This window comes from Bos taurus, chromosome 7, assembly GCF_002263795.3.
Source record: "Bos taurus isolate L1 Dominette 01449 registration number 42190680 breed Hereford chromosome 7, ARS-UCD2.0, whole genome shotgun sequence".
Classification (NCBI taxonomy): Eukaryota; Metazoa; Chordata; class Mammalia; order Artiodactyla; family Bovidae; genus Bos; species Bos taurus.
In genome coordinates, this window is record NC_037334.1 from 17218131 (window position 1) to 17360113 (window position 141983).

Below are 141983 nucleotides of genomic sequence, written 5' to 3' on the forward strand. Positions count from 1 at the left end.
GGTGATCAGCCTTCTTTATGATCCAACTTCCACATCTGTACATGACTACTGGAAAAATCATAGCTTTGACTAGATGGATCTTTGTCAGTGAAGTGAACCCATTTTATGGATGAGGAATCAGAGGCTCAGAGACCAGCATCCCATGGCCAATACTAACTATTCCTCTTCTGACATTAAGATTCTGTTTAATTAAATTCTAATTTGGGAGGAGAGGGCCATGCTTTGCTCCGTACCCTTCATTCCCACCCTGTCCAGTCAGACAATGGAAGCCCTGTTTCTCATCAGGAAGGAACTTTGAAGTTCAGCTCAGCAGCAACCTTATAATACAGGGAAAGGAAAGAAAAACAGACAAGAGAGAGAGGGGAGCCATGGAACACTCTTGGAGAGTCATAGATGGCCTCAGGCTCAGGTCCTGAGCTAGACTTCAGTTCTGGGCTTTTCAAAGCTGAGCTCTGAGTACTATTTCCATTTTGGCCACTAAAATTCCATCTGACCTTGGTAAGTCTGTTCCCAAATCTGGATCTCGGTTTCTGCTTCTACTAGGCAACCCATGTCTTGAGGTTTTTTTTGTTTTTTTCTTAGTAACTATATTTTTCATAGCTGAGAAATTCATTCTTTTAAAATATCTACTTCCTTTTGTTTTATAACCTCCTGTTCTGGTCTTATGGTTAGTATTCCCTCCTTTATCTTTTTGAATCGCTTTATCTATTCATTGTAAAACTCTTTGAAGATTGCACTGATTATCTCTATTTCTGCAGATGTAAATTCTTCCAGTTGGGGAGTTTTTGGCAACTTCATGAAGTGGTTGTGAATTCCTCATCTCTTCAGGATCTCTTCCCCTGTCCTCTGAGTCTTCTGAGAATGTGCATCTTTGACATCCTATATTAGGGGCCCTACATTTCTGTGGGTGGGGGCATCCTTGTCACTGGGCATCTCTGCTTTGATCTCTGGTTCACATTGGCGCTTCTCTGTCCAAGTGTTTGGAGGAGGAACAAGGGAGGTCTCTGTGGGTACTTGGTCTGCCATCTTGGATGGAAGTCCAATTTCATCATCTATAAACCGATACCATTGTGTTGGATGGACTGTAAGTTTATCCATTCCATATATATAACAGTTTGCGTCTGCTAATCCCAAACTCTCAATCCTTCCTTCCCCCACCTCCTCCTCCTCCTTGGCAACCACAGAGTCTGTCCTCTAGGTCGGTGAGTCTGTTTCCATTTTGTGTGGGTGTTTTCAACACAGATAACCATTAGGGTCTGGCAGCAGAAGCTTAGTGGGAGAGGATTCTACCATCACCATCAAATAAAAAATAACCCTGTGGCTCATTTTGTACTATTATGTACTGGCTCTTCACACCTATGATCTCATTCTTTATAGAACCAGTGAAGTAGGTACCACTATTACCTTCAGTTTAAATGAGGCATTGGAAGCTCAGAGGGGTGACAGGACTTGCCCCCACACACTCAGCTGGGAGGGAAAATCTGAACCCAGGCAGAACTGGCTGAAGCTCTTTCCTCTGTCCATCCGTGCATCATTCTGACAGCCTGGACATTCATCTCAGCCCTGCCCATTGCCAGCTGTTCGGTCGCTGGACCCCTTTTTCCTCTGTGGACACCGACCTCTATTCTTCAGAGGTGCTAAACAAACGCAAAACTCTGTCCTCAGTGGAAGAAGTAGGGGAAAAGCCGGGAGGATTCAGCGGATGTGTTCAAGTGTGGGCTCTGGTGTCTGTTGCTGACTCAGGTAAGTCACGGGGTCTCTCAGCTGTTTCTTCATCTGTCAAATGAGGACAATAACTGAGTGTTTCTCTTTGAGTGGTAGTGAGTGCAGAGTAAGACACTGCATATGCCTGGCACGCAGATGCCAGTAGGTGCTCAGTAAACATTACCACTTTCCTTAGAGACTGGAATAGGAATAGAGGAATGTGAATGTCAGTTCATCACATCCTTAGGGGCCAGAGAGAGGAGTTTCTCGAACACTCACACAGAGAACACATTCTAACGGGAAAAAAGTCTGGTGAAGGTGGATTTTGCTCTGTACCAGGAAGACCTCTCCCCCCTCCTCATTCTCCCCTTCCTCCTTCCCCTCCCCTTCCTCCTCTTTCTTCTTCCCCTTCTTCTTCTTTATCTTCTTTTTTTTAAACAAAATTTATTGACGTATAATTGATTTACCATGTTGTGTTTAATTTATGGTGCTGGTTTAGTTGCTCAGTCATGTCCAACTCTTGTGAACCCCATGGACTGTAGCCTGCCAGACTCTTTTATCCCTGGGATTCTCCAGGCAAGAATACTGGAGTGTGTTGCCATTTCCTTCTCCAGTGTTTAATTTATGCTCTGCAGCAAAACGACTCAGTTATACACATATATTTTTTTCATATTCTTTTCCATTATGATTTTTTTTTACAGGATATTGAATATAGTTTCTTGTGGTATACAGTGAAAAGTGAAAGTGATAGTCATTCAGTCATGTCTGACTCTATGCAACCCCCATGGACTATACCGCACCAGGCTTTTCTGTCCATGGAATTCTCCAGGCGAGATTACTGGAGTGGATTGCCTTGCCTTCCTCCAGGGGACCTTCCTGACTCAGGAATTGAACCCAGATTTCCTGCGTTGCAGGCAGACTCTTTACCATCTGAGCCACCAGGCAAGCACAGTAGGATCTTAAAAATTTTTTTAAATTTATTTCTATTTTTATTTTTGGCTGTGCTGAGTCTTTGTTGCCGCATGGGCTTTTATCTAGTTGAGGCAAGCAGGGGCTACTCTCTGCTGCTGTTGCTGCTGCTAAATCGCTTCAGTCGTGTCCGACTCTGCGTGACCCCATAGATGGCAGCCCACCAGGCTCCCCCGTCCCTGGGATTCTCCAGGCAAGAACACTGGAGTGGGCTGCCATTTCCTTCTCCAGTGCATGAAAGTGAAAAGTGAAAGTGAAGTCGCTCAGTCGTGTCTGACTCTTAGCGACTCCATGGACTGTAGCCCACCAGGCTCCTCCGTCCATGGGATTTTCCAGGCAAGAGTACTGGAGTGGGGTGCCATTGCCTTCTCCATGGGCTACTCTTTAGTTCTGGTGTGAAGGCTTCTCATTTGCCGTGGCTTCTCTTGTTGCAGAGCACAGGCTCTATGGTGCATGGGCTCAGGAGCTATGGCTCCCAGACTCGAGAGCACAGGCTCAATAGTTGTGGAGCATGGGTGCTTTGGAGCATGTGCATCTTCCTGTACCTGGGATTGAGCCCGTATTTACCACCGAACCACCAGGGAAGCCCCTAGAGTAGGATCTTGTTGTTTATCCATCCCATATATAATAATTTGCAACTGGTAATCCCAAATTCTCAGTCCTTTCCCTCCCCACCCCGTCTGCCTTGGCAACCACAAGTCTGCTCTCTGCGTCTGTGAGTCTGTTTCCATTTTGTAGAGAAGTTCATTTGAGTCCTATCTTAGATTCCACATATAAGTGATACCATATGGTATTTGTCAGAAAGACCTTCTTGACTATGAGAAGTCACCCAGCCTCGCAGCGGCTGACTGTAGTGAATGAGTTCCCCGTCACTTGGGGGAACTGAGAAGAGCCTTGACTGCCAGCAGTCAGTCAGTCAGTGGAGGGTGATGGGGCTGGGGTGGAGTTGCGCTGGGCCACCTCTGAGGGAGATTTTCCGGTTTCCTCTTCCCCTCACTGGCTGATTCATGGGAAGTGTCCCCTGACTTGCCTGCCCCCACCAGCACCTCCTCCACGACCACAGGAAGGCCCAGCCCAGCGCTCGCTGCGTATTCTCTAAATAAACTCAGGCAGCTGAGCTATCTACTGCCCCATCTCCCTCTGGGTTCCTGTGGAGGTGTTGGGGTGGTGGTTAGGGGGGCCTCTGGCCAAGCCACAGAGAGGAGGGGACTCGGGCAGGGAGCCGCACAGTGAGGCTGAACCCTGTCGGCCTCATGGGCATAGCGTGAGAGCCTCCGGTTCCTCTTGTAACTGACCACCAGCCCACGCACTGCCTCCTTCCCTGGGCATCTGCTGGCTTTGACTTGGGCTTAGGTGACCCTTAGGCCGTCCTTCTCCCTTTCCAGCCCAGCTGGCCCCCATCCTCTCTCCCCGAGCCAGAATGGTGCCCTCTGGACGCTGGTCCCAGGGTCCTGGGATATGCCTTTGACACCCATCATCTCCTGGCTTTGTGAGGGCAGGGAGACTGTTCAGTTTTCCTCTGCCAGCCCAGTAACCACCTTAGAACCTGGCACAGTGTTGTATGAGCGAATGAAAAAATATATATCCCAAGATGTTTTGTGAAGTTAATATTTCATGGCCAAATACATTTGAGAACTTCCAAGTCAAACACAAGTTAAACCTTTTTGCAGGACTCGTCAGAGCCTTTAATGATTCCCACGTGTTTGTGATTTTCATATAAGAACAAGGATTGCAATATTTTTCAAATATATTTTTATCTCTTGTTTTTGGCAGAACACTGTTGCCACTGGGATTCTTTTATAAAAAATAATTTTCTTTGTTTTTGGCTGTGCTGGATCTTGGTTGCTGCACGGGGTTTGCTCTAGCTGTGGTGAGTGAGTCTACTGTGTAGCTGCAGTGCTTGGTCTTCTCATTTCAGAGGCTTCTCTTGTTGCAGAGTACGGGCTCTAGGGCGAGTGGGCTTAGTAGTTGCGTCTCAGCTCCCAGACTCTATAGGACAGGCTCATAGCTGTGGTGCATGGGCTCAGTTACTCTGCGACATGTGGGATCTTCTTGGACCAGGGGTTGAACCTGTTGTCTCCTGCATTGGCAGGCTGATTCTTTACCACTGAGCCATCAGGGAAGCTGGGCCACTGGGATTCTTGAGAATAAACTTTTGCAAAATGTGGGTCTAGGATTATGGTCAGAATTCCTAGGAGTGTTGTTATTTGACTGTTTATGCCTCCATGCTTTTTCAAACATGGCCAAGAGCACAGAATAAAAGACTAACTTCAAACCATAACATTAGAGGAGAAAAACTGCATTCCCAACTCAAGAAACCACTAGAGTTCATCTCAAAACCCAGTGCTGAGTTTCCTGGTGGCCAAAGCAAGGAGGCTGATGAAGTGGGTTTCACAGTTTTAGACTGGCAGTTCAATGGGAGGGCCAAACTCTCTATGTGTGAACAAGATTCTGTTTTTATTCATTTATGTGGCTATTCACTCATTCAACAAATATTTATTTACCCACTACTATCTATGAGCCCAATGTCAGGCACAGGAGTACAATGGTAGACCAAAAAAAAAAAAAAAGGCACATGCTGTCCTCATGGAGGTTTTTCAGTGTTTTTTTGGAACAAAATTGTCAGCCCCCAGTGTCCACTTTTCCCTTGAGCCCATGCTGAGTCAGAACGCTCATACCTTGCTCTGGTTTTCCTCTCATCCTGTTTTGCATCAGAATCACAGAAGGTGATGACATCCTAGGTGCCGGGAACCCAGGGGTTCAGTAGAGACCAGATCTTTGTATCAGAAAATTCAGGAAAACCAACGTGGGGAAATGGGCTATGGTAAGAGAGGTGGTTCCCCATCCTTGGGGTGTCCCCGGGGCATCTTTTCTGAGCTGCACTCTAGGGGTTGGGAATCTAATGACTTTGCTTCTTCTGTCTGCTCAGTCCCGTAGTTGTGTCTGACACTCCATGGACTGTGGCCCGCCAGACTCCTCAGTTCATGGGATTCTCCAGGCAAGAACACTGGAGAGGGTTGCCATTTCCTCCTCCAGGGGATCTTCCTGGCCCAGGACTCAAACTCGTGTCTCCTGCACTGTAGGTGGATTCTTTACAGCTGAGCTACCAGGCAAGTCCTCATCTGCTCCTCTTCTTTAATATTTTTTAAATTTGATTGCATCTGGTCTCTATGGTGACATGTAGGACCTTTGTTGAGTCATGCGGGATCTCCAGCTGTGGTGTGGGGCTCCAGAGCACAGAGGCTCTCGAGTTGTGGTACTTGGGCTCCAGAGCGTGTGGGCTCAGTAGTTGCTCCAGGGGATGTGGGGATCTTAGTTCCCTGACCAGGGATCCAACCCACATCCCCTGCATTGCAAGGTGGATTCTAAACCACTGGACCACTAGGGAAGTCCCTTGCTCCTATTCTTAACATCCTGGTTCTTCAACACTAGTCATGTGGGAAGTTCTTATCAATTGCTTTCTTACTAGTTGGGTGGATGGGTGGACTCATGGAGGGATATAGAGATGAATGAATGGATTTGTGGAAGGATGACTGGCACATAGGAAGGATGTGTTAGATGGATGAGAGGATGGAGGAATAGAAGGCGGGTGAGTGGACCAGTAAATGAATATATGGACAGAAAGATGCCTGGCGCTTAGTAAGGACCAGTAAGGACCAGTAAATGAATATATGGATGGAAAGATGCCTGGCACAAAATTATTATTATTAAAATGTTCTTAGTGTGGTAAAATACATATATCATAAAATTTATCACCTTAACCGTTTTTAAGCGTACAGTTCAGTGGTATTAAGTATGTTCACGTGACACAGATTGTGCAGCCATCACCACCATCCGTCTTCATAACTCTTCCCATCTTCTAAAACTGAAATTCTATATCCGTTAAACACTAACTCACTTCTTTCCCTCAGCCCCAGCAACCACCACGTTTTATCAATACTTTCTGTCTTTGTGGCTTTGACTACTCAGGGCTTCCCTGGTGGCTCAGATGGTAAAGAATCTGCCTGCCGTGAGAGAGACCCAAGTTCAGTCCCTAGGTTGGGAAGATCCCCTGGAGGAGGGCATGGAGCCCCACAGCAGTGTTCTTGCCTGGAGAAGCCCATGGACGGAGGATCCTGGTGGGCTACCATTCTTGGCTACCTTAAGTCCCTCCAATAAGTGGAACCATACGAAAGGAGAATTTATTCTTTAGTCATTGGGTTATTTCAGTGAGCATAATGCCTTTAAATTGCATCCACATTGAAGCATGTGTCAGAATTTTCTTCCTTTTTTACAAAAAGTCTTTTTATCATAGTATAATCTTGTGTCAGGTTCAGGCGTACAAGTAAGTACATTGGTTATACATATGAGTGTGTGTGCTAAGTCACTGCAGTTGTGTCCTACTCTTTGTGAACTTATGGACTGTAGCCCTCCAGGCTCCTCTCTCTATGGGATTCTCCAGGCAAGAATACTGGAGTGGGTTGCCAAGCCACTCCTAGGCATGGATAATGCATCTCTTATGTCTCCTGCGTTGGCAGGCAGGTTCTTTACCACTGGCATCACCTGGGAAGCCTTATACACTGGATATATACCCAAAAGAATTGAAAGCAGGGTCTCCTTTTAAGAATTTCCTTCCTTTTAAGGGCTGGACAATATTCTGCTGTATGGATGGACTACTTATCCATTCGTCTGTTGATGGACACTTGGGTTACTTCCACCGTTTGGCTATTATGAATGATGCTGCTACGAACATGGGTGTACAAATGTTTCTTTGAGACCCGGCTTTCAATTCTTTTAGGTATATATCCACTGGGCTTCCCAGGTGGTGCTAGTGGTAAAGAACCCACCTGCCAATGTAGGAGATTAAGAGACGAGGGTGGTTCAATACCTGGGGTTGGGAAGATCCCCTGGAGAAGGGTATGGCAACTGACTTCAGTATTCTTGCCTGGAGAATCCCATGGACTGAGGAGCCTGGTGGGCTACAGTCCATGGGGTCACAAGGAGTCAGACGCGACTGAAGTGATTTAGCAGGTATAGCCAGAAGTGGAATTGCTGGATCATGTGGTAATTCTATTTTTAATTTTTTTTTGAGGAACCATCGTAACGTTTTCCACAATGGCTACACCATTTTACATTCCCACAAGCAGTTCATAAAAGTTCCTGTTTCTCCATATCCTGGCTAACCCTTGCTACTTTCTGCTGTTTTGATAGTAGTCATCTGAGGAGGTGTGAGGTGGTATCTCATTGTGGTTTTGATTTTTATTTCCCTAATGATTAGTGATACTGAGTATCTTTTCATGTACTTTTTGGCCATTTATATAGCTTCTTTGGAGAAATGTCTACTCAAGTCCTTGGTTTGTTTTTGAATTGAGTTGTTTGGTGTTTGTTGTTGTTGAGTTTTAGGAGTTTCCTATATATTCTGGATACAAATACCTATGTAATCTGCAAATTATATCAGCTTTATGATTTGCAAATATTTTCTCCTATTCTGTGGGTTGTCTTTTTATTCTGTGAATAGTGTCCTTCGTTGTGCAAAATTTAAACATTTTCATGAGGTCCAATTTGTCTATTTTTTATTTTTCCTGTAGGCACAATATTATTTTAAAAATAAAGCTAACAGTGAATGAATTGACAGATGGATGAGTGACTGGGCAAGGAATAGACAGAGGATTGTACAATCAAATGGGGGATGGATGGGTGTCCTTCACTATCTCCTGGAGTTTGCTCAAATTCATATCCATGGAGATGGAATTCATGTCCATGGAGTCAGTGATGCTATTTAACCATCTCATCCTCTACCACTTCCTTCTTTTGCGTTCGATCTTTCCTAGCATTAGGTAGGGTCTTTTTCAATGAATCGGCTCTTCTCATCAGGTGGCCAAAGTATTGGAGCTTCAGCCTCAGTATCAGTCCTTCCAATGAATATTCAGGACTGATTTCCTTCAGGATTGACTGGTTTGATCTCCCTGCAGTCCAAGGGACTCTCATCTTCTCCAGCACCACAATTTGAAAGCATCAATTCTTTGGCACTCAGTCTTCTTTATGGTCCAACTCTCACACCTGTACATGACTACATAGCTCTGACTATACAGACTTTTGCTGGCAAAGTGATGTCTCCGCTTTTTAACACACTGTGAAGTTTTGTCATAGCTTTCCTTACAAGGAGCAAGCGTTTTTAAATTTCATAACTGCAGTCACCATCTGCAGTGATTTTGGAGCCCAAGAAAATAAAATCTGTCACTGTTTCCACTTCCCCCCCTTCTATTTGCCAGGAAGTGATGGGACCGGGATGGATGGATAAATAGATGCTTGGTAGATGAAGGGATGAATGGATGGAATGGGAGCTGGCTAGGTAGGTCGGTGAAGGGTGTATGACTGAGTGAGTGGGCGAATAGAAGACCTTATGAATATATATAAGTAGGGTGGATGGGCAGGTGGAAACCTCTGGCTGCAGATGGAGATCTTGGTGTATAACCTTGGCACTTTTCAGGTGAGTAGTGGCTTATCTTCTGACCCCACCTTGGCTCAGTTTAACTCCACGGACACATATTCTCTTTTTCTAGGTTTGGCTTTCCTCCTGTGTCTCTCTGGGTCTCCAAGAATCCTACCCTGAAGCTCAGATTGAACTGAGCCCTTGGCTTGTGTGCTGACCTCCTCAGTAGTAAGAACTCCTGGGAAAGAGCCTCCGTCTTCCTGAGGATATGGTACCCAACCTACTCTCCCTGACTCCAGTGGCTTCCTTTTAAGCCCGAAATCCATCCTCTCTCTGGCAGCCTCACCCACTTCTCCCTCAGACATCAAACCATCCCATCAGCTCCCCACTCTTTCTGCTACACTCCTTTCTGCCCCCACCCAGCTCTCCAGCCCAATTTCCACTCTTTCCTGGGTCCCTCCCCTGGGGATGGTGGAGATACAGGATAAATTAGAGGGACTCGTTCAGGGCAATTTCCTGCTTCCAGTCCAAGAATTCGTCTTTCCTCCCCCAGGGCTCCCAGGCGACCGTGGATGTGGGTCTCTTGGTCCTCCCGGATGTACCCCACGGTCACCGCAAAACTCTGCCGGGAGCGCGGGTCCGCGGTCCGGCCGTGCGCCGGCAGCGGGAGTTCATGCCCGAAGAGAAGAAGGACACGGTTTACTGGGAGAAGCGCAGGAAGAACAACGAGGCGGCCAAGAGATCCCGCGAGAAGCGCCGTCTCAATGACGCGGCCCTGGAGGGCCGGCTGGCCGCCCTGCTCGAGGAGAATGCTTTGCTCAGGGCTGAGCTGCGGGCGCTCAAGCATCGCTTTGGCCTCCTGCCCGCCACGGGTGGGACCCGGACCCTGCCTACTCTGCTATGGGATTCCCCCTGGCCTGGGGACTCCAGTCCTAGGGCTGATCAGACCCTGACTCTACCTGGCTCCCACGGTTGCCTCTTGAGACCGTGTTCCTTGGACGCTGGGGTTCCAGGATGCTGGCGCTGCCTAGTGGCTCACAGGTGGACTAGCCTGGCCACTCCTCCCAGGTCCCTCCAGGACCCTGCCTCAAAAAGAGTGGACATGGCCTTGCAGGCTGCCCTGCCTGCTGCCTTCTTCAGCTGTCACCTCCTGGATAGGCATGGGGGCCCCAGACCAGAGCTCAGGCCCTGCTGGGGGCTGTGGTCACCCATACCCACTGCATACCAGGCCTCAGGGTCCTCTGACGTGTTGCTGACAGCCGGTGTGGATCCCATGGGGTTGCCTCCCAGAGTGGCCTGCCCGGTCCCTGAGAACCATCCCCAGGAGGATCTGGCTCAGGCCTCCCTGCCCCATAAATTGCGAATCAAGTCCCGAGCTTCCAGCAGTGTACCTTGGGGCTGGGAGAGTGGCGGGAGCCCCATCTGAAAGCTTCCCCTGGGCAAGGCCAGGCCTGCAAGGCTGTAGTGGGGACTGATCATGGGTTTGTCTGGGAGTATGAGTGGCTTGGCTTTGACCCAGCTCCAAAAACTGGGCAAGGCTGGGGATAGAATCCACTTTTTAGTGTCCAGACCAGATTTTCAAGAGGAGAGTCTGTGGGACCTTGGGTCATATCATGGTTCCTATTCTGCCTGAAATATGTTTTGGGTAGTCACTTTTTCTTCCTCTTTCCATTTATCCATCCATCCATCCATCCGTCTATCCTTCTGTCTGCCTTCCCATCCATTCATCCATTCACTGATCCTTGCATGTGTCCATCTGTCCACTCATCCATCCACCCATCTATGCATTTGTCCATCCATCTGTCCATCCATCCTACCTTCCTTCCATTCTTCTATTTGTCTATTCATTCATCTGAACACTCAGCCATCTAATCACATCAACTCACCCACCCATTCTCCCTTTCTCCCACCCTTCCTTCCATCTATCCATCCTTAGATCTATTGATCCATCCACCCAACCACTTTACTCTGAATCTACACACCTATCCATTCATCCATTCATCTACCTACCCATATGTCTGTCCATTCATCAATACTTTTATACATTTAATCACTCATTCATGTGTTCAGTTGATCATTCATTCATTCATTCTCTCACTCATTTCTTTACAATTCATAGTGCCCAGCTTAGTAACAAGCATGAGAACAGCTTCCTGGCTTTGGGGTTCCTATTCTAGGGGGATGGTGGGGACTGGGAACAGACACACTGAGGGCCATACTGAAGGAGGAGTTAAAATTTTAGGATGTCTGACTCCTCACTTCTTGCAGGATCGGGTGTGTGTACTTACCACCTCGTGTGGAGGTCAGACTTACCCAGTTCAGGTGGCTTCCTCTGTGTGCTGAGTCACAGCCCAAGCCTCTGGAACAGATCCTCAGTATCTAAGGGTGTGTATGTTAGTCTTCTCTCTCTCTTTGGCTACTTGTATCCTAGAAGACCTCTCAGCCCCAGAACACATCCTGGGCTTGAAGACTTACATCTCCCAAGAAGATCCTGAGGAGACAGGAAGGAGGGCTGCCTGGAGGTGGCAGCTCTAGCCTGTTCCCTTCTTAGCCAGAGCCCACTGTTGGAAAGGGGTAGACTAGGGGTGCAGAGAAGTTGGCTCTCAACATAAAGATGCCACATAGTTGTGGGTGATCATGCATAGAGGCCTTAAATGCAGGCTTGGCGCTAGAAATGTTAAAAAATGCTGACAAGTAGACAGAAGAAGGAAGTCAGGGCGTAGCATACCACCTCTGGGAGATGTGGGTAGCTTGGTGCTTCCTCTTGGTGAGTCCACTCACTTGGTGTGTCTGAAGTGTCGGAGCCCAGCTCACTCACACCCCATGTACTCAGGGGAATGGGGGTTGGCGGCCTTGGATCATTCAAGTCCCTTTTAACCTTCCAGCTCCAGTTGGAAAAGCCCAGAGAAGGATCTGCCTAAAACAGGTCATAGAATTTCAACATCTGGAGGGGCTCCGAGAATCTAGTGATGAGTGGTTATCTAGTCTCTACCTGAATTCCTCTAGGGACGGAGAACTCACTCCCTTCAAAACCCCATTACTGTTCCTTCTCTAGAGCCAGAACCCACTGCTTGAAAACTTCTACCTCTGATCCTATTCTTACCACAGGGGACCACTCAGACCCCCTGCCCCACCCCTCCCTCTACTTGGAGGTGGCCTGTGGAGCCTCTGGTTCCTCTTCTCCAAAGTAGAGACCACCACACCTACCTCAGATGGTTTGAGAAGATTAAATCTCATTTACTAATGTGTAGCATTTCATACGCAAGTGTTCGACAGATGTTAACTCCTCTCTCTTCTTTTCCTTTTTAGAAAGCACTCACGCTCCCAACCCCAGAGTAGTGCTGTCTTCAGGGGAAATGTCCTCTCATTCTTCAAAATTGTTTCCCTTCACCCTGACCTGGCTCTTTACTATTTTTTTGTCAATGTCATTTATATATGATGGTTCTTGGGATTGAATATGAATCATTTCTTCATTCATCAAATGCATATATATTTTTCAATAAATGTTTTTTTTTAATCTCCTTCTGTGTGTCAAACAGGAACTGGATGAGGGAAGAAGTATTCCACACTGAAGTGCTTGCAAGTGGAAACTTGCACAAATGTCTAAACTGTTCTCGATTACTCATTTGATGGGCTCTGGGGCCGTAGGTGTGGCCTCTGCCCTCTGATAGCCAGTAGGCAACTGCAGCCTTCCATGTGGCTGCCTGGGAGTTGCTGCTGTAAGAACTATCCCATGCCATGTTCCACCCTGGGGCATCCACGGGCCCCTTGGGTCATGTGTGCAACAACATGATTGAATTGGGGACCAGATTTTAGGACACTGTGCAACCACATGTTATGTTTCCTCTTCTACCCATCCTTGTAGGCTGGGGAGATTTCTTTGGCTATCAATGCATGAGATTCTCTTCCTGCTTCGGGTGTGCCTGGCTCATAGTGAATGTGCAACAGATGTTGAATGAAAGTTTCTGCCCACATGAATGATGACTTCTTGGGGCAGAGATAAAATGAGTTGAAAATGTTGATGAGGCCACGTTTCTCAGTTTTGTCTGCAAGGGTTCACAGACACATCTTGGTGGAATCCTGTGCTACATGGATCCTTGACACTCAAGTCATGATCTATGAGCTAGCATCATCAGGATCACTGGGAGCTTGTTAGAAATGCAGAGTCCCAGGCTCCTCCCTGAACTGCTGAGTCAGAATCTGTGTTTTAACAAGGTTCCCAGGAGATCTGTATGCACACTGAAGTTTGAGAAGCAGTGACCCAGAGCAGAGTTTGGCAAACTCTTCCTGTACGGAGCAGCCAGAGTGAATATTTTTGACTTTGTGGGATGGCCGCTGTTGCATCTACTCCACCTTTTCATTGTAGCACGAAAGCAGCCATAGACAGTATGTAAATAAGTGGACATAGCTGTGTTCCAATAAAACTTTATTTCCCTAAACAGGTATAGCCAGAATTGGCCCAAGGGCCATAGTTTACTGTTGGTATATACCCAGGAGAGAAATTGCAGACTTGCATGGTGTTTGTCTTCAACCTTGACACTGTCAAAGTGTTCCACTGAGTGGTATTACCAATCCACACTCCTTTGTATGCAGAGGATGTCCGTGTTGTGCTGACATATAATGATTTTTATGAACTGTTTGGTTTTTGCCAATCTGGTGAGTGTAAAATGAATTTAACCTGCATTCATCTGCTGAACATCTTTGCCAAAATCTGTTGACCACTTGGGTTTCCTTTTCTATGAATTGCCTGTTCTGCTGGGATATTTACCTTTTTCTTGTTGATTTCTCAGAGTTCTTTATATATTCCAGATATACATCCTCTGTCACATGTGAACATCACAGCATTCTTGCCTGACTTGTCTTTTCATCTTTTTTCTGGCAGATTTTGTTGAAGACAAGTTCTAAAATCAGATGTTGCCAAATGTATCCTTCTTTTCTATTACAGTTGTACATTTCTGTCTTTTTTAAGAATCCTTCCATGCCTCAAGGTCATGAAGATAGTCTCCTAAATGTTCCCATAAATGTTTATAAGTTTTGCTTAACCCATCTCTTTGTGTATGTGTGTGTGTCATTTTGTGGTGGGTTGTGGTTTAGTCCCTAAGTCGTGTCCGACTCTTGCAACCTCATGGATTGTAGCCTGCCAGGCTCCTCTGTCTATGGGATTTCCCAGGCAAGAATACTGGAGTGGCTTGCCATCCCCTTCTCCATGAGATCTTCCCAACCCAGGAATCCAACTGCAGGTCTCCTGCCTTTCTTTACCATCTGAGCCACCAGGGAAGCCCTTCATCCTCACAGAGAATGTAACTAATCTTGTTTCTCTTTCTGCTTTGGCCACCAGGGGGCTTGGGGCTAAACTTACAGCTCAGTCATCATAACCATTCATTCATTCATTCATTTAGAAAATTCCTTTACTCATTTAGGAAATATTTATTGATCGGATACCATGTTCCAGGTACTGAGGAAAGAGCAATGAACAATCTTGACTCTGTAGTGCCAGCAGCCTAGTGAGGGAGACATATAAAAGAAATAAACAAGAAAAAATGTATAGCAGGGTCAGTGGTGATAAACGTCATGGAGAACAAAGAGGTAAGGGGATTGGGAGAGGTAGTGTTGGGTGAGTCATAAAAATTGAAATTGAGAGATCAGGAAAGGCCCTGCTGAGAAGATGACATTTGAACAGAGTTGAGGGATCTATATATGTACTGGGGGAAGACCCCCTCCTTCGGCTAAGAGAACTGTCTGTGCCAAGGTCTGGAAATGGGACCATGCTGGGTGAGTTGGTGAAACATAGAGGAAGCTCATGTGGCTGAGGCTGTGATGGAGGGGGAGAGTGGGAGGAGGTGGGGACAGGGAGGTGATGGGGGGCAGGTCACGCAGGGCCTGTGGGTCGAGGTGAGGACTCTGGTTTCCTCTCTGAGTGAGATGGGGGTGCCGGGGAGTTTCTGAGTGTATTTCTGCTATAACTGTCCTTCTTTCCCACCCCACTCCATCCTGTGGTGTGTGAGACTGAGTGAAAATAAATAAAGCCACCACACAAGCACAGGAGAGCTGGCTGGCTCATCATCTTGAGAAAAGGGGTGACTGACCACAGCCTTGCTGTGCCTCATCTTCCCACGGGTGGCCACAGGCCGTCCCCCTCAGCCCTCCTGCCAAATTGCTCATCTATCCCTGTTTCCGACCCTCTCTGAGCTGTGAGGGGATGAAGCAGGTAAAGCTGCTCCATGAGGAGGATTCATGGAAGGAAAATTCATGTGGTTTTCTTTTCTGCTTCGTAAAACTGCCTTCCACAAAAACCCATTTAGGGCAAGTGTGAGAGGGTGGGCTTTCAGATGTGTGTGTGTTGGCGTGGGGGGGAGCGGTGGAATGCCAGAAAGATGAAGGACCTGCTGAGGCTGGGGGGAAAGGTCAGCAAGGTAGTGAGCAGGAATAGTTGAGGTGGAGGGGGCTCAGGTAAATTGGAGGGGCTGTAGATAAGCTGTAGATAATTGGCTCCAGCTGGCAACAGTGGGAGACTGGCTCTGCAAGACGAAAGGGTGGAGGAGGCAGAGGTTTACACCTACCCAACAACAGCTGTGACCCCCTGGAGTCCATCCCCCAGGACAGGTGGGCTCATCTCTCGGCTGCCAGTTCTGAGCTGGTCCCTGTGCACTGGATTTTGTTTCATCTTCTACAAAAGGCTTCATTATTATATCCTCATGAACAGACAGAGAAACTGAGGCTTGGGGCAGTTAAATGTATGCTGCCTAACCTCAAACAGTCAGCAGCGAATGGGCCACTCATCCCCCTCATCACTGCACTGGTGTCATGGCCAACTTTCTCCTCCTTGAAATCCTCAGGTCTCTGTCCTTTCTATTCCTTCTCCCTATAATGCTTTATTTACCTTCAGTCTTTAAATGACTCTCTCTTGGTTCAAACATTACTTTTTTGAAAAAAAATTATTTATTTATTTAGGCTTGTCCAGGTCTTGGTTGCAGCATGTGGGATCTTTAGTTGGAGCATGCAAACTCTTAGCTGTGGCAGGGGAGATCTAGTTCCCCAACTAGGGATTGAACCTCCACCCCCTGCACTGGGAGTGCAGCGTCTCAGCCACTAGACCACCAGGGAAGTCCCAAACACTGCTCTCTTAGGAAAGACTATCCTTCAACACCCACTGTAAAATACCAGATATTAATATTTATGTCAATCCTACACACAGTAAGTTTTCCATAAATATCTGTGGAATGAATAAGCAAGTTGGATAGGAACAGTTGATCCTTCTAGTAACAACTTTGATTGCAGTTAAATCCTGTGTCGGCAGTGAGAAATTGACTATTTTATGCCATATCAGTAAACAGGGATGTCACAGTTTATCAGCGATTGCAACCCTCCAAGGTGAGCCAGTGAGCCCTAAGAGCACTCAGGAAGGAGAAGAATACCTACAGTCTAGCAGCCATCCCTGGGTTGGGAAGATCCCCTGGAGAAGCAAATGGCTACCCACTCCAGTATTCTTGCCTGGAGAATTCCATGGACAGAGGAGCGTGGTGGGCTACAGTCCATGGGGTCGTAGAGAGTTGGACATGACTGAGCAACTAACATGTTCAGCAGTCATCAGTGACTGCAGCCACTCCCTACGGTGAGCACCAAGGGAGCTCAAGATGTGAAAACAAAGGTTACTGGCCCTGGAGAGCTGAGCTGCATAAGAAAGGAATAATTTCAATGACTCCAGGCTCTTGCATGTTCCCCTACATAGAAAAGTGCTAAATTCCTTAACTTGGGATATCTGGTTTTCTTTAACTAACAATCATATTTTGATGTTCAGACTACTTATCTTTTATTGCAAAACTTTTAAATAACCTGTCTCCTCCCCTGCCTCCTCAGAGGAGCAGTTCTCTCAGGGTCATTTGAGATGCTGTCTCCCAGGTTTAAAGTCTTAAAAATTTCCACTGAATAAAACATAACTCTCAACTTTTAGGTTGTAAATAGTTTTTAAGTTGACACCAGGTAGACTGCTTCCACCTGGATGATGAAGGTGCTGTGGGGAAGGGGATCCCACCTGTTGTTTCCCCTGGGGGAGCCCAGTATCTGGGACAGGACCTCTCAAGCAGTAGGTGCATGATTAAATACTGTTGTACTGAATCTGAGGATTGAAGAGGAAGTTGAGGCTACGTTACCGGGCAGAGAGAGACAGGAAAGGACAGAGTCACACGGGTCATTCATTCAGTCACTGACAACTTTCCAGAGAGGATGAAACCTATCCTTGTCCTTTAGAGCCTGTGCCTTTGGGGAGAAGGACCACTGAGAGAATCAGAAGGTCAAGACTACGTCAGATGCTGCTGAGGATTGTGGGCCAAGGTTTCTGGGGATGCGGGAGGTCAGGGAAGGTCTCTTGGAAGAGGTGACATTTGATCTGAGATCTAGAAAGCATAAGTGTAAGAAGCCAGTCCCTGAAGGCCACGTGTTGTATGATTCCATTATATGAAATATTCAAAACAGACCAATCCACACAGGCAGATAGTGGTTGATGGTTGGTTGTCAGAGGCTAGGGGGTGGGGAGGGGGGAGTCAGGAGTGATGAGTTCTTGAGCAGGGGGTTTCCTCTGGAGGTGATGAAAATGTTTTGGACTGAGATAGAGGTGGTGCTGAATGCATTAAATTCCTCGGAATCGTTCACTTTAAAATGTTAATTTTTCTTGTTTTGTGAATTTCACCTCAAGTTAAAAAAAAATTTGCCATCGAGTCTGTCCTGCACAGAGGACTGATGGCCAATTGAGGGATGGAAAGGAAGAAATTGGCCAGAGAACTGGGTTCAACCTGCAGGGGGAATGTGGAAGGAAGGACATGGCCCCGGGTTTGGTCCCAGCCTGTACACACTGCCCTCAGGGAGATGGGGGCGGGGGCCATCTCCGGTGGCCTCAGCCTGCAGCCGCTAGAAGCAAGGTTTCGATTCGGCCGGAGACTGAAGTCTGGCTGCAGCAGTGAGAGCACTGAATCCTAGCCACCAGACCACCGGGGACCACTGGCCAGTGCCCAGGCCCCTGGCCTGTCAGCTGTGCAGAAATGAATTTCCACGCAGAGACAGAAAGTAGTGAAACAAGTAAAGTGCTTGTTAGGAGGAAAAAGGGGTACGTGTTGATAGACACACGGGTGGGCTCGGAGAGAGTCGCACCCTCCTGGTAGTTTGAATCACTTTTATGGGGCATGTCTTCCGGGTTTCCTCTGGCCTCTCATCTTGCTTTTCCTGAGCCCGTATTGGGTGTATCGCAGCGTCCTCCTGTGTGCGTGCGCATCTCTTAGCCAAGATGAATTCCAGCAAAGAGGCCTATCAGTAGGCTGACATCACTCCATTTCTGACCTCCAAGGAGCCTTTCTGCGCTTGTGTAATCAGGAAGGTCTCCTTGACTTCCAGAATGAGAAATCTGCGGTCTTATCTGGGCAAGGCTCAACTCTGCTCTAGCTTCTGCTATTTTGGAGTTTCTGTTCATAGGGGACGAACTCCAGCTGCTCAGCTTGGGGGCTTATCTATCTTGGGTTTTGTGATGTGCCTGGGTGACTGGGGGTGAAACGCCTGGGTCTACCTGAGTTGACTCACTGAGCAGGTGTGCGCGCGTATGTGCGCGCGCACCCCCCCGCCTCGCCTGGGTGTGCATGTGTGACATGACATGCATGTATACCTGTGTACCGGGGCCTCCGTGGAGACATGAACCACACATGCACACACAGGCTAACGCCTAGTGTAAAGGGGGCCCCACAAGTCTCCTCATTATGTGGGGGGTGAGGTGGAGGGATGGAGGAGAGAGGAGGCCCTTTTCATAAGGCCTGAGCTGGGCCTCCCCACCCCCATCACCCGCCTCTCCGGCACCCACTCTCCCTGTGGTTGCGCAGGCCCTGGGGGGCAGCCCAAGCGTCCCCTCCCCCCATCCTACTGTAAATTCTGAGAAACCCTGTCCGCGGTTTGGCGCATCCCCTCCCCCGCCCTCTAGCAGGGCTGTCCTGGGCACTGTCTTCCTGTCTTGGGGCCTGGGTGGGGGGTTCTAAAGCGGGGTCGGGGGAATGGCTGGGAGCCACGCCCTCTTAGCCCCGGGGTCCCAGGCCGAGGCGGCTCTGGACTGCTTCAGGGATCTTAGCATCCCCTCCCGGGGCCCTTGTCTTCTCTTCTGTAAAAGGGAGATAATATCAATTAGTCCCAACCTCAGAGAGACGAGTGCAGGTGGTGACTCGCACTGGGCGGTGAGCGCAGCTGAGTCTGGCAGGTAGGAAGGGCTAGAGGCTATTATTATCCACTTCCTGCCCCTAGCTCCGCCCCACTTCCCCGCCACCTCCAGCTTCCACACGGAAGCTTGGTGGTCTGCTACCCAGAATGTCTGTCTCCTGTCTCCCTGGTGAAACCTAGGAATCATTCAAATTTCAGATTCTCCGGAAATAAGGGAGAGCAGTGGGACCAGCCGGATCTGGGAGACAGGGAACCTGGGTTCGAATCCGGCTGTGCCGAGGGCGCACCGGGCAGCCAGTTTTCCTTGAGTGCTCCGATGCTCTGTGGTTCTAAGCCTCCTTGATGAACAACAACTCTTCTGCCTCAAGGTTACTCTTATTTTCCGATGCTAAGCCACCTTCCTGGGCTGTTCTTGCCACAAACAGTGGAACTCTCTGGAATTTAACTTGCTGGAGGTTTGGAGACCTCCAGAGACTTGCCTCTAATTCTCATAGTTCTGCCCACTCGCCCTCCAAAATGCAGCTTAAATCTGTCCATTCTCCAGCTAGATCTACAGCTTGAGCATTTTCATGGTTTCCCTGAATCCACTTGGTTGTCCCAAAGGCGCCCCGCCCCTGCTCTCAAGCCTTCCATGGGGCCCTATTGCTCCTAGAAGAAAAAATCTGAAGTCTTCCCTGCAGCTGTCAGTTAAAAAAACAAATCTGGACTCAGTAAGTTAGTTAGTGTTAGTCGCTCAGTTGTGTCCGACTCTTTGCGACCCCATGGACCATAGCCTCCCGTGTTCCTCTGTCCATGGGATTCTTCAGGCAAGAATACTGTTGGGGATTGCCATTTCCTTCTCCTGGGGATCTTTTTGGACCAGGGATCGAAGCCAGGTCTCCTGCACTGCAGACAGATTCTTTACTGTCTGAGCCACCAGGGAAGCCCAGACTTAGTAAGGAGAGCCTTTATTCAAAAGGATTATGGCAAGGGGAGAGCAGAAAGATGATGCCCTGGGGAGAAGGCTCTGACTGTGGAGTCTGCAAGCCTCCCAAGAGTGAGGCCAGAGGGCGCTCTTTTCATGAAGACAGTGAACAAGGCAGAAGAGGACCAGGTGTAGGGAGGGGATGAGAGAGGGGCAGGATGAAATACCGGATGAGAGGATACTTTGCGCTGGGCCAGCCTGTTCTCAGTGGGCTGTCTGCTGGTGCTTAGGTTCAGGGACCTGAAGGAAGGAGAGGAGTTAAGCAAAGTTTGGTTGGCAAGCATTTTGTTCTAGCTGGTCAGTGGGGACACCCAGTCCAGCTACTCATTTAGGAGGCAAAGAATGGAAATTTGGAGGGTTGGCATCTGGTCTTGTTACAGGCACACAAGAAAATCTGTATTGGGATTCTTCATAGAACAGATAGAGTGGATCAGTCTATCTTATCTATCATCTATCAATCTTCAATCATCTATCTATTTATCTATCATCTTTCTATCAATCTACAGTTTCATCTGTCTCTCTTTATCCACTATATATACCTCTATCTATTTATCTCTCTATCTCTACACAGCTATAAGAGCTTCTCTGGTGGCTCAGAGGGTGAACAATCTGCCTGCAACGCGGGAAACCCATGTTTGACTTTTGGGTTGGGAAGATCCCCTGGAGAAGGGAATGGTAACCCACTCCAGTATTCTTGCTTGGAGAATTCCATGAACAGAGGAGCCTGGCAGGCTACAGTCCATGGGGCCACAGAGAGTTGGACATGACTGAGTAACTAACATTTTCACTTCACTTTTCATATGGCTATAAATATATAGATAATATCTATATAATATAGATATCTATAGATCTTAGAGATATCTATAGATCTGTCTAAATCTTAATATAGATATCTCTATATACCTATACATTCTAGCCAGGCTCCTCTGTTCATGGGAATTCCCAGGCAAGAATACTGGATTGGGTTGTCATTTCCTTCTCCAGAGGATCTTCCTGACCCAAGAATCAAACTCGAGTCTCCTGCATTGCTGACGTCTCCTGCATTGCTGACATCTCCTGCATTGCAGGCAGATACTTTCCTGACAGAGCTACGAGGGAAGCCCATATCCATAATATATCTATATATTACATATCTATACTATATATTGGGCTTCCCTGGGGGCTCACATGGTAAAGAATCTGCCTGCAATGTGGGAGACCCAGGTTCAATCCCTGGGTCGAGAAGATCCCATGGAGAAGGGAATGGCTACCCACTCCAGGATTCTTGCCTGAAAAATCCCAGGGACAAAGGAGCCTGGTGGGCTACAGTTCATGGGGCTGGAAAAAGTCAGACACAACTGAGTGACTTCCACTTTCACTTCATACTACATATGTATATCTATATCTATTTAGATATCTATCCACTTTGATATAATATCTGTCTATAGATCTACCTGTAGCTCTAGATATATGTCTGTAGCCTGGAATATCTATTATAAGGAGTTGGCTTGTGTGATTATGGAGATGAGCAAATCTCAAGATCTACAGGCTCAAACTGAGATCAACAGGAGGAAGTGAGGTTTCAGTTCAAGTCCCAAGGCCAGAAAACAGATGGTCTTTCAGGCAGGTGGAATTCTGTCTTAGTAGGAGGACCGTCAGCTTTCTGGTCTAGTCAGCCTTCAACTGATTGGACAAGGCCCACCCTCACCAGGAAGGGCAATCTGCTTTACCCAGTCTACAGATTTAAATGTTAGTTCATGCACAAATACCCTCCCAGACGCACCCACAATAATGTTTGACCAAATATCTGGGCCCTGTGGCCCAGTCAAGTTGAGACATAAAATTAACCATCAGAGCATGTTGTCTGTGGGACTCCTCTAAGTCGTATGGGAGGGTGGTTCCTTAGAGTAACCGTGAAAGGTGGAACATGAGAGGTTGGGAAGGGGATTCTTAATCTTCAGCATTTTCCAAGATCACAGAGCTTTGGTAAAGTTTATTTAAAAAAAAATTTTTACATGTTTTGGAGTATGTTCTATTCCACATACAGCCAAGTATGTTTATTAAGATTAATTATTTTAATTGAAGTATTGTTGATTTATAATGTGTGAATATTGTTTTTAAATATGTTTTTAATTTAATTTTGACTGCGCTGAGTCTTTGTTGTGGGGTCTGGGCTTCTCTCTAGTTCCCTCACAGTGTGTGGGCTTAGTTGCCCTGCAGCATGGGGGATCTTAGCTCCTTGATCAGGGATCAAACCCATGTTCCCTGCATTGGAAGGAAGATTGTCAACCACTGTACCATCAATGCAGTTTAATATTGTTAATATTGAAGTCTCAGGCAAGTTTAATATTGTTGTGCTTCATAAGGGCCTGCATGACCTGTGGTCACCCCTCCCTTGCTCCCTCCCACCCAATCCACTGTGATCCCCAAACCCGTCACGCTGGTCCTTGTGGGTCCTTCAGTCTGGAATGCTTTTCCCTCATCTTCTTGGATCCTCTCCTATCACCCATCCCGTCACCCTGTTTAATTTTCTTTTTTTCTTATTTATTTATATATACTTAGTTGGTTGTGGCACGTCTTAGTTGTGGCACGTGGGATCTAGTTTCCTGACCAGGGATTGAAGCTGGGCCCCCTGCATTGATAGTGAGGAGTCTTAACTGCTGGCCCACCAGGGAGGTCCTACATCACCTTGTTTAATTTTATTCAGGGCATTTTCTACCATGTGTCTTATTTCTTTCCATGTTTATTATCTGTTTCTTCCACTGGGCAGAAAGCTCTCAAACTGTCAAGTAAGTGTTGGCTGAGGACTTACTATGTATCAGTGTCCAGACCTCCCAGAAGTCACAGTTCACTGGGGGAGGCTGAAGTGAGTTGTGTCACCTGGGCAGACAGACATAATGTATAATCCTGATACATGTTAGGCTGAAGCCTGGTGCTTGGAGGACTTGACCTGCCTGGGTGGTCACAAAGGGCTTCCCAGAGCTGAGATCTGAAGCAGGGGCATAGCATTAACTCAGGAAAGACAAGAAAATAAAGTGCTCTGGGTGGAGGGAACAGCTTGTGCAAAGGTCCTGAGGTGGAGGGAAAGTCCCCCTGACCTTGAACCCTGTCACCTGGCCCAGTACTCCCTCCACCTCCCCATCCCCATCTGGCAGCCATGTCTGTCCATGCAAAGTTTCAAGAGACCTCAGGTAATAGGGGTAGGAATACATGTGTGATTGTGTGAACAGTCCTGCTAAAACCAGAATTTAATTACACTGTGCTTGGGTGGGGTGAGTGTTGGCTGTGTCCCTCTTCTCCTGGGGCAGTGAGCTGGACGGGGGCCAAGAAGCAGCTGCAGGTGTCCCACCGTAGGTATGGGTGGCAGTGCCGATGACTTCCTGGTTTCCATGGGAAGCCCTGTGGCCAGGGTCTCCAGGAGCCTGACCTTCCAGTCTCTACTTCTTGGGCCAGCCTCATGCACACTGTCTCAGTGCCTCACCGCCTCCCCTGTCTTCATACACACAGCTGAGATTAGGGCAAGGCGAGTGAGGCATTCTGCCTGACAGCTCAGTAATCAAAGTGAATAAACCTTGAAATATGCTTCACATATGACATCGTGTAAATTTAAGGTGTACCACATGCTAATTGGATATATTGCTACATTGTAACATGATTGCCATTGTAGTAATATTTATACCTCTGTCACTATTACTGGGGCTTCCTAGGTAGCTAGTGGTAAAGAACCTGTCTGCCAATGCAGGAAACTTAAGAGATGCAGGTTTGATCCCTGGGTCGGGAGAATCCCCTGGGGGAGGGCATGGCAACCCACTCCAATCCATGGGGTCCAAAGAGTTGGACACGACTGAAGTGACTTAGCACGTACGCACATCACTATCATTATCACCTCTGTTCCATTATTATAATTTCTCTTTAGTGGTTAGAATAATAAAGTTCCAGTCTCAGCAAATTTGATGATTACAGTATTGTTGTCTATATGCTCTAGACTGTGCATTAAATCTCTAGGGCTTATCAAGTAAATAATATTTCAGTGCAATGTTTTTTGTTGTTTGTTTTGGGGTTTTTTTTGGTCACACCATGTAGCAGGTAGGATCTTAGTTCTTTGACCAGGGATTGAACCCACGCCCCCTGCAGTGGAAGCAGAGTCCTAACTGTCAGGGAAGTCCCAATGCAATGATTTTAATTGAGAGTGTTTTCTGTGCCATACAATTCACCCTTTGGAAGTGTATAGTTCGGAGGCAGTTAGTATATTCATGAGGTTGTACGGCCATCACCCCTGTCTCCTCCAGAATTGTTTCATCATCCCAGAAAGAAACCCCATACCCATAGACATCACTCTGTATCCCTCTCTACCCTCAGCTCCTGGCATCAATGCACGTAAAAAAATCAACATTAATGCAAAAAATTCCATGATAAACAAAGTGTCAAATTTTAAGATGCAATCTTTCAGTTGTTCAGACTTATTCAGTCAGTAAGTTGTGTCTGACTCTTTGCAACCCCATGAACTTTAGCCTGCCAGGCTCCTCTGTCCGTGGGATTATCCTGGCAGGAAGATTGAAGTGGGTTGCCATTTCCTCCTCTAGTAGATCTTCCAGACCTGGGGATCAAATCCAGGTCTCCTGTGGCTCCTTCTCTGGCTCATGAAATGCTAAGTCACTTCAGTCGTCTCTGACTCTTTGGAACTCATGGGCTGTAGCCCGCCAGTCTCCTCTGTTCATGGGATTCTCCAGGCAAGAGTACTATAGTTGGTTGCCATACCCTCCTCTAGGGGATCTTCCTGACCCAGGGATCGAACCTGCATCTCTTATGTCTCCTGCATTGGCAGACGGGTTCTTTACCACTGAGCCACCTGAGCAGCCTGATATTATCCTCAAAGAGTGAAAAGTGGTTTGGGGATATGTGCACAGACATACATAGACTGTATATGTTTAGATATGGTAGATACATACTGGTTCTGTGGCATTAAACTTTTATACAGGGCAATTAAAAAATGTCTAAAAATGATTGCTCCTTAATGTGTAATAATGAAATAAAGTTTGAGAACCTCTGATCTAATAGCAGCCACTACTCAGATTTTTTTCTGAGAACTTCCAGAGATATTCTAGGCATTTTCAAGCAAATACCTACACTTCCATTTATTCATTTTTTTAAAAAAGATTGATTTATGGCTACACTGGGTCTTTGTTCTGCACATGGTCTTTCTCTAGTTGTGGCGAGTGGGGGCTACTCCTCATTGGGGTGCGCAGGCTTCTCGTGGCAATGGCTTCTCTTGTTGTACAGCACAGGCTCTCGGTGCTCGGGCTTCAGTAGTTGTGGTACATGGGCTTGGTAGTTGAGGCTCATGGACTCTAGAGCACTAGCTCAGTTGTTCTGAGGCATGTGGGAATCTTCCTGGACCCGGGATTGAACCTGTGACCCCTGCATTGGCAGGTGGATTCTTATCTACTGGACCACCAGGAAAGCCCCTCCTTTATTTATTTATATTTCTAGCATAAATGGTCACAAACCATCCTGTGGCCTTCTTTTTTTTCACTTTGAGTATATCTTGGTGAACACTCCATGTCAGTGAACAGAGCTTGCTGGTCCCCTTTTTAGAGTTATGCCTGGAAAATCCCATGGGCGGAGGAGCCTGGTAGGCTGCAGTCCATGGAGTCGCACAGTTGGACACGACTGAGTGACTTCACTTTCACTTTTCACTTTCATGCATTGGAGGAGGAAATGGCAACCCACTCCAGTGTTCTCGCCTGGAGAACCCCAGGGCCGGCGGAGCCTGGTGGGCTGCCGTCTATGGGGTTGCACAGAGTCGGACACTGAAGCGACTTAGCAGCAGCAGCAGCAGTATTCCTCTATGTTTGAATGAAATGTATGTTCTCATGGATGTGTTCTCATGGATGCTCACATGATGTTGGCAACATATGATGTTGTTTCCAACCTTTTGCCACAATAAAGTGCTGCAGTGTGTGATGGACAAGTGCATTTGCGTCATCTCACATACAAGCGATTGTATCTGAAGGAGAAATTCCTAGAAATGTGATAACTGGCTTGGAAGCTGTGTGCATTTGTCATTTAGGTAGATATTACCACTTGTTCTGCATAGAGTTGGTACCAGTTTCCTTCTTCATCATCAGAATAAGAGAGTGCCAGTTTCCTCAGAGCCTCACCAACAGGAGGTGTTATCAAACCTTTTGATCTTTGCCAATCTGATCGGTTAAACATCGCATTGTGGTGTAGTTTTAATGTTCACTTCCCTTATGAAGTTGAGAATCTTCTCTTGTGACTAAGAACCATTTGTTTCTCTTCCTCTGTGAGCTCAAAGTTCATATCCTTTGTTCACATTTTTATGGACTGTTGTAATATTTTTCTTATTGTTTCTAAGCATTCTTTATATATTAAGGACATTGTCCCTTTGTGTTACGCCCCTTTGTTTATTATTTGTCATTTGCCTTTTAAGAGTTTATTATTTTTGAATTGTCATTTGTCTTAACATTGTTCAGGGTGATTTTTACCAGATTTTTTTTTGATGTTTACATGAGATAACTATTCTAGTTATTCCTTTTATGGCATCAGAGCTTTGTGTTATACTGACAAGGCAGGCCTTCCTTTGATAAGATAGGAGGTGGAAAGGAGCATTCTGAGTAGAGGGAGTAGCAGGTGCAAAGATCCTGAGGTATGTAAGTCAGGGTTCCCCAGAGAAACAGAACCAACAGGATGTGTGCATAGAGAGGGAATATCATTTTAAGGAATTGACCCATGTGGTTGTGGAGGCTGACAAGTCCAAAATCTGCATGATGGCCAGCAGACTAATGACCCTGGAAGCGCTGCAATTTGATCTGAAGGCAGTCAGCTGAAGAATTCCTCCTTTCTTGGGGGCAGTCAGTCTTTGTTTCCTTAGACCTTCAACTGATTAGATGAGACTCATCTGCATTATTGGCGGCGGGGGGGGGGGGGTGTGTGGTAATCTGTTTTATTCAAAGTCTACTGATTTAAATGATAATCTTATCTAAAAAAAAAAAAAAACCTTCCCAGCAACATCTAGATGGGCACCATGGCCTCACCAAGTTGATACATAAAATAAGCCATCACAAATCTACCCATTGTCAACCTGACATGCACACAAACTCCTTAAACCACACTTAATATGCAAAAAAAGGCAATAACAAGATGATGCTCCCACCTAATATGATAAAACTGTCCTGCAAATGACTGAAAACATGCTAACCCTTGCCACAGAAGAGGAGACAAAGTCCTTGAGTGATGTTTACCCTTCTCTTTGATATCCTAATTTAAATACTACAGTCTAGGGGCTTCCCTGGTGGCTCAGTGGTAAAAAATTTGTCTGCCAAGACAGGAGACATAGGTTCAATCCCTGGTCTGGAAATATCCCACATGACATGTGGAAACTAAGCCCATGGACCACTACTACTGAGCCTGTGCTCTAGAGCCTGGAAACTGCAACTGCTGAAGCCCGCACGCCCTGGAGCCCCTCCACAGCAAGAGAAGCCACCGCAGTGAGAAGCCTGTGTACCACCACTGGAGAGTAACCCCTGCTCTACACCACTAGAGAAAAGTTCGTGCACAGCGACGAAGACACAGCGCAGCCAAAAATAAATAAAGAATTAAAAAAATACTACGATGTGAAGTTAATGATACTTAAACACTATGTTATAAAGTCAACACATCTTCTGTTACACGATATGGAAATAAAAAAGGGAGGAAAACAAAGGTATTTGCTTAATTTGTATACCTGCGTCTCCCACAGCTCCTGTATTGCAGGTGGATTCTTTGTCATCTGAGCCACCTGGGAAGCAATTATATGTGTAAATTTGTACTATCCACACATATTCATAACAAAACAGGGGAGAAATTCTCATGAGAGTTGTAGTCATTTCTTGTGTAACTTGTCACGTGGTTGTAGCCGATATTTATAACTACCTTCTGAGCCACCCTTGGTACCAAATTTCTCTTAGTCTCCTGGGGTCGCCATAACAAAACACTTAACAGATTGTGTGGCCTAAACTTCAGACATTAATTTTTTCACATTTCTGGAGGCTAGGAATTCAAGACTGAGATGTTGACAGGGCTGGTTTCTTCTGAGGCCTCTCTCCTTGGTTTATAGATGGCCGTCTTCTCGTTGTGTCCTCAGAGGCTGTTTTCTCCAAGTGGTATAATAATTTCTCCCTCTTTATAAGGACTCTAGCCATATTGGACTAAGACCCACCCTAATGGCTTTATCTTAATTATATCTTTAAAGGTCATATCTCCAAACACAGTCATATTCTGGGGTGCTGGGGTTAGGGTTTCAACATACGAATTTGCCGGGGTGGGGGGTGGTGGCAGTGTCACAGTGCAGGCCACGACAGTACTCCCTTTGAGGAACAAAGATGTGACTGGTGTGGTAACGATGAAGATGTGCTCAGTCATGTCTGACTCTTTGCAACCCCGTGGACTGTAGCCCGCCAGGCTCCTCTGTCCATGGGATTCTCCAGACAAGAGTACTAGAGCGGGTTGCCTCCTCCAGGAGAGCATCCTGACTCAGGGATAGAACCCATGTCTCTTGCATTGGCAGGTAGGTTCTTTACCACTAGTGCCAACTGGGAAGCCCAGAAGAAGAAGGTGGTGGGAAGGAAAGCCAAGGAAAAGTTTGGAGAGGTTGGCAGAGGGTTCAGAGCTGTCGTGAGAACTTGGTTTTTTCTTTTCCACCAGAGTGTTTTAAGTTGCAGTTTGCAAAAATCCTCTGCAAGGTCTTCTGGAAGGTGAGAGGGGTGACCGAAGTGCCAGTGAGGAGGCTCCCCTGATCTTCCAAGTGAGCAATGAAGGGACTTGGGCTGGGGTGCGTAGGAAGGAAGTGGGTGGTTTTGAAGCCACAAGAAGGAAAGGACTGGAACTTTTCTGGTGGTCCAGTGGTTAGGAATCCACCTACTAATGCAGGGGACATGGGTTTGATCCCTGTTTGGGGAAGATCCCACATGCCTTGGAGCAACAGAGCCCGTGCGCTGCAACTACTGAGCCCACGCTGTAAAGCCTATGCCCCACAACAAGAGAAGTCACTGCAGTGACAAGCCCACGCACTGCAACTTGAGAGCAGCCCCAGCTCGCTACACGTGGAGAAAGCCCACATGCAGCAATAAAGACCCATAAATACATAAATTACTTAAAAAAAAAAAAAGAAGGGAAGGACTTGTGGGTCAGTGTGTGGAACAGATATCAGCCAGTGGGAAATTGATGGAAAGTGATCAACCCACTTTCTCTGGTAGGACCTTCCAAGGAGGGTTTGGTAGGCTGAGACTGCATTTCTTGTTCACTGTGGTTTCCTTAGATTTGAGTAGAATGCCAGACATGTAGTGGGTGGCCAGTGAATGTTTCTGGACTGGATGCATGAATGACTTAAAACCAGAAGTGGGAAAATTTGATGATGTTGGGTTTGGGAGAGTAGACTCCACGGTTGGAGAAGGCAATGGTACCCCACTCCAGTCCTCTTGCCTGGAAAATCCCCTGGGCAGAGGAGCCTGGTAGGCTGCAGTCCATGGGGTCGCTACGAGTTGAAAATGACTTTCACTTTCACTTTTCACTTTCACGCATTGGAGAAGGAAATGGCAGCCCACTCCAGTGTTCTTACCTGGAGAATCCCAGGGACAGGGGAGCCTGGTGGGCTGCCGTCTATGGGGTCTCACAGAGTTGGACACGACTGAAGTGACTTAGCAGCAGCAATAGCAGCAGCAGACTCCACGGGTGCTCGTGCGCCTGAGGTGGGGGGAACTGAGTCTCTGTAGCCCTCAGTGCTCTGGATTGAGGGTGGCAAGCAGAGTGCAGAGGTTTACCTAAGTCTGCTGGGAGGAACTGGTATTTCTAACAGATTTGAAGTAGTGAGCTCCCTGTTCCCAGGAGTATGCAAGTGGGAGAGGCACATTTCCAGAGGGTTGTAGAGCAAATCTCTGTCCCAGGGAAGGTTTGGAGCTGGGAGAAGCTTAGTGTGGTCTAAATGAGAGTCCTTTGGGTTTCCCAGCAGCCCAAGGGTCGTGGGGATTTCTGCATCATCACTTTCTGTGATTTCTGAGTCTCAGCCTGTCCCACATCCCTTCTGTGTGTGTGTGTGTGCCTGGCAGTGCCCTAATATTGTGGTGTGGGTGGGTCTAGGGTGCCAGGTTTGCTGCAGTCATTGTGGTTCTAAATTCCGTGCTGCGCTCCCCAGTAGCCTTGTGTTTGGAGGGGCTGCCCCCTGGTGGGAAGAATGAGCAATTCCCCTCACCACTTCCTAACCTCTTGGGAGTTCCCCGGTGGTCAGGTGGCTAAGACTCTGCCTGTAGTCCCAAAGCGGTGGGCTACAGTTTCGATCCCTGGTCAGGGAATTAGGTCCCACATGCTGCAACTAAGACTCGGTGCAGCCAAATAAAAACAAAATTTTTTTAAACTGTTAAAAAAATAAAAAAAGAAGTAGTGCTAGGCGGTGAGTCAGAGGGACACATCTAGTTTGCAAATAAAAATCCAAAACAAAGAGACTCACAGAAAGACTCATGGAGAGACAAAGACAGGCAGTGATAATCAGTAAGTAATGATTGGTTGAAGGAATGAATGAAGGATCCCTTGGAACAAATGTAAGCATGGATAAAGCTCTGGCAGCTCAGGCTTAATTCTGTTGATACACTGGGAGGATGTGTCCAGGGGTCCTGATATTCACCAGGCTGGATGGCATAAAGGCAAAGAGTCTTGCCTCCAGCAGGGGCCCAGGTGTCTGAGGATGAGGGTGGCAGGGTGGAGTGGAGGGGACTGAGGGCACCCTTTGGGGAGAATGTCTGGCCCCTCCCCAGCAGGTGAGGTACGAGAGACCACCTAGGGTGTCCTCAGGCAGGTCCCTGAGAAAGTCCCTGGGGTGGCATAGTAGGAATAGGTTGAAAGAGGTTTGGGGAGATGGAGTTAACTTGGAATGAATTACTAGAGGAATGGAAGGAATGGGGAATGGACATCCCAGGACGATAGGCCCCTGCAGACTTGTATGGGGGTGGCAGGAGGGAGCCAGAGTCCAGGGGGAGCCCCCCTCTACCCCAAGCATGCCTCAGGGTTACATTGTCCTGGGCCGCTCTTGTGAATGTCACTGGCCATTGGTGTCTCAATTAAAGGGATGGGACCTTGGGGGGGGGGTGGTCCTGGGGGTGAGTTCTGGGGAGTCTGAGAACCCCAGGGTGGGTGTTCTGGGGCTCACCATAGGGCAGCCTTGGGAAAGTGTCTTTGGGGAGGCAGTTGGAGAATCAGAACACAGGGGTCAGCCTAGGGTGTTAGTGGGATCGTCACAGGATGATCCTGGAGACTGGAGCTTTCCTAGGATCATTCCAGGGGCTGAAGAATGTGATCCGGAAGTACATTGAGAAACCATGTGGGAGGGTTTCTGGGGGAGTTGCAGAGCAAGGGGGAGGGCACCATCCTTGGGGCGGGGGAGGGGGGATGGGGTGGTCTCAGAGCATGGTGTCCTCTGGGAGTACAGATGGGGTGGGGTTGTGGGAGCATCTGGATGGAAGAAGTTTGGGAAAACAGATCATGCAGGGTGGGCAGAGGTGGAACTTAGGGGATGAGCTTTGAACATGGGATCCTTTAGTGAGTCACTGTAGGGAGAGACCCTGAGGGTCAGAATTGGGATCTTTGTAATGGGTGTGGGGGTTCAGCACTTGGGGGGATGTTCAGGACATCAGGGTGTCAGAAAATTTTGGATAATGAGAACTGAAAGGCCAATGAGAGGGTGGATTTGAGGTGCCCAGAACCAGATATGTCTTTGTGGATGGGCCTGGGAAGTAGACCCCAACCTGAGTTTGTAGGAGACTAGGATCCTACTACTACTACTACTACTACTAAGTCGCTTCAGTCGTGTCCGACTCTGTGCAACCCCATAGACGGCAGCCCACCAGGCTCCCCCGTCCCTGGGATTCTCCAGGCAAGAACACTGGAGTGGGTTCCCATTTCCTTCTCCAATGCATGAAAGTGAAAAGTCAAAGTGAAGTCACCCACTCACGACCCCATGGACTGCAGCCTACCAGGCTCCTCCATCCATGGGATTTTCCAGGCAAGAGCACTGGAGTGGGTTGCCATTGGATCATGGAAGCTGGGACTGACAGAGTTAAGACATGATGGTATGTGTGTGTGTGCAGTGTGGACTGATTGTGGGGGAGGGGGGTTCTGGGAGTCAGAATTGGGGTGTATCATGGGGCTTCCCTGGTGGCTCAGACTAGAATCTCCGCCTGCAATACAGGAGACATGGGTTCGATCCCTGGGTCAGGAAGATCCCTTGGAGAAGGGAATGGTTATTCACTCCAGTATTCTTGCTGGGGAATCCCATGGACAGAGAAGAGCCTGGAAGGATACAGTCCATAGGGTCGCAAAGAATCGGACACGACTGAGTAATTAAAAATTTTCACTTTCATGGGAGGTGAATGCAGGCAGGGAAGAACCAGAGATATCTTGAGAGGCAGACCACCTTGGGTGGGGGAAGGTGAGTCTGTGGCGTGGGAACCAGGTGCCTCGGGATGGGTTCAGCAGTGGACCTGGGCGAAGGCAGGACAGAACCAGCTTGGGTAGCAGAAACTTTACTGCTCAGGACTGTCTCCCCGCCACCCCACCTCGCCAACACCCACCCCCGCCCCCGGTCAGTAGCATTTGCGGTACACGATGTAGGGCCCCTGTTCCTCATATTGCTCCCGCAGGACCCAGCAGGACTGGAAGGTGCGCAGCGAGGCCAGGATGGAGCCCCCGATCCACACGGAGAAATTCCTGGTTGGCTGGGCCATCACCACTACGTGTGCCTCTGGTGGCAGATTGCGGAGCAGTTCTGTTTGGAAGCGCGCCTGGAACCCGGTGAAGAGAGAAGAGCCCCCGCACAAGAGCACGTTCTGGGCCAAGTCGGTCCGCAGCTCCGCGGCCACTTTGGAAAGGCTCTGTTGGGCCATGGTGGGGACGCCCACGGGGGACAGCCCTGGGATCTCCGGGGGACTGAACAGCAACTCGGGGCACTGGAACAGCTCTTTGCCCAGCGTGACCGTCCGTCCGTCTGGCAGCTTCAGGGTCTGGCGGCATTCCAGCTCTGGCCGGGCCTGTTCCTTCAGGAAGTCCGGGGCCACGTAGCAGTATCTGTGCTTGATGTTCTCCACCGTGTCCAGGTCCTGCTGTCCCAGGGGTAGCCCAGAGCCGAGCAGCATCTCCGCCAGGAAGGCGGTCAGGTGGGTGCCCGCCAGGTCCAGGCGCTGTGTGGCGTGGGGCAGGTTGTAGCCTTGGAAGACGGGCACGGTGTAGGTGACTCCGTGGCCCGTGTCTACCACCAACCCGCTGACCCGCCCGTGTGCGTAGACCGACAGCACTGACTGAGAAGCCACATACATGGCCGGGGAGCTCAGCGACTCAAAAGCCACCTCCACTAGCTTCTCGCGGTTGGTGGAGGGGCTGAAGGGCGGGTCGGAGAACAGCAGCGGGTGGTCGCGGGTGGCCACGCGGAGGTCATGCTCCAGCATGTGGCGCCAGATGAGCTCGGCCGCATCCCAGTCCACCACGATGCCGCTGTGCACGGGTTGCACTAGCGTCAGCTCTGGGCGTTTGCGGGCTGCTTCGCCGATGAAGGTTTCCATCACCGGCTGCCCTGAGGTGGCCGGTTTCTGGGGCTGGCAGCCGACGATGGTGGCCACGGTATAGGTGGGCCGGGCCTGCCCGGCGAAGCCCACCTTACACGTGCCTGTGCCCATGTCGATGACCACCGCCCCGGTCTTTGGGGGCAGTCTGTCGCCCACCATGCTGGGGGGTTCCTGAGGGAGGGTGCTTTTTGCCAGGATTGAGCTGAGGTTCAGGCTAGGCTTGGGGATCTCCGGAGAGTCTTGGGGCTCTAAGGGGTTGCCCTGATTTGGATCCATGGCTGTGAGTAGTTGCCTGGGCTGCTTGGCAAAGCTGACTACTTTCCTCTGGGGTGTGGGTGGGGGAGACGTGGGAGTGGAGAGGCTGGGCCTGGAGCAAGCACAGGCAGAGAGAGGGAGAAGGGGCTGGGCCGCGGGTCTGTGACATCATTCTGTTGCTCACAATGCAGAAGGGGGGGTGGGGGTAGGGGTGGACCCTTCCTTTCTGGGGAAAACCCCCAGAGTATTCATCTATTCTGAATTCCCTACCCTCACCTACCCACCCCAGTGCCAAATTTGGAGAAGGAATAAGCTAGAAGGTGTCCGAAGAGGAACCTCTGACCCAGTGCCCTGATTCAGTAAGACCCACGAATCCTTCTCTTGGTGCCTTGTCTTGAAGTTATTTATAGTGTGGTCTCTAAGAGCTGCTCACAGTTCTCCTTAGAATATTAAAATATCGATCCTTAGAATATTAATCAGAAAGTGGTTGGTGTTAGGGTGACCTTTTGATTTCTTTAAGTACTTTAAAGTACATAGCTATTTATTTAACTGTGTGGGGTCTTTCATTGCAGCATGTGGGCTCTAGTTCCCTGACCAGGGATTGAACCTGGGCCCTGGGCATTGGGAACGTAGAGCCTTAGCCACTGGACCACCAGGGAAGTCCCAGCTTTTTGTTTTCCCAGAGGATGGGATGGGAGGCAAAGAGAGACACAGACACCCCCTATACTAGATTCTTTGACATTTCTGCTTTTCCTGCTGCCTGAAACAGCCTCCCTTCCTGCAGGGCAGGAATTTGCTCTTCAAATCACAGCAGGAAAACATCTCCTTCTGTAAGTCTTCCTTGATTCCCTCTCCCTCTCTCTACTGCCTGGTGATGGTAGGAGCTGTCTGCCTTCACTGCAGGGACTTTATCTGCTTTCTCTTGGTGGAAGGGAGTGTCTGGGAGATACAGAAGGGAGCTTTCAGGATAGATAGGGCTTCCCAGGTGGCACAATAGTAAAGAATCCACCTGCCAATGCAGGACTGTGAGTTCTATTCCTGGGTCGGCAAGATCCCCTGAAGTGGGAAATGGCAACCCACTTTAGTATTCTTCCCTGGATAATCCTATGGACAGAAGAGCCTGGCAGGCTACAGTCCATGGGGTCACAAAGAGTTAGACACAACTAAACGAGTGAAAAACATCAACAATAAAATAGATCCAGATGGCTCAGTGGTAAAGAATTTGCCTATCAATGCAGGAGACACAGGAGACGTACATTCAGTCTCTGGGTTGAGAAGATTCCCTAGAGGAGGGCGTGGCAACCCACTCCAGTATCCTTGCCTGGAGAACCCCATGGACAGAGGAGCCTGGCTGGCTACAGTCCATAGGGTTGCATAGAGTCGAACATGACTGAAGTGACTTAGCACTCATGCTGGTGTTTCACCTCAAAAAAGAAATGATAATTATGCAAGATAGTAGATGGTGGTAAGCATTTTGCAATATGCAATTGTATCAAATCAATCCATGCATTTAAACTGACAGTGTTATATGTCAATTATATCTCAGTAAAACTGGGGAAAAAAAAGCACCTCCCATCTCCCCCCTCACCCCCCACCACCCACCTCCAATGTGGATCTCAAACCCATTGCTTCTTGGGGGAGAACCTCTGCAATTGTAATTATTCTCCCATTTGTGGGTCATCTATCCAGGGGTATGGGTCTTGACTATACCATATCTTTGCCCTTCCTACCCATTTCATTGTGGTTCCTTCTTTTTTTTTTTTTTTAATTATTATGATGATATTGGCATACTTTTTTTTTTTTTTTTGGCCAAGCGGCACATGGGATCCTAGTTCCCTGACCAGGGACAGAATGCGCATCCCCTGTGTCAAAAGTGTGGAATCTTAACCACTGTAGCACCAGGGAATTCTCCTGCTGTTCCTTCTTTATATCTTTAGATATAGAAGATCTTCTCTGTTAGTCTTCAGGCCGTCCTCATCTATAGCTGCGCTGTAAATAGTTGCAATTTTAGTGTGCCTTTGGGGAGAGGCAAACTCAAGTCCTCCTAGTCTGTCATCTTGGTCACTCCCCATCCATCCATCTTTGATGCAAATCAGTGTGGTAGGTGTCGAGAATCCGAGACCCACCAGCCACTTCTCCATATCTCATTTTCTCTTTCCAACCTCCTGTCTGCATCAATAAATATTGATGTGTCCATGTGCCTTGGGTACCAGCTACACAGAAATGGCTAATAGCAGGTACCTTACCAGCATGTGTCTATGGTCTATGACAGTGTTACTCACATTGTGGTCCATAAACTGTTACCGTTTCTTAAAGAGAAAGGAACTTTGGAAGAAACCATAAATCAATATCACTAAACTTTCATTCAACCGATATTTCTTACACAGCAAGCATTTCTCAGTGAAGGAAGCAGTGTACTATATAACTTTCTGGTGCAAGCTCTTTATCTCCATGCGGACTGTCACCACTGCTTTGAGTACTGGTCTAGAGTTTGAAAAGATCCTTTCATGATGAATGTCAAATCCAGAATTTGTTTGTACCTTGTGCTGAATTGTGAAGCTTTATCCAGACTTAGGTAGAAAGCAATGAGATCAATGCTAAAGTATGCCATGGAGTAAGGTGGTGTGACACGCTGCCTGGGATCCTTTCCCAACTGGGACTCCAGATGTGCTGTGACACAAAACTTCCCAGCATTGTTGAAGTCTGGATGAAGTCAAAATCCAATTTGGTGATGTAGTCTCTGTTCTTTCTACTTCTCTTTTCTTTTAATGTTAGTATGTTGAAAGTAAGCTAGATAATTCTCTAATAAATACCTGTATTATTTATTTGTATATAATAAGAGGCTTATTTTGTTAACAAATCCTTTGAACCTGAGACAAAGTGAAAACTTTTGGCAAAACATTCCTTCAAGTGTTCAATATGATTCATTATTTGTATATATTGCAAAACGCTCACCACAATGAATCTAATTCACATCTGTCTCCATACATAGTTACACATTTTTTTCCCTTCATGATGAGAACTTTTAGGATGCACTGTCTTAGGGACTTCCCTGTTGGTCCAGTGGCTAAGACTGTGCTCTCAATGCGGGGCAGCTAGATCCCTGGTCAGGGAGCTAGATCCCACATGCCACAATAAGACCCAGCACAGCCAAATAAATTAAAAAAAAAATTAAAAGATCTACTCTCTAAGCAACTTTCAAACATGCAATACAATATTATTAAGCATAGTCACCACTCTGTACATTGCACTCCCCGACTTGTTTATTTTATTATTGGAAGAATGAACCTTTTGATCCCTTTCAGCTTTGTTTCAAGCAACACTCTTGGCAATGTTGTAGGAAGGGGGAACCCTTCCAGGGCCCGAAACTGGGCTCTTGTCTAACACTTGGAAATAAATTGTCTGAGGAGACACATGTGCTGACAAAGCAAGAGATTTTATTGGGAAAGGGCACCCAGGTGGAGAACAGTAGGGTAAGGGAACCCTTTTATGGTGATGGGATTAGTTTCCGGGTTGTCTTCAGCCAATCATTCTGTCTCAGAGTCCTTTCTGGTGATGCACGCCTTGTTCAGCCAAGATGGATGCCAATGAGAAGGATTCTGGGAGGTGGTCGGACATGTGGTGTCTCCTTTTGACATTTCCTGAACTCTTCCAGTTGGTGGTAGCTTATTAGTTTCGTGTTCTTTACCAGGACCTCCTGTCGTAAAACAACTCATGCAAATGGTTACTATGGTGCCTGGCCAGGGAGGGCGATTTCAGTCAGTGTGCATCCCCTAACAGTAACTCACTCTGTCTTGGCCACTCCTGTGAATTCTTGTGGTGAGCATCCGTGATCTGGGTGGCCTGGCTCTCTGATCTCTGTCCTTACCCTAAGCTCTGGCCATGGGCACGCAATAAACTCTCAACACTAGAACCATCTATGTCTAAACCATTGTATCTCCTGAGTCTTAAAGGCCCCTCAAGAATGGAGTTTAGAGGAAGGAATTTCCTGACCCAGGAAAACTGTCTCCTGACTGTTCCCCTACCATCATTGTCTCATTATTTAATGCAGAGGAAATATCCTGGACTTCAGAATTTCTTTTTTCCTTTTGAGCATGGGGCCCATTGGCAGTAATGCATTGCCACACCCCTTCCTCCTAATTAGATGCTCAAAGAAGGGCTTGGATATCTGTCACATGCAAAGATCCACATCAGTGATGCCCATCCTGCCTTTGGTTGAGATGAGTGAATGTTTTTCCATTATCCTCCAGGGACAATCCAAATAGCCAGGCTTCTTGGCTTCTGCTGCAACTCATTCTCCCTCTGGCAGAAAGACCCAGAGGGACTTATGATGCAACAGTGCTCTCTGGAGCCTCAGCTCCTAGATGATGACATCTAAGTCTGCAGAGACAGAGGAAACCCTGGTGAAACCCATGGCATGGGAATCCAGGGAGGTTTTATCAGGGACAATCCTGGAAGAAAGGTGTTGACATGCAAATGGGGTGTTGAGAAAGGTTCTTCAGTCTACACACAGACCTTGGTAAGTGGGGCAGAGGACTTGGAACTCAGCCAGCCTTCTGGGGGTCTTGGGGATGCAGGCTTGATTTAGGAGTTAGGCATTAGTGGTGGGATGGAGCCAAAGAACTGACGAAATTTTCCATGGATATACTGGCTTGAGTCAATACAGGTACTTGAATGGAAAGATGGGTTCTTGTCTATTTCTTTGATATTTGCTAACTGGCAGGCAGCTATCTTATTATATTGAATACTTATTAATTCCCTGTCTGTCTTTGTTGTTATGAACCCAAGAAGGTCAGTCCTCCAGACGGCAGAAAGTCATCTCTATTGATGTGCAGTCCATGTTGAATGTCAACCCATGCTGACCTTCTAGAGAAGCTCTTGAAAGCTGCCAAGCACTGGTACCTGACCATGGTCTCAGAGCCAATGCCAGAATGACTTGTATGGCATGGGTTGGGGGCACCTTTAGCTCATTTTCTGAGGACTGGCCATCCACAAGGGTGCTTCCTCTGAGGAATTTTGAGTTCTGAGCTCCTGGGCAGAAGAGTGGAGCCTTTTCTCTAAGAAAGAGGCAACATGCAGAGTCGAGAGTGCTCAGAATTTGGACTCCTTAAGACAGATTCCAAATCCTAGCCTGCTTTCTTAACAGCTGTGTGACATTAGTTAAGTCACTCACCGTTTCTCAACTCATTTGTCAATAACATTAGTTCTAACACAATAGTGTTTCCCTCACAGAATGTGTTCATTCACCTACTGTTTATTGAACAAGATCTGCTGTGGATTGTTGAGCAGGGGTAACTGAATGTGAGGATTAAATCAACAATGTCAGTGACAGGGTTCTGATTATTAAGAGGATGAAGAGTCCAGATCTTATCTGGTCATGGTGGAGAGATGTGAGAGTTTTAAGGGCAACCAGAAAGTGAATAATGCCAGCCCCTTTCCCCAGGTCACTCAGCATCAGCAGAGGGCCCCCCAGATCAAAATTTTGGTATCATGCAGGAAAATGGGGAAAGGAAGAGTAATATACAGTTTGGAAACTTGCCAAAGGAGATCCTCTTGGACCCAAATGAGAAGCAATGTTGTGAGTCACAGTAAGATAATCCAGCTCAGATTTGAGTGAATCCTGGCTAGCTGTGCCCAGCTCTTGGAGGAGGTTGGAAATGTTTTTTTTTCCAAGAGATTTTGTAGGAGAACGAGTTTATCAAAAGCTTAGGACACAAGGGAATCACAATCAGAGTCTCTAGCCACCAAAGAACTTCAGGCTAGAGATTCCAAAAACCCAGAGGTTTAGAACCCATCTCTTTAAAGATGCATCAACAGTGGGACCACCTGGGAATCCTGGAAGGAAACGTAAGTTTGTAGGCACACAGGACTGAGTGTGTGTGAGTGTGTATAACAAATTCGAAATGTATAACTACAGTGCTTGGGAGGAGTGTGTAGAATGCAAAGGGAAAAATGGGAACTTTGGAATTGGATCCCTATGCTATGCTATGCTATGCTACGCTAAGTCACTTCAGTCGTGTCCGACTCTGTGCAACCCCATAGACAGCAGCCCACCAGGCTCCCCCGTCCCTGGGATTCTCCAGGCAAGAACACTGGAGTGGGTTGCCATTTCCTTCTCCAATGCATGAAAGTGAAAAAAAAAAGTGAAGTCGCTCAGTCATGTCCGACTCTTAGCGACCCCATGGACTGCAGCCTACCAGGCTCCTCCGTCCATGAGATTTTCCAGGCAAGAGTACTGGAGTGGGGTGCCATCTCCTTCTCCGAATCGGATCCCTATTTTGTTCAAATCTTGATTCTGTTACTTGTTGCTGGACAAGTCACCAGACTTCTCTGAATATCTGCTTCTCATCCAAAAAATACAGAAAAACAGCAAGACCTATAGTCAGTGTTTCTTTTTTTATTGTTATAAAATATATATTGTTGTTCAGTTGCTCAATTGTGTCGGATTCTTTGAGGCCCTATGGACTGCAGCACACCAGGCTTCCTTCCCTGTCTTTCACAATCTTCTGGAGTTAGCTCCAATTCATACCCATTGAGTCTGTGATGCTATCTAACCATCTCATCCTCTGTTGTCCCCTCCTCCTGATGCTTTTAATCTTTCCCAGCATCAGGATTTTTCCAATACATAATTTTAATACATAAAAATTACCATTTAGACTACTGTCAGTTTAGTTCAGTTCAGTCTCTCAGTCGTGTCTGACTCTTTGCGACCCCCATGAATCGCAGCATGCCAGGCCTCCCTGTCCATCACCAACTCCTGGAGTTCATTCAGTCTCACATCCATTGAGTCAGTGATGCCATTCAGCCATCTCATCTTCTGTCGTCACCTTCTCCTGCCCCCAATCCCTCCCAGCATCAGAGTCTTTTCCAATGAGTCAACTCTTCACATGAGGTGGCCAAAGTACTAGAGTTTCAACTTTAGCATCATTCCTTCCAAAGAAATCCCAGGGCTGATCTCCTTCAGAATGGACTGATTGGATCTCCTTGTAGTCCAAGGGACTCTCAAGAGTCTTCTCCAACACCACAGTTCAAAAGCATCAATTCTTCGGCACTCAGCTTTCTTCACAGTCCAACTCCCACATCCATACATGACCACTGGAAAAACCATAGCCTTGACTATACAGACATTTGTTGGCAAAGTAATGTCTCTGCTTTTGAATATGCTATCTAGGTTGGTCATAACTTTTCTTCCAAGGAGTAAGCGTCTTTTAATTTCATGGCTGCAATCACCATCTGCAGTGATTTTGGAGCTCAAAAAAATAAAGTCTGACACTGTTTCCACTGTTTCCCCATCTATTTCCCATGAAGTGATGGGACCAGATGCCATGATCTTCGTTTTCTGAATGTTGAGCTTTAAGCTAACTTTTTCACTCTCCACTTTCACTTTCATCAAGAGGCTTTTTAGTTCCTTTTCACTTTCTGCCATAAGGGTGGTGTCATCTGCATACCTGAGGTTATTGATATTTCTCCTGGCAATCTTGATTCCAGCTTGTGCTTCCTCCAGCCCAGCGTTTCTCATGATGTACTCTGCATAGAATTTAAATAAGCAGGGTGACAATATACAGCCTTGACGTACTCCTTTTCCTATTTGGAACCAGTCTGTTGTTCCATGTCCAGTTCTAACTGTTGCTTCCTGGTCTGCATACAGGTTTCTCAAGAGGCAGGTCAGGTGGTGGTGAGGAGATACCCCTCACCTTAATCTGATTTCAGTGTTGACCATCTGGTGATGTCCATGTGTAGATTCTTCTCTTGTGTTGTTGGAAGAGGGTGTTTGCTATGACCAGTGTGTTCTCTTGGCAAAACTCTATTAGTCTTTGCTCTGCTTCATTCTGTATTCCAAGGCCAAATTTGCCTGTTACTCCAGGTGTTTCTTGACTTCCTACTTTTGCATTCCAGTCCCCTATAATGAAAAAGACATCTTTTTTGGGTGTTAGTTCTATAAGATCTTTTAGGTCTTCATAGAACCATTCAACTTCAGCTTCTTCAGCATTACTGGTTGGGTCATAGACTTGGATTACTGTGATATTGAATGGTTTGCCTTGGAAACGAACAGAGATCATTCTGTCGTTTTTGAGATCACATCCAAGTACTGCATTTCGGACTCTTTTGTTAACTATGATGGCTACTCTATTTCTTCTAAGTGATTCCTGCTCAAATTAGTAGATATAATGGCCATCTGAGTTAAATTCACCCATTCCAGTCCATCTTAGTTAGCTGATTCCTAGAATGTCAATGTTCACTCTTGCCATCTACTGTTTGACCATTTTCAATTTACCTTGATTCATGGACCTAACATTCCAGGTTCCTATGCAATATTGCTCTTTACAGCATCAAGTCTTGCTTCTATCACCAGTCCCATCCACAATTGGGTGTTGTTTTTGCTTTGGCTCCATCCCTTCATTCTTTCTGGAGTTATTTCTCCACTGATCTCTACTAACATATCGGTCACATACCAACCTGGGGAGTTCATCTTTCAGTGTCCTATCTTTTTGCCTTTTCATACTGTTCATGAGGTTCTCAAGGCAAGAATACTGAAGTGGTTTGCCATTCCCTTTTCCAGTGGACCACATTCTGTCAGACCGCTCAGCCATGACCTGACCATCTTGGGTGGCCCCACATGGCATGGCATAGTTTCATCGAGTTAGACAAGGCTGTGGTCCATGTGATCAGATTGGCTAGTTGTCTGTGATTGTGGTTTCAGTCTGTCTGCCCTCGGATGCCCTCTCAGTGCCTACCATCTTACCTGGGTTTCTCTTACCTTGGACATGGGGTATCTCTTCATGGCTGCTCCAGAAAAGCGCAAGAAAATTAGAGATACCAAGGGAACATTTCATGCAAAGATGGGCTCAATAAAGGACATAAATGTATGGACCTAACAGAAGTAGAAGATATTAAGAAGAGGTGGCAAGAATACACAGAAGAACTGTACAAAAAAGATCTTAATGACCCAGATAATCAACATGGTGTGATCACTCACCTAGAGCCAGACATCCTGGAATGTGAAGTCAAGTGGGCCTTACGAGGCATCACTATGAACAAAGCTAATGGAGGTGATGGAATTCCTGTTGAGCTATTTCAAATCCTAAAAGATAATGCAATGAAAGTGCCGCATTCAATATGCCAGCAAACTTGGAAAACTCAGCAGTGGCCACAGGACTGGAAAAGATCAGTTTTCATTCCAATCCCAAAGAAAGGCAATGGCAAAGAATGCTCAAACTACTGCACAATTGCACTCATCTCACATGCTTGTAAAGTAATGCTCAAAATTCTCCAAGCCAGGCTTCAGCAATACGTGAACTGTGAACTTCAAGACGTTCAATCTGGTTTTAGAAAAGGCAGAGGAACCAGAGATCAAATTGCCAATATCTGCTGGGTCAATTGAAAAAGCAAGAGAGTTCCAGAAAAACATCTATTTCTGCTTTATTGACTATGCCAAAGCCTTTGACTGTGTGGATCACAATAAACTGTGGAAAATTCTGAAAGAGATGGGAATACCAGACCACCTGACCTGCTTCTTGAGAAACCTCTATGCAGGTCAGGAAGCTACAGTTAGGACTGGATATGGAACAACAGACTGGTTCCAAAGAGGAAAAGGAGTACATCAAGGCTGTATATTGTCAGCCTGCTTATTTAACTTCTATGCAGAGTACATCATGAGGAACGCTGGGCTGGAGGAAGCACAAGCTGGAATCAAGATTTCTGGGATAAATATCAATAACCTCAGATATGCAGATGGCACCACCCTTATGGCAGAAAATGAAGAACTAAAGAGCCTCTTGATGAAAGTGAAAGAGGAGAGTGGAAAAGTTGGCTTAAAGCTCAACATTCAGAAAACTAAGATCATGGCATCCAGTCCCATTACTTTTGGCAAATATATGGGGAAACAGTGGAAACAGTGTCAGACTTTATTTTTCTGGGCTCCAAAATCACTGCAGATAGTGATTGCAGCCATGAAATTAAAAGGTGCTTACTCCTTGGAAGGAAGGTTATGACCAACCTAGACAGCATATTGAAAAGCAGAGACATTTTTTGTTGACAAAGGTCCGTCTAGTCAAGGCTATGGTTTTTCCAGTGGCCATGTATGGATGTGAGATTTGGACTATGAAGAAAGCTGAGTGCCGAAGAATTGATGCTTTTGAACTGTGGTGTTGGAGAAGACTCTTGAGAGTCCCTTGGACTGCAAGGAGATCCAACCAGTCCATCCTAAAGGAGATCAGTCCTGGGTGTTCATTGGAAGGACTGATGCTGAAGCTGAAGCTCCAATACTTTGGCCACCTAATGTGAAGGGCTGACTAATTTGAAAAGACCCTGATGCTGGGAAAGATTGAGGGCAGGAGAAGGGAACGACAGAGGATTAGATGGTTGGATGGCATCACCGACTCAATGGACATGGGTTTGGGGGGATTCCAGGAGTCAGTGATGGACAGGGAGGCCTGGCATGCTGCGGTTCATGGGATCTCAAAGAGTTGGACATGACTGAGTGACTGAACTGAACTGAACTGAAGCCATGTCTGACTCTTTGTGATCCCATGGACTGCAGCACTCCAGGCTCCCCTGTCCTTCACTGTCTCCCAGAGTTTGATCAGATTCACGTCCATTGAGTTGGTAATGCTATCTAACCATCTCATCTCATCCTCTGCCACCCTCTTCTCCTTTTGCCTTTGATCTTTCCCAGCATCAGACTCTTTTCCAATGAGTCAACTCTTCAAATCAGCTGGCCAAAGTATTGGCATATTGAAGTGTTAATTGTGAAATAGCCAGATACCCACTATACAGTCAGTGCTCAGTTGGTGTCAGCTCCTCTCAAGATGAGCATAGTGAGTGAACAGAGCAAGACTAGGTTCATTTTGACTCTTAAATAGCCCTTGACATTTTACCAGCTGGGACTGGTAAAATTGGTGACTAAGGTAATTGATTGGTTCCACATTGGCAGAAAATTGTTAAGGATTGTTAAGGATTAGTTTTTAAGTTTTTCTTTATGAAGCCGTGGAAATAGTGAGATATTCCCAGGATTTATTTAATATAATTTTAGACTGGACTGCCAGGGAAGTCCCCAGACCATCAATTTGATCCCAGTGCTTGCTCATCAGATTTCTCTTTAATCCAGATTCTCATCCAGGCTACTGGGCCCAGATCTTTCTCTGTTTTCTTGCTTGGTTTGTTGATTCAACTCCATCTATTTACCAGTCCTTTTGGAATATTACTTCTGCTTTGGCCCCAGCACCACTCGGATGAGGGGTATTGAGACATTCTACTGGGGTTGTGTTCTTTGACTTGGGCCATGAAATTGGGACTGCAAGAGTCAGTGGGAACACAACTTTGTAAAGCAACTATGTGTGTGTGTGTGTGAGTCACTCAGTCATGTCTAACTCTTTTTGATCCCACGGACTGTAGCCCACCAGGCTCCTCAGTCCATGAATGCTCCAGGCTAGAATACTGGAGAGGGTTGCCATTCCTTCTCTAGGGAATCTTCCCAACCCAGGAGTTGAACCCAAGTCTTCTACATGTCTCCTTCGAGGCAGGCAGATTGTTTTACTGCTGAAAGCAACTATACTCCAATAAAAATTAATGTTTAAAAAAAGTGAAAGTGAAGTCCCTCAGTTGTGTCCGATTCTTCACGACCCCATGGACTTGCAGCCTACCAGGCTCCTCCATCCATGGGATTTTCCAGGCAAGAGTGCAGGAGTGGATTACCATTTCCTTCTCCAGGGGGTCTTCCTGATAGAGGAATCGAAACCGGGTCTCCTGCATTGCAGGCAGACGCTTTACCATCTGAGCCACCAGGGAAGCCCATTTAAAAAAGGGGAAAAACTAAATTGCTATTATTAAAAAAAAAAAAGAGTAAGTAGGTAGCTTTTGATCAATGTGTGGCCAAGTATCTCATTCAGAGGTTCCAGTTATGGTTTTCCCATCCTATGCCTGTGACAGACATTACTAATCAATCATGCCTTTTTCTACCTATTAATCTTAGCTGTGACCTCATAGTTCTCAAGATGGCACTCCAGGCAGCCTTTACCAATCAATAGCCATTGGCACGTGGGATGAGACGTACATACCAGCCCCCACTTGGGCTTCTTGCCATGGATCTCCAGTTCTTCTTGCAGCAAAAGTATGTTGTGTAAAATACGACAGATATGAATCAGTCAGTGGCTTCTGACTTCATTCTGGTGGGGCTCTTCAGCCGCTCAGGGTCACCTCAGCTACTGTTCTTCCTGGTGGCTGTCATGTTTATCATGGGGCTTCTGGGCAACACCACTCTGCTCTTCCTGATCTGCGTGGACTCCCGGCTCCACACACCGATGTATTTTCTGCTCAGTCAGCTCTCCCTGTTTGATGTTGGCTTCCCCCTGGTCACCATCCCCAAGATGGCCTCAGACTTTCTGCAAGGAGAAGGTTCCATCTCCTTTGGGGGTTGTGCAGCTCAGATATTCTTCCTCACGCTGATGGGTGTGGCTGAGGGCATCCTGTTGGCCCTCATGTCCTATGACCGTTATGTGGCTGTGTGCCACCCGCTGCAGTATTCTTTGCTCATGAGGCGCCAGATGTGCCTGCTCATGGTGATCTCCTCCTGGCTGGCGGGTGTGCTCAATGCCTGCATCCAGACCTCCATCACTCTGCACTTCCCCTACTGTGCCTCGCACACCGTGGACCACTTCTTTTGTGAGGTTCCTGCGCTGCTGAAGCTCTCCTGTGCGGACACCTCCACCTATGAACTGGTGCTGTCCACCTCGGGAGTGCTGATCCTGGTGCTTCCCCTTTCCCTCATTGCCACTTCCTATGGCCACGTGTTGGGGGCTGTTCTACGTATGCGCTCAGAGGAGGCCCACCACAAGGCCTTCACCACCTGCTCTTCACACATCACAGCAGTGGGACTCTTCTATGGAGCAGCCGTGTTCATGTACATGGTCCCGGGTGCCTACCACAGCCCACACCAGGACAACATGGTCTCCCTGTTCTACAGCCTTATCACCCCCACACTCAACCCCCTCATATACAGCCTGAGGAACCGGGAAGTGTGGATGGCTTTGGTCAAAGTTCTCCGCAGACCTGGGCTCAGGGCAAAGTGATAATCACAGAGGGAGCTGCGGGTGTGATCTTAGTGGTCCTCCATTCCACCCATCTCACCCAAGTACCAATTTATGGTGCAGCTGCTAAGGCCTTAGATCCAAGGCTAAGTGTCTGCCCAGCTTCTTCCCATCCCTTGAGGAGTTGGGTTCATGTTTTCTCGCATGGACTTGTGGAAAGCAATAGTAGCAGTCCTGTATTAAAAAGAAATATACTTTTAGTGTATTCTTGCCCTATTTTTAGCACTATTTACATGAATAGAAGGGGGACTTCCATTCATGGCTCAGACGGTAAAGAAATTGCCTGCAATGCAGGAGACTCAGGTTCCATCCCTGGGTTGGGAAGACACCCTGGAGAAGAGAATGGTTACACACTCCAGTATTCTTACCTGCAGACTTCCATGAGAAGCCTGGCAGGCTACAGTTCATGGGGTCACAAAGAGTCTGACATGACTGAGTGACTAACACACATGCATGAATGGAAGACCCTACTTTGTAAACTTGAAATTTCCTTGTTATTGAATTGATAATTATACTAGTAATAATTAACGTTTTTGACCAATTGATCTACTGAGTAAATGTTATTTTGTCCTCATGACAGCTTTTGAGATGTAGTGACTATGATGTGTTATGTGTAAGAAAAAAGACTCAAAAAGGGAAAATAAGTCATCAGTGTTCAAACTTCCAGGAAGTGGCACAGCTGGGGCTTGAGCCCATGATGTTCTGATGCCAAACTATTGTGCTATTTGACTGCTAAGCAGTGATCTGTTAACTGCCATAGGTGTGTGTGTGTATGTATAAAGATGGAAAAACCATGCATATCTCCTTAAAAAATGAAATATGGAGTGTTTCATTTGGAACCCTAAAAAGAAACTCCATCTTTGCTCTTAAGCCCAGCCTTGAAAACAGTTGTAAACAAGAGCAACTGAAACAAAAAAAGCCAAAGTGTAAATATTGAACATAAATCATTAGTCTGCTTCATGTTCATTAGACATCCAAACTTTATTTTGCCCTTGGTTAGATAACTAAAATAAGTGCTTGATTTTTAAAAAATAGATTTAAAACTATATATTTCCTAAAGAAATAATATTTGCTTTTCTCTTTATTTCTTCCTGCTTTCCTTGATATTCTTTTGTTCTTTTAAAAAGATTCTTCATTTTTAAAATTAAGTTAAATACTTTGCATGAGTTAAAAAATGTTTTCAGTGAAATATTTCTTCTCAATGATCTGCCTCTTGAGAAACCTATATGCAGGTCAGGAAGCAACAGTTAAAACTGGACATGGAACAACAGACTGGTTCCAAATAGGAAAAGGAGTACGTCAAGGCTGTATATTGTCACCCTGCTTATTTAACTTCTATGCAGAGTACATCATGAGAAACGCTGGGCTGGAAGAAGCACAAGCTGGAATCCAGATTGCCGGGAGAAATATCACTAACCTCAGATATGCAGATGACACCACTCTTATGGCAGAAAGTGAAGAGGAACTAAAAAGTCTCTTGATGAAAGTGAAAGAGGAGAGTGGAAAAGTTGGCTTAAAGCTCAACATTCAGAAAATGAAGATCATGGCATCTGGTCCCATCACTTCATAGGAAATAGATGGGGAAACAGTGGAAACAGTGTCAGACTTTATATTTTGGGCTCCAAAATCACTGTAGATGGTGATTGCAGCCATGAAATTAAAAGTTGCTTACTCCTTGGGAGGAAAGTTATGACCAACCTAGATAGCATATTGAAAAGCAGAGACATTACTTTGCCAACAAATGTCCGTATAGTCAAGGCTATGGTTTTTCCAGTGGTCATGTATGGATGTGAGAGCTGGACTGTGAAGAAAGTTGAGCACTGAAGAATTGATGCTTTTGAACTGTGGTGTTGGAGAAGACTCTTGAGAGTCCCTTGGACTGCAAGGAGATCCAACCAGTCCATTCTAAAGGAGATCAGTCCTGGGTGTTCATTGGAAGGACTGATGCTGAAGCTGAAACTCCAATACTTTGGCCACCTCGTGCGAAGAGTTGACTCATTGGAAAAGACCCTGATGCTGGGAGGGATTGGGGGCAGGAGGAGAAGGGGACAACAGAGGATGAGATGGCTGGATGGCACTACCAACTCAATGGACATGGGTCTGAGTGGACTCCGGGAGTTTGTGAGGGACAGGGAGGCCTGGTGTGCTGCGGTTCATGGGGTCACAAAGAGTTGGACATGACTGAGTGACTGAACTGCACTGAATGTATTATGTATTTTCCAGTGATTTCAATATAATAATTCTATGTATTTGGGGGGCCATTTTTTTCAGAGTGTTTAAGAAGCATTAAAAGACTTGTTGGTGAAAACTGGTTTCTTGTTTTAATATACTTTATTTATTTGTTTGATGTGGACCATCTTTAAAGTCTTTATTGAATTTGTTACAAGACTACTTCTGTTTTATGTTTTGCTTTTTTAGGCCATGAGGAATGTGGGATCTTAGCTTCCCAACCAGGGATCGAATCTGAGCCCCTGCATTGGAAAGCAAAGTCTTAACCACTGGACTGCCAGGGAAGTCCATTAATGTATTTTTTAAAATTACTTTCAGTTAGAGGATAATTGCTTTACAATATTGTACTGGTTTCTGCCCTACATCTACATGAATCAGTCATAGGTATAAACATGTCCTTTCCCTCTGGAAGGTCCCTCCCATCTCCTACCCCATCCCACCCCTCTAGGTAGTCACAGAGCACTGGGTTGAACTCCCTGCAGCACACAAAAAATTCCCACTGGCCATCTGTTTTACGTATGGTAATGCACATGTTTCCATGCTCCTCTCTCAATTTTCCCCATCCTCTCCTTCCCCCACTGTGTTCACAAGCCTGTTCTCCATGTCTGCGTCTCCATTGCTGCCCTGCAAATGGATTCATCAATACCATCTTTCTAGATTCCCTATATATGCATACTGTTAAAATTGAACTATAGATCATGTATAATAGTATGTTAGTTTTAGGTGTACAAAATGTATGTTAGTTTTAGGTGTACAATATAGTGATCCAACAATCAAATACACTGCAAAATGATCGCCGTGAGAAGTTCAGTAAGTTCTCTCACTCTCCAAAATTATTAGTGTTAATGACTGTATCTCTTGTGCTGTATATTATATCCCCATGACCTATTTATTTGATAAATAGAAGTTTGTATTTCTTAATCCCCTTCACCTAGTTTGCCCAACCCCCAACCCCCCTCCCTCTGGCAACCGCCAGTTTGCTCTGTATCTGTTTTGTTTGTTTTTAGATTCCACGTATCAGTCAGATTATACGGTATTTGTCTTTCTCTGTCTGACTTATTTCACTTAGCATAATACAGTCCTGATTCATCTGTATTGTTGCAAATGGCAAGATTTAATTTTTTTGTTGCTGAGTAATATTCCATTTTATGTACATACCACATCCTCTTTATCCATTCATCTATTTAAAAATATTTTTAGATTTTTAATTGAAGTATAATTGCTTTAAAATGTTGTGTTGGTTTCTGCCATACAACAGCCATAAGCATACATATATCCCCTCCCTCTTGAGCCTCCATCCCATCCCTCCTCCATTTGTCTATTGATAAGACATTTAGAATGTAAGTTCAAAACACTAAGTAATTCCTGAGCCCAATTGTCTTGTAGACTTTAACATAAAATGAAGAAAGATTATGGTAAATAAATATTGAGATTTACCATGAAAAGGGAAGACCATGATAGATACTGCAAAGACATGCGGGTGAAAGTCAAGTCTGTCTTTCTCAAGGACCACCACACTCTCCTTTTCTTTGGCACCAATGGAGCCTGTCTCATTGTGTTTTCAGGGCTCTTTCTTGGTTCCTCTCTCTTCCTCCCTGGCAATCCTATTGGCCCTCAAGGCCAGAGTCAGTCTCTCCTCTTACTTCTTACCATATGCATCTGACTCTTGCTATCTTCAGAGGTTACTTTTTTCTTGCAGACAGGCTGTGAGAGATCCCAGCTGGTTCCTGGACTCCTCTATAGCTGATATGGACACCACCGGGGGTGTCAGGGCTGGTGTGCACACACCTACCCATCCTTAGGTTGGTCCAGACTTTCACCTGAACTACTTGGTGGAATTGTTGTTAAGGCATTTGTAAAATCCAAAGGACTTTCACCTTCGTGGCTGCAAGTAGGAGTCCTCGCGTTCTCTTGTTCTCCAAGGTCTCCTCCCTTTGGCTGTCACCTGAACTCACTGTCAGCCTGGAAAGGTATTCTAGTCACTGATCTCTGGAATATGCAGCTGATCAGTCTTCTTTTCCTTTTTTTAAAAAAAATAATTTTATTTACTTACTTTTGGCTGTACTGGGTCTTTATTGCTGCTCAGGCTTTTCTCCAGTTGCGAAGAGCCAGGGCTACTCTCTAGTTTCAGTGCTTGGGTTTCTCACTGTGTTGGTTTCTCTTGTGGAGCACAGGATCTAGAGCACAGGCTCAGTAGCTGTGGTGCATGGGCTTAGTTGCTCTGAGGTCCGTGAGATCTTCCTGGACCAGGGATTGAACCTACTTATGCATTGGCAGATGGATTGGTTACCCCTGGACCACCAGGGAAGCTCTGGTCAGTCTTCCTGAGTGTCTAGAGTTTCAGCCAGTTTTCTGCTTGGCCTGTATCATGGTCTCGTTTCTTCCTCTGTGAAGTTGGTGTGGAGCCCTATACCACAGTCACAGGTGTGGAACTTTGTACCAAGGTCACAGGACAAGAATCTCTGGAATTAACCAAGCTCCATAGCAAATGTTGTCATGAACATCCTGATCTAAACCAGCTAGTTCTCTGACCTTCAGATTGCAGGTTTCCCAGATAGCGCTAGAGGTAAAGAATCTGCCTGCCAATGCAGGAGACATAAGAGACTCGGATTCCATCCCTGAGTCAAGAATATCCTCTGGAGAAGGAAATGACAACCCACTCCAGTATTCTTACCCAGAGAATCCCATGGACAGAGGAGCCTGGGGGGCCACAGTCCGTGAGATCACGGAGTCTGACACTACTGAGCTTTTGAGCACACCATTACCCACCTGCAGCATCCTAAAGCGAAAACTTTAGTCACTCAGTCATGTCTCTTTGTGACCCTCTGGACTGTAGCCCACCAGGCTCCTCTGTTCATGGGATTCTCCAGGCAAGAATACTGGAGTGGGTTGCCATGCCCTTCTCCAGGGATCTTCCCAACTCAGGGATGGAACCCACGTTTCCTGTGTCTCCTGCACTGGGAAGTGGATTCTTTACCAGCTGAGACATAATACAGCATACACTTAGGTAAAGATATCACATTTTGAATGATATACTGCAATAAACTAGGAATTACAGCTTAGATTTCAAATCTTTTTCCCACATAATCCAATTTCGAGATTCTAATCACAATGATCTGTTTAAAATGCAAAACTGATCATTTACTTGAACTTTTTGGTCCTTTTCATTTTTGTCTTTGGCAGATATTTATCCTGTTGTCCTGCCCTAATAACACTGCCTTCTTTATTCCCCAATGTGTCTCAATTTGGAGAAAAAAAATTTGGTCACCTTTTTTGCAAAGCACCTACTATGTGCAAAGTGCTGGTATAGAACTTGTGGTCCAGAATTAAACAGTGCTGCTCCTATTTCCTTAGTGAAAGGAAATGGTAAGTAGAGCAAAGAGTTCATAACGTCATATAGAAATAAAGGCTGTGATCAACAGTAAGACAGAGAGAGACGGAGGGAGGGAGATAGTTTAAGTATGAGCATTTATTCACATTTAAGTGTTTTTTCATGTGTTCATGTACATAAACTCTTGGTGGGGAGTGGATTGTCTCCTTCCGGGGTTTGAGGGAGGCTCCTATGCATTGTAAATTCCTTCCAGGTGCACTTTTTTTGGACTTTATCTTGTTTTTTAAATTGATTTGGCTGTACTGGGTCTTAGTTGTGGCACAGGGGTTCTTGGTTGCAGCAAGTGGGATCTAGTTCCCTGACCAGAGATAGAACCCAGGCCCCCTGCATTGGGAACGTGGACTCTTAGCCACCGGACTACCAATAGGATATAAAGTATATTGAAGAGGAGACTTATTTAGAAATTCACTCACCTAGTTATGAAAGTGAGAAACCTTGCAGTCTGGTTTCTGAGTCTCATACTGAGCAGGGGTCTATGGGACTCCAGGGCACAAAGCCTTTCCATGTCCCCCATTTCTTCGACTACAGGAAACAGCCTTCATTTAGCCCCCATGACCTTCCCTGAGCCCCAGTGGGCAGATTCAAGCAGTTGTTAATTAGGGAAGGGTGGGAATGCAAGACCAGGGAGAAATGGTCAAGAGCAACCTTAGAGCAAGGTCTTGTGTTGTTGTTCAGTCACTAAGTCGTGTCCAACTCTTTGCCAGCCCATGGGCTGTAGCACGCCAGTCTCCTCTGTCCTCCACTATCTCCCAGAGTTTGCTCCAACTCATACCCACTGAGTCAGTGATGCTATTTAACCATCTCATCCTCTGCTGCCCCCTTCTTTTACCTTCAATCTTTCCCAGCATCAGGGTCTTTTCCAGTGAGTCAGTTCTTTGCATAAGGTAGCCAAAGTATTGGAGCTTCAGCTTCAGCATCAGTCCTTCCACTGAATATTCATGGTTAATTTCTTTGAGGATTGACTGGTTTGATTTTCTTGCCGTCCAAGGGACTCTCAAGAGTCTTCTCGAGCACCACAGACTCCTACTTAGCTCACCACTAACCCAGCAGAATGCAAGCCTGTCACTCACTGCCTTGATCCTTATCACCTACCCCTGACCAAGAGCCCAGACTATAAGACCTCTCCCTATTCCCCATTGAGGGGGTGCAGTTCTTGAGGCGCTAGCCTACTCTGGTCCCTCTTTGCCTGGCAAAGGAATAAAGCCACTCTTTTTTTCTCCTTCATAACTGTCTTCATCTTTCCACTTGGCATCAGTGCACAGAAAGGCAAGATTTTGGCAGCATTACCTGCAAGCTGGAGAAGCAGAAAGCCAGTAGTAAAATTCAGTTCAAGTCTGAAGGCCTGAGCTCTGAGTCCAAGGGAAGGAAAAGGTGGACATCCCAGTTCAAGAAAAGAGAATGGATTCACCCTTCCTTCGCTTTTTTGATCCATTTGGCCCTCAGCAGAGTGGATGACACCCCGCCTCCACCTGCCCACTATCCTCCGCCACACTGGGGAGGGTGGGGTCTCTTAACTTAGTCTATGGAATCAAATGCTAATCTCTTCTAGAAATATCTTCAGGAACACACTCAGAATTAATACACAACCTGCTAACTGGGCATTCCCTAGCCCAGTCATGTTTCTCCCTATAATTAAACATCACATGTTGTATTATCCACTCAACACCAATAGAAACAGAACAAGGTGACCTAGGTGATTTTTTAAAATTAATTTTATTTTATTTTTAAACTTTACAAATTGTATTAGTTTTGCCAAATATCAAAATGACCTAGGTGATTTTATGTTTTAATTTATTTTTATTTTTTAAACTCTTCTGGGCTTCCCTGGTGGCTCAGATGGGTAAAGAATCTGCCTGCAATATAGGAGACCTGAGTTTGATCCTGGAGTTGGTAAGATCTCCTGGAGAAGAAAATGGCAATCTACTCTAGCTTTCTTCTTGGGAAATCCTAATGGACAGAGGAATCTGACAGGCTACAGTCCATGGGGTCGCAAAGGAGTTGGACACAACTTAGCAACGAAACAACAAAATACATTCTTGTGGAAGGACTGATACATGGCTGCAGCTTAATGTTCACTCATGATTACTTTCTGCACATTGTTGGGGGTATAACTGATTATATAATTTTATTTTTTTTTATTTATTTTTTTTTCTAATTTTATTTTATTTTTAAACTTTACATAATTGTATTAGTGGCGGATTAATTTTGATTATATAATTTTAAATTAAAAAAATTTTATAGGTGTGTAATTGCTTTACAGTTTTGAATTAGTTTCTGCTGTACAACAACATGAATCAACCTTAAGCATACATATATCCTTTGCTTCTTGAGCCTCCCTCCTGCTCCTCCCATCCCAGCTTGCTAGGTCATCATAGAGCACCGGGCTGAGCTCCCTGTGCTATACAGCAACTTCCCACTAGCTATCTATTTCACACATGGTAGTGTACATAGGTCTGTAATTTTAAATATTTTAAAACACACGTTAAAGAAAGTAAACAGAGAGGAAATTGGTTTCTATACTATTTCTATTTACCAAAGAAATTGAAATTATTTCAAAATGTAGTCCACATCAGAATGAAGAAAAAGTTAAATCACAGTCAGTGAAATAAAGATAGTTAAGAGACTATTTAAAGGGCTTCCCAGGTGGCTCTAGTGGGAAAGAACCTGCCTTTCAGGAAATGTCAGAGAGGTGGGTTTGATCCCTGGGTGGGGTAAATCCCCCGGAGGAGGGCATGGCAGTCCACTCCAGTGTTCTTGCCTGGAGAATCCCATGGACAGAGGAGCCTGGTGGGCTGCAGTCCACAGGGTCCCAAAAAGTCAGACATGACTGAAGCGACTTAGCAAATGCACAAAACACTGATTTCTTTGGAATGGCTATTGGCATAGACTTTATAGATTTTTAATAAAGATTTGGACTTTACTGATAAACATTTAAACAGCCTCTACTTTATTGTGTTAAAACATAAGCTTATGGATATTTCAGTCCCTTGGACTGCAAGGAGATCCAGCCAGTCCATTCCAAGGGAGATCAGCCCTGGGTGTTCTTTGGAAGGAATGATGCTAAAGCTGAAACTCCAGTACTTTGGCCACCTCAGCAAAGAGCTGACTCATAGGAAAAGACTCTGATGCTGGGAGGGATTGGGGGCAGGAGGAAAAGGGGATGACAGAGGATGAGATGGCTGGATGGCATCACCGACACGATGGACATGAGTGTGAGTGAACTCCAGGAGATTGTGATGGACAGGGAGGCCTGGCGTGCTGCGATTCATGGGGTTGCAAAGAATCGGACACTGAGGCATCAGATCAGACTGAGCGACTGATCTGACCTGATCTGATGGATATTTCTGTGTATAGAAATAATTTTTTTTTTGTAGAATGTATCCTGACTGAGAGTAAATGTTAAAAATGTTGGTAGAAACTGCCAACAGCACTCCCAGACACAAATGTATTACATTTTTTTCATTTACAAGAGTATCTGACAGTGTCAATAGCCTCAAATTCTCAACTTTGTGGATAAAGTTTCATAAATCTCTTCAAAGCTTTTGATGAGAGGGAGGGGTGTGTCCTCTGGATTGGGTTGTCCCCTGATTGGGTTGTCCCCTGATTGGGTTGTCCACTCTCTTCCCCTATAAAAGGAGAATCAGAAGCAGAAGTTCCTGTACTTTCCACCAAGTCACAGGCTTTCTGCATCTCCAGAGTGGTCAGAGGACAGCACTTGGAAGACAGGGAATCCTGCATAGACCAGAGTTCCAAGCAGGCCTCTTCTGGTGAGTGTGGAATCTCTTTTGATTGCAAGAGAGTGTTCACGTATATACTTGTTTTTTTTGCAAAGTCTTTTTAAGTTGGCAGACAATAGCTCTTAAAGAGGTTACCTTGTTGAAAGTTATTTCCTTGGTGTTAGTGTTAGGAATACTGAAGATTTCGTATATTTTTGAGTCTGAAGATTTTTTAGGATAGTAGCCCAGATTTTTTTCTTGGCATGTGGGATCTTAGTTCCTAGACCAGGGATCAAACCCCATGCAGTGGAAGCTTGGAGTCTTAACCACTGGACCACCAGCGAAATCCCAGGTTGTACATATATATTTTTTTTAAAAACAAAATCACTATGAAGTAGAAGTATTTGTCTGTGTTCTTTAAATAGTTCTCTCTGAGAAGTTGTTTTACACACTATGTGTTTAGTTTTCCTTCCTTTCTTTAAAAAAATTCAGTTCTTTGCTTCAAGAACTATTTGAACCTATTGCTTCAAATAGGTCATCAGTTTGGCCTTCCGCAATTTCTTCATCAACAATTGTCATTAATTTTTTCTCCCTTCTTACCTCTCTTCCTCCATATCTCCTTCTTTCTCTGTCTCTCTGTTGGCTTTATTGATGCTCACAATACTTAATTATACCTGAAACTATAGTAGATATGGGCTTCTCAGGTAGCTCAGCTGGTAAAGAATCCACCTGTAATGCAGGAGACCACCGTTAGACTCCTGGGTCAGGAGGTTCCCCTGGCGAAGGGATAGGCTACCCACTCCAGTATTCTTGTGCTACCCTGGTGGCTCAGACTGTAAAGAGCCTTCATGCAATGTGGGAGATCTGGGTTCAATCGCTGGGTTGGGAAGACGCCCTGGAGGAGAGCATGGCAACCCATTCCAGTATTCTTGCCTGGAGAATCCCCACAATAGTAGATATTCTTTAGTCTATAACCCTTTTTACTCATTAGGATTCAAATAAACTGGGGCAGTGACTAATTTAAACTCAAGGGTTTTAGTACAATGTGGCATATAATTGTTGTTCGGTGGCTAAATCATGTCTAACTCTTTGCCATCCCATGGACTGCAGCATGCCAGGCTCCCCTGTCCTTCACTATCTTCCAGAGTTTGTTCTAATTCGTGTCCACTGAGTTGGTGATGCCATCCAACCATCTCATGCTCTGTCATCCCCTTCCTCTCCTGCCTTCAATCTTTCCAAGCATCAGGGTCTTTTCAATTTTTCTTTAGATCAGGTGGCCAAAGGATTGGAGCTTCAGTTTCAGCATTAGTCCTCCCAATAGATGCTCTGTAAATGGGATGATCAAATAATTTTCCCTCCAAACTTGGGACTTCTAGATCAATGTTCAGGGATAGTGTTAATAATTATGGCAGGACAACAGAAATAAAATAAAAATTTTAGTTTCTCCCTTTAAAAATATTTTCTGAAGACAGAGATGATGGATTTAAATGAAAAGGTGTGCTGATTAGGTTTACATGTTAACCAGATTATTGTGATTAGAGGTTAAATGGATTACATAGAGAAAGGATTAGAAGCCCTAGTGCCAATTAGACAGTCTACCACAAAAGAGATTTTTATCACCATATAACTGAAGTTGAGTGAATTTATTAGAAAAGTTTAGAAAGTACTTTTTTGAGTTTGAACAGTCTTTTTCAAAAAATATATCTGAGCCCAGTCTAAGGGCAAAGTGAATAAGTGAGTCTGTCAGTGTAAACTGCTAAAGTCCACATTACTCTTCCCTTCATTGGGCATCCAACTTAGTGAGAAAATCAAGATAAAGAGATGATGTGCCTGCGTGCTAAGTTTGTGAACCCATGGACTGCAGCCTGCCAGGTTCCTCTGCCCATGGGATTCTCCAGGCAAGAAAACTGGAATGGATTGCCATGCCCTTCTCCAGGGGATCTTCCCGACCCAGGGATCGATTACATCTAACCTGCATTGGCAGGCAGGTTCTTTACTAGCACCACCCGGGAAGTCTGGATACTATACATACAATTCAAAATTGGAAACATTAATAGGGAAAGTGCAATATTAATCTTAATGACTGGATCAGGAAAGGTCACTCTGTTAAATGGTGTTTTGCAGGAACATTGAAAGGTGCTCAAGACTGATTCGAAGGCTCCAGAGGCAGCGGCTCTGGAGGTCTGAGCCACATCACCGACTCCCTGTGGAGGTTCCTAGACCTGCCGTTCCTGGAGCAGTAGAGGGCCTCACCCCGCAGTAGAGACCTGCTGGGTCTCTGTTCATCCCGCGAGATCTCGCGTTAACCTCGGCTACTGGAAATATGGCTGCAGCGAGTGAACGGGCAATGGAGAAAACTGTGAAATCTGTTCCTGTGAAGAGGGAAAAGAAAGAAAACGAACAAATCCGTAAACTCTTCATTGGTGGCTTGAGCTCTGAAACCACAGAAGAAAGTCTGAAGAATTACTACCAGCAGTGGGGAGAACTCACAGACTGTGTGGTCATAAGGGGCCTTGCCAGTCAAAAATCAAGAGGGTTTGGTTTTGTTACTTTCTCCTCCGTGGCTGAGGTGGATGCAGCCATGGCAGCCAGACCTCATTCCATTGATGGGAGAGTGGTTGACCCCAAACGTGCTGTTTCGAGAGAGAAGTCTGAAAAGCAGGGGTCGCTTGTCAATGTGAAGAAGCTGTTCGTTGGTGGAATTAAGGAAGATACCGAGGAGCATCATCTTAGAGAGTACTTTGAGAAATACGGAAAAATCGATGCCATTGAGATCATTACAGATAGGCAGTCAGGCAAGAAAAGAGGCTTTGGATTTGTGACTTTTGATGACTATGATCCCGTGGATAAGATAATGTTGCAGAAATACCATGCCATCAACGGTCATCGTGCAGAAGTTGGGAAGGCTTTGTCGAGACAGGAAATGAAGGAAATTCAAGGTCCTAGAAGTAGAAAAGGAGGCCCTTTTGGTTTTAGTGTTTCTTCTAATGGGGGTGGAAATTTTGGACGAGGGCCAGGAACTAAATTTAGAGGAGAAGCTGATGGATATGGAAATGGTCCCGAATCTAGGGATGGCTGTCATGGGTATGGAGGAGGACCTGGAGGTGGGAATTTTGGAGGTTACCCTTGTTATGGAGGTGGGAATTTTGGAGGTTACCCTTGTTATGGAGGAGGAGGTGGAGAATATGCTGGTCGACGTCCTGGGTATGGCAACCAGTGGGAATTCTCTGGAGGTGGTTATGGCAATAATTTTGGAAATTACGACCAGCAACCTTCTAATTATGGTCCAATGAGGAATGGAATCTTTGGTGTTGGCAGGAACATAGTGGCCCCATACGGTGGAGGAAATTATGGCCCAGGCGGCAATGGAGGAAGTGGGGGTTATGGAGGCGGAAGTGGATATTGAGCTTCTTCCTGTTTGCCCTGGGCTTCACTGTCTGAATAGCAGAGGATGAGAGCCCAGACATAACAGAACAGTTTCAGGTTCTTGAAATAAGGACATTAAGAAAACTCTTATCTCAGCCATGAATAAATATTTAGTGATGTGTCAGAAGACCTCAGAGCAGATTCAAAGAGTCATTTTTGTGAATGGACTGGATTATTTAAGAACATTACCTTCCTGTGGAGGAAAAATTGTGAAAAAAAACTGACTTTGAGACAGTTTCCTAGCTTCTTAACTGTTTATTTCTAGTGAGTGTAGAAGTATTCCTTCTTTGATAATGTTAAATGTGTAAGTTTCAGGTGACATGTGAAACCTTTAAAATGTTTTTTTCTCAAAGTTTTGAAACTATTAGCCAGAATCAGCACAATAGACAGAATGTTGTTCCTTTTATTGGAAAAATAAAAATATATTAAACTTGAAAAAAAAAAAAAATAAAACTGTCTGTAGAGTTAAGAAGCAGTTGTACTTTTATGATTTAATAAAATAATTCTAAAAGAAAAGCAGTTGTAATTTGTCCTTTTTCATTTATAACTTTTTCACTTTAAAATTTTTATCTTTAAGTAATTTTTTTCTACTTTATGAGGTATTATTGATATATACTATTTAATTTACTGTTTATTTTTAGCAGCTTCCCAGGTGGCATCAGTTCAGTTCAGTCAAGTAGTCATGTCCGACTCTTTGCGACCCCATAAATCGCAGCACGCCAGGCCTCCCTGTCCATCACCAACTCCCGGAGTTCACTCAGACTCACGTCCATCGAGTCAGTGATGCCATCCAGCCATCTCATCCTCTGTGATCCCCTTCTCCTCCTGCCCTCAATCCCTCCCAGCATCAGAGTCTTTCCCAATGAGTCAACTCTTCGCATGAGGTGGCCAAAGTACTGGAGTTTCAGCTTCAGCATCAGTCCTTCCAAAGAACACCCAGGACTGATCTCCTTTAGAATGGACTGGTTGGAACTCCTTGCAGTCCAAGGGACTCTCAAGAGTCTTCTCCAACACCACAGTTCAAAAGCATCAGTTCTTTGACGCTCAGGCTTCTTCACAGTCCAACTCTCACATCCATACATGACCACTGGAAAAACCATGGCCTTGACTAGATGGACCTTTTTTGGCAAAGTAATGTCTCTGCTTTTGAATATGCTATCTAGATTGGTCATAACTTTCCTTCCAAGGAGTAGGCGTCTTTTAATTTCATGGCTGCAATCACCATCTGCAGTGATTTTGGAGCCCCCAAAAATAAAGTCTGACACTGTTTCCCCATCTATTTCCCATGAAGTGATGGGACCAGATGCCATGATCTTCGTTTTCTGAATGTTGAGCTTTAAGCCCACTTTTTCACTCTCCACTTTCACTTTCATCAAGAGGCTTTTGAGTTCCTCTTCACTTTCTGCCATAAGGGTGGTGTCATCTGCATACCTGAGGTTATTGATGTTTCTCCTGGCAATCTTGACTCCAGCTTGTGCTTCTTCCAGCCCAGCGTTTCTCATGATGTACTCTGCACACAAGTTAAATAAACAGAGTGACAATATACAGCCTTGACATACTCCTTTTCCTCTTTGGAACCAGTCTGTTGTTCCATGTCCAGTTCTAACTCTTGCTTCCTGACCTGCATAGAGGTTTCTCAAGAGGCAGATCAGGTGGTCTGGTATTCCCATCTCTTTCAGAAATTTCCACACTTGTGATCCACACAGTCAAAGGCTTTGGCATAGTCAATAAAGCAGAAATAGATGTTTTTCTGGAACTCTCTTGCTTTTTCCATGATCCAGAAGATGTTGGCAATTTGATCTCTGGTTCCTCTGCCTTTTCTAAAACCAGCTTGAACATCTGGAAGTTCATGGTTCACGTATTGCTGAAGCCTGGCTTGGAGAATTTTGGGCATTACTTTACTAGCATGTGAGATGAGTGCAATTGTGTGGTAGTGTGAGCATTCTTTGGCATTGCCTTTCTTTGGGACTGGAATGAAAACTGACTGGCATAGTGGTAAAGAATCCACCTGCCAATGCAGTAGACGTGGATTCAATTCCTGGGTGGGGAAGATCCTCTGCAGAGGGAAATGGCAACACACTCCAGGATTATCAACTGGGAAATCCTATGGACAGAAGAGCCTGGGGGCTTTAGTCCATGGGGTCCCAAGAGTTGGACATGACTTAATGACTAAACCACCAGACCACTATCACTCATTTATTTAGGCGGCACTGGGTCTTCATTGCAGTGCGTGGATGCCTCTCTTGTTGTAAAGCACCGACTCTAAGGTGCATGGGTTCTCTACTTGAGGCACACAGGCTCAGTAGTTGCAACAGGTAGGCTTCGTTGTCCTGCGGTATATGGGACAAAAATCAAGTGCTAACTATAGTCATCATGTACATTACATCCCTTGTTGTTCATTCACTGAGTCATGTCTGACTAGTTGCAACCCTATAAACTGCAGCATGCCAGGTTTCTCTATCACCATCTCCCTGAGTTTCCTCAAATAACATGCCCATTGAGTCAGTGATGCCATCCAACTGTCTCATTCTCTGTTTCCCCCTTCTCCTGTTGCCCTCAATTTCCCCAGCATCATGGTGTTTTCCAATGAGCCAGCTCTTCCCATCAGGTGGCCAAAGTATTGGAGCTTCAGGTTCAGCATCAGTCCTTCCAATGAATAGTCAGGGTTGATTTCCTTTAGGATTGACTGGTTTGATCTCCTTGCAGTCCAAGGGACTCTCAAGAGTATTCTCCAGCAACACAGTTTGAAAGCATCAATTATTTGGTGCTCAGCCTTCTTTATGGTCCAACTCTCACATCCATACATGACTACTGGAAAAAGCATAACTTTGACCAGATGGACCTTTGTTGGCAAAGTCATGTCTCTGCTTTTAAAAACAGTCAAGGCTTGACATTGCTATTCTTCCAAGGAGTAAGTGTCTTTTAATTTTGTGGCTGCAGTTACCATCAGAAGTGATTTTGGAGCCCCCCAAAATAAAGTCTCTCACTGTTTCCATTGTTTCCCGATCTATTTGCCGTGAAGTGATGGGACTGGATGCCATGATCTTTGTTTTTTGAGTGTTGAGTGTTAAGCCAGCTTTTTCCCTCTCCTCTTTCATGTTCTTCAAGAGGCTCTTTAGTTCCTCTTCACTTTCTGACATTAAAGTGGTATCATCTGCATATCTGAGGTTGTTGATATTTCTCCTGGCAATCTTGATTCTAGCTTGTGCTTCAGCCAGCCAGGCATTTCTCATGATGCACTCTGCATTGAAGTTAAATAAGCAGGGTGACAATATACAGCCTCGATGGACTCCTTTCTCAGTTTTGAACCAGACCATTGTTCTGTGTCTGGTTCTAACTGTTGCTTCTTTTCCTGCATACAGGTTTCTCAGGAGGAAGGTAAGGTGTTCTGTTATTCCCATTTCTTTAAGAATATTACAGTTTGTCATGATCTACACAAAACTTTTAGCATATTCAATGAAGCAGAAGCCAGTGTTTTTTGGGAATTCTCTTGCTTTTTTCTATGATCCAGGGTATGTTGGCAATCTGATCTCTGGTTCCTCTGCCTTTTCTAAATCCAATTTGACATCTGAAAGTTCTTGGTTCACATACTGCTGAAGGCTAGCTTGAAGGATTTTGAGCAAAATCTATTGGCATGTGAAATGAGTGTAATTATACAGTAATTTGAACATCTTTTGGCATTGCTTTTCTTTGGGATTGGAATGAAAACTGATGTTTTCCAGTCCTGTGGCCACTGCTGAGTTTTCCAAATTTGCTGGCATAATGAGTGGAGCACTTTAACAGCATCATATTTTAGGATTTGAAATATCTCAGCTAGAATTCCATCACCTCCATTAGCTTTGTTCATAGCAATGCTTTCTAATCCTTTGTTTAATGCAATGTTCCATAGTCCAGGATGTCTGGCTCTAGGTGAGTGATCACACCATCATGGTTAACTGGGTCATGAAGATCTTTTTTGTATAGTTGTTCTGTGTATTCTTGCCACATTTTCTTAATCTCTTCTGCTTCTGTTAGGTCCTTGCTGTTTTTGTCCTTTTTTGTGCCTATCTTTGTATGAAGTGTTCCCTTGGTATCTCCAATTTTCTTAGAGATCTCTAGTCTTTCCCATTCTATTGTTTTCATCTATTTCTTTGCATTGGTCATTTAAGAAGGCTTTCTTACCACTCCTTGCTATTCTTTGGGACTCTGCATTCTGTTGAGTTTATCTTTCCCTTTCTCCTTTGCCTTTTGCTTTTCTTCTTTTCTCAGCTATTTGTAAGGCCTCTTCAGACAACCACTTTGCCTTGCTGCATTTCTTTTTCTTGGGGATGGTTTTGGTCACCACCTCCTGTACAATGTTAGGAACCTCCATCCATAGGTTTTTAGGCACTCTGTCTATCAGATCTAATCCCTTGAATCTATTTGTCACTTCCATTGTATAATCATAAGGGATTTTATTTTGGTCATAACTGAGTGACCTAGTAGTTTCCCCTACTTTCTTCAATTTGAGCCTGAATTTTGCAGTAAGGAGCTGATGATCTGAGCCATGGTCAGCTTCAGGTCTTGTTTTTGCTGACTGTATAGAGCCTCTCCATCTTTGGCTGCAAAAAATATAATCAATCTAATTCTGGCACTGACCATCTGGTGATGTCAATGTTTAGCATCATCTCTTGTGTCGTTGGAAGAGGGTGTTTGCTATGACCAGTGCATTCTCTTGGCAAAACTGTTAACATTTTCCCTGCTTTGTTTTATACTCCTCTAAGGACAAACTTGCCTGTTACTCCAGTTATCTCTTGACTTCCTACTTTTACATTTCACTCCCCTATGGTGAAAAGGACATCTGTTTCGGTTTTTGTTCTAGGAGGTCTTGTAGGTCTTCATAGAATAGTTCAACTTCAGCTTCTTCAGCATTAGAGGTTGGGGCATAGACTTGGATTACTGTGATATTGAATGGTTTGTCTTGAAAACAAACAGAGATCATTCTGTTATTTTTGAGATTGCATCCAAGAACTGCATTTTGGACTCTTTTGTTGACTATGAGGGCTACTCCATTTCTTCTAAAGGATTTTTGCCCTTTAGTAGTAGATAGGTCATCTATATTAAATTTGCCCATTCCCGACCATTTTAGTTCACTGATTCCTGAAATGTTGATATTCACTCTTGCCATCTCCTGTTTCAGTTCTGTTCAGTTCAGTTGCTTAATCGTGTCTGACTCTTTGAAACCCCATGAATTGCAGCAAGCCAGGCCTCCCTGTCGATCACCAACTCCCTGAGTTCACCCAAACTCATGTCCATCGAGTCAGTGATGCCATCAAGCCATCTCATCCTCTGTCGTCCCCTTCTCCTCCTGCCCCCAATCCTACCTAGCATCAGAGTCTTTTCTAATGAGTCAACTCTTCTCATGAGGTGGCCAAAGTATGGAGTTTCAGCTTTAGCATCATTCCTTCCAAAGAACACCAAAGACTGATCTCCTTTAGAATGGACTGGTTGGATCTCCTTGCAGTCCAAGGGACTCTCAAGAGTCTTCTCCAACACCACAGTTCAAAAGCATCAGTTCTTTGGCGATCAGCTTTCTTCACAGTCCAACTCTCACATCCATACATGACCACTGGAAAAACCATAACCTTGACTATACGGACCTTTGTTGGCAAAGTAATGTCTCTGCTTTTGAATATGCTATCTAGGTTGGTCATAACTTTCCTTCCAAGGAATAAGCATCTTTTAATTTCATGGCTGCAATCACCATCTGCAGTGATTTTGGAGCCCCCCCCCAAATAAAGTCTAACACTGTTTCCACTGTTTCCCCATCTATTTCCCATGAATGATGTGGGACCAGATGCCATGATCTTCGTTTTCTGAATGTTGAACTTTAAGTCAACTTTTTCACTCTCCTCTTTGCCGGGAGCCGGCATATTGCATATTGAGTGCATATTGCATATTGAGTACAGCACTTTCCACAGCATCATCTTTCAGGATCTGGAATAGCTCAACTGGAATTCTATCACTGCCGGGAGCCAGCGTGAGGAGCTCCACCCATGACAAAGGTCATGAGGAAGGAGGCTCGGCATACGCAAAGGCGGGATCGAGCCTCAGGAGTTCCCCTGGAAATTCTCAAGCATTTACACCCAAAACCAGAGTCTGCCTACTTTCTGCTTTGTGCTCTCACCTACACCTCTGACTTTACGGGGGGCTGTCCCCCACTACCTCTCTGAAAAAAGAGTTAGCTTACAGCTCCAGTTAATAATTCCTGGGTGTGACAGTGTTTCAACCTACAAACTCCTTTGGAAATCCCCTAGCCTGCCTGAATAGGTTTTTCCGGCCACATGTGATTGTTCAGAGCCTCCCAACTGTGAGAGGCAGGAGATGTTCTAAACTGTCTAAACACAGATTCTTTTGAGTAGTTAAAAGATTGATTAGAAATTGTATTGGTGAAGGGATTTTCACTTGTTGGGCCAATGTTTGCTGCTAAGTTTCCATATCCCTTACCTGCTGTGTCCCTGGCAGTGTATTGATTAATATAATTGGTGTAAGTAGTAGCTTTAATGTTTGTAACCTGGGACCCTTGAGTTAATTCTTTTTCTTGTTATAGCCCACCACACCTTTGCTCTGTAGGAATGCAACTTTATCTAATGCTTTTGGAGGGTGGCTCCTGACCAATCACCTTTAGAGAAAAATAAGTTTTCTGAAGAAAGGGTCTTAAAATGTTAACAGGCCTCTGGGCCAGAAGATGATGTAAATCACCTAAGCTTTTGCACATGATAAGTTTGCAGGAAGAAAGCCTGGCTTGCTGCCTGACTCTACCCCTTCACCCATTATCCTCTATGCATAACTTAAGGTATAAAAACTACTTTGGAAAATAAAGTGCGGGCCTTGTTCACCGAAACTTGGTCTCACCATGTCGTTCTTTCTCTTACCTTCTGGCTGAATTATTCAGCCTCTTTTCTACACTGAATTTCCTCACTGAGCTATCCTTATTTCAGCCTCTTTTCTCCACTGAATTTCCTCACTGAGCTATCCTCATTCTATTACTCTTTATATCCTTAACGTTTAATTAAGCAGTTGTTTCCTGATCTTCGCCTACGCCGTCTCTCCTTCGAATACCCTGGATCAGCCGGGGCTGGTCCCCGGCACCTCTTTCACTTTCTTCAAGAGGCTTTTTAGTTCCTCTTCACCTTCTGCCATAAAGGTGGTGTCATCTGCATATCTGAAGTTATTGATATTTCTCCTGGCAATCTTGATTCCAGCTTGTGCTTCTTCCAGCCTAGCATTTCTCATGATGTACTCTGCATATAAGTTAAATAAGCAGGGTGACAATATACATCTCTTGTTTGACTACATCCAATTTACCTTGTTTCATGGTCCTAACATTCCAGGTTCCTATGCAGTATTGTTCTTTACAGCATCAGATTTCCCTTTCACCAACAGATACAATCACACCTGGGTGTCATTTTCACTTTGGCTCAGCCTCTTCATCCTTTCTGTAGCTATTTCTCCACTCTACCCCAGTAGAATATTGGGCCCCTACCGACCTGGGGGTTCACCTTTCAGTGTCATCTCTTTTTGCCTTTTCAAACTGTTCATGGGGTTCTCAAGGCAAGAATGCTGAAGTGGTGTGCCATTCCCTTCTACAGTGTACCACGTTTTTAGCACGGATGTGCCCTTCAGCTGCTCAGCATAGCTGGATGAAATGCTTTGTGCTTTGGCTTTCCCACTGCTGGTCCTCAGTGAGCATTTAAACCTTCAGTGGCATCAGGAGTCAGTCAAGATGTGGCCAGAGTTTGAGGCAAAGGCCCTGTTGGAGTGGCTGAAAAGGGGGTCTGGGGAAGTCTGGAACTGATGTTGGAGGATGCCCAGGAGTGGAGGGCACCCCCACCTCTGCTGCCGCTGGCTACCCTGGAGTCGATCCACTGCCTGGGAGCTGCTGTCCACCAGTGGAGCTGATAAGCCACCCAGGAGCTGACTATATCCTGGCTTTTCCACTGCTGCTGGTTGCCCTAGTACTTTATTTATCTTCTTAACCAAAAGCTTGTAGCTTTTGGCAACCTTCATTCTATTTCTCTGCCCACAAATTCCCCACCTCTGGTGGTATCTTTTCCTTTGAGATTAAAAAGGAAACTTTAAGTTCATCATATAAATGAGATGCTATAGTATTTGTCTTTCTCTGACTTATTTCACTTAGCATAGTGCCCTCAAGAGATTATCCATGTTGTTGGAAATGGCACAATTTCCTTATTTTTTTTTATGGTTGAACAGTCTATCATTATATGTGTATATATATGTCTATGTATATATGTATATGAGCATGTGTATAGATACATGTATATATGCATAAAATGTAAAATCACATTTTATTTATTCATTCATCTTTTGATAGATATTTAGGGTCATTTCCATGTCTTGGCTATTGTAAGTAATGCTGCAATGAACATGGACTATTCAGGATCATGACTTTTGTTTTGTTCAGATATATACCCAGAAGTGGAGTTGAAATAGAGCAAGTCCCCCCTATAGTCTTTCCCATCCCCCTACCCCATGTCCTCAACCTGCCTATTATCTGTGAAAAAAAAAAAACTTAGCTAGAAGAATAAGTTTAATCATAGAAGTGAGAAAATGCAGAAGCAAAGAAAAGCAGTCAAATAGGACAAAACAGTAATAGTTTAGTCATTAAGCATAGTCAAGGAACTTTAGCTCCTTCTCAAGGGCTATAGATAATATTTTGAGCCATATCCTGAGCTGTCTTGTAGATACTGAAACTCCCACCAAGTGGAACAGGTTAACTGTATGATGACCAGAGTGGAGCCATGACAGAAGCTCCCACAGTTGTGAGCATTGGCCTTAAGGAAATGGGAATAATACAACCCTGGAACTTAAAATCAGCTGTGTTTAAAACAATCAAGATGATGTTGGTCAGACCACTGGTAACCAATTTCAAGATTACTATTAGAGCTGACTGCTGTTTCTACATGTAGCCCCATTCTTCTGCCTATACACTCTATTGCCCCATGATTGTCAAGGGGGGAGTTGCCCTTTGGACAGGAGTCTGCCCTCCCCCATGGCCCCAGTCACTGGCATCCAAAATATAGCAAATTTTCCTTTCCATCAACCTTGCCTCTTTATTGGCTTTTGAGCAGTGAGGATCTGGACCCCACTTTCAGTTACAGTTTGATGAATTCTGACTCCAATTATATCTTAATATGATCCATTTTAAGATATAATTGGAGTCAGAATTCATCAAACTGCAAGGAGATCCAACCAGTCCATTCTGAAGGAGATCAGCCCTGGGATTTCTTTGGAAGGAATGATGCTAAAGCTGAAACTCCAGTACTTTGGCCACCTCATGCGAAGAGTTGACTCATTGGAAAAGACTCTGATGCTGGGAGGGATTGGGGGCAAGAGGAGAAGGGGAAGACAGAGGAGGAGATGGCTGGATGGCATCACTGACTCGATGGACGTGAGTCTGAGTGAACTCTGGGAGTTGGTGATGGACAGGGAGGCCTGGCGTGCTGCGATTCATGGGGTCGAAAAGAGTGGGACATGACTGAGCGACTGATCTGAATCTGATCTGAATATGATCCAAATTACAATGTTCTCCTATCTATCTGACTTTTATCGTATCAGAAGGAATAAATTCTCATCACAAAACTGCTTTTTTATTTAAAAAATTAAATCTGTGGAAGAAGGCATTTAAATTATAACTGATATTAAGGAATTAAGTAACTAAGAAGGTTTTGATTCCAAGAAAAGACTGATTTAGTAAGCTTCAAGACAGTTCAAGAGCAAATAGTCAAACAAAAGCACAGAGTGAAAAATAGACAAGACAGAGCTAAAAGATAAGTGGGAAGTGATGAAGAGTGGACTAGAGAGAAGGTGGGGAGGAATTGATATCACAAGTGAAAATATACGCAAGCATGTTCCAAATGGATGAAATACATCAACCCACAGATGTAAGTAACTCAACGTCCTTTGAGCAAAAAATAAAACAAAACAAAAACAAAAACACAGGGGAAAGAATGAGATACACTATGGTCTCAATGCCAAAGTTAATGTAAAAAGATTTTAGACATTTTAGAGAATACAGAGGCTAATTGGTGATGCCTAGACATAAATAAAAACTAAGATAGATAGCAATACAGAACCTTTTTATTTTAGAAAATATTTTAATTTCTCTCTCTTTTTTTTTTTTGGCTGTACTGGGTCTTCACATGGGCTTACCTCCAGGGGCAGCATGTGGGCTTCTCTTGCTGCCCTCCATGGGCTTCTGGTTGCAGGGCAATGGGCTTCTCTTGTTACAGATCATGAGCTCTAGAGTGCAAGAGCAGTAGCTGCAGCCCAGAGGCTTAGCTGACCTGTGGTATATGGGATCTTAGTTCCCTGACCAGGGATCTAACCTGTGTTGGAGGGTGGATTCCTTTTCTTATATAATTTTATTTATTTATTTCTGGTTATGCTGGGTCTTCATTGCTGTGTGGGTTTTTCTCTAGATGCAGCGAATGGGGGCTACTCTGTAGTTGCGGTGCTTGGGCTTCTCACTGCAGTAGCTTCTCGTTTTGGAGCATAGGCTCAAGAGCACAGGCTCAATAGATGTGGTGCACCAGCTTAGTTGCTCTGAGGCATGTAGGATCTTCCTAGATCATGGATCAAACCCATATCTCCTGCACTGGCAGGAGCATTCTTTACCATTGAGCCACCAGGGAAGTCCCGGGAAAATGGATTCTTAACCAGTGGACCACCAGGAAAGTCCCGAGAACCTTTTTAAAGTGCTAAAATAAATCTCATGTCAAGACGAAATTCTATACCTAGCATCAAAATGGTCCAAAATAAAGATGTCCGAAAAACTTAAAGTGAAGCATTTCATTGTTAGTAGCCTTGAATTGGACAAAGTACTAGACAGTGTTATTAAGTCCAAAGGACAATAATTCCAAATTAAACACTAGGGATGCAGAAAAGAATAGAGTCAACAAAAGAGAATTTAAAATAAATATCAGTGAATTTTGGCTTATAAACAGTTCAAGAAATATGTCATGGAGATTAAAATATATGTAGAATTAAAATGCATGACAGCAGTAATAGAAAAGCCAGGAAAGTTAAAATGAAATTGAAAGTATTCTAAGATTTTAGCTTTGAGAAAAGTCGTAAAAATGATTATCTGTATTTGTTGTTTAGTCACTAAATTTTGTCCAACTCTTTTGTGACCTTAGGGACTGTAGCCCACCAGGTTCCTCTGTTCATGGGATTCTTCAGGCAAGAATACTGGAGTAGGTTGCCCTGCCCTCCTCCAGGGGATCTTCCTGACTTAAGATTGAACCAACATCTCCTGCAACTCCTGCATTGCAGGCAGATTCTTTACCACTGAGCCATGGGGGAAGCCGAAACATATATAGTACTGTATGTCAATGGTGTGTCAATGATATCTCATGAAATCAGAAAAAAATTTTTATGAAAAAAATTAAAAGTACAAAAAAGTATAAATCAAAGAGGACAAACAACTGTATTTTTCTTCAGAATTATTTTATTGAATCATAAATGTACACCTGCTTTCTAACTACCCTCTAAAATTTAAGGAACAATGTTATGCCTCATTACAACATACTCCTGGCTAACAGCTTTTCAATATCTGAGAAAAATCTTGCAAAAGTTTTCACATGATCAAAATAAGGATGCTTCTACACTCTGACAAAGACCACTAGAAAAAAATAATTAAGCTAAGAAACGGTCTCAAAGGCATTTTCTATATAGTTTTTCCTCTGCAGGCAGGTAATGTTCTTAAATAATCCACTCCACTCACCAATGGCTCTGCAGCTGCTCTGGTGTCTTCTGCCACATCACTGCATGTTTACTCATGGCTGAGACAATTCACCCGAAGCTGTCCTGTTACCTCTGGGCTCTCATCCTCTGCTATTTAGACAGTGAGTGAAAGTTGCTCAGTCATGTCTGACTCTTTTCGACCCCATGGACTATACAGTCCATGGAATTCTCCAGGCCAGAATACTGGAGTGGGTAGCCTTTCCCTTCTCCAGGGGATCTCCCCAACGCAGGGATTGAACCCAGGTCTCCCGAATTGCAGGCGGATTCTTTACCAGCTGAGCCACAAGGGAAGCCCATGGCAAATAGGAAGAAGCTCAATATGAGCTTTGCCCTCTCAACCTCCACTTCCTCCACTGCCTTCTGGACCAGAGTTTCAGTCTGTAAGTTTTCCCCACTGCTGGCAGTAGTTCCTCAGACTTTCTTCTGTGGTTTCAGACTCAGTTGCTTCAGTTCAATTCCCCATAGCTGAAGGAGATGAGAAAGATCTCAGCAAAGAACGCAGGTCTCAACTGTCCTGGCTCTGGTGAGAACCTAAGGTGCTCCAGGAAAGTACCTCCAGGAGCATCTCCACGAAGACTCAGCAATGCTGCTATGGCCTCTCAGCTCCTGTCTCCCTTGAAGCAATCCTGAGTGATTTTCTACCTTCCTGCAAAACATATCAGTTGAAGAGAGTGACCTTTCCAGAATCAGTCATCAAAATTAATATTCTATTTTCTCTATTAGTTTTCAAATTGTGAATTGTATATGTGTTATCATCTCTTCCTTTTATGTTGATTTTCTCACCTAGTTGAATACCCAATGAAGGGAAGAGTAATGTGGACTTTAATGGTTCACACTGACATTCTTCATACTTATTTATTCACTTTGCTTTTAGAAGGGGATCAGATATATTTTGTTGAAAGAAAGTATTCAATCTCCAAAAACACTTTCTAAAGTTTTCTCTGAAAGTCACTCAACCTCAGTTATACCATGATACCACCTTTTTGGCGGGAGACTGCAGTCAACGGTCACTATGATTTTAACATTCTTTCTCTCTTAATCCATTTAAGACTCTAACCATAATAATCTACTTAAAATGTAAACCTAATCAGTGCACCCTTTCTTTTACAGCCCATCACTTCTGTCTTCAGAGGACGTTTTTGGAGGGAGAAAATAAAAATATTTTAATCCTCTTGTCCTGCCATAATTATTAACACAATCCCTTTCAACACCCAGTATTTCCCAGTTTGGAAAGAAAATCATGTGATCCTTATGTTTACAGAGTTTACACCTATTACATGCCAAGCTGTGGACTAAGACCCATGGTTCAAAATGTCACTGAACAAAGTCTTGCCCCAATGTATTTGAATCTTCATGACAGAAAAGATGTTTTTTTACTCTATTCCTAGGTTTATTTACCTCTACACAACAAAGATCCACCACAACATCATCTAAAATGCCAGGAAGTTACAAAACCCAAAAGAGAAAATAAATAGTACTGACTGTACAATAAAAGCCAAAAAAGCAATGTACACATTGCCAGGGTAGCCTGCAGGGCCATGAACAGCAACACAACTGCCCCCGGTAGGGGTGGTTCTGTGATGACCTGGCAGATCTGGCTCGCAACTTGCCAATTTCAGAGAAAGGGAGTGGAGTGTGTGCGTGTGTGTGTGTGTGTGTGTGTGTGTGTGTGTATACACGTGAAAAGAACTATTTGGGGCAGATAACATGGGGCATTTGTCCCTAGAGGTCAGAAGAGGACCCTAGCAGGGGAGCAGGGCTAGGATAACAGGAATGGCATCACGACAGGACCAGGCCACCAGATCAGCCCAGCTCATTTGGGACATGGGAAAACGTGTTCCCAGGCCGGGGATGTCCCTCCACCTGGAGCCCCCTGGCTCATCCCTGCTGCTTTGCTAGCTACATGACTCCCAGGAACTATAGAAACTTGGAAGTTTTCCAGCCAGAACACTAGAGGGCACCTTTCCAAGCACAACCGCAAACCAGCAACACCCCTGCAGCCAGAGCTCTGCTGCTCGAGGACACGTGTCAACTGCTGCCCTCACCTTCGGCAGGAGACGGAGCTGAAGCCGCTCCAGTGGCGGCGGCGGCGGCGGGGGGATCGGGGTCGCTGGCGCTTGGGGGACCTGCCCCAAGGGGAACGCGACCTGCTCCTCCTCAGCCTGTGCCACGTGGAGGGGGCGGTGGCAGCATTCTCCGGGGAGGGCTCAGTCGTCTGGGGGTGGCTGGGGCCAGGGGGCCAGCATGGCTGTGGCCGTGATCTGCTGGGCGTCGATTGCTCTCCCTCCATGTGCTTGAGCGCCTTCGCAGCCTCTTCCGGATTCTTGAACTCCACGTAGGCGTGGCCTTGAGACGGATGCGCGCGCATCCTTTCTCTGGGCAGGTCGATCGCTCTAACTCTCCCGAAGGTGGAGAATATCTCCCAAAGGTGGAGAGTATTTCCCAGATGTGCTCCCTGGTCACCTTCCGGGTGAGCCTTGCTACGTGCACTTTGGTGGGCTTAGGGGCGGGGCTGCGCCGTCTCCTTTCCTTCTTGTCTTGTCCGGGTGGTTTGGGTTTGGAACCGGACTGCCGCTTGTGATCTCGGGGACACCAAGGCCTCGGAGAGCCGGGGGGAGCTGCTGGAGCTGGAGCTGCGGGACCCACTGGAGCATCCCGAGCGGCCAGATGCTGAGGGCGAGCTGGAGCCGCGGCTGGAGCCCGCGCGGGACCGAGCCCCTGAGCTGCTGCTACCGCCCGAGGCCTTGAGCCGCTTCCGAGCTTTATCCCTGACGCGGTCCTTCTCGCCGGACTGCTGGGTGGCGCCTGTATCTTTACAGCGATCCACGGACTGCTCGCCAGAGCGCTCTTTGAGTGGGATGGGAGACGGAGTCATCTCGCCTCCGCGCTTCTCAGCTTCAGGAGAGAAAGTGGTTAATAGATTAAAGGCTGTTTCCTACAGTATTAGGTACGATAGAGTGCTGTGATCATCAATAAGGCCATCATAGAGAGAAAAAGAGGGAGATATAGAGGAAGAGAAGTAAGAAAGAAAAAAATATTAATGACAATTATTGATGATAAAGAGATTGGAGAAGGGCAAACTGATGACACATATGGATCAGGGAGCTGAATTTTTAAAAACATTCTATTGTTTGCTAAATGTTCCCAGAAATACAAGAGCCAGTGATGTACTAGATTATTTTAGCCCAACATCAAAGCAGGTTCCAGGTTGTTTTCAGTTCAGTTCAGTCGCTCAGTCGTGTCCGACTCTTTGAGACCCCGTGAATCGCAGCACGCCAGGTCTCCCTGTCCATCACCAACTCCCGGAGTTCACTGAGACTCACGTCCATCGAGTCAGTGATGCCATCCAGCCATCTCCTCCTCTGTCGTCCCCTTCTCCTCTTGCCCCCAATCCCTCCCAGCATCAGAGTCTTTTCCAATGAGTCAACTCTTCGCATGAGGTGGCCAAAGTACTGGAGTTTCAGCTTTAACATCATTCCTTCCAAAGAAATCCCAGGGCTGATCTCTTTCAGAATTGACTGGTTGGATCTCCTTGCAGTCCAAGGGACTCTCAAGAGTCTTCTCCAACACCACAGTTCAAAAGCATCAATTCTTCGGCGCTCAGCCTTCTTCACAGTCTAACTCTCACATCCATACATGACCACAGGAAAAACCATAGCCTTGACTAGACGGACCTTTCTTCGCAGTCCAGCTGTCACATCCATACATCCAGTTTTTTTAATGTTTTAGACAACATTAAATGTACAAAGAGGGCTTCCCTGGTGGCTCAGACGCTGAAGAATCTGTTGGCTATGCAGTAGACGTTGGGTGCATGCTAAGTTGCTTCAGTCGTGTCCGACTCTTTGTGACCCTATGGACTGTAACCCCCCAGGCTCCTCTGTCCATGGGATTCTCCAGGAGAGAATACTGGAGTGGTTTGCCATTCTTCCGCTTCAGGGGATCTTCCAGACCCAGGGATTGAACCGGAGTCTCTTCTGTCTCCTGCATTGGCAAACAGGTTCTTTCCCAGTACCGCCACCTGGGAAGCAGTAGACATTAAAGAAAGCTTTATAGAAACATTAAAATACACAAAGGGACTGGATTAAGTTGGAAGAGAAATGAGGTAAAGTTCAACGTCGCCTCAGAGGATATCTCAGGTAGAGAAATCAAAAAGTGAGAAAAAAGAAAAGACACTGTAAAATAACTTAAGTCACCTTGACCCTGGTGTGAGTGATATAGGCAAGTCACAGACAAAACCCTTACCACAAGTCCTAGCACCTCACCACTGTGTCACCCCCAGGGCCCATGGACGTCCAGTCTGTACTGTCTTCGTTACAGCTCAGGGCCACCACAGGGGAAACTAAACCACGAGAAGCAGACCCCGTGCTGCTGTATCAGGCAGATGGCTGGAACACTCTGTCTTCTTCCAGCTTAAAAATGGGATAGTCTGGGCTTTGTAGTGTCATTTAGTTCAGAACTGCCTTTCATGGGAGCACTGCCTCCTCAGCCCACATTATAGGCACTATTAATAGGAAGAGAAAGAAATCTGAAACCCAGTATGGCAGAGTCTGGGGTAGTGTCTATGCATTTCTGCCAAGGGGTCAACCCAGGCCTCTATCTGTAATAAGGACCCTCCTATCAAGTCTCAGAAAGCTTCTCCACCTCACCAGGCTTGACCAGTGGTTTTCAGCATGAGAAAATGAATCCTTGGACCATAAGCAGCAGCAGCAGCGCCTGGGGAATTACTACTAGAAATGCAGAGTCTCAGGCCTTGCTCCCAGATGTGATGAAGCAGAGACTCTGGGATGGAGCAGCAGAGAGCTGAATTAAAAAAGAAGGAAGGAAGAAAGAAAATACCAGAAAAATAAACGACCCAATCAAAAAAATGGGCCAAAGAACTAAACAGACATTTCTCCAAAGAAGACATACAGATGGCCAGCAAACACATGAAAAGATGGTCAACATCACTCATTATCAGAGAAATGCAAATCAAAACCACAATGAGGTACCATGTCTCGCTGGTCAGAATGGCTGCCATCAAAAAGTCTACAAACAATAAATGCTGGAGAGGGTGTGGAGAAAAGGGAACTCTCTTACACTGTTGGTGGGAATGCAAACTAGTACAGCCACTGTGGAGAACAGTGTGGAGACTTCTTAAAAAAACTGGAACTAGAACTGCCATACGACCCAGAAATCCCACTGCTGGGCATACACACTGAGGAAACCAGAGTCAAAAGAGACACATGTACCCCAACATTCATTGCAGCACTGTTTACAATAGCTCAGATGTTGAAGCAACCTAGATATCCATTGGCAGACAAATGGATAAGGAAGTTGTGGTACATACACACAGTGGAATATTACTCAGCTATTAAAAAGAATGCATTTGAGTCAGTTCTAACAAGTGGATGAAACTGGAGCCTATTATACAGAGTGAAGTAAGTCAGAAAGAAAAACACCAATACAGGATATCAACGCATATATATGAAATTTAGAAAGATGGTAACGACAACGCTATGTGCATGACAGCAAAAGAGACAAAGATATAAGGAACAGAGTTCTGGATTCTGAGGGAGAAGGTGAGGGTGGGATGATTTGAGAGAATAACATTGAAAAGTGTATTGGAAAGAAAAGTGAAAGTGAAAGTGAAGTCGCTCAGTCGTGTCCGACTCTTTTCGACCCCATGGACTGTAGCCTACCAGGCTCCTCCCTCCATGGGATTCTCCAGGCAAGAGTACTGGAGTGGGTTGCTGTTTCCTTCTCCAGGAGATCTTCCCAACCCAGGGATCGAACCCAGGTCTCCTGCATTGCAGGCAGACGCTTTACCATCTGAGCCACCAGGGAAGACTCGAAAAGTGTATTACCATATGTGAAATAGATCACCAGTCCAAGTTCAATGCATGAAACAGGGCACTCAAAGCCAGTGCACTGGGACGACCCAGAGGGATGGAATGTGGAGGGAGGTGGAGGGGGGCGGGTTTGGGGCGGAGGGGACAGCATGGCTGATTCATGTCAATGTATGGCAAAACCCACAATATCGTAAAGTAATTAGCTCCAATTAAAGTAAACTGAAAAAAAAAAAAAAAGCCAAGAAACTTGTGGGTAAAACATTTTTCAGAGAGAAATATTTAAACAGAGCCTGGGCAAATACTACTTCTACTTCATAGTGATTTTGTTTAAAAAAATATGCCTTCTTACCCCAAGAAAACTTCATATGTACAGATATAAGAACCCTTGAATCTTTGTTAATACTAACACCACAGAAAAAAACTTTCAATAAGGTAACTTTTTGTCTTAAGGGCAACTGTTTGCTAAATTAAAGAGATTTTACATAGGACAAGGGTAGATAAATGGACACTCTCTTGCCATCAATATGGATTCCAAGCTCATCAGAAGAGGCCAGCTTGGAAATAGGTCTATGCAGTTTCCCCCAGTTCCAAGAGCTTTCCTCTGACTATGCCTGAGTTGCAGACAGCTTGTGACTCCCTGGAAAGTCTACTGACTTCTGCCTCTGCCTCTCCTTTTATAAGGGGAGAGAGTGGACAACACAATCTAGAGGACATGCTTTCTCTCCGATCCAAGGCATTGGAGAGATTCTGAAATCTATATCCATAAACACAAGATTCTGAGGCCATTAACATCATCAGATACTGTTGTAGATGAAAAAAAATACATTTGTGCCTGGGTAGGTATTTGCATCGTCTACCGATATTGTAATGTTTTCTTTCCCTTGGTTGGGATACATTCTACAAAAATAAGAATGGAAGTTGCTTTCTGCACTTCATAATAGCTTTAGAAGGACCAGGGCTCCAGGTCTTCTTTACAACTCACAAGCTCCCTTAGCAACAGAGTAGACCTTCCTTTCCCTGAAAGAACACTGTGCCTGAAATTTCCTTACTATACCTTGTAACAAACACCAATCTACCTAATTCACCAGAGCAGGTGCAGAGAGTCATTTTGTGAATCCATCAACTTATTTAAGAACATTACCTTACTGTGGGGGCTTCCCAGGTGACTCCAATGAATGAGGTGACTCATTCATCTACCAATACAGAGACTCGAGTTTGAGCCTTGGTTTAGGGAGATCCCCTGGTGTAGGAGATGGCAACTCACTCCAGTATTTTGCCTGGGAAATCCCATGGACACAGGAGCCTGGTGGGCTGTGGTCCACTGTTGTTGTTTAGTTGCTCAGCTGTGTGACCCCATGGACTGCAGCACGTCAGGCTTCTCTGTCCATCACCAACTCCCAACCTGCTCTAACTCATGTCCATCGAGTCGGTGATGCCATCCAACCATCTCATCCTCTGTCGCCCCCTTCTCCTCCTGCCTTCAATCTTTCCCAGCATCAGGGTCTTTTCTAAGGAGTCAGCTCTTCACATCAGATGGCCAAAGTACTGGAGCTTCAGCTTCAGCATCAGTCCTTCCAATGAATAGTCAGGATTGATCTCCTTCAGGATTGACTAATTTGATTTCTTTGCAGTTCAAGGGACTCTCAAGAATCTTCTCCAACACCACAGTTCAAAAGCATTAATTCTTCAGCATGCAGCCTTTTTTATGGTCCAGCTCTTACATCCATACATGACTATTGGGAAAAAACCATTGCTTTGACTATATGGACCTTTGTCTGCAAAGTAATGTCTCTGATTTTTAATATGCTGTCTAGGTTTGTCATAGCTTTTTTTCCCCAAGGTGCAGGTGTCTTTTAATTTCATGGCTACAGTCACCATCTGTAGTGATTTTGGAGCCCAAGAAAATAAACTCTCTCTGGTCCATAGGGTTGCAAAGAGTTGGACATGACTGAGCAACTGAACACACGCACACACACACACACACACACACACAAACACACACACACACCTACCTTACTGTGAAGGAAATATGGTATAAAAATGCCTTTTTAAAGGTTATTCACATAAAATATTGGCTACCAACTGAGTAAAAGAAAAACATTACATGTTCATAGAGATTGCAAATACCAGCCCTCCAAACGTATTGAGTTTTTTCATCTACAGTAGTATCTGACGGTGTCAGTAACCTCGAATTCTTGTGTTTGTGGGTACAGATTTAGGAATCTCTCCAATACCTTGGATTTGAGAGAGACCATGTCCTCTGGATTGGGTTGTCTAGTGATTGGGTTGTCTACTGATTTGGTTATCCACTCTCTTCCTCTATAAAAGGAGAGTCAGAGGCAGAAGTCAGTGGACTTTTCAGGGAGCCACAGCCTGACTGCATCTCAAGAGTGGTCAGAGGACAACTCCTGGAACTGGAGGAACCTGCATTGACCAGATTTCCAAGTTGGCCTCTTCTGGTGAGTGATGGCAAGAGAGTATCTGTCTGTCTACTTCTGTCTTTTGTAAAATCTTTCTGTGTGAGGTAGATGTAGTGTTTGCCTAGGCTCTGTTTAAATAGTTCTCTCTGAAAAAATGTTTTACCCACAAAGTATTTGGTCTTTTTCTCTTCAAAACTTCACTTCTCTGCTTCACATGCCATCAGTTTGACCTTTCCCAATCTCTTCATCATTAATACTTGTCATTAATATTTTTTCTTTCTTATTTCTCTTCCCCCATATCTCCATCTTTCTCTGTTACTGTGTTGTCCTTATTATCACAGCACTTTACTGTACCTAACACTGTAGTAAACATTCTTTCTCTCATCAAGATTCAAATAAACTGGGGCAATGATTTTGTTAAGTGAAATTCTGAATCGTGGATTTTAGTCCACAACTTGGCATATAATAGATGCTCTGTAAGTGGGAGGATCAAGTGCTTTTTTCCTCCAAACTGTGGCATCTTAGATGTTGCTGCTGCTGCTAAGTCGCTTCAGTCGTGTCCGACTCTGTGCGACCCCATAGACGGCAGCCCACCAGGCTCCCCCGTCCCTGGGATTCTCCAGGCAAGAACACTGGAGTGGGTTGCCATTTCCTTCTCCAATGCATGAAAGTGAAAAGTGAAAGTGAAGTCGCTCAGTCATGTCTGACTCTTAGCGACCCCATGGACTGCAGCCCACCAGGCTCCTCCGCCCATGGGATTTTCCAGGCAAGAGTACTGGAGTGGGGTGCCATTGCCTTCTCCGCTTAGATGTTGAGAGGGGTAATATTAATAATTATGGCGGGACTACAGAAATGAAATGATATTTGTATTTTCTCCTTTAAATATATCTTCTGAGGAAAGAAGTGTTAGGTGTAAAAGAAAGGATACCCTGATTAGGTTTACATTTTAAGTAGATTATGGTGATCAGATTCTTACATGGATTAACAGAGAAAGGAGTTGAAATCCTACTGAAAGTTGATTGATAACAATAAAGGTGATATCATTGTATAACTGAAGTTGATTTTTTGAGAAAACTTCAGAGAGTGTTTTTGGGAGTTTGAATAGTTTCTTTCAAAAAAATATATTCGAGCTCCTTCTAAAAGCAAAGTGACTAAGTGAGCATGCCATTGTAAACCACTGAGTATCAAATTTAATGAGAAAATCAACACAAAATGAAGAGCTGATAAAACATGCATTTCAAAATTGGAAACTAATAGAGAAAATGCATTGTTAATTTGATGACTGGGTCTGGAAAGGTCACTCTTGGAAATGGTGTTTTGCAGGAAGGCGGAAACGTGCCTAGAGGCCATAGCAGCATCGCTGGGTCCCTGTGGAGGTGCTCCTAGAGGCATTTTCCTGGGGTAGCTGAGTTTCCCACTGCAGAGCCAGGACATGTCTGGTCTGCATTCATCCCTGAGACCTCTCTCATCTCCCTCAGCTATGGGAAATCAGGCTGAAGCAACCGAGTCTGTGATGGAGAAAACCTGGAAATCTGTTCCTATGAGAAGGCAACAGAAAGAGGCCGAACAAATCCGTAAACTTTTCATTGGCGGCTTGAGCTTTCAAACCACAGAAGAAAGTCTGAGGAAGTACTACCAGCAGTGGGGAGAACTCACAGACTGTGTGGTCCTGAGGGACTTTGCCAGTCAACGATCAAGAGGATGTGGTTTTGTCACCTTTTCATCCGTGACCGAGGTGGATGCTGCCATGGCGGCCAGACCCCATTCCATTGATGGCAGAGTGCTTGAACCCAGACGTGCCATCCCAAGAGAGGCATCTGGACAGCGGGGCGCTCACTGGACCCTGAAGAAGCTGTTCGTTGGTGGAATTAAGGAAGATACCGAGGAGCATCATCTTAGAGAGTACTTTGAGAAATATGGAAAAATCGATGCCATTGAGATCATTACTGATAGGCAGTCAGGCAGGAAAAGAGGCTTTGGATTTGTGACTTTTGATGACTATGATCCTGTGGATAAGATAGTGTTGCAGAAATACCATGCCATCAATGGTCATCATGCAGAAGTCAGGAAGGCTTTGTCAATATGGGAAATGCAGCAAGTCCAAGGTTCTAGAAGTAGAAAAAGAGACCCTTTTGATTTTAGTGTTTCTTCTAGTTGGGGTGGGAATTTTGGACGAGGGCCAGGAACTAAATTTAGAGGAGAAGCTGATGGATATGGAAATGGCCCCAGGTCTAGGGATAGCTGTCAAGGGTATGGAGGAGGACCTGGAGGTGGGAATTTTGGAGGTTACCCTGGTTATGGAGGAGGAGGTGGAGAATATGCTGGTCGAGGTCCTGGGTATGGCAACCAGTGGGAATTCTCTGGAGGTGGTTATGGCAATAATTTTGGAAATTACGACCAGCAACCTTCTAACTATGGTCCAATGAGAAATGGAAACTTCGGCGTTGGCAGGAACAAGGCGGCCCCATATGGTGGAGGCAATTATGGCCCAGGAGGCAGTGGCGGAAGTGGGGGTTATGGAGGCAGAAGTGGATATTGAGCTTCTTCCTGTTTGCCCTGGGCTTAACTGTCTAAATAGCAGAGGATGAGAGCCCAGATAAACAGTTTCAGGTTTTTGAATTAAGGACATTAAGGAAACTCTTATCTCAGTCATGAATAAATAGTGATGTGGCAGAAGACAACAGAACAGGTCCAGAGAGCCATTCTGTTGGTGGGTTGGAAGGCTGTATAAAAAGACACTTGTGAATTTTATGCAAGTGAATTTGAAAACTTTGATGAAATATATATATATATATATATATATATTTTTTTTTAGTAAAAGACAAGTTACTTGTCCTCTTCCTGGAGGGGTCAAAGAAAATAATTCTATATCATATAATGAAATTATATTTAGACTTAGAAGGCTTTCTACCAAGAAGAAAATGCCTTGGAGACAGTTTCTCAGCTTCTTCCTGTTTCTTTGTTGTCGTGGTCTTTGTGAGATTGTAGAAGCATTCCTTCTTTGATAACATTAAATTTGCAAGTTTCAGGTGACATGTGAAAACTTTTTAAAGATTTTACTCAAGTTTTGAAAAGCTATTAGCTAGGAGTATGTTGTAATAAGAAATAATGTTATTCATTAAATTTTAGAGTATAGAGGTATGAAGCAGTTGTAGATTTTTATTTAATAAAATAATTCTAAAAGAAAAACAATTGTAGTTTGTCTGCTTTCATTTATAGCTTTTTGTACTTTAAATTTTTATCTTTGTAATATTTTTTATACTTTCAAGAGATATGGATGTACAGTACTATATATTTTGAAAGTGTGTAGCATAATGATATGACATCTATATCATGCAGTGATTACCACAATAATATTTAACATCCATCATCTCAAATAGTATTAAAAAGATAAAGAAAAAAAAAGATTTTTGTGTGTGCAATGAGAATTCTTAAGATTACTCTCTAAACATCTTTCCTAGATATCAACAGCAGTGCTAACTGTACTGACCACAAGTCCATGCTCTGTAAGCACAGTGAGACCACATAATACCAAAATGTGGGAGTTTGTAGCAGGGAAAGATTGATTGCAGAGGCAAGCAAGGAGATGGGTGGCTCATGCCTTAAAACCCTCCAAACTCTGTGAAAGCTTTCAGCAAAGCCCTTTTCCAGGAAAGGTGACAGAGGGGCATGGTAAGTTGTTGCAAACTTCTTGTTGTCAGATCTTAACATCAGGGTCACATTCAGGTAATGATTTTCTTGTAAAGTGCAAGTGTTAGTCACTCAGTCGTGTCTGACTCTTTTCGACCCCATGGACTGTAGCCTACCAGGCTCCTCTATCCATGGAATTCTCCAGGTAAGAATACTGGAGTGGGTAGCCATTCCCTTCTCCAGGGGTTCTTGTAAATCTCCATCAAACAAATGTTATTCTCTGTTCTGACAAGAAAGGATAAGGTCCCAAGTCACAGCTTTCACCCTCTGAGGTCATGACCTGCCTAAGAGGTGGGGTTCCCTGCAGGGGCCTGTTACCCTGCCCAAGAACCTTTGTCCAGTACCCAGTCTGGATCCTCCCACCAGTACCCAGGCCAGGATGAAGAGGAAGATCTCTGCTACCAGCTTCCTCAGGGCCAAGTCCCCAGACTGCTGCCCAGCCATCATACTGAAGGAGCCAGTCACCCAGGACCCAGCTGGCCCTCAGGTTCCTTGGTCCTCCCACACAGTAGGGGCCATGTTCCTTGGCCTGCAACCCATGCAGACTGCTTTTGCAGTAGGTCACAGAGGCCATGGGGATGGGGAGAGGTCCCCCTCCAGCTCAAGACTGTATTAGAGCCCGCTGAGTGCAGCCCTTAGCCTGGAGCTGCTCAGATCAGATCAGTCATTCAGTCGTGTCTGACTCTTTGCGACCCCATGAATCACAGCACGCCAGGCCTCCCTGTCCCTCATCAACTCCCGGAGTTCACTCAGACTCACGTGCATTGAGTCGGTGATGCCATCCAGCCATCTCATCCTCTGTCGTCCCCTTCTCCTCCTGCCCCCAATCCCTCCCAGCATCAGTCTTTTCCAATGAGTCAGCTCTTCGCATGAGGTGGCCAAAGTGCCATTATTTGCCCCACCCTGTTACCAAGCAACGGTTAAGGTGGGGCCATTAGTGGTTCTGCTCAGTCATTGGTTGGCGCCACGGTGGGCCCTTCCCCCAAGCAAACGGATGTCAATGGGTGACTCTTACTTGGCTCATTCAACCAAGGGTTGGTGGAGTGGTGTTCATGAGGTGGAGAGTGAGGTAACAGGCAGAGCTTGGCCTTCTCCCAGGGGCACTCCAGCTCACCCAGCCTATGGCCAGCTGGTGAGCTGGGAGCGGGGGAGAGGGGGCGGTGGTGCCCAGGGATCAGGCTGGGGACTGTGTCCTGCAGAGCTCTAGAGGCCTCAGCAAGGCCTCCCACTGACCTTGGCCCAGGCCTTGAGGTAGTGGTGAACCTCTCCCCCATCCTTGTCTCTGTGACCCGCACCATTTGGGTGGCCTGAGGAGCCTGAGGATTAGGAGTTACCCCACATCTGAGGTCAGGGGCAGCGGCCAAGAGTGCCAGGCTGCAACCGTGCAGGAACAGCTGAGAAGAGCTACCCAAGTCCGAGGTCAGGGGCGGCAGCTGAGAGGAGCTACCCCACGTCCGAGGCCAGGGTCCGCGGCTGGGAGGACCAACCCCACGTCCAAGGTAGCTGCGCAGGCGCAGGAGGGCCTAGAGGAGCTATCCCACGTTGAAGGTCAGGAAGGGCGGTGGTGAGGAGATGCCCCTCTTCCAAGGTAAGGAGCAGTGGCTGCGGTTTGCTGGAGCAGCCCTGAAGAGATACCCTACGCCCAAGGTAAGAGAAACCCAAGTAAGATGGTAAGTGTTGCAAGAGGGCATGAGGGCAGACACACTGAAACCATACTAACAGAAAACTAGTCAATCTAATCACACTAGGACCACAGCCAGCCTTGTCTAACTCAATGAAACTAAGCCATGCCCGTGGGGCAACCCAAGATGGGCGGGTCATGGCGGAGAGATCTGACAGAATGTGGTCCACTGGAGAAGGGAATGGCAAACCACTTCAGTATTCTTGCCTTGAGAACCCCATGAACAGTATGAAAAGGCAAAATGATAGGATACTGAAAGAGGAACTCCCCAGGTCAGTAGGTGCCCAGTATGCTACTGGAGATCAGTGGAGAAATAACTCCAGAAAGAATGAAGGGATGGAGCCAAAGCAAAAACAATACCCAGCTGTGGATGTGACTGGTGATAGAAGCAAGGTCCGATGCTATAAAGAGCAATATTGCATAGGAACCTGGAATGTCAGGTCCATGAATCAAGGCAAATTGGAAGTGGTCAAACAGGAGATGGCAAGAGTGAACATTGACATTCTAGGAATCAGGACGAACTAAAATGGACTGCAATGAGTGAATTTAACTCAGATGACCATTATCTCTACTACTGCAGGCAGGAATCCCTCAAAAGAAATGGAGTAGCCATCATGGTCAACAAAAGAGTCCGAAATGCAGTACTTGGATGCAATCTTAAAAACGACAGAATGATCTCTGTTCGTTTCCAAGGCAAACCATTCAATATCACAGTAATCCAAGTCTATGCCCCAACCAGTAACTCTGAAGAAGCTGAAGTTGAATGGTTCTATGAAGACCTACAAGACCTTTTAGAACTAACACCCAAAAAAGATGTCCTTTTCATTATAGGGGACTGGAATGCAAAAGTAGGAAGTCAAGAAACACCTGGAGTAACAGGCAAATTTGACCTTGGAATATGCAATGAAGCAGGGCAAAAACTAATAGAGTTTTGCCAAGAAAATGCACTGGTCATAACAAACACCCTCTTCCAACAACACAAGAGAAGACTCTACACATGGACATCACCAGATGGTCAACACTGAAATCAGATTGATTATATTCTTTGCAGCCAAAGGTGGAGAAGCTCTATACAGTCAACAAAAACAAGACCAAGAGCTGACTGGCTCAGATCATGAACTCCTTATTACCAAATTCAGACTTAAACTGAAGAAAGTAGGGAAAACCACTAGACCATTCAGGTATGACCTAAATCAAATCCCTTATGATTATACAGTTGAAGTGAGAAATAGGTTTAAGGGCCTAGATCTGATAGATAGAGTGCCTGATGAACTATGGACTGAGGTTCGTGACATTGTACAGGAGACAGGAATCAAGACCATCCCCATGGAAAAGAAATGCAAAAAAGCAAAATGGCTGTCTGGGGGAGGCCTTGCAAATAGCTGTGAAAAGAAAAGAAGTGAAAAGCAAAGGAGAAAAGGAAAGATATAAGCATCTGAATGCAGAGTTCCAAAGAATAGCAAGAAGAGATATGAAAGCTTTCCTCAGCAATCAATGCAAAGAAATAGAGGAAAACAACAGAATGGAAAAGACTAGAGATCTCTTCAAGAAAATTAGAGATACCAAGGGAATATTTCATGCAAAGATGGGCTTTATAAAGGACAGAAATGGTATGGACCTATCAGAAGCAGAAGACATTAAGAAAAGGTGGCAAGAATACACAGAAGAACTGTACAAAAAAGATCTTCAAGTCCAAGATAATCACGATGCTGTGATCACTGACCTAGAGCCAGATATCCTGGAATGTGAAGTCAAGTGGGCCTTAGAAAGCATCACTATGAACAAAGCTAGTGGAGGTGATGGAATTCCAGTTGAGCTATTCCAAATCCTGAAAGATGATGCTGTGAAAGTGCTGCACTCAATATGCCAGCAAATTTGGAAAACTCAGCAGTGGCCACAGGACTGGAAAAGGTCAGTCTTCATTCCAATCGCAAAGAAAGGCAATGCCCAAGAATGCTCAAACTACCGCACAATTGCACTCATCTCACACGCTAGTAAAGTAATGCTCAAAATTCTCCAAGCCAGGCTTCAGCAATATGTGAACTGTGAACTTCCAGATGTTCAAGCTGATTTTAGAAAAGGCAGAGGAACCAGAGATCAAATTGCCAACATCCGCTGGATCATGGAAAAAGCAAGAGAATTCCAGAAAAACATCTATTTCTGCTATTGACTATGCCAAAGCCTTTGACTGTGTGGATCACAATAAACTGTGGAACATTCTGAAAGAGATGGGAATACCAGACCACCTGATCTGCCTCTTGAGAAATCTGTATGCAGGTCAGGAAGCAACAGTTAGAACTGGACATGGAACAACAGACTGGTTCCTAATAGGAAAAGAAGGACGTCAAGACTGTATATTGTCACCCTGCTTATTTAACTTCTATGCAGAGTACATCATGAGAAACGCTGGACTGGAAGAAGCACAAGCTGGAATCAAGATTGCCGGGAGAAATATCAATAACCTCAGATATGCAGATGACACCACCCTTATGGCAGAAAGTGAAGAGGAACTAAAAAGCCTCTTGATGAAAGTGAAAGAGGAGAGTCAAAAAGTTGTCTTTAATCTCAACATTCAGAAAAGGAAGATCATGGCATCCGGTCCCATCACTTCATGAGAAATAGATGGGGAAACAGTGGAAACAGTATCAGACTTTATTTTTTTTGGGCTCCAAAATCACTGCAGATGGTGACTGCAGCCATGAAATTAAAAGATGCTTACTCCTTGGAAGGAAAGTTATGACCAACCTAGATAGCATACTCAAAAGCAGAGACATTAGTTTGCCAACAAAGGTCCGTCTAGTCAAGGCTATGGTTTTTCCTGTGGTCATGTATGGATGTGAGAGTTGGACTGTGAAGAAGGCTGAGTGCCGAAGAATTGATGCTTTTGAACTGTGGTGTTGGAGAAGACTCCTGAGAGTCCCTTGGACTGCAAGGAGATCCAACCAGTCCATTCAAAGGAGATCAACCCTGGGATTTCTTTGGAAGGAATGATGTTAAAGCTGAAACGCCAGTACTTTGGCCACCTCATGCGAAGGATTGACTTATTGGAAAAGACTCTGATGCTGGGAGGGGTTGGGGGCAAGAGGAGAAGGGGATGACAGAGGATGAGATGGCTGGATGGCACCACTGACTCGATGGACATGAGTCTGAGTGAACTCCGGGAGTTGGTGATGGACAGGGAGGCCTGGCGTGCTGCGATTCATGGGGTCGAAAAGAGAGACACGACTGAGCGACTAAACTGAACTGAGATATACAGATATTTCTTACAAGGTACAGGAAAGACATTTTGGGCACTGTGTTCTTCCAGAAACAGGAAGTAGTAGGAGGAGATACAACAAAGAATGCTCTGAAAAGTTCTTAGTTATGAGATACCTTTTACTAGGATAGAGGAGAGGCTGGAAAAATAGAGGCTGTGCATATTTAATAATGGAAGAAATGGTTAGATTCAATAGCTTTTGCTCTTAGTCTGAGGCAGAAAACCTATGGGTTGCCATTAGTCTGAGAGAAAACCTATGTGTGAGTCTTGATGACAATGCAGTTCTACACAAACATTCTGAAAAAGAGAGCAGAATCCACTGATAAATAGAGGTAAAGCAATTTTGGTTGCTTTTTGATATCTGAACGAACATTTGATATAATAGTAAATTTGATGTAATGCACTCAGATATTATAAATTATATATAATATTTAAACATTTTGTTGTTCAAAATTCTAAAAATGTGATAGAGACTCATGAGATAAAACCCAAGAATGTTTATTTCCCTTGGAACTCAACTTATTCTTTAAACTTTTCAAAGAGTTTTTATCAGTTCTTATAAGAACAATGTAGTACTTTGGGGCAAAGATGCAGCCTAGGAGCCCAGCACTGGAGGCCAAGATGGAGATGATCTCCACGGCCACCATGACCTTGCCCTTGGTGCTGTGGCAGATAGGGAGGAAGGTGACCCAGACACTGAGGAGCACCAGCCTGCTGAAGGTCAGGAACTTGGCTTCACTGAAGGTGTCAGGCAGGTTCCTGGCCAGGAAAGCCAAGGAGAAGGTCCCCAGGGCTAAGGAGCCCAGGTAGCCCAGGACACAGTAGAAGGCAGTGACCGAGCCCTTGTTGCACACGATGAGGAGCTCCTTGGGCTCAGAATGAGTGTCCATCTCAAGGAAAGGGGGAGAGGCTCCCAGCCAGACTCCACAGATGATCACCTGGATCATGGAGTACATGGGAAAGACATAGCAGGTCCTGTTAAGAGCAATCGCCTCATGGTTCTTCCTGGTTTCCTGGCCTTGAATGCCAAGATCACAGGGACGATTTTGGCCAAAACAGTGACCACAGCCACAGTGAACACAGCTCCAAATGTGGTCTGTTGGAGGATGGAGGTGGCTGTGTGGGGACGACTGATAAAGAGTAAGGAGCAGAGGAAGCACGGGAGGAGGGAGATGAACAAGTCGGTGACATCCCCAGAGAATCATCAAATTCAGGATGGTCAAGTCCTTGGGGAGGGAGGCAGTGATTTCTCTCGCTGTTTGGATACTCTTAGGCTGGGTGCTGGATACAGACCATTAGGCTGCTCTGCATCTGGGGAAAAAGCAAAGACTCAGTGTTTCAGTTTCAGAAATTCTTCATTTTTGGCCTGTTTTTAACATAATCACCTTTGTTGTCACTGTGTAGACAGACTGCCTGTGATGTAATACTCAGATACAAGATTAAGATTCTGTATTCATAACACAGGAAGAAGGCATTTAGCTACAGGTAAGACAAGACACAGTCAGCCTGGAGCCTGAATCTTCAGCATATGGTGGGTCTAGGCTGGCTCAGTGATGTCACCAAGGATGTGGATTCTTAATCTGTGAATTTATTTCCCCAGGTATCCATTCTCTCTTCTTAGAGCCAAAAACTGTTCCTGGCCTCTCTCTCTCTCTCTCTCTCTGTCCTTTCAGATACAAGCTTGGTACCCACAAACACATGTATGTTTTATTATGGGTTCTCAAGTCCCATGTCCTTTATTTCTCTCTTGTTTTAAACACTACTTTGATGTTGTAAACCCTTCAGTAAGTTCCTGAGCAAGAGAAGTCTATTTTAAAGTTAGCTTATTCATCAGTTCAATTCAGTTCAGTCACTCAGTTGTGTCCGACTCTTTGCAACCCCATGAATCACAGCACGCCAGGTCTCCCTGTCCATCACCAACTCCCGGAGTTCACTGAGACTCACATCCATCAAGTCAGTGATGCCATCCATCCATCTCATCCTCTGTCGTCCCCTTCTCCTCCTGCCCCCAATCCCTCCCAGCATCAGAGTCTTTTCCAATAAGTCAACCCTTCGCATGAGGTGGCCAAAGTACTGGCGTTTCAGCTTTAACATCATCCCTTCCAAAGAAATCCCAGGGTTGATCTCCTTCAGAACGGACTGGTTGGATCTCCTTACAGTCCAAGGGACTCTCAAGAGTCTTCTCCAACACCACAGTTCAAAAGCATCAATTCTTCGGCGCTCAGCCTTCTTCACAGTCTAACTCTCACATCCATACATGACCACAGGAAAAACCATAGCCTTGACTAGACAGACCTTTGTTGGCAAAGTGATGTCTCTGCTTTTGAATATGCTATCTAGGTTGGTCATAACTTTTCTTCCAAGGAGTAAGCATCTTTTAATTTCATGGCTACAGTCACCATCTGCAGTGATTTTGGAGCCCAAAAAATAAAGTCTGACACTGTTTCCACTGTTTCCCCATCTATTTCCTATGAAGTGATGGGAACAGATGCCATGATCTTCATTTTCTGAATGTTGAGCTTTAAGTCAACTTTTTGACTCTCCTCTTTCACTTTCATCAAGAGGCTTTTTAGTTCCTCTTCACTTTCTGCCATAAGGGTGGTGTCATCTGCATATCTGAGGTTATTGATATTTCTCCTGGCAATCTTGATTCCAGCTTATGCTTCTTCCAGCCAGCGTTTCTCATGATGTACTCTGCATAGAAGTTAAATAAGCAGGGTGACAGTATACAGCCTTGACGTCCTCCTTTTCCTATTAGGAACCAGTCTGTTGTTCCATGTCCAGTTCTAACTGTTGCTTCCTGACCTGCATAGAGGTTTCTCAAGAGGTAGATCAGGTGGTCTGGTATTCCCATCTCTTTCAGGATTTTCCACAGTTTATTGTGATCCACACAGTCAAAGGCTTTGGCATAGTCAGTAAAGCAGAAATAGATGTTTTCCTGGAATTCTCTTGCTTTTTCGATGATCCAGCGGATGTTGGCAATTTGTTCTCTGGTTCTTCTGCCTTTTCTAAAACCAGTTTGAACATCAGGAAGTTCACGGTTCACATATTGCTGAAGCCTGGCTTCAAGAATTTTGAGCATTACTTTACTAACGTGTGAGATGAGTGCAATTGTGTGGTAGTTTGAGCATTCTTTGGCATTGCCTTTCTTTGGGATTGGAATGAAAACTGACCTTTTCCAGTCCTGTGGCCACTGCTGAGTTTTCCAAATTTGCTGGCATATTGAGTGCAGCACTTTCACAGCATCATCTTTCAGGATTTGAAAGAGCTCAACTGGAATTCCATCACCTCCACTAGCTTTGTTCATAGTGATGCTTTCTAAGGCCCACTTGACTTCACATTCTACCTATGTATCTGCCAGATGATGGAAACCTAATGAATCCTACTGTTAAGATGATTGGAATTGTGCAGTATTGATGGAGAATTCAAGTCATTCAATATTGTTATATTTTAGCAAAGAAAAGCACTATAACCCTTCTACACTTTATATTTTATGTTTTGTTGCAATACAGAAGTCTTCAAGTTTCTATCTCGTGTAACAGCTACTTTTAAGGTCTCTAGGTTGTGACTTAGATTAGAATGTCGTGTCTTTTTCTTTTTTACATGTTTCTCTCCAGGGTGGAGAAGATCCCCTGGGGGAGGCAATCCACTCCATATTCTTGCTTGAAGAATCCCATGGACAGAGAAGGCTGGCAGGCTACAGTCCATGGGGTCACAAATAATCAGACATGACTGAAGTGGCTTAGCATGCATGCACTCAGCCTGATGTTCTGTGCTCTGTTTGTTTACAATTCTGGTGCCAAGCACTCAGCATTAAATCTTTTAATGTGTCACAATGAAAAAGAACTTTGTTCTTTATCCCACATTTCCCTTCTGTTGTCATATCTTTTTTTTTCTACCATGTTTCATCAAAAATGTTCTCAAAATATTTTTCTAATGACACAGTTTTTTTGTTATCTTTCTTTACAAGGGCTTCCCAGATAGCGCTAGTGGTAAAGAACCTGCCTGCCAATGTGGGAGACATAAGAGACTCAGGTTTGATTCCTGGGTCAGGAAGATCCCCTGGAGAAGGGAATGGCAACCCACTCCAGTATTCTTGCCTTGGGAAATCCCATGCACAGGGAAGCCTGGTGCACTGCAGTCCATGGGGTCACAAAGAGTTGGACATGACTGAGCTTGCACGCACATCTTTTTTTACAAACTTAAAAAAAATTGGAGTATAATTGCTTTACAATGTTGTATTAGTTTCTTCTGTACAACGAAGTGAATCAGGTATATATATACATATATCCCCTCCCTCTTGAGCGTCCCTCCCACCCCTTTAAGTCATCACAGAGCACCAAGCTGAGCTCCCTGTGTTATACAGCAGCTTCCTCTGCTGTGCTTAATCGCTCAGTGTTGTCCGACCCTTTGCAACCCCATGCTCTGTAGCCTGCCAGGCTCCTCTGTCCATGGGGGTCTCCAGGCAAGAATACTGGAATGGGTTGTCATGCACTCCTCCAGGGGATCTTCCCAACCCAGGGATCGAACCCAGGTCTGCTGCATTGCAGGCTTATTCTTTACCAGCTGAGCCACCAGGAAAGCCCAAGAATACTGGAGTGGGTAGCCTATTCCTTCTCCAGGGGATCTTTCCAACCCAGGAATCGAATCAGGGTCTACCGCATTGCAGGCGGATTCTTTACCAGCTGAGTTACCAGGGAAGCCACAGCAGCTTCTTACTAGCTATCTATTTTACACACGATAGTGTATATATGTCATTTCTACTATCCCAACTTCTCACTCTCCGCTTCATTCTTCCCCCACTGTGTTCATACATCCATTCTCTGTATCCGCGTCTCTTCTCCTGCTCTGCAAATCAGACAACACTGAGCGACTAAGCATGGCAAATCAGTGACATTTTTCTAGATCCCACATATATTCATTAATATATGATATTTGTTTTTTTCTTTCTGACATATTTGTTTTTCTCTTTCTTCACTCAGTATGACAGACTCTAGGTCCATTTCAGTTTAGTTCAGTTCAGTCACCCAGTCGTGTCTGACTCTTTGCGACCCCATGGACTGCAGCATGCCAGGCCTCCCTGTCCATCACCAACTCCCGGAGTTTACTCAAACTCCTGTCCATTGAGTTGGTGATTTTATCTAAGCATCTCATCTTCTGTTGTTCCCATCTACTTTGCTACAAATGACCCAGTTTTGTTCCCTTTTATGTCTCAGTAATATTCCACTGTGCCACATTGTCTTTATCCACTCATCTGTCAATGGACATTTAGCCTGCTTCCATGTCCTGGCTATTGAAATAGTGATGCAGTGAGCACTGGGGTACATGTGTCTTTTTGAATTATGATTTTCTCAGGGTATACACCCAGGAGTGGGATTGTTAGGTCATGTGGTGGTTCTATGCTTAGATTTTTAAAGGAGCTGGTATAATGGTTTCTATGAGTTAAATTTCATCAAACGCTTTTTCTGCATCTATTGAGGTGATCATGTGATTTTTATCATTTGTTTTGATAATGTGGTGGATCATATTGAATGATTTGTGAATGGTTTGCATCTTCAGAATAAGTCCCAGTTTATAATGGTGTATGATCTTTTTAGTGTATTGTTGAATGTGATTTAAAAATCTTTTCAATCCCAATGGTGTGAGATAAGATATCTTCTTTGGATTATCCACTGATTGAATTACTCACTCTCTCCATAAAAGGGGGATCAGAAGCATGTTTTCCAGCAAATCACAGACTGCCTGCATCTGAGTAGTGAGTAGGTCAGAGGACAATTTCCAAAGATGGGAGAAGCCACACCAATGAGTGTTCCAAGCCAGCCTCTTCTGGTGAGTGAGAAGTCCATATTGATGTCAAAAGTGGCAATTTTTGTAAAATCACTTTAAGTCAGCAAATGGTAATTGTTAACACAATAAGATATTTTTTGAACATTATTTCCTAGGGGTTAATGTTTGCTAAGACATATTTAAGATTTTGTATATTTTTGTATATAAGGTTTTCTTAGAATAATAGACAAAATGTGTTTTCCTTTTTGATCAAATTTACTAGGAAGTGAAAATGCCTTTTGACTTTAGAGTGTTTAAACTGTTCTCTGCTCTGGAAAATTCTTTACGCATAATGCATTTGGTCTTTTCTTCTTTTTTTTAAATTAAATTCTTTGCTCAAATATGTCCTTAGTTCTCTAATCTCATCATTCATCACTACAGTTAATTTCTTTCTCTGTCTATTCCTTCTGACCTCTTTTCCTCCATTCCATCTGCTTTTTCTCTCTGTCTCTTGAGTTGGTCTTATTGTTTATCACAGCACCAAATTATACCCAACACTGCATTAAATGCTCATTGCTCTATTAATTTTTTCCTCTTACCAAGATTAAAATAAACTAGAGAAGTGAAATTGTTTGAAATTCTGAGTCAGGAGTTTGAATACACAGCTTGGTATATAATAAGTGCTCTATAAATCGGAGGATCTAATAATTTCCCTAGGCTTCCCAGGTGGCTCAGGAGTTAAGATTCTGCCTTTCAAGCAGAAGACATGGGTTCAAGCCCTGGGCCAGGAAAATCTTCTGGCATAATAAATGGCAACCTACTCCAGTATTCTTGCCTGGAAAACTGCATGGACAGAGGAGCGGGTCAGGTTACAGTCTATGGGGTCACAAAGAGTCAGACATGACTTAGTGACTAAACAGCAGAAGCAGCAGTAATCTCCCCACCAAACTGGGACATTTTGACTCACAAAAGGAGTAGAATTAATAATTATGGCATGACAAAAAGAATGAAATGAGACTTGTTTTTCCTTAAAAAATCTGAGGACAGAAATGAGAGATTTGTGAGGAACTGTGCACTTATTAGGTTTACAGTTTAAAAAGATTATTGTGAGTAGAGTCTTAAAATGGACTACAGGCACAAAGAGCTTAAAATCTTAGTGACAATTTATCGCAGTTTACTACAAAAGAGATTATGTCATTTTATGCTTTGTAGTTGGGTAAATTTGTTTGAAAAATTTAGAAAGCTTTTTCTCAGTTGAGTTTGCAGAATTTCTTTCAAAAAGATATCTGAGCACCTTCAAAGAGCAAAGCAATAAGTAATAAACATTAAAGTTCCCATTATTCATGTCATTATTGAGTATCCAACTTAGTAAGAAAATCTACATACACACAAAATAATAGTACATAAGATTTAAAAATGGAAAAATTCACTCTCTGGAAATGGTATTATGATGAAAATTGAAAGATACTCAAGAATTATTTCAAAAGCTGAAACTTTTAGGTGGATTCAGAAAGGAAAAGTGAAAGTGTTAGTCAGTCACTCAGTCATATCCAACTCCTTGTGAACACTTGGACTGTAGCTGCCAGGCTCCTCTGTCCATGAACTTCTCCAGGCATGTATACTGAAGTGGGTAGCTGTTCCCTTCTCTGGGGGATCCTCCCTGCCCAGGGATTGAATCTGGGTCTCCCACACTGCAGGCAGATTCTTTACCTACTGAGCCACACCAATGAGTGTTCCAAGCCAGCCTCTTCTGGTGAGTGAGGAATCCATATTGATGTCAAGAGCAATCCTTTGTATCTTTTTTTTCCTTTTGTAAAATCACTTTAAGTTATCCAGGGAAGCCCTCAAAAAGGAAAATGGAGGGTTAACTGATAGAAGCATGGAGTGGCAGGGAGTTCAGAATGACACTCAGTGGCATAGGGTATTAATATCAAAAAGTAAATTTAGGGGACACTGAGATATGGGTGATGTATTTGGAAAAGTAATTGGTTCAACTTGGGACCTGCCCAGTGAGAGTTGAGTCACAAATATCACTGATGTGGTGGGTGGGCAGACGGATATTTGGGTCTTGAGGCTGAAGCCAGATGGGTGAATCTGTGAGCATTTCTAGTTCATGAATGGTATCTGAAGCCAGGGAAATGGATGGGATTGCCTGGAAGAAGGTGAAGATGCAGAACAGATGTGAGAACAGAACCAACTTCTAAGAAGCATTGATCATTAAGTGAGATAGGGGAGAGAGGATTAGGAGGAGGGGAGGAAGAGAGTCAGGGAGTAAAAATGGTTATTTACAGTGGGAAAAGGGAGCTTGGTGATGAGAGTATGGTTCAGGGGAATACTTGAGTGAAGAAGGGAGTTGGGGTAGAAGTGAAGGTGTAATGTCTTGGGAGTCAAAGAACCCTGTGATCTCTTCATCTGAATGTTGGTGGATTTGGGGTTATCAGCATGTGTGTGGTTGACAGTGACAGAGATTGGAAGGTGAAAACATCCTCTAAGAGGATGGTGGAGGGGCAAGTCTGGAATTGGTACTGGGTGATGATCTGGAGCTTTCTGTCCTTGAGTTCCATCTGGCTGATGCCCCAGGATTCAGTTCTCTGTGTCTGGTGCCTGCAGTAGCAGGATTGGTGTAGTTAAGAAGCCAGAAATCACATTGTGGGTCTCTTCCTGGATCCACTTGGGTTTAGATTCAGAAGTCAGAGTTATAACAACCTTGTGAGTGCCTGTGATACACAATGTAATTTGCAGTTCACTTCAGCAGGGAGAGAGGAGGAGGGTGGTTACCCAAATGCTATGAGAATATTCTCCATGACTGGCAGTCATTTCATTACCCCCTCCCCTTATCTAATCATCTTCTCTTTTTAGTCAAAGTAAAATTTCATTTTGCTTTTAAAGGAGAAGCTCAAAAGTAATATGATGCCTCAGACATTGGAGAAGAAAAGACAATACTATTTAGACAAGTCAGAGCAGAGCCACTGTGATGAAACTGCACTTCCTATAAGGCTGACCAGCTGCATTTTCCAGAGACCAGTCACAAGGATAACCCCACATCCTGGCAATGTGGTCAGACATCGTCAATGTGAGGGGACCTTGGAAAAGCCCCCAGCAAGTCTGCGCATTCAGGAGACTGCAGTCTCCTGAAAGGAGAACCTTTCAGGACCATGGACAGCGCAAATGTTTGCAGGATCTTTGCCCAACTTAGTGTGGGTGAATCCCTGGGCCATGTTGGCGCCTGGTCTCTGCACACCAACCCTGAGCCCATCCTGGCCCAGTCTTCAGATGGGGCAGAGCTGGACCCAGGATTGGAGCTCTTCCTCCCACACACCCTCTGCAGACAACCAGTAACAGACAGAGATATTCATCAGCAGTCTCGGAAAGTGAAGAGAGCAAGGAAGAGACTGGCTATGGCCTGGAGGGCAGACAGGCTTGCCAGGGAGGCAGAGAAAGCCAGGAGACTTGAGATCTAGATTAAAAAATAGGAGAAAATCGTCCTGGAGACGCTGAATGATGTGTGGCCCTTGGGAGGTAGTTTATGGGGGGGAGGGGGGAGGGACAGCCCTCCATGATACTTGCATCCTTGAATGTCAGCCCTGTTTCTTGATCTGGATTGAGATGCTTTGTTATATTAACACAGCACTCTGTTAAACCCTTTTGTTTGACAAATGTGAGATGAGGAAATGTTTCTGTGGGTAAGAGGTTGGGTTTCACGTGACAAGAAAAAAGATTTTTGCTTGTCCTTGTGCACCTCAATTTCTATTTACTGTGATTTTTAAAATTGACTTTTATATTAAATTCTACAGAGGTTATCTAGCCTGAAGGATTATTTAGTGTTTTATATGTTTTCTTACATTGTTTACACTCAAGGAAGAAATGTCTACCCTAAAGAGATTTTATATATATATATATATATAAATTTCACTGAAGTATAGTTGATCCACAATGTTGTGCTAATTTCTGATGTATGACAAAGTGATTCACTTATACATATATATTAATATTCTTTTTCATTATGGTTTATTATAGGTTATCAAATACGATTCCCTGTGCTATACAGTAAGACCTTGTTTATCCATCCTATATGTACTAGTTTGCATCTGTGCTGTGCTGTGCTTAGTCACGAAGTCCTGTTTGACTCTTTGTGATCCCATGTGCTGTAGCCTGCCGGCCTTCTGTCCATGGGAATTCCCCAGGCAAGAATACTGGAGTGGGTTGCCGTGCCCTCCTGCAGGGGATCTTCCCAAACCGGGGATCTAACCTAGGTCTCCCACATTGCAGGCAGATTCTTTACCGTGTGAGCCACCAGGGATGCCCAAGCTCCCAATCCATCCCTCCCCCTCTCTGTCCCCCTTGGCCACCACAGATCTCTTTTCTATGTTTGTGGCTGTGTTTCTGTTTCCCAAATAAATTCATCTGTGTAATTTTTTCACTTCCACATATAAGTGATATCATGTAGTATTTGTGTTTTTAAAGAAATTATATTTTTAATGTCAATTAGCTCTGTAAAAATCTTATTTTATTTAGCTTGCTTTTACACCTCATTCTAATGTAAGCTACATCCTTGTTTCATTTTGTGCTAAATGTTAGATCAAACATTAAGACATTTTAATGTAAATTTAATTAGCACTTAATGCTAATTAGCACTTATGTTTGCCTAAAAATTTGTGGCTATTTTTAAAAATTAGATTTAACGTTAGATTATTAAAAAGGAACATATTCTCTAAAAACATTTGATGTGGAAAATGACTTGCCAGCAAACTTATTGTTTTGCCCTGAAATAGGTCTGGAGTCATTGCAATTTTTCCACCTCACAGTGTGGGATACATCATAATTTTGTAATTGTTTAACAAACAATTATTCATTAAATGATTCATTTTACTTAGAAACAACTTATTCAATAAAACAAGCACTAGAAGAAATTGAGACTCCATTCTTTTTTTTAAATTTATTTTATTTTTGCCTGTGCTGGGTCTTCATTACTGGGTGTGGGCTTCCTCTAGTTGTGAACAGGAGCTACTTTCTGGTTGTGGTTCAAGGGCTTCTCATTGCAGTGCCTTCTCTTGTTGGGGGGAACAAGCTTGAGGGTGTGCAGGCTTCAGTAGTGGCAGTACTTGGTCTTAGGAGATGTGGGTTGTGGGTTTGGGCTCTCGAGCACTGGCTCAGTTGTGGTACACCAGTTCAGATGCCCCACAGCACTGTGGGATCTTGCCAGACCAGGAATTGAACTGATGTCCCATGCATTGCAAGGCAGATTCTTAACCACTGCACCACCAGGGAAGCCCTAGACTCCATTCTTGAAGAGCAGATGCACAGACTTTCTTGCTCTCTCATCCAGCACAGAGGCAGCAAGCTGAAAACAACCTGGTGCTCTGGAAAGCTGGCCTAGATGGCCCCAGGGCACATTCCATCCTCCTCTGGGCTCCCGCATCAAGACCTCCTTCTTTGGTGATGCTTCCTGCTAATGCAGCAGCTGCCTTTACAGCAATCATGTGGACACTTGGAGGGGATGAAGCTACCTTAGGTACCAGTCCTGCCTCTGGCCAGGGCAGAAACTGCCATTATGGGCATGTGTGTGAGTTCATGTGCTTGGAAAGGAGAACAACCAGCTTATGTGGTGTTGGTCCAACCCCTATGGCCCTGACCCAGATGCCGTCTAGGGGAAAAGTGGTATCAGCTCAGATTTGCAGCCCCAAGCTCTTGAGTTCCAGCCATGCCCCCAACCAAAGCAGGGATGGCCATTACACCTGGGAGGAGCCCAACCTCCTTAGGTTTCCTGTTCCAGCCCTTGGTGCCCTGACTCAGAAACTTTGTTCATTGTTGTTGTTCAGTCACTCAGTTGGGTCTGACTCTCTGTGACTCTCTGCGACTGCATTACTCCAGGACCCAATCCTGGGCCCAACTCTGCCCCATCTGAAGACTGGGCAAGGATGGGCTCAGGGCTGGTGTGCAGAGACCGGGCACCAGCACGGCCCACGAATTCACCCACACTAAGCTGGGCAAAGATCCTGCAAACATTTGCACTGTCCATGGTCCTGAAAGGTTCTCCTACTGGGCTGTAGGCCTGAAGACCCTGCAGTCGCCTGAAGACCCTGTAGTCTCCTGAATGCACAGACTTGCTGGGGGCTTTTCCAAGGTCCCCTCACATTGACGGTGTCTGACCACACTGCCAGGATGTGAGGTTATCTTTGTGACTGGTCTCTGGAAAATGCAGCTGGTCAACCTTATAGGAAGTGTGGTTTCATCATAGTGGCCCTGTTCTGACTTCTCTAAATAGTATTTTCTTCTCCAATGTCTGAGGCATCATATTACTTTTGAGCTTCTCCTTTGAAAGCAAAATGAAATTTTACTTTGAATAAAAAGAGAAGATGATTAGATAAGGGGAGGGGGTAATGAAATGACTGCCAGTCATGGAGAATGTTCTCATAGCATTTGGATAACCACCCTCCTCTCTCTCTGCAGAAATGAGTCTCAAATTACATTGTTCATCACAGACATTCAGAGGGTTGTTACAACTCTGATTTCTGAATCTAAACCCAAGTGAATCCAGGGAGAGACCCATAGTGTGATTTCTGGCTTCCCAACTGATGCCGGTGCCATTAGTACAGGCATCACACACTAAGAACTGAATCCTGGCATGTCAATCAGATACGACTCAAAGACAGGAAGCTCCAGGTATTTACCTGAGAGAAGTGAGAACACGTGGCCACACATACACACACACACAAACATTATATGAAAATGATCATAGCATCTTTATTTATAGTGGAAAAATGGAAATGACTCAAATACACATGAACAGGGGTATGGATAAACATATTGTGATATACAATAGTGTGAAATGCTACTCAGCAATAAAAGGAACAGACTGACAACATATGCATGAAATGGATGAATTCCAAAATAATCATCAAGATGAGTGAAACATGGCAGACACCAAGAGGTCATATTGTATGATTCCATGTATATGGACTTAAAGAATTGACAGAATTAATCTGTTGCTATAGAAATCAGAATAATTGTTTCTGGGGTGGAAGACTGGGGATAAATGATTGAAAGGATTATGTGGGAACTTTCAGGAGTAATGCAAATACTGCATCTCTTGACTTGACTTATGTAGTTAATAGATATATATGCAGGAGGAAGAGGGTTCAATTTCTGGGTTGGGAATATTCCTGGGGAAGGAAATAGCAACTGACTCCAGTATTCTTGACTGGGAAATCCCATGGACAGAGGATCTAGTTGGACTAAGTCCACGGGGTCACAAATGAGTTAGAGACAACAGAGTGACTAAATAAAAAGAGCATATACATGTATATATATTTACAAACTTACTAAGTGTAAGATCTACATGCCTCTGTGTAAAATATCTTAATTGAAAACATAGAATGCTATAACACTACACAAAATATTCAACCAAAGCATACATTCTGTGAGCGATTCTACTGTATGATGAAGCAGTTCTCCTGGGTGTTTGAGTCACGTGGCTGATTCTTTCTCCAGGGTGGTTGGGAGGATGATATGGAACTGTTTGTCATTTTCAGACTTAAGTATTGCTTCTTCTTTTCCCCCATAAATTGGATGATTTTTCCATCTCCATGTGTGAATTTATGGGAGAAACAGAAAGAGAAATAATGCTGAAATATTCCTGAAAGTAATTATTAACATCATTTGTTGGGAATTTCCTGACAAAAAGATGAGATTCATATTGAAGCATGGATCCCAGGGAAAGTCTGAGTATTTTTCTTCCAGGCTTAATGTACTTCCCTTTGTTTTTTGCATCTCAGAAAATTGAAGATATGAAAGTAATCATAAGATGATGAAGTCTGGCCCACTTATCTCAGCCATGAGGAGACTGATGTCAGTATCACACCCAAGTTAATTTCAAAAGTAGGACTGAAACCAAGGTCATACTGCTACATCTCACCTAAATCCATCCTATTTATCCCTTCATTCATTTTCCTTCATCATTATCAAGTAAAAGGAGAAAAGTACTTTGTAATGTCTACCAGTTTCTTCAAGTACTATTTTGCCTATGCCAACAGTCCTTAAATTAAGTCTTTTGTAAAAAACATCAGTGTTCTACAAAATGTAAAGACGTTTTCTACAGGAAAAAAAAAAAATCCTGGCCAAAGATGTTTGGCAAGTCCCAAGTTCTGTGGCTTCTTTTAAGGTTTACGAAGCACAGGCCTGGTTAAGGCTCAGAGCATACCAGCAGTGAAACATCTGTTTGGCAACTTTGTGGAACTCATGAACTAGTATAACTTAGTTATGATGTAATGTATCAAGAAAAAGTTTCATTCATGTTTCTGTAACTCCAAGGTTTGGACTCAGCTTGCTTCTGTTGTTTAGTTGCTAAGTCATGTCCTACTCTTTTGCAACCCCATGGACTACATAGCCTGCCAGGCTCCTATGTCCATGGGATTTCCCAGGCAAGAATACTGGAGTGGGTTGCCATTTCCTTCTCTAGGGGATCTTCCTGACCCTGGATCAAACCTGTGTCTCCTACATTGATAGATGGGTTCTTTACCACCGAGCCACCAGGGAAGCTCTTGGACTCAGAAACCAATAATTCTAGAAAAGTATGATCATTCACTGTGCAGATCATATGTGGTAAGTATGCTATTACCCCACCCTAGAGATGCTCAGCAGAGAAGGCAATGGCAACCCACTCCAGTACTCTTGCCTGGAAAATCCCATGGATGGAGCCTGGTAGGCTGCAGTCCATGGGGTTGCACAGAGTCAGAGATGACTGAGTGACTTCACTTTCACTTTCCACTTTCATGCATTGGAGAAGGAAATGGCAACCCACTCCAGTGTTCTTGCCTGGAGAATCCCAGGGATGGTGGAGCCTGGTAGGCTGCCATCTATGGGGTTGCACAGAGTCGGACACGACTGAAGCGACTTAGCAGCAGCAGCAGAAGAGATGCACAGAGTCAGATATTGCACAGTAAGCTGAGACAGAGATGCTAACAGGTTTCTGTACCAAGAGTCAATGTGTGGTCTCATCACACTATTGGGTGAGGGGCAGACCCAACTACCAGCAGAAGAGAATATTTCAAATAAGGAAACAGCATGGACGGGGACAGGAAATCATCTTACCACATGGGTTTGGATGGTAGAGCTGGAAAGGATGTAGCTGTCAGACTCTGTCTTTTTACTCATGCTCCTAAGCCACTTTACATATTCCTCTCTCACCTGAAAAAGATGGTAAATGAAAATCTTGCATTTAGATACATTCTAGATATATGCATGAATGCTACCAAAAATAATGTTTATTTTTCCATTTATATTTGCAGATAACCCATAGAGGCTATATCAAACAGATTGAACTATAAGTGATTGTGTGTTAGTGGCTCAGTCATGTCTGACTCTTTGAGACCTCATGGACTGTAGACTGACAGGCTCCACTGTCCATGGGATTCTCCAGGCAAGAATACTGGAGTGGGTAGCCATTCCCTTCTCCAGGGGGTAATCCCAGCCCAGAGACCATACCTAGGTCTCCTGCACTGCAGGCAGATTCTTTAGTGTCTGAGCCACCAGAGAGGCCCCATGAGTGATTACAGAGATATTATTTGTGGATCAGCCTGTTCATATTCATGTTAATGATAACACAGCATTTATATCCTCCCTAAGAACATGAGCAGTTTTCTGTAACTACGGAGAATTGCTTCCTCCTCTCAATGTTGTTGTTCAGTTGCTAAGTCTTGTCCTACACTTTGCAACCCCATGACTGCAGCACACCAGGCTTCCCTGTCCTTCAATATCTGCTTGAATTTGCTTAAACTCATGTCCACTGAGTCGATGATGCCATCCAACCATCTCATCCCCTGTTCCCCATTCTCCTCTTGCCCTCCCTCAATCTTTCCCAGTATCAGGGTCTTTTCTAAAGATTCGGCTCTTCCCACAAGGAAGCAAAGGATTGGAGCTTCAGCTCCAGCATAAGTCCTTCCATTGACTATTCTGGGCTGATTTCCTTTAGGATTGGCTGTTTTTATCTCCTTGCTGTCCTTTGGACTCTTAAGAGTCTTCTCCAGCACCACAGTTTGAAAGCATCAATTCTTCAGCGTCAGCCTTCTTTATGGTACCACTCTCACATTCGTACCTGACTACATGTCTCTCTGAGATCCATACAACTCCATTGGAGTGAAACCTAGAGATATCTGCCTATTTATTGAGTCAGAATGCAATGTAAAATCACTGCTTAAAAAGCTTATATGGTCCAATCAATGCTGGCAAGTGGAACTTCACTATCACTGCAGTCTCCTATACTCAGAGCACTGCCCTCGCTACATGTCTTTGGGTTCTGGGACTGGCAAGGGTTGCCATATCAGCCTTACTTCCTTTCTTTGGCTGGTTGTCTCCCACCCACATTAAGCCCCTCATTGTCAAGCCTAAGGAAGCCCTATGTGGTAGTTTAATGTCCCCCTAACAATTTTCCCCACAGTGCAAATCACAGTTGGTTATTCAATGTCTAATTATGTTGTTTCCCGTTTCTGATTTCCTCACTGTTCAGAAAGCTGCCCCTGGATCCCCCAGAGCCAAGCAAGTAATAATTGTTAAAATCCAATTTGAGTATTAAAAAATGGAAACCATTGTCCCCCAAACTTTAGTTTTGTTGCTGTCAGACCCCATATTTGTGATCGGAGAAGATGAATGGGGAAGTAACTATCCACTCCTCATTGCAGATTCATGTATTGGGAAACTGGAAAATGGAGACTTGAACTCCCAAAGGGGAATCAAGATGGCGGAGTCGTAGGATGTGGAACTAACCTCATCCTACAGATACATAAAAAATGCATTTACAAACAGGGGCTTGAACTCCCGGACTCAGTGGAGAATGGTAGGCTTGGGGAAAATGGGAACACACTATCAGACAGAAGGGCATCATGCAGGAGAGAAGGGCTAGCCAGGTAAATGACGTGTGAGGACCCCAGTTGAGAGCTTGGGGGAAGACAGGATGGGTCCTATTACCTGCTGGTTGAGGACGCAGTGGACCAGGAAGATGTAGACTCCCTGCAGGACGTTGGTGATGGTGAAAGCGTAGGCAACGATGGATCTGATGGATTCCTTTATCAGTTCAGCGAGAAAGAAGCCAAGGCACCAGGAACAGCCCAAGAGGAAGAGCTGAGCAATGGCTTTAAACGTCAGCATCCTGTTAACACCAAGAAGGACAGTCACCAACTCACCACCTTCTCTCTTGAGTAGTATGTTTTCCTGTCTTCAGACCCCATCTGCCTTCCTCTCCAACTGTAGTACTTTAGTCCCTAAGTTGTGTTTGACTCTTTGCGACCCCATGAACTGTAGCCTGCCAGGCTTCTCTGTCCATGGAATTATTCAGAATTAAACAAGAATACTGTAGGTGTCCATAGGTTTCCATTTCCTTCTCCAGGGGATCTTCCCAACCCAGGGATCAAGCCTAAGTCTCCTGCATTGGCAGGCAGATTCTTTACCACTGAGCCACCTGGGACGCCTGTTCTAATTACTTGTGAACTTTTCTCAAGCCAGGATGGTTTGGAGTAACTGTGGTTGTGAGTGCAATATTTGGAAGTAATGGCTATCATTTCCATTGTAAAAACTCTAATAGATGAGCATGAGTTTATTCCATGGGTGTTTTCCTCTATTATGAATATTTATAATTGGAATGATATTTTGTGGTGGTGGTGGTTAGCCGCTAAGTCGCGTCCAACTCTTGTGACCCAGTGGACTGTAGTCCGCCAGGCTCCTGTGTCCATGGGATTTCACAGGCAAGAATACTGAAGTGGGTTGCCATTTCCTCCTCAAGGAAAGGTATTTTACCATTATGTTTTTTTAATGTGGCAAAAACACATAACACAAAATTTACTACAACTACATTTGAACACACAGTTCAAAAGCATTAAACACACTCACATTGTTGCACTGCTAGAACAACACTATCCTTCTACTGAGCTTTTTTTCACCCTGAAGAATTGAAACTCTGTATCCAAAAAACAATAAATACCCATTCCTTCCTACCCTCACCCTTGGGCAACATCAATTCTACTTTCTGGTTCTATGAATCTGCTCATTAATTTCAAGGGTTCAAATACATATGATTTTAAGGGTGATTCTCATTTGACAGTGGTTCCTAACATGGTAGGCAACTCTTTACAGATGACTGTTTAGGGGCTTCCCAGGTGCCTCAGTACGTAAACAATCTGCCTGCCAATGCAGGTGACATGGGTTTGATTGTTGCGTCAGAAAGATTCCCTGGTGGAGGAAATAGCAACCCACTTCAGTATTCTTGTCTGGGAAATCCCATGGATAGAGGAGCCTGGTGGGCTACTGTCCATGAGGTTGCAAAGCCTTGGGCACCACTTAGTAACTGAGCATGCATGCATGCTTGAAAAAGCAATCCTTTAGGACTACAACTTATGCAAAGCCCATTAAACTGTCTAAACCCATTTTACCTTGTGTTTTGTATCTTGGACACATCTTTATTGAGGGAAGAAAGTCGGTCTCTCAAAATCCACAGGGTTATCAAATAAAAGATTAAGTTTATCTGAAAGAAAAAAAAAGATACTAACTGTGGACCAACATACAGAGTCTTTTTTTTTTTTTATGATGGCCATTCACCCGTGTGAGGTGAACTACTCTTTGTAGTTTGGATCTGCATTTCTCTGATAGTTCATGATGCTGAGCATCTTTTCATGTGTCTCTTGGCCATCTGTGTTTCTTCTTTGGAGAAATGTCTACATAGGTCTTCTGCCCATTTTTTGATTGGGTGTGTTTCTTCTCATATTGAGTTTCATGAGCTGTTTGTAAATTTTAGAGATTCATTCCTTGTAAGTTGCTTTGTTTGCCATTATTTTCTCCCATTCTGAGGGTTGTCGTTTCATCTCTTTATGGTTTTCCCTGACATGTGTACTGCCGTGTGTGAAGATACCATGTGTAGAGAGCTACAGATAGCTAGTGGGAACCTGCTGTAGAGTGCAGGGAGCTTAGCTGGGTGTTCTGTGATGACCTAGAGGGGTGAGATGGGGGTGGGTGGGAAGAAGGGCCATGAGAGAGGGGATATATGTGATGGCTCAGAAAGTAAAGAATCTGCCTGTAGTGCGGGAAACCAGGGTTCGATCCCTGGGTCAGGAAGATCCCTTGGAGAAGGGAGTGCCAACCCACTCCAGTAATCTTGCCTGGAGAATTCCACGGACAGAAGAGCCTAGTGGGCTATGGCCCATGGAGTCGCAAAGAGTTGGACATGGCTGAGTGACTAACATGCTACATGCTGTAGCTAATGCACTTTGTTGTGCAACATTGCAAGGCAACTATTCCCTAAGAAAGAAATAGAGAGTCAAACTAGAAAGCACTGAAGATCATGGGAAAAGGTATGAGATTTTATAGTTAGAATATGTTGCAACTTGGGGACTTCCCTGGCAGTCCAGTGGTTAAGACTCCATGCTTCCAATACAGGGGATGCAGGTTCCATCCCTGGTCAGGAACTAGGATCCCACATGCCTCATAGCACAGCCAAATAGTTAAAAAAAAGAGAATATATTGAAATTCCTTTGGAGCAGACTGGGGATACTTGTACAATACCACCAAGGAGCTCCTGAAAGGCCACAAAAGAACATGCGTGGGTGGTCAGGTGGCACAAACGCAGTGCAATGTGGTGTCTCCACCAACACCTTTCCTTGCACACACGGGCCATGGACAGGTATTTTCCAGGCTCATTTCAGATAGTCTGGGGCATGTGGCTGAGTTCTAGCGGCTGAGATGTTGGTCGCAGTGATATATGCCCGAATCCTACAGTCTTCAACTCTTCCTCTCTAGCAACAACCAAGGAGGTCACATGTCAAAATAATAGAATCATAAAAGAAAAGCTGAGGACTTCCCTGGTGCCACAGGGGCTAACCATCTGCCTGCCAATGCAGGAGATATGAGTTCAATCCCTGGTCTGGGAAGATCCCACATGCCTTGGAGCAACTAACTTCATGTGCCAGAACTAGTGAGTCCATGTGCTGCGACTTCTGAAGCCCTCATGCCTAGAGCCTGTGCTCCACGACAAGAGAAGCCACCTCCATGAGAAACGTGAGCGCCCAAGAAAGAGTAGCCCCCACTCACCACGACTAGAGAAAGCCTGCACAAAGCAACGAAGACCCAGCACAGTCATAAAAAAGTAAAGCTGAATCTCACATGGGGAGCCTCTTGATCCACACTGGACTTTGCAAAAGTAGCACACAAAAACGTATTTGCTCTGCCAAGCCACTGAGATGTTGGGACTTCTTTGTCACTGTACCACACTGTAGCCTAAACTGACTTATCATTAGACTATATCCTGAGTCGAACAAACATAAAAACTGAAGAAGATTTAAGAACACTTGGTGAAATCACTTCCAAATCACATAATTTTATCATAGTCACAATTATATTTTTACACATCCACTTATTTGTTTATTCAACAAATATATATTAAGTATATATGGCATGCTAGATATTAGAGATACAAGGATGATTTCTTCTCTATTCATCAGCATTTAAATATGCTCAAAATTTTTTTTCCTTTTTTTAGATTTTTATTTTTATCATTAAAATTTTATTTATTTTAATTGGAGGCTAATTACTTTACAATATTGTGGTGGTTTTTACCATACATCGACATGAATCAGCCATGGTGCATATGTGTCCCCCCCATCCTGAAGCCCCCCTCCTAGCTCCCTCCCCACACCATCCCTCTGAGTTGTTCCAGAGCACCGGCTTTGAGTGCCCTGCCTCATGCATCACACTTGCACTGGTCATCTGTTTTATATGTGGTACTATACATATTTCAATGCTATTCTCTCAAATGATCCCACCCTTGCCTTCTCCCACATAGTCCAAACGTCTGTTCTTTACATCTGTGTCTCTTTTGTTGTCTTGTTGTAGGGTTGTCGTTACTATCTTTCTAAATTCCATATATATGTGTTAATATACTGTATTGGTGCTTTTCTTTCTGACTTACTTCACTCTGTATAATAGGCTCCAGTTTCATCCACTTGTTAGAACTGACTCAAATGTATTCTTTTTTTATAGCTGAGTAATATTCCATTGTGTATATGTACCACAACTTCCTTATCCATTTGTCTGCTGATGGATATCTAGGTTGCTTCCGAGCAATTGTAAACAGTGCTGCAATGAACATTGGGGTACATGTGTCTCTTTTGACTCTGGTTTCCTTGGTGTGTATGCCCAGCAGTGGGATTGCTGAGTTGTATGGCAGTTCTATTTCCAGTTTTTTTTAAGGAACCTCTACACTGTTCTCCACAGTGGCTGTACTAGTTTGAATTCCCACCAACAGTTTAAGAGGGTTTCCTTTTCTCCACACCCTCTCCAGTGTTTATTGTTTATAGACTTTTTGATGGCAAAAATATGCTCAAAAATTTTAAATAAAGACATATGCTCAAACATCTACTATTAAAAGGAAACAAATGAATGTTAAAATAGTACTTAGATTGCCCTCCTACACTGTTGGTAGGAATGTAAATTGGTAAAACCGGGATGGAGATCAGTATGGAGATTCTTTAAAAAAGTAAAACTAGAACTACTATATGATTCAGCAGTCCCACTCCTGAGCATGTACCCAGAGAAAGCCATACTTTGAGAAGATACATGTTCCCCAATGTTCACTGCAGCTCTATTTATAGTATGCAAGACACGGAAGCAACCTAAATGTCCATCAGCAGAGGCATGGAAAAAGAAGATGTGGTACATATATACAATGGGATATTATTCAGTCATAAAAAGAATGAAATAATGCCATTTGCAGCAACATGGTTACAACTAGAGATTATCATACTAAGTGAAGTTAAGTCAGAGAAAGACAAATATCATATGCTCCTGCTTATATGTGAAATCTAAAAACAACATACAAATGAATTTAAGTACAAAAGAGAAATAGACCGACAAACAGAAAACAAACTATGGTTACCAAAGGGGAAGTGGGGAGAAGGATAAATTAGGAGGTTGGAATTAACGTATACACATTACTGTATATGAACAGGTAAACAACAATGACCTACTGTATAGCATAGGGAACTATATTCAATTCTTTGATATAACCTATAATGAAAAAGAATCTGAAAAATATATATTCTTTTATATATATGAGACTTTTATATATATATATATATATATATATAAGTATCCATATATATATACTTTTCCAGATTCTTTTCCATTATATATATATATATATATATATATATATATAGCTGAATCTCTTCACTGTACACCTGAAACTAACACAACATTGTAAATCAGCTGTACTGCAATAAAAAATAAAAAATAGTACCTCTTTTGATCTTCAAATTAAGTTGAATACTACATACCACACACACATACTCTATACACACATGGCACCTGAGGCAGACACATGCACACTACAAACCTACCAAGATGACGGCTGATACAGGTCCTAAGAAACTCAAGATAAACCCTTTCTCTGTGTTGATCCAGCAACTGAAAAACAGAAAGCAACAGTGGCAGCATTTTGAAAGGTAATGGAATACAATACATGATCTGCAATAGAGAATATTTATATAGGACTTCTTGGGCTTCCCAGTGGCTCACTGGTAAAGAATCCATCTTCTATGCAAGGAAATGCAGGAGATGTGGGTCCAGTCCCTGGGTGGGGAAGAGCCCCTGGAGAAGGGTATGGCAACCCACTCCAGTATTCTAGCCTGGAGAGTATTAAGGGAATAAACAAATTACATGCAGTATCTTTATCATGACCCCATTTTTATAAAAGTATATATTTATATTTATATATATTTAAGGGCTCTCAAGTGGTGCAGTTGGTAAAGAATCCACCTGCCAAAGCAGGAGACACTGGAGACATGGTTCAAACTCTAGGTCGGGAAGATACTTTGGAGTAGCAAACGGCAATCCACTCCAATATTCTTGCCTGGAAAATTCCATGGACAGAGGAGCCTAGTGGGCCACAGTCCATGGGGTTGCAGAGTCAGATGTGACTGAATGACTAACACATACTGGGCTTAGTGGTATTACAGAGGTTCTTTATTAGAATATTATTTTTTATAAAACCAGTTATTACTTTCAGTAATAGAAGTATTAAAGATCTATAAACATGTGACATTTATAAATATAGACATTTATATAAAAAATAAAAATTCATGCTCCTTCCAGTTTACTGTCCGTGTTACTTTACACTAGTCGTTCACCTTTTTCTCTGAACCTCAGTTTGCTTAGTATACAAAATGGGAACAATTGGAGCACTTTCCTCTAGGGATGTTTTGATAGACATGAGAAATGGTGTATATGAAACACTTCGCCCCAGGGGCTGGAGAAATAAATGTTCAGCATCTTTGTTCTCAGCCTGAGTCGTGACCTACTCCACCCTTCCTTCCACCCTCAGTTTCCCAGGGAGACACGTGTGTACCCACGTCCCCGACAGCACATTTTCAGCACCGGACTCACTGCTTAGTGGTGCCGTATCCTTGGGGGTTGATCGCTGCAGACACAGCCACAATCACCGCTGGGACCCCGTAGCCTACAGGGTACATGAACCTCTTCTTGAATCTGCCTGCGCTGGTGTAGTTGGCCACCCTGAGGTTCCTGACAGTGAGGAAGAGGTGCACCCCTTCAAGGAACATCCAGGTGAAGGCACACCCAACATAATTTTGGCTCGCTAGTGATCATTGAGAGTTAAAAGTATGTTGATCAGGGTAAACAAATGTTCACAGATCCATGAAAATATTTTTGAGACTTCAAGGAAAAAATGGATAAAATAGGGGAAAACTTAGAAAGATGAGTCATACTGATGAATAAATGTTCACTTTAATGCCTTTTGCAGGTATATAGGTAGAATTATATGACTTTTTCACTTCTTGAATTTGACATTAATTAGCAGTCTATTCTACTTGAAAATAATACATAAGTTAGGTTTCTCACTTGACAAGTGTTTCATAAAAGTCATAGGAGCTGGGGAATTCTCTGGCAGTACAGTGGTTAAGAATAGCAAGGAGAGATAAGAAAGCCTTCCTCAGCGATCAATGCAAAGAAATAGAGGAAAACAATAGAATGGGAAAGACTAGAGATTTCTTCACAGAACATTAGAGATACCAAGGGAACATTTCATGCAAAGATGGGCTCAATAAAGTACAGGAATGGTAGGGATCTAACAGAAGCAGAAGATATTAAGAAGAGGTGGCAAGAATACACAGAAGAACTGTACAAAAAGATCTTTACAACCCAGATAATTATGATGATATGATCACTCACCTAGAGCCAGACATCCTGGAATGTGAAGTCAAGTGGGCCTTAGGAAGCATCATTATGAACAAGCTATGAGCTATGAGCTAGTGGAGGTGATGGAATTCCAGTGGAGCTATTTCAAATCCTGAAAGATGATGCTTTGAAAGTGCTGCACTCAATATGCCAGCAAATTTGGAAAACTCAGCAGTGGCCACAGGACTGGAAAAAGTCAGTTTTCATTCCAATCCCAAAGAAAGGCAATGCCCAAGAATTCTCAAACTACTGCACAATTGCACTCATCTCATACGCTAGTAAAATGATGCTTAAAATTCTCCAAGACAGGCTTCAGCAATACATGAACCATGAACTTCCAGATGTTCAAGCTGGTTTTAGAAAGGGCAGAGGAACCAGAGGTCAAATTGCCAACATCCACTGGATCATCGAAAAAGTAAGAGGGTTCCAGAAAAACATCTATTTCTGCTTTATTGACTATGCCAAAGCCTTTGACTGTGTGGATCACAATAAACTGTGGAAAATTCTTCAAGAGATGGGAATACCAGACGACCTGACCTGCCTCTTGAGAAACCTATATGCAGGTCAGGAAGCAAGAGTTAGAACTGGACGTGGAACAACAGACTGGTTCCAAATAGGAAAAGGAGTATGTCAAGGCTGTATATTGTCACCCTGCTTATTTAACTTCTATGCAGAGTACATCATGAGAAACGCTGGGCTGGAAGAAACACACGCTGGAATCAAGATTTCTGGGAGAAACATCAATAACCTCAGAATATGCAGATGATACCACCCTGATGAAAGTGAAAGAGGAGAATGAAAAAGTTGGCTTAACGCTCAACATTCAGAAAAATAATATCATGGCATCTGGTCCCATCACTTCATGGCAAATAGATGGGGAAACAGTGGAAACAGTGTCAGACTTTCTTTTTCGGGGCTCCAAAATCACTGCAGATGGTGATTGCAGCCATGAAATTAAAAGATGCGTACTTCTTGGAAGGAAAGTTATGGCCAAAATAGACAGCATATTCAAAAGCAGAGACATTACTTTTTCAACAAAGGTCCATCTAGTCAAGGCTATGGTTTTTCCAGTGGTCATGTATGGATGAGAGTTGGACTATAAAGAAAGCTGAGCGCCGAAGATTTAATGCTTTTGAACTGTGGTGTTGGAGAAGACTCTTGAGAGTCCCTTGGACAGCAAGGAGATCCAACCAGTCCATCCTAAAGGAGATCAGTCCTGGGTGTTTATTGGAAGGACTGATGTTGAAGCTGAAACTCCAATACTTTGGCCACCTGATGCAGAGAGCTGACTCATTGGAAAAGACCCTAATGCTGGGAGGGATTGGGGGCAGGAGGAGAAGGGGACGACAGAGGATGAGATGGCTGGATGGCATCACCGACTTGATGGACATGAGTTTGAGTGAACTCCGGGAGTTGGTGATGGACAGGGAGGCCTGGCGTGCTGCGGTTCATGGGGTCACAAAGAGTCGGACACGACTGAGCGACTGAACTGAACAGTGGTTAGGATTCCACACTTTCACTGCCGGGGGGCTCAGTTTGAACCCTGATCCAGAAACTAAGATCCTGCAAGCTGCCCCGTGCTGCCAAAAAAACCGAAAAAATCATAAGGCTTGGACAATTAAATGAGTTTATCCTGGGCAATAATTCTAGAAATGCTCTTGGTAATATTAGCAAAAACAAACAAACAAAACCCCATAAAACAAAACAAAACCCACGTAATATGGAATGAGGAACAATTTTAATGTTTTATATAATACAGGTTGGGGCTTCCAAAATTAGGAGTAGGAAGCAAATGTGATCTCTCTGCAACAGAGGAAGGGTCCTTATCAATTTTCAGTTCCTGTCATGGGACATTCAGATTGAAAGAGAAACGTTTCGGTGTTACGAGGCCTTTGCATGCTTTGTCCCATCCACATGTGACCACCAGGGGGCGCCGTCCACACGCAGCTCAGCTGTCTGTTCTGAGCCAAGAAACACCAAGGTGAGACCCGGGCGGAATCTTGACTCGCTAAAGCAAATGGATCCGGGAGAATTCAACTCAGTTTCAGGAAGAAAAATGAGCACGGGACAGCTTTCCATGTCAAAAGTCTGGCCCTGACACGAAAAACTCCATTCGTACAAGAAGTTCATGTTTTGCAAGGGTTTCCCAGTTGGTTCAGTGGTAAAGAATCCTCCTGCTAATGCAGGAGCTGTAGGTGACCAGGTGGCAAAGATCTCCTAGAGAAGGAAACGGCAACCTGCTCCAGGATTCGTGCCTGAAAAATCCGGTGGACTGTAGCTCGCCAGGTTCCCCTCTCCACGGAGTCGCAGAGTAGGACACGACTGACCACAGCGCAACAACCACCCCAGAAGCTCACTTTGATCCTATCCTTGTAGGACGGAATATAAGAGCAAGCTTTGAAGAGCCCCATTGCCTGATGAAATCATGTTGAAAGTGCCCCATCTTAATTCCTCCAGGTATTTCCATAGGAGACATACCTCAGCCATGGTTTAAAAGAGCAAACCAAGTGGATGCCCCCTGCCCAAGCCACAGTGTTGAAAACAAGATAGAGTATGAGAGTTGAAGTGTCCTTGCTATTTCTACTTAGAATAAAATATTAAATGTTTTTATTATTTAGCTTAAAATTTATTTTTAATTGGAGGATACTTGTTTCTTTTTTTAAATAAAATACTTTTTTAATTGAAGGATAATTGCTTTACAGAATTTTGTTGTTTTCTGTCAAACCTCAACATGAATCAGTCATAGGCATACATACATCCCCTTCCTTCTGAAACCCCCTCCCAATCCTACCCCCTCTAGGTTGATACAGAGCCACTGTTCAAGTTTCCTGAGCCATACAGCAAATTCCTGTTGGCTATCTATTTTACATATGGTAATGTAAGTTTCCATGTTACTCTTTCCATACATCTCACCCTCTCCTCCCTTCTCCCCATGTCCGTATGTCTGTTCTCTATGTCTGTTTAAGATAATTGCTTTATGACGTTGGGTTGGTTGTGGGCATATAACAAGGTGAGTCAGCCAAAAGTATACATATGTCACCTGTCTCTTGAACCTCACCCCCACTGCCCCCCACCCCAGTCCACCCCTCAAAGTTGTCACAGAGCACTGAGTTGCACTCTGTGTTATATAACAACTCCACACTAGCTATTTATTTTACACATGATAATGTATGTTTCAATGCTACTCTCTCAATTCATCACACCTTCCTCTTGCCCCCGCCTCCCTCTGCTGTGTCCACACATCCATTCTCTATGTCTGTGTCTCTATTCCTGCCCTGCAAATAGGTTCATCGGTACCTTTTTTTTCTAGATCCCATATATATGTATCAATACACAATATTTGCATTTCTTAAAAGAGAATAAAATATTTTAAAGACTTACCACTCCAAGGCAAAAACAGACTTCGAGCCATCACGACAAAATGAAAGCAAAAATAGGAACTTACATCGTCTTTTATCTTTCTCTGGTGTTTCTCAGGGAGAAATGGGGGTTTCGTAACAGCTGCTATGGGACGGTTTTCTAGTATTGTGCAAATGAAGAGAATAGCAATTTTTTTTCTTTTTAAATACAGAAACAGAGACAGTTTACTGAAGGCTTCAACTTACTCTGAAATGCATTAAAAAAAATAAGATAAACGGATGAATGTGAATGCGTTAGTGGTTCAGCCATGTCCAGCTGTTTGCGACCCCATGGACCGTAGCCCATGAAGGGAGAGGGCAATGCAGACATGGAGATACACTGAAAACACAAGTAAAACTTTCACTGAAGATTGCAGGTCCATGTGCAGGACCCTCAGTCTGCTCCCACACCAGAAATGGCAATTGGTTTATAATTTGCCCCCAGCTGCGAAACTGTGAAGTTATTTTTAGTCCCCTATAGTTTTTTTGCATCTTGTTGTTCAGGAAGGTGTTTGTCCAGGTGGAACCACTGCAACAAACGGTCCCAGGTCCCAGCCTCTCTCAGGTACATGGGTGTTCACTGTACAATTCTTGCAGCTTGGCAAGTTTTCCTAATAAAGTGATGTTTAAAAATCTTAAAGTACCCTTTCACACCAGTCAGAATGGCTGCGATCCAAAAGTCTACAAATAATAAATGCTGGAGAGGGTGTGGAGAAAAGGGAACCCTCTTACACTGTTGGTGGGATTGCAAACTAGTACAGCCACTATGGAGAACAGTGTGGAGATTCCTTAAAAAACTGGAAATAGAACTGCCTTATGATCCAGCAATCCCACTGCTGGGCATACACACTGAGGAAACCAGAAGGGAAAGAGACACGTGTACCCCAATGTTCATCGCAGCACTGTTTATAATAGCCAGGACATGGAAGCAACCTAGATGTCCATCTGCAGATGAATGGATAAGAAAGCAGTGGTACATATACACAATGGAGTATTACTCAGCCATTAAAAAGAATACATTTGAATCAGTTCTAATGAGGTGGATGAAACTGGAGCCTATTATACAGAGTGAAGTAAGCCAGAAGGAAAAACACCAATACAGTATACTAACGCATATATATGGAATTTAGAAAGATGGTAACAATAACCCGGTGTACGAGACAGCAAAAGGGACACTGATGTATAGAACAGTCTTATGGACTCTGTGGGAGAGGGAGAGGGTGGGAAGATTTGGGAGAATGGCATTAAAACATGTAAAATATCATGTATGAAACGAGATGCCAGTCCAGGTTCGATGCACGATACTGGATGCTTGGGGCTAGAGCACTGGGACGACCCAGAGGGATGGTATGGGGAGGGAGGAGGGAGGAGGGTTCAGGATGGGGAACACATGTATACCTGTGGTGGATTCATTTTGATATTTGGCAAAACTAATACAATTATGTAAAGTTTAAAAATAAAATAAAATTAAAAAAAAATAAAACAATAAAGTACATTTCTTATAGAAATCTTAGAAAACTTTGATTTAAAAAAGAAGAAAATAAAAGCTACATCTAATCTCTATGCTCAGAGCTCCTACTAATGTTAGAAAATTGAAATTAAACGCTGCATATTTTTTTCTATATCTTGGGATTATTGACGTTGGAGTTGGATTATTCTTTGCTGTAGGAGTCGGCTGTAAACTCCACCCACTAGGTGCTAGAAGTACCACCCCCCAGATGTGATAGCCAAAACACTGTCTCACCTCCCACTCCCCCATCCTACTGTTTCTCCTCCTCCCACTGGTAACCACTCGTTTATACACTACATCTGTGAGTCAGCTTCTTTTTTGTTATATATAGTCACCCATTTCTTGTGTTTCTTAGATCCCACCTCTAAGTGATATCAGACAGTTTTTGTCTTTCTCTGTCTGACTTACTTCACTTAGCCTAATGCCCTCCATGTACATCCATGTTGCTGCAAATGGCAAATTTTCATTCTTTTCTATGGTTTAGGAGCATTCCACTGTGTTTGTGTATATACACACCCTCCAACAACACAAGGAACAACTCTACACATGGACATCATCAGATGGTCAATACCAAAGTCAGATTGATTATATTCTTTGCAGCCAAAGGTGGAGAAGCTCTATACAATCAGAAAAAAAAAAAAAAAGACTGGGAGCTGACTGTGGCTCAGATCATGGACTCCTTATCGCCAAATTGAAGAAAAAAGGGGAAAACCACTAGGTCATTCAGCTATCACCTAAATCAAATCCCTTATGATTATACAGTGGAAGTGATAAATAGATTCAAGGAATGACATCTGATAGAGTGCCTCAGGAACTATAGATGGAGGCTTGTAACATTGTACAGGAGGTGGTGATCTAAACCTTCCCCAAGAAAAAGAAACGCAAAAGGCAAAATGGTTGTCTGAAGAGCCTTACAAATAGCTGAGAAAAGAAGAGACGTGAAAGGTAAGCGAGAAAAGGAAAGATATCCATGCAGGGGAGATAAGAAAGACTTCCTAAGTGATCAATGCAAAGAAATAGAGGACAACAATAGAATGGGAAAGACTAGAGATCTCTTCAAGAAAATTAAAGATACCAAGGGAATATTTCATGCAAAGATGGGCTCAATAAAGGACAGAAATGGTACGGACCTAAGAGAAGCAGAAGCTATTAAGAAGAGGTGGCAAGAATACACAGAATCGTACAAAAAAGATCTTCATGACCCAGATGACAATGATGGTGTGATGACTCCCCTAGAGCTGGACATCGTGGAGCAAAGTCAAGTGGGCCTTAGGAAGCATCACTATGAACAAAGCTAGTGGAGGTGATGGAATTCCAGCTGAGCTATTTCAAATCCTAAAAGATGATGCTGCTAAAATCCTGCACTCAGTATGCCAGAAAATTTGGAAAACTCAACAGTGGCCACAGGACTGGGAAAGGTCAGTTTTCATTCCTTTTGGGAACATCAAAGAATGCTCAAACTACTGCACAATTGCAGTCATCTCACAAGCTAGTAAAGTCGTTGTCAAAGTTCTCCAAGCTAGGCTTCAACAGTACATGAACTGAGAACTTCCAGATGCTCCAGCTGGATTTAGAAAAGGCAGAGGAACCAGAGATCAAATTGCTAGCATCTGTTGGATCATAGAAAAAGCAAGAGAATTCCAGAAAAACATCTACTTCTGCTTTATTGACTATGCCAAAGCCTTTGACTGTGTGGATCACAATAAACTGTGGAAAATTCTGAAAGAGATGGGAATACCAGACCACCTGACCTGCCTCTTGAGAAACCTGTATGCAGGTCAGGAAACAACAGTTAGAACTGGACATGGAACAACAGACTGGTTCCAAATAGGAAAAGTAGTACGTCAAGGCTGTATAATGTCACCCTGCTTATTTAACTTCTATGCAGTGTACATCATGAGAAATGCTGGGCTGGATGAAGCACAAACTGGAATCCAGATTGCCAGGAGAAATATCACTAACCTCAGATATGCAGATGACACCACCCTTATGGCAGAAAGTGAAGAGGAACTAAAGAACCTCTTGATAAAAGTGAAACAGGAGAGTGAAAAAGCTGGTTTAAAACTCAACATTCAAAAAATGGAAGATCATGGCATCCGGTCCCATCACTTCATGACAAATAGATGGGGAAACAATGACAGACTTTATTTGTTTGGTCTCCAAAATTACTGCAGATGTTGACTGCAGTAATGAAATTAAAAGACACTTGTTCCTTGGAAGAAAAGCTATGACAGACTCAGATAGAATATTAAAAATCAGAGACATTACTTTGCTGGTCAAGGTCCATATATTCAAAGCTATGTTTTTTCCAGTAGTCATGAATGGATGTGAGAGTTGGACCATAAAGAAGGCTGAGTGCTGAATAATTGATGCTTTTTAATTGTGATGTTGGAGAAGACTCTTGAGAGTCTCTTGGACAACAAGGAGATCAAACCAGGCAATCGTAAAAGGAGTCATTCCTAAATATTCATTGGAAGGACTGATGCTGAGGCTGATGCTCCAATACTTTACCACCTGATATGAAGAATGGACTCATTGAAAACGGCCCTGATGCTGGGAAAGATTAAGGGCAGGAGGAGAAGGGGATGACAGTGGATGAGATGGTCGGATGGCATCACTGACTCAATGGACATGAGTTTGAGCAAGCTTTGGGAGATGGTGATGGCCAGGGAAACCTGGTATGCTGCAGTCCATGGGGTCGCAAAGAATGAGACAAGACTGAGCAACTGAACAACCACCACAAATACATATATATATATACACACACATATACACACCATGTCTTTTTCCATTCCTCTGTTGATGGACATTCAGGTTACTTCCATATAGTCAGTAATGCTATGAACTTTAGGGTGCATAGCACCTTTAGGGTGTATCTTTTCAATTAAGTGTTTTTGATAATCCACAATAAGTGGTTTCTTGAAGGATATGTGATTTCAGATGATGCTGGAGAGATTAATTGTCTTGACACATAAAGGAGCATGATGGGCTCCACTTATGACACATAAGTGGGCATCAGGGCTAATATTCAGAATTTTCAAAGTCCAAACAGGGCCAGGAATATCAGGGTGTTAGTTCCCATTCTGATCTGATATTTCTGACCAAAATAAACTTGCAAATTTGAGGGGATGGGTGGGGAGGAATCAGAAGAAGGAAGTCTCTTTTTTTCTGCTTTTCTAAGAAATATGATGTTTGCAGATTAGCTTTTACTTAGAGGCTGCTTTTCAGTCAAGCCCTACAAAGATGAAGTTATCAAATCACTGAGCTGATCTCTTCCAGATGGAGGCCCAAGTTTGTGAGATGCTGAATGACCTACCATGGCCTTTCTCTCTGCATTCACCTCTCAGCCCCAACATATGCCCAACAACAACTTGATCATGCTATATTCTCCACCTGAATCTTACTTCCTTCCATCAGAGACCAGATCGATGCCTTTCATTCATAGAAGGCTATTTCTACTTTCTTTTCTTTTAGTTAATTTTTTTACATACAAAAATGCCTTGCATAATGAATATATGCAACTCGATGAGTTTGTAGATTAGTACACACTCGTAAGATCATCACAGATGCCAAAATATTGGTCCTCTGTACACAATGCTGAAATGAGATATGGAGACAGAGTTTTGAAGGAGAAAGAAAGAGCAGATTTATTCTTTGTCAGGCAAAGAGGGAGTATAGCAAGCTAGTGTCTCAGGAAGTGTTCTCCCTTCTCCAGGGGGAGGCCAATCGAGACATGGAAATCTTTTCAGTCTCTCAGAATATTCTCCAATGTCCCCTTCTGGTCAGTACCATCCTCCCAACCCTGGAATTAACCCATCTCCTGATTTCCACCACCACAGATTATTTTTGTCTGTTCTTGAACTTTATATAAATAGACTCTTACCATCTGTTGTCTCTTCAATTGCTCTTCTTTTGTTAATTGTTGTCTATTAGATTTATCCATGTGGGGCATGTAGCTGTGTTTTGTCCTTTTTCACTGGTATATGGGATTCCATTCCATGAATATACCCTAATCTATTTATCCATACATATCAATTGGTGTATATAGGTACTCATTTCTCTTGGGAATATGCCTAGGAGTGAAATTACACACACACGCACACACACACACACACAGCAGAAAGTATATATAGATAACTATAGATAGGGATAAAGATTACAGAGATACAGTAGATGTGGCGAAATAATTTTCCAAAGTTCCTATACCAGCATTTATTGTTTCTCCCACATTTCTTAAATGGCCTGCACTGAGAAATGGGGTGCTTTAACTATGAGCTATCTGGTTGCTCTACTTGCTTCCTAGATACTGACGAGTATTTTTTGCCAGACTAGGTTGTTTAGCTCTCTAAGGGTGGCACCCTGATGCATGTTGCTGCAAAAACCCACTTCCCTCATTTTCTTCCTGTGGTACTAGCAGAACTCAGGGTGCACACAAAGGATGAATGTGTGTTTGGTTATTTTTTTAAATCAATTTATCTTTTATTGAAGGATGATTGCTTTACAGAGTTTTGCTGTTTTCTGTCAAACCTCAGCATGAATCAGCCACAGGTGTACATATATTCCTTCCCTTTTGAACCTCCCTCCCACCTCCCTCCCCATCTCACTCCTATAGGTTGATACGGAGCACCTGTTTGAGTTCCCTGAGGCAAAGGGCAAATTCCCTTTGGCTATCTATTTTACATATGGGAAACAGTGTCAGACTTTATTTTTTGGGGCTCCAAAATCACTGCAGATGGTGACTGCAGCCATGAAATTAAAAGATGCTTACTCCTTGGAAGGAAAGTTTTGACCAACCTAGATAGCATATTAAAAAGCAGAGACATTACTTTGCCAACAAAGGTCCATCTAGTCAAGGCTTTGGTTTTTCAGTGGTCATGTATGGATATGAGAGTCGGACTGTGAAGAAAGCTGAGCACTGAAGAATTGATGCTTTTGAACTGTGGTGTTGGAGAAGAGTCTTTTTTTTTTTTTTTGCTGTATTTAATCATAATATATCCATTTTTTTTACATTTTTTAAACATTTTATTTTATTATTTAACTTTACAATATTGTATTGGTTTTGCATATATCAACATGAATCTGCCACAAGTATGCTTGGACTGCAAGGAGATCCAACCAGTCCATCCTAAAGGAGATCAGTCCTGGGTGTTCTTTGGAAGGACTGATGCTGAAGCTGAACTCCAATACTTTGGACACTTCATGTGAAGAGTTGACTCATTGGAAAAGACCCTGATGCTGAGAGGGATTGGGGGCAGGAGGAGAAGGGGAAGACAGAGGATGAGATGGCTGGATGGCCTCACCGACTCGATGGACATGAGTTTGAGTGAACTCCGGGAGTTGGTGATGGACAGAGAGGCCTGGTGTGCAAAGGGTTGGACACGACTGGGTGACTGAACTGAATGTAAGTTTCCCTGTTACTCGTTCCGTACATCTCACTCTCTCCTCCTCTCTCCCCATGTCCATAAGTCTATTCTCTATGTCTGTTTCTCCATTTTTGCCCTGTAAATAAAATCTTCAGTACCATTTTTCTAGATTACATATATATACACATTAGAATATGATACTTATCTTTCTCTTTCTGACTCACTTCACTCTGTATAATAGGTTCTAGCTTCACCCATCTCATTAGAACTGACTCAAATTAGTTCCTTTCTATGGCTGAGTAATATTCCACTGTGTATATGTACCACAACTTCTTTATCCATTCATCTGTTGATGGACATCGAGGTTGCTTCATGTTCCAGTTAGTGTAAATAGTGCTGCAATGAACAATGGGATACATGTGCCTCTTTCAATTTTGGTTTCCTCAGGGTATGTGCCTAGGAGTGGGATTGCTGGGTCACATGGTGGTTTTATTCCTAGTTTTTTAAGGAATCTCCATACCAGCTTCCATAGTGCCTGTATCAATTTACATTTGCACCAACAGTGCAAGAGTGTTCCCTTTTCTCCACACCCTCTCCAGCATTTATTGTTTGTAGACTTTTTGGTGATGGCCATTCTGACTGGTATGAGGTGATATCTCATTGTAGTTTTGATTTGCATTTCTCTAATAATGAGCGATGTTGGGCATCTTTTCATGTGTTTGTTAGCCATCCATATGTCTTCTTTGGAGAAATGTCTGTTTAGGTCTTTTCCCCACTTTTTGATTGGGTTGTTTGTTTTTCTGTATGAGCTGCTTGTATATTTTGGAAATTAATCCTTTGTTAGTTGTTTCATTTGTTATTACTTTCTTCCATTCTGAGGGTTGTCTTTTCACCTTGCTTATAGTTTCCTCTGCTGTTCAAAAACTTTATTTTGAATCAGGTCCCACTTGTTTACTTTTTTTTTTATTTCTGTTACTCTAGGAGGATCTTGCTTTGATTTATGTCATTGAGTGTTCTGCCTATGTTTTCCTCTAAGAATTTTACAGTTTCTGGTCTTACATTTAGGTGTTTAACCCATTTTGAGTTTATCTTTGCATATGGTGTTAGGAGGTACTCTAATTTTATTCTTTTACATGTAGCTGTCCAGTTTTCCCAGCACAATTTATTGAAGAGGCTGTCTTTGCCCCATTGTATACTCTTGCCTCCTTTGTCAAAAATAAGGTACTTATAGGTGTATGAGTTTATTTCTGGGCTTTCTATCTTGTCCCATTGGTCTATATTTCTATTTTTGTGCCAGTACCATACTGTCTTGATGACTGTAGCTTTGTAGTATAATTTGAAGTTAGGAAGGTTGATTCCTCCAGCTCCATTCTTCTTTGTCAAGACTGCTTTGGCTATTCGGGGTCTTTTGTGTTTCCATATGAATTGTGAATTTTTTTGTTCTAGTTCTATGAAAAATGCCATTGGTAATTTGAAAAGGGATCACATTGAATCTGTAGATTGCATTTGGTAGCATAGTCATTCTCACAACATTGATTCTTCCTACCCAGGAACATGGAATATCTCTCCATTTGTTTATGTCATCTTTGATTTCTTTCATTAGTGTCTTATAATTTTCTGTGTACAGTTCTTTTATTTCCTTCAGATCAGATCAGATCAGTCACTCAGTTGTGTCCGACTCTTTGCGACTGCATGAATTGCAGCACGCAAGGCCTCCCTGTCCATCACCAACTCCCGGAGTTCACTCAGACTCACGTCCATTGAGTCAGTGATGCCATCCAGCCATCTCATCCTCTGTCGTCCCCTTCTCCTCCTGCCCCCAATCCCTCCCAGCATCAGAGTCTTTTCCAAGGAGTCAACTCTTTGCATGAGGTGGCCAAAGTACTGGAGTTTCAGCCTTAGCATCATTCCTTCCAAAGAAATCCCAGGGCTGATCTCCTTCAGAATGGACTGGTTGGATATCCTTGTAGTCCAAGGGACTCTCAAGAGTCTTCTCCAACACCACAGCTCAAAAGCATCAATTCTTTGGCGCTCAGCCTTCTTCACAGTCCAACCCTCACATCCATACATGACCACAGGAAAAACCATAGCCTTGACTAGATGGACCTTTGTTGGCAAAGTAATGTCTCTGCTTTTGAATATGCTATCTAGGTTGGTCATAACTTTCCTTCCAAGGAGTAAGTGTCTTTTAATTTCATGGCTGCAATCACCATCTGCAGTGATTTTAGAGCCCAGAAAAATAAAGTCTGACACTGTTTCTACTGTTTCCCCATCTATTTCCCATGAAGTGATGGGACCGGATGCCATAATCTTTGTTTTCTGAATGCTGAGCTTTAAGCCAACTTTTTCACTCTCCACTTTCACTTTCATCAAGAGGCTTTTTAGTTCCTCTTCACTTTCTGCCATAAGGGTGGTGTCATCTGCATTTATTTCCTTAGGTAAGTTTATTCCTAGATATTTAATTCTTTTTGTTTCAATGGTGAGTGGGATTGATTCCTTAATTTCTCTTTCCAATATATTCATTGTTAGTATATAGAAATGCAAGTAATTTCTGTGTATTGACTTTGTATCCTGCTGTTGCTGCTGCTGCTAAGTCGCTTCAGTTGTGTCTGACTCTGTGCAACCCCAGAGACAGCAGCCCACCAGGCTCCCCCATCCCTGGGATTCTCCAGGCAAAAATACTGAAGTGGGTTGCCATTTCCTTCTCCAATGTATACATGCATGCTAAGTCACTTCAGTCGTGTCTGACTCTGTGTGACCCTATGGACAGCAGCCCACAAGGCTCCTGCATCCACAGGATTCTCTAGGCAAGAATACTGCAGTGGGTTGCCATTTCTTTCTCCTGCAACTTTGCTAAATTCACTGATTAGCTCTAGTAAGTTTCTGATACTATCTTTACAGTTTTCTATGTATAGTATCCGGAGAAGGCAATGGCACCCCACTCCAGTGCTCTTGCCTGGAGAATCCCATGGATGGAGGAGCCTGGTAGGCTGCAGTCCATGGGGTCTCAAAGAGTCTGACACAACTGAGTGGCTGCACTTTCACTTTTCACTTTCATGCCTTGGAGAAAGAAATGGCAACCCACTCCAGTGTTCTTGCCTGGAGAATCCCAGGATGGCAGAACCTGGTGGGCTGCCATCTCTGGGGTCACACAGAGTCGGACACGACTGAATCATCTCATCTGCCAACAGTGAGAGCTTTACTTCATCTTTTCCAATCTGGATTCCTTTTATTTCTTTTTCTTCTCTGATTGTTGTAGCTAGGTCTTCCAGAACTATGTTGAGTTATAGTGGTTAAAGTGGACACCCTCGTTTTGTTTCTGATCTTGGGGGAATGCTTTCAGTTTTTCACCATTGAGAATAATGTTTGCTGAAGGCTTATCATATATGGCCTTTGCTATGTTGAGGTAGGTTCCTTCTATGCCCATTTTTTGAAGAGTTTTAATCATAAATGTCAAAGGCTTTTCTGGCATCTATTGAGATTATCATATGGTTTTTATTTTTCAATTTGCTAATATGGCATATCACATTGATTTATTTGTGTATATTGAAGAATCCTTGCATTTCTGGAATAAACCCAACTTGATCATGGTGTAGGAGAAGGCAATGGCACCCCACTCCAGTACTCTTGCCTGGCAAATCCCATGGACTGAGGAGCCTGGTAGGCTGCAGTCCATGGGGTCGCTAGGAGTCGGACACGACTGAGTGACTTCACTTTCACTTTTCATTTTTATGCATTGGAGAAGGAAATGGCAACCTACTCCAGTGTTCTTGCCTGGAGAATCCCAGGGACGGGGGCGCCTGGTGGGCTGCTGTCTCTGGGATCGCACAGAATCAGACACGACTGAAGCGACTTACCAGTACCAGCAGATCATGGTGTATGAGCTTTTTGATGTTGTTGTTGAATTCTGTTTGCCAAAATTTTGTTGATGATTTTTGCATCCATGTTCATCAGTGAAATTGGCCTGTAGTTTTCTTTTTTTGTGCTGTCTTTGTCTGGTTTTGGTATCAGGGTGATGGTGGCCTCGTGGAATGAGTTTGGAAGTGTTCCTTCCTCTGCAATTTTTTGAAAGAGTTTTAGAAGGATGGGCGTTATCTCTTCTCTAAATGTTTGATAGAATTCTCCTGTGAAGCCATCTGGTCCTGCATCTTTGTTTTTGGGGAGATTTTTGATCACAGCTTCAATTTCAGTGCTTGTACTTGGGTTGTTCATAATTTCTATTTCTTCCTGGTTCAGTCTTGGAAGATTGAACTTTTCTAAGGATCTGTCTATTTCTTCCAGGTTATCTATTTTATGGCCATACAGTTGTTCATAATTGTCTCTTATAATCCTTTGTATTTCTGCATTGCCTGTTGTAACCTCTCCTGTTTCATTTCTAATTTTGTTGACTTGATTCTTCTCTCTTTTTTTCTTGATGAGTCTGGCTAAAGGTCTGTCAATTTTGTTTATCTTCTCAAATAACCAGGTTTTAGTTTTATTAATCTTTACCATTGTTTCCTTCATCTCTTTTTCATTTATTTCTGCTTGGATCTTTATGATTTCTTTCCTTCGACTAATTTTGGTGGTGTTTTTGTTGTTGTTGTTCTCCTTCTTGTTTTTCCAGTTGTTTTAGGTGTAAAGTTAGGTTGTCTATTCGAAGTTTTTCTTGTTTCTTGAGGTAGGATTGTATTGCTATAAACTTCCCTCTTAGGACTGCTTTTGCAGCATCCCATAGGTTTTGAGTTGTTGTGTTTTCATTGTCATTTGTCTCTAGAAATTTTTTTGATTTCCTTTTGATTTCTTCAGTAACCTGTTGGCTATTTAGAAACGTGTTGTTTAATCTCCATGTGTTTGTATTTCTTACACTTTTTTCCCTTGTAATTGATATCTAGTCTCATAGCATTGTGGTCAGAGAAGATGCTTGATATGATTTCAATTTTCTTAAATTTACTGAGGCTTGATTGGCGACCCATGATATGGTCTCTCCTGGAGAATATTCCATGTGCACTTGAGAAGAAGGTGTATTCTTCTGCATTTGGATGGAATGTCCTGAAGATATCAATGAGATCCAGCTCATCTAATGTATCATTTAAGACTTGTGTTTCCATATTAATTTTGTTTTGATGATCTGTCTATTGATGAGTGGAGTAAAGTCTCCTCCTATTATTGTGTTACTGTCAATTTCTCCTTTTATGTCTGTTAGTGTTTGTCTTATGTATTGAGGTGCTCCTATGTTGGGTGCATAAATATTTCCAATTGTTATGTCTTCCTCTTGGATTGATCCCTTGATCATTATGTAGTGAGCTTCCTTATCTCTTGTAATCTTCTTTATTTTAATGTCTATTTTGTCTGATACGAGGATTGCTACTCCAGCTTTCTTTTGCTTCCTATTTGCATGGAATGTATTTTTCCATCCTCTCACTTTCATTCTATATGTGTCTTGAGGTCTGAAGTGGGTTCCTTGTAGACAGCATATATATGGGTCTTGTTTTTGTATCCATTCAGCTAGTTTGTGTCTTTTGGTTGGAGCATTTACTCCATTTACATTTAAAATAATTATTGATATATATGTTCCTATTGCCATTTTCTTAATTGTTTGGGGTTGATTTTGTAGATCTTTTTTCTTCTCTTGTATTTCTAGACTATGTAAGTCCCTTTAACATTTGTTGTAAAGCTGGTTTGCTGGTACTGAATTCTCTTGACTTTTGCTTGTCTGAAAAGCTTTTTATTTCTCCATCAATTTTGAATAAGATCCTTGGTAGGTACAGTAATCTTGGTTGTAGCTTTTTCTCTTTCAGTACTTTAAATATATCCTGCCATCCTTCTGGCCTGCAGAGTTTCTGCTGAAAGATCAGCTGTTAAGCATATGGGGTTTACCTTGCATGTTACTTCTTGCTTCTCCCTTGCTGCTTTTAATATTCTTTCTTTGTGTTTAGTCTTTGTTAGTTTGATTAGTATGTGTCTTGGCATGTTTCTCCTTGGGTTATCCTGTATGGCACTCTTTGTGCCTCTTGGACTTGATTGACTATTTCCTTTTCCACGTTGGGGAAATTTTCAACTATAATCTCTTCAAAATTTTTCTCATATCCTTTCTTTTTATCTTCTTCTGGGACCCCTTTAATTCAAATGTTGGTGTGTTTGATATGGTCCCAGAGGTCTCTGAGACTGTCCTCATTTCTTTTCATTCTTTTTACTTTATTCTGCCCTTCAGAAGTCATTTCTACCATTTTATCTTCCAGCTCACTGATTTGTTCTTCTGCTTCAGATATTCTGCTATTGATTCCTTCAGTAGTATTTTTAATTTCAGTAATTGTGCTGTTTGTCTCTGAATGCTAATTCTTTCATTCTTCTAGGTCTTTGTTAATTGATTCTTGCATTTTCTCCATTTTGTTTTCAAGGTTTTTTTTTTTTTTTTTTTAAATCATCTTTACTATCATTATTCTGAATTCTTTTTCAGGTAGTTTGCCTATTTCCTCTTCACTTATTTGGACTTGTATGTTTCTAGTTTGTTCCTTCATTTGTGCAGTATTTCTCTGCCTTTTCATTTTTATTTTATTTTTTTAACTTATTTTGTTTGAGGTCTCCTTTCCCAGGCTTCAAGGAAAGTTGAATTCTTTCCTTGAAGAAGGTTGAACTGTTTCTTCCCTTTGGGTTCTGCCCTCCTAATGTTGGTCCAGTGGTTTGTATGATGCGTCCAACCCTGAAATCCAGGACCCTGGCTGGCTCTTATGAGCAACTAGCCTGGCAAGTTTGAGCACACTCATTTATCTTTCTGGTCCACTGCTTCCTCTTCTGCAGAATGTAGAGTTAGCTGACCCCTCAGTCTCTCTACATCTGGGAAGCTTGGAACCCTGGCCTGAAGTCTACCAGTAGTTTTTCCTCTCTTCATCAATCAACAAATATCTGTGGATGTGCCCACATGCTTTAGCTTCTTGCTATATACATTTGGTTGATCATTACCCTGGTTTTCTCTATTTATGTTTTCTCTTTTCAAGTAAAATGATTTAAAAAACTAAAGAGCTATGAGAGGGGACTTAACTGGCAGTCCAGTGGTTAGATTTCCAGGCTCCCACTGCAAGGGATATGGGTTCCATCCCTGGTTAGGGAACTAAGATAGGGTGAGGTTTGTGCTGAGTTTTTTGTTTGTTTGTTTGTTTTTCCTCTGATGGGCAAGGCTGAGTGAGGTGGTAATCCTGTCTGCTGATGATTGGGTTTGTATTTTTGTTTTGTTTGTTGTTTAGATGAGGGTTCCTGCACAGGGTGCTGTTGGTGATTGGGTGATGCTGGGTGTTGTATTCAGGTCGTTTCCTTTGTGTGAGTTCTCAGTATTTGATACTTAAGGTCTAGGGTCTTGGAGTCAGTGCTCCCACTCCAAAGGCTCAGGGCTTGATCTCTGGTCACGAATAAACATTCCACAAATAGTTTGTTATGGCATTAAGTAGGATTAAAACAAATATCAAGAAAAGAGAAACCAAAGATGAGTCCCAGACAACTGACAGTTATAGAATCAGGCAAATAATAATTAAAATAATGGAATATACACTTATATACCCATGAGCAAAGTGAAAACAGTCCAACAAAAATAAAGTACAGTAGACTGATCTGGTTAACAAAGGAAATCAAAGATTATACTGATCAGTTAAGAACAAAACTAAAGCACAAACTAGAAAACAAAACTAAAGCAAGGTGCCAAATGGGGAATAAAGCAATGAAAACAAAACTATCAAATATGTTGTGAGGAAAGAAAAGAAAGAAAGAATAGATATGCAAAGTTAAATAGAGGTAGTTGAAAAAGATTTATATACATTAAAGATTAACTACAAGGGGAAAAGAAAAGTAGGAAAAGCAAACAAAGGAATAAATGTAGAAAAAATATAATAGGTTTAAAAAAGTTAAAAATTAAAACTATAAAAAAAAGAAAAGAAAAAAGTGAAAGAAAAAAAAGAAAAAAAGGAAAACTCCACAGAAGTGCAAAAGCCCAATGTAGAGGCAGACGTTTATAACAGCAATAGAAAGTGTGACTGAATATATACATACACATATACACCCATAAAGAAAACATTCCAGTATTCTTGCCTGGAGAACCCCCTCTCTGACAGAGAAGCCTGGCCGGCCACAGTCTACTGGGTCGCAAAGAGTCAAACACTACCGGAGCAACCCTACAAGCATAGAAGCAAGACTTTTGTTTTGCCTGTGGCCGCTCTGCCCCAGTGAGAGTTGAGTGTGAAGGTGGCGCAGCTGCTTGGCTTGCGGGGACCCTGCCGGCACCAAGTGCGTAGGGATATGGACTGCCTCTGCCACAGGATTTATGGTTCTATCAGAGTCTTTTTTCAAGTCTCTTGTAGCTGGCGATCAGAAGGTCTCTTTGGCCACTCTTTCTCTGTAGCTCCACCTGTTCAGGTACTTAAAGGGCTTCCTTGCCTGGGGTCCTTCTCTGTTGTGTGGTGTATCAGGCACATAGCGCCCTCCCCGCCCCCCCACCCCCACCCCTAACCCCTCCCCCCACCATCCCGCTCCCCCCGCCCCCCTGCCAGGTGTTTGATGAGCCAGCCTCTCTATTGTTCAGCTGCAAATGCTGACATGTAGGGGGAGAGAAGCTAAGGGGATTGTTCCACCCCCTACACGTGACTCAGCAGTATCGCCATGCTTCCATGGTTGCCTTGGCTTTCCCTCACCCTCATTTCCCACCACGATCTCCCCTCTCACATCCCCTCAATCCGTCTCTCCGCAGTCAACAGAGGCTCTTGCCCTGGGATTGCTCCACAATCGATAAGCTCCAGCTCCCAGATGCTGCACCTTCCAGGGGGCCAGCGTTCCTGTCCAGGGTATGTATGGCTGTGGCAAGGACTGTCTGATTCTCATTCCATTTGGGCTGCCACAGATCAGCTGTTTCAGTCTCAGCCTTTAAATGTTTCTCCTCTGACTCAAGACAATTGCCCCGATGTGGGGATTGGACCCCTGCTTCAGTTTCCCCACCCACTGAGGGCAGGTCCAGTCCTACCAACACTCCTGTTTTTTTCCCTAGTTCCTTCGCCCTACCGAGTTTTGCGTGGTTCTATATATTCTTTTCCACTGGTCAGGTACTCCTGTCCGCTCTCAGCTGGCTTTCTGCATGCACTTCTGTGTCTGAAGGTCTATTCCTGATATATCCCTGGAGAGAGATGACCTCCACGTCCACCTACTCCTCCTCTTGTTCTCTTGTGTTCAGTTATTAATTGTAATATGCAGTATGACATTCCCATTTCACAGACATCATCTTTAAAGACAAGTTGAACTTAAAAATATAAGATGAACCATAAGTACATTTATTTTTTTATTTTTCTCTTAATTTTATTTTATTTAACTTTACAATATTGTATTGGTTTTGTCATATATCAAAATGAATCTGCCACAGGTATACATGTGTTCCCCATCCTGAGCCCTCCTCCCTTCTCCCTCCCCATACCATTCCTCTGGGTCGTCCCAGTGCACCAGCCCCAAGCATCCAGTATCATGCATCGAACCTGGACTGGCGACTCGTTTCATATATGATATTATACATATTTCAATGCCATTCTCCCAAATCATCCCACCCTCTCCCTCTCCCACAGAGTCAAAAAGACTGTTCTTTACATCAGTGTCTCTTTTGCTGTCTCGTATACAGGGTTATTGTTACCATCTTTCTAAATTCCATATATATGTGTTAGTATACTGTATTGGTGTTTTTCTTTCTGGCTTACTTCACTCTGTATAATAGGCTCCAGTTTCATCCACCTCATTAGAACTGATTCAAATGTATTCTTTTTAATGTCTGAGTAATATTCCATTGTGTATATGTACCACAGCTTTCTTATCCATTCATCTGCTGATGGACATCTAGGTTGCTTCCATGTCCTGGCTATTATAAATAGTGCTGCGATGAACATTGGGTTACATGTGTCTCTTTCAATTCTGGTTTCCTCAGTGTGTATGCCCACAGAAATCCCTTGCATTCCTATACACTAATAATGAGAAAATAGAAAGAGAAATTAAGGAAACAATTCCATTCACCATTGCAACGAAAAGAATAAAATACTTAGGAATATATCTACCTAAAGAAACTAAAGACCTATATATAGAAAACTATAAAACACTGGTGAAAGAAATCAAAGAGGACACTAATAGATGGAGAAATATACCATGTTCATGGATTGGAAGAATCAATATAGTGAAAATGAGTATACTACCCAAAGCAATTTATAGATTCAATGCAATCCCTATCAAGCTACCAACGGTGTTCTTCACAGAGCTAGAACAAATAATTTCACAATTTGAATGGAAATACAAAAAACCTCGAATAGCCAAAGCTATCTTGAGAAACAAGAATGGAACTGGAGGAATTGACCTGCCTGACTTCGGGCTCTACTACAAAGCCACAGTCATCAAGACAGTATGGTACTGGCACAAAGACAGAAATATAGATCAATGGAACAAAATAGAAAGCCCAGAGATAAATTCACGCACATATGGACACATTATCTTTGACAAAGGAGGCAAGAATATACAATGGATTAAAGACAATCTCTTTAACAAGTGGTGCTGGGAAAACTGGTCAACCACTTGTAAAAGAATGAAACTAGAGCACTTTCTAACACCATACACAAAAATAAACTCAAAATGGATTAAAGATCTAAAAGTAAGACCAGAAACTATAAAACTCCTAGAGGAAAACATAGGCAAAACACTCTCCAACATACATCACAGCAGGATCCTCTATGACCCACCTCCCAGAATATTGGAAATAAAAGCAAAAATAAACAAATGGGACCTAGTTAAACTTAAAAGCTTCTGCACAACAAAGGAAACTATAAGCAAGGTGAAAAGACAGCCTTCAGAATGGGAGAAAATAATAGCAAATGAAGCAACTGACAAACAACTAATCTCAAAAATATACAAGCAACTCCTACAGCTCAATTCCAGAAAATATTTTTAGTTTTTTAAAAGAACTTCCATATTGCTCTACATAGTGGATGCACCAATTGATGGTCCTACCAGGAGTGTTCTTTACAGCACTGAACTTTATTTCCCTCACCAGTCACATCCACAACTGGGCATTTTTTCACTTTGGTTCAGCCTCTTCATTCTTTATGGAGTTATTTCTCTGCTATTCTCTAGTAGCATATTGGGCACCTAGTCATCTGGGGAGTTCATCTTTCAGTGTCATATCTTTTCATACTGTTCATACAATTCATGGGGTTCTCAGGGCAAGAATACTGAAGTGGCTTGCTATTCCCTTCTCCAATGGACCACGTTTTGTCAGAACTCTCCACCATGACCCATCTGTCTTGGGTGGCCCTACACAGCATGGCTCATGGTTCATTGAGTTCGACAGGACTGTGATCCATGTGATCAGTTTGGTTAGTTTTCGGTCATTGTGGCTTTCATTCTGCTGTCCTTTGATGGATAAGGATAAGAGGCTTGTGGAAGCTTCCTGAAGGGAGGGACTAGCTGTGGGGGAATCTGGGTCTTGCTCTTGAAGGGTTGCAGCTGTGAGCCATGTGTTACACTAGGATCTGTGACCTCTGGAGGAGAGAATTTCAATCCAGGGTCAGCGACAAGGTTTGAATACTTGGAGATTTTTGTGCAGCAAAGTTTTATCAAAATCTAACAGAGATGGAGAAAGCTTCTGACACAGACATCAGAAGGAAACAGAAAGAGAGCCTGCTTGCTAGTTTTTAGCAAGGTGTTTTATGTCTGCTGGTGAGCTGTTAATCAGATAAATGAGACACCTCAAGGCTGAGGGAGTTTCACCAGGCCCCTCTCTCACAGTATGCATTTTTGAGATGGAATGGCATGAGGTGTCATGCCCCAGCCTAAAACAATTGATACGAACACTGGTTTGTGGAGCCATTATCAGCCCAAGGTTTGAGAAAAGAAAAAAATGGTTAGTCTTAGGCAGAACTGGTTTTGTCAACAAAAAAAGGGGGAAAAAATACATCTGTCACTTGCACTTTATTTTTTCCTGATGCCTGGGGACCTCTGGCCTCCTACCTATTACCCTCTCATTTCCCCCTTTTCTTTTAGGAGAATTATGTTGCCTAGGGAATGGGGTGGCATTCTCATCCCATAACTGCTTCCACTGATAAGGGGTGTTGTCCCTACATTCGTGAGGCAACATATTCTGCTAATCCTCGTTTTAAGGGTCTCTGATCTAGAGGCCCCAGGTAGTAGTTGGAGGAAGCTGTGGCACTCATAGGAGTTTGGCCAACTGTTTGTAACTTAAAAGCCTTCATGTGGCTAGAAACAAATCCAACTACACAGTTACAGATGCATGGAACAAAGAGCAAAAACAGAACAATCAGCAAAGTTAAAAGTCACCTTACGTCCATAGTTAAGGTACAAAATGTTACACTAGTCCATTTTAGGATTGTTAGATGTCATCAGATTAAGAAGAGGGATCACATATGATTGTTGCTGTCGAAGGTAGTTGCAGACTTGGAGAAAGTCCTTTCCCTGACATGGAGATGCCCACCCTGGGAAGCCTTCCACCGATGAGGAGGGGAGCACTCCGCAGACCCAGCAATTAGACCTGTTGTGGAATGTGGCTTAGGAATGAGCCCAGGACAGGAAGGTGGTGTCTTGAGAGTCAAACAGCAGAGTCAGGATTTTTGGAGTCAGCAGATGCAGGGCCACAGAGATTATTGGGCCCATATAAGAAGTGAAAAGTAAAATCATAGAGAATAAAGACATTAAAATGACATCACGTAGTCTGAGGGGTCAGTATGCCACTTTTTAACTCAAGTGTGGTATACCCATGAATCAGTTCTTGGCACCTTGACAGCCGTGAGAGAAGAAAGAGTAACCTGTTAAGGGCCTTCCCAGAGGGGCTTGAGAGATTGCCCCCACCCCCAGGGCCCAATGTCTTTATCAGGACCTCAGTTCCTGGCTCAAACAGTGGCTTGCTTGACTCAGAGGCTGAGTCAGGAGTCCCTTCCTGGAATTCCTGGGGAGAGAGACTTTGCTTTTAAAACCTGTCCAGCCACCACCACAGCATAATCTGTTTTCTGCTTCCCATCCCAAACAACAGAACTGTCATCTGTAAATAATTTCATGTCAGAATGATCTGATAGGGTGCCCATTAGATCTTCCCGAGCTGTATAGTTTAAGGTTAGAAATAGGGAACAATCATGATCGGGTGTTTCATTTTTTTCTCAGGAAGGAAAGTGGCAGGATTTAAGTTTTCACAAACTTTAAGCTTAATTATTGGTCCTTCTAACAACAATGACTGATATGTAAGAAGCCAACTGTCTGTCATCCAGATATTAACTTTAGAGCTTAAGATTTCACTGACATCATGGAAGTCAGTACAGTAAGAATTCGCCCATTAAAACTTAAGAGCTTCAGGTACTATTAAAGCAATAGTAGCAATTACTCTTAGACACGTGGCCACCGACATGCCACTACATCTAATTCTCTACTCAGGTATCCTAAAGGTTGCTGGTGAGGTCCTCGAGGTTGTGTCACAACTCCCTAGGCCATACCTTTTCTTTCAGTGACAAACATGTTAAACTCTGATCCCGTGGGCAAGCTCAAAGCAGGAAATGCAGGAGATCAGCTCGAAGAGCCTTAAAAGTCCTTTGAGTATCTGGAGACCAAATCACCTTGTTGCTTTGGGCTTGTTGAGTTTCAGTTATAAGTTTATATAAAGGCTGGACAAGTTTCCCATAACCCGGAATCCAAATGCTGCAGTAGTCTGTGATGACCCCAAATCCTCTCGATTGTCTTAAAGTAATAGGTAGGGGATAATTTAGTATAGGCTTAATTCTCTTGGGCCTATGGCTCTCATCCCTTTGGGTATGATTAGGCCTTCAAATCAATGACTGAACAATATTTGGCTGATTCAGGAATTTCAGACAATAAAGTGTAAGAATTAGGCACCAATGGGTGTAAAGGAACCACAGTCTCATTTATTATTTGTAAATCTTGAACTAATCTCCATTTATCATTTGACTTTTTCACACCCAAAATAGGAGTGTTGCATGGACTGTTGCAGGGAATTAATAGCCTCTGCTCCTTTAAATGTTCAATGACAGGTTTTAACCCTTCTTTAACCTTGGGCTTTAGAGGATACTGCTTTTGCTGTGGAAATATGTGAGGGTCTTTGAGCTTGACAGTGACAGGAATAGCATTTTGGGCTTGACCCACAGTTTTTCCATCATCCCACACTCTAGGATTTACATTTTGTTCAATTAATGGGAAAGAAATAGAGGGCTTCATATTCATGAAAACAGAGGCATGGACCTTGCTCAGCATATCCCTCCCCAAAAGGGGTGAGGGAGACTCTGGCACGATCAGAAACTCGTGTGAAAACAGCACAGAGTCCCAGTTGCAGCTTAGAGGACAACTGAAATAATAACATTTGGCTCATCCAGACAGTCCCATTACAGTAGTGGATTGGGGGAAAGTGGGCCAGGGGCTTCAGTAAGCACAGAGTAAGTTGCCCTGGTGTCCAAAAGGAAGAAAACAGATTGCCCCCCCCACACACACCAGTTATTAATATCTGGGATTCCTCAGGTGTATTTAGAATGGGAGCTTGTGTGGGTACCTTCAGTCTTGATTGTCCTGAGAGTCTGACCTCTGGGGCCTGTGTCTCTGGGGGCAGTTTCTCCTGTGCGGTCCTTTGAAGACAGGACATGCACCCAGGGGTGGCTTAGAAGCCTGAGGGCAATCCCACTTGAGGTGCCCCTCCTTTCCACAGTAATAACAAATCCATCCCTTTCCACCAGGGTCCCTCTGGGCACTTTTTTCAGTCTGTCTCAGAATGGTTCTGACTGTCATTATTAGGGCTTCAGTCTGCTCCTTGGTCTTTCTCTGCCTTTCTTTCCTCTCCTCATGTTCCCTTCCATAATAAACTGTCTGAGTCAGTTGCAACAAATTATCTAAAGACTGATTTGATACATACACTTGTTTTAGTAGCTTATGGCAGATATCTGGAGCCAACTGAGTGAGAAATCTGTCCTTTCAGATCACTCTTCCCTCTTCACTTTCAGGATCAATCTCAGGGAATCTGTGAAGGGCTTCTCACAGTCTGTCTAGGAATTTACCAGGTGTTTCCTTCTCTTCCTGTTCTATGTTTGCCAATTTGGCATAGTTTAAAGTCTTAGCATATGCTTGTCTGAGTCCTTCAAGAGTACACCTGACAAAATGACTCTGACCCCATCGCCCTTTAGCTGTGCTATAGTCCCAGTCTGATTCTTTTTTTTTAATATAAATTTATTTATTTTAATTGGAGGCTAATTATTTTACAATATTGTATTGGTTTTGCCATACATCGACATGAATCTGCCATGGGTGTACTCGTGTTCCCCATCCTGAACCCCCCTCCCACCTCCCTCTCCATACCATCCCTCTGGGTCATCTCAATGCACCAGCCCTGAGCATCCTGTATCATGGATCGAACCTGGACTGGTGATCCGTTTAACATATGGTAATATACAAGTTTCAATGCCATTCTCCCAAATCATCCCACCCTCTCCCTCTCCCACAGAGTCCAAAAGACTGTTCTATACATCTGTGTCTCTTTTCCTGTCTCACATACAGGGTTGTTGTTACCATCATTCTAAATTCCATATATATGCGTTGGTATACTGTATTGGTGTTTTTCTTTCTGGCTTACTTCATTCTGTATAATAGGCTCCAGTTTCATCCACCTCATTAGAACTGATCCAAATGTATTCTTTTTAATGGCTGAGTAATACTCCACTGTGTATATGTACCACAGCTTTCTTATCCATTCATCTGCTGATGGACATCTAGGTTGCTTCCATGTCCTGGCTATTATAAACAGTGTTGCGATGAACATTAGGGTACATGTGTCTCTTTCAATTCTGGTTTCCTCGGTGTGTATGCCCAGCAGTGGGATTGCTGGGTCGTATGGCAGCCAGTCTGGTTCTATAGTTGGGGCCACCTGATTTCCAGTAGGGAGGGTGCTATCTTGTCTTACCTCTTTTCTGCTAATTCATTACCAAGCCATTCATCTCCATAACTCCATAACTCAATAGCTTTCTCCAAAGCTCAAGTTTTTGAGTCAGGAGTTAGCATCTGCCCCAGGATATACATCACATCCTTTCAAGTAAGGTCATAAAGCAGAATAACACCCTTAAAGTCTCTAATATATTTTTCTGGGTCCTCTAAATAGTCTCCCAGGTCTTCTTTGATTCTTTGTATTTCTTGATAAGAAAAGGGCTCATTTGAAACTCTCACAGATTGATTATTTTTCCTGGTGGGTGCTTCATGGAGAGGCAACATCTTGTTTGGCTGTTCCTCAGCCTGGTGGGCTGCCATCTATGGTGTTGCAAAGAGTTGGACACAACTCAAGCGACTTAGCAGCAGCAGCAGCAGCCTCTTTGGCTGCCCTTCACTTTTGATCCCAAGGATAGATTGGAGAAACCTGTTTTTCCTTATCTCTTTGTCTCCTGTCCTCCATCTCATCCTGTATGTCACTCTTAGTTTTAGCTGTCTGAGCTTCTTTTACTTTGATTGTCTGAGTTTCAGTTGAAACCAGAGTAGTCCGAGGTTATATTGAGACAGCAGTTTGAACTGCTACTGAGACTGGAGCAGTTTGAAATTCAGTTTGAGTTTCTACCAAGACAGAGGCAACCTGCCCCTGAGGGGTGCCCTGACTTTCAGTTTGCTCAGCTGGAAACCCCCAATATGGGGGCAAAGTAGGAGGACAGGAGGGAGCTGAAGGTTTCACACCCAAATCTATACCCTTAGGACGTAAGTCTGGCATGTCTCTAGAGAGAAAAAGAGGCAACACATATGCTACTTCTACCCATTCCCCTTGTTTTCTGCAGATCTGGTCTAATTGTAAGACAATATTATAATTAAAGATGCTCCAACCGGCCACTGTTTCCCTTCCTCCAATGGATACCATGGCCATGCAGTATCACATAGGAAGATCAGGTGTCTTTTTAAGCCCTGGGAGTCGAATCTATCCCAGTTTTTCAGGATGCAGTTCAAAGGAGCGAGGCTGGAACTGTCAGCTCCCATCTGTAAGAGAGAAAAAGCAGCATCCAGCGGCCTTTTCTACCAGCGATGTCCCTCCCTGCTCTAGGTGGGGGGTGGAGACAGGAGCTAGAGCTCCACCTAGCTACCGAACATGCTTTTGTCTGTCAGTTCAGTTCAGTTCAGTTCAGTTGCTCAGTCGTGTCCGACACTTTGTGACCCCATGAATCTCAGCACGCCAGGCTTCCCTGTCTATCACCAGCTCCCGGAGTTCACTCAGACTCACGTCCATCGAGTCAGTGATGCCATCCAACCATCTCATCCTCTGTCGTCCCCTTCTCCTCCTGCCCCGAATCCCTCCCAGCATCAGAGTCTTTTCCAATGAGTCAACTCTTCACATGAGGTGGCCAGAGTACTGGAGTTTCAGCTTTAGCATCATTCCTTCCAAAGAAATCCCAAGGCTGATCTCCTTCAGAATGGACTGGTTGGATCTCCTTGCAGTCCAAGGGACTCTCAAGAGTCTTCTCCAACACCACAGTTCAAAGCATCAATTCTTCAGCTCTCAGCTTTCTTGATGATCCAACTCTCACTTCCATACATGACCACAGGAAAAACCATAGCCTTGACTAGGTGGACCTTTGTTGGCAAAGTAATGTCTCTGCTTTTGAATATGCTATCTAGGTTGGTCATAACTTTCCTTCCAAGGAGTAAGCGTCTTTTAATTTCATGGCTGCAGTCACCATCTGTCTGTAGTGCATGATAAAACAACCAACAGCATGGATTCCAAGTCCTTTGAAAGTCTATGTTCTGACATGTTTGGTTAGTATTTCTAATTCCTCAGGCAGTAGTGAAATGGTCAAAGAGACCAGCAAAGGTGACTGAAGAAAGAAAGTTTGGTCCACACACTTCACCCATTTCTGGCCTCTCCCCTTGCAGGAACTTTGGGTGCCTCTTGGCCTTGGCAGGTCGGTATAAACCTCCAACAAGGCTTCCCTTGGGGCTGCCTTTGGTCATCATGAGGCGCCACAAAACCGCAGAACAGGGCTCAGTGATGGCTCCGTGGCCAATTTCACATCTTATTCATGCTGCTTTCACACACACAGGCACACCATAGAGTTAGTAAAGTGCTGTGGAAAGTGTGTTTACTAGGAGAACCGAGAACTAGAACTCCAAGCATCCTTACCTTGTCTTGAAGATCCCAGAGGAGCCCCCAAGATGAACGGTTGCTGCTCCAAGCCGTGTATTATACCAGGATTTGTGATCTCCAGAGGAGAGGATTTCAATCCGGGGTCAGAGACAAGGCTTGACTACTTGGAGCTTTTTGTGTAGCAAAATTTTATTAAAGTATAATATAGATAGAGAAAGCTTCTGACATAGACACCAGAAGGAGATGGAAAGAGTGTCCCCTTGCTAGTTTTAAGCAAGGCATTTTATGTCTATTATCGAGCTTCTGCTGCTGCTGCTGCTAAGTCGCTTCAGTTGTGTCTGACTCTGTGCGACCCCATAGACGGCAGCCCACCAAGCTCCGCCATCCCTGGGATTCTTTCTAATCAGATAAAAGAAACACCTCCAGGCTGAGAGACTTTCACCAGGTTCTTCTCCCACAATATGCATTTTTGAGATAGGATGGCACGATGTCATCCCTGGCCATAAAACAATTGACATGAACTTTGGTTTGTTGAGCCATTAGAAGCCCAAGTTTTGAGAAAACAAAAGGTTAGTCTTAAGCAGAACTGATTTTGTCAACAGAGAAGGGGAAAAAGTCTGCCATTTGCAGTTTATTTCCTCCTGCCGCTTGGGGACCTCTGGCCTTCCTTCTGTTACCCTCTCAATTCCACAAATAAGGGATATCATATGATATTTCTCCTTCTCTGTCTGACTTATTTCACTCAGTATGACAATCTCTAGACACATCCAGTTTGCTGCAAATGCATGACTTCATTATTTTTACTGGGTGAGTAATATTCCATTATATATATGTACCACATCTTCTTTATTCACCCCTCTGTTGATGGACATTTAGGTTGCTTCCATGTCTTGGCTTCCATGTCTGCAGTTCATGGGGTAGCAAAGAGTCGGACATGACCAAGCAACTGAACAACAACATGTCTTGGCTATTGTAAACAGACCTTCGATGAACCCTGGGGTGCAAGGATCCTTTCTGATCATGTCCAGGAGTGGGATTACAGG

General features: G+C 44.0%; 5 protein-coding genes, 1 long non-coding RNA gene and 2 pseudogenes across 6 annotated transcripts; 4 read left to right on the plus strand and 4 right to left on the minus strand.

Annotated features, from left to right (window-relative positions):
• Positions 1 to 9106: 9106 nt before the first annotated feature.
• Positions 9107 to 12566, plus strand: NFILZ (NFIL3 like basic leucine zipper). Its single transcript, XM_059888911.1, has 2 exons — positions 9107 to 9142; positions 9579 to 12566. Exons 1-2 carry the CDS (start codon positions 9107 to 9109, stop codon positions 10509 to 10511), a joined length of 969 nt encoding a protein of 322 aa, XP_059744894.1. The 3' UTR covers positions 10512 to 12566.
• Positions 12567 to 32769: 20203 nt separating this feature from the next.
• On the minus strand, positions 32770 to 34210 carry ACTL9 (actin like 9). The gene has a single exon (NM_001038569.2). The coding sequence runs from the start codon at positions 34094 to 34096 to the stop codon at positions 32846 to 32848; it is 1251 nt and encodes a 416-aa protein (NP_001033658.1). The 5' UTR covers positions 34097 to 34210; the 3' UTR covers positions 32770 to 32845.
• Positions 34211 to 34241: 31 nt separating this feature from the next.
• LOC101904981 (uncharacterized) lies at positions 34242 to 82602 on the plus strand. Its single transcript, XM_024995365.2, has 7 exons — positions 34242 to 34434; positions 56416 to 56547; positions 58621 to 59899; positions 73761 to 73927; positions 74017 to 74176; positions 74304 to 74618; positions 81360 to 82602. Exons 3-7 carry the CDS (start codon positions 58820 to 58822, stop codon positions 82491 to 82493), a joined length of 2856 nt encoding a protein of 951 aa, XP_024851133.1. The 5' UTR covers positions 34242 to 34434; positions 56416 to 56547; positions 58621 to 58819; the 3' UTR covers positions 82494 to 82602.
• OR2Z1 (olfactory receptor family 2 subfamily Z member 1) lies at positions 46210 to 47142 on the plus strand. The gene has a single exon (NM_001390758.1). It carries the CDS (start codon positions 46210 to 46212, stop codon positions 47140 to 47142), a length of 933 nt encoding a protein of 310 aa, NP_001377687.1.
• LOC788956 (RNA-binding protein with serine-rich domain 1-like) lies at positions 72144 to 77529 on the minus strand (annotated as a pseudogene).
• A 1967-nt stretch (positions 82603 to 84569) lies between the features above and the next one.
• Positions 84570 to 98220, plus strand: LOC132345706 (uncharacterized). Its single transcript, XR_009495187.1, has 4 exons — positions 84570 to 85291; positions 89986 to 90066; positions 94285 to 94410; positions 97237 to 98220. It is a non-coding gene; the product is annotated as an uncharacterized lncRNA (long non-coding RNA).
• VN2R406P (vomeronasal 2 receptor 406 pseudogene) lies at positions 89073 to 89761 on the minus strand (annotated as a pseudogene).
• A 2871-nt stretch (positions 98221 to 101091) lies between the features above and the next one.
• LOC112447353 (putative adhesion G protein-coupled receptor E4P) lies at positions 101092 to 115869 on the minus strand. Its single transcript, XM_024994925.2, has 6 exons — positions 111769 to 115869; positions 110724 to 110790; positions 106767 to 106858; positions 105310 to 105490; positions 103438 to 103533; positions 101092 to 101929 (listed from the first exon to the last, which is right to left on the minus strand). Exons 1-6 carry the CDS (start codon positions 111942 to 111944, stop codon positions 101882 to 101884), a joined length of 660 nt encoding a protein of 219 aa, XP_024850693.2. The 5' UTR covers positions 111945 to 115869; the 3' UTR covers positions 101092 to 101881.
• Positions 115870 to 141983: the final 26114 nt, after the last annotated feature.

Bases quoted from the DNA above. Each gene is read 5' to 3' on its own strand.
- NFILZ (XM_059888911.1), top strand. From the start codon at position 9,107: ATGGAGATCTTGGTGTATAACCTTGGCACTTTTCAG. The intron at 9,143-9,578 runs GTGAGTAGTGGC...AGGATAAATTAG, and splicing joins ATAACCTTGGCACTTTTCAG to AGGGACTCGTTCAGGGCAAT.
- ACTL9 (NM_001038569.2), bottom strand. From the start codon at position 34,096: ATGGATCCAAATCAGGGCAACCCCTTAGAGCCCCAAGACTCTCCGGAG.
- OR2Z1 (NM_001390758.1), top strand. From the start codon at position 46,210: ATGAATCAGTCAGTGGCTTCTGACTTCATTCTGGTGGGGCTCTTCAGC.
- LOC101904981 (XM_024995365.2), top strand. From the start codon at position 58,820: ATGGCTGCAGCGAGTGAACGGGCAATGGAGAAAACTGTGAAATCTGTT. The intron at 73,928-74,016 runs GTGGCTGGGGCC...GCGCCTTCGCAG, and splicing joins GAGGGCTCAGTCGTCTGGGG to CCTCTTCCGGATTCTTGAAC. The intron at 74,619-81,359 runs GTTAATAGATTA...TTCCTGGGGTAG, and splicing joins CAGCTTCAGGAGAGAAAGTG to CTGAGTTTCCCACTGCAGAG.
- LOC112447353 (XM_024994925.2), bottom strand. From the start codon at position 111,944: ATGTTCCTTGAAGGGGTGCACCTCTTCCTCACTGTCAGGAACCTCAGG. The intron at 110,791-111,768 runs GTGAGTCCGGTG...TCTGTTTTTCAG, and splicing joins GGATACGGCACCACTAAGCA to TTGCTGGATCAACACAGAGA. The intron at 103,534-105,309 runs GTAATAGGACCC...CATCTTTTTCAG, and splicing joins ACTGCGTCCTCAACCAGCAG to GTGAGAGAGGAATATGTAAA.